This window comes from Haliotis asinina, chromosome 16 (genome assembly GCF_037392515.1).
Source record: "Haliotis asinina isolate JCU_RB_2024 chromosome 16, JCU_Hal_asi_v2, whole genome shotgun sequence".
Taxonomy (NCBI): Eukaryota; Metazoa; Mollusca; class Gastropoda; order Lepetellida; family Haliotidae; genus Haliotis; species Haliotis asinina.
The window spans coordinates 18,312,199-18,436,405 of NC_090295.1; the positions used below are offsets into that span (position 1 = coordinate 18,312,199).

Genomic DNA, 124,207 nt, shown 5'->3' on the forward strand with positions numbered 1-124,207 from the left:
GTGTGTTTGTTAAAATAGTGACCCTAACAAAGGAACGAAGTGACAATTATCTTTTTTTGTGTTATGATTCAACCTTTATATTAATGCATAATCAAGCATAGTGATTTTGTTGTGTTTCTGCTTTCAAAATTATGCACAAACTCCATTGTGCCACAATATATACTTTTGCCTTGCAATAAATTGCAATATGAAAATTCTCTGAAACACCCGAGTGCTTTATAATTTGATACATGGGTGACAAGGAACCAGCATAAGTTTTCAAGCCTGCTTTAAATTAATACTTCATAGGGGCCACATTAAATCCTCTGGCTGATTGGAGTTAAGATTTATGGCACTTTCTGCAGCATTCTAGCACTAACACAGCATAGGTCACAGACTTCAAAACTGTAACCATGTGGGGAATTGAACCTATCTCTTAGTCATTAAGATCAAATGGTTTAGCCTCTAGACTCACCTTTGCTGTCACTGCCATGGTGCTATCTCGAGGAAGTGCAGGTTTGTTTGAGCCAGAAGCAGTGTCGTCTTCTTTCAGTCCTTGAAGTTTTAGCAGTTTGTCGTGGCCAGCTGACTCCAGGTATTCAATACCTTCCTGAAATGTACATTTATCACCTACTGAAAACAAATGATAATTTTTTCCATTTTCTAAGATTTTGAAGCTAATGCGAGATAAAATTCCCTTATTGGAACCAAATATTTTTAAACTGCTGCTGTCTAGCTATTATTGCAGATGCAGCAGTGGTGACTCATAGTGGAGTATTCAAGAGTCTCGCAACGGCTCCATACTTATTAAGATCTCTTGTGCTCTCATGACTTTATTATTGCAAAGGCCACCATGATGGATTGAACTCTTTCTGAATTCTAAGTGAGATCACATCTCTGATATTTCTACATTAGTTCAAAATTTCAAAATCCTGTGCCTTGTATATAAATGTCTCCACAGTCAAGCTCCAGAGTACCTGTCTGAATTTCTCTCACTTTACACTACTCCAAGATGTCTAGAGTCCCTGAATCAGCACTACCTTACAGTCCCTAAACACAGACTATGGTCAGAGGACTTTTGCCATCAGTGCAGCATTGCTTTGAAATTATATGCTGAGGTGAAATGTGCCAAATCACTGAATTATTTCAAGTCCCTTTTAAAAACCCAATACTTCTCCACAGCTTTTTCTTAGATGTTTTGTTCCATTTTATCTCCAACTATTTTTTATCTCCTATAGACATAATAGTAAGATTTACCCTTTTTGTAACATTTTGAGCGAGTATTGATGACTGAATCAATTATAGTCATAAAACAGTTATAAATACCAAATATTATCATTATAAAATATACTTACTATCCAAAAAGAATTTTCCAAGATAAATCCCTGACATGCAAAATAAGTATACCCACTATGAGTTGGTGAATGAATAATTGTATGAACTGTATAAATTGACAACCCCCCCCCTTAATTCACAATACAATGTATGCTGATATTCAAATAGAAAAAAGGTTTTTTAAACACCCAGAGTCTAAGCACTAAAGTGCTGATTCAGCATACCTCAGTGAAAACAGGTGTCTGGTCATCATTTGAACACAACCGGTTTCACAACAAAACCAACACTCTCCCAAACCTACTTTAACAAAGAGTTATCCAAAAAACTTACTTCTCTGTGACAATCCCAACGACATGTATCAACTCATTCAAGTTCTGATGCTTCACCATGGGCAAAAACATTTCTCTTGAGTAAAAATAGCCCACAGTGCACCATGGTCTATTGTGAAAGCTGGCCACACCCCTAAGACAACAAACCAGGGGCCATTGGGGCTCTGCCCTTCCCCCATGCATCTGGTATAAAATTTGCTCTAATCTTAACGTACACAAAGCCTTTAAAAAAAGCCAATCGGACACCTGGTACAAACGTCACAAAATACACATCATAAGAGTGCTAATTGGATTTGGGTGAATAAATTACTGAGAAGAGGAATTGGGGTAATCCAGTATTTCACTCCATGTCCATATGTTTTCTGCTAAATCACTCTATGGAGTAAAGAATTGTTCAAACCATCACACCAAAAAATAATTTCGTGCCAGTATTTGGAGTTTAATGATTTGTTGATTACAGGCAAAACTTAAGAAGAAATATCAATGAAAATTCTCCTTCCAAATAGATCACTGAAAATTCTCTCATCCAGAAGACAACTTGTAAAATTCAGATGAAGACATCAGAAAATGCATAATCATGGGGTAATTAAAATAAAACTAGGATCAAGAATTTCAAATTTATGGACTGATTTGCAAAAAATGTTTTTAAAGCTTTAAAGATCCATAAAACTGTTGACACTGCAACACTGATTTACCAACCAGAAGTTGTCCATAGTCCCTTGCTTTTGACAGGCTTGTAATGCAGAAATCCAGAAAAGATGCAGAAAAGTATTACAGTTGCTTCATCCATACCAAATGATTGATGTGATTTAAGATAAAGGGAAATTAAAGTTGTACTTAACTTCACGTCCATGCCAAAAAAATATAGTAAAACTGTAAGACTGATAGTTTGACAGTGCATGTTTTCACTTGAAGCTGTTGTACTAATGTTTGTAATTTAGCTGCAGCAAAAGTGATTCCTTTGTGTACGTCCGTCTGATCATACATTTTCTGAAGCTTAAGTCACTACATTTTTTATATTTGAGTCAAAACTCCAAATTACAATCACATAAATAATAACACCCCGGATATGAAAAGCATCCTTAACATATCAGATATATACTTCACTGATACTCAAATGTATGCATCCAAAATTCATTTAATGGTAGCAAATGTTATTCAAAACAACCTTTAACATTTGACATGATACAATAATGTCGTCGTCAGTTATATCTAATTACTTTACAAAACTGTTCCCGAAATTACTGAAATGACGACCACTCTGGTATCCGATAGATTTATGTTGATATTGGAGTTGACAGTGGATACAATCGTGTCCATTTGTCTAAACAGTGATTGCACAGTGTTTTCATGCCACTTTTCGAAAACAGCGCTCTTCCTTTATAATACACAGCCGGGCAAGATAGTACATGACCAACAAACATGACCTTGCACATATAAGACGCCATATTGGAATTTTGACAAGTTGCGAATTCGTCCAAGCAAAATTACCCCTCGGAATGAAAACTAAGAAACAAAACTCTGCAGAAATAAAGGTTATTTATTCAAGAATCATAATATTGCAAATTGATTTCTTAATTTTCGGGATTTCACGCCCAAATGCGGGTATGTAGGTCACCACTGCATTTCTCAAACATGTCGAAATCTATGGCGTCTCAAGGAACAAAAGCACCTGATTTTGGACGCCGATTTTGGGGCAATCCCGGTCGAAATCTTTAACCCACCTTTGCAGTCACCTGCATTGTTCCATCACGAGCAAGCGAGGGCTTTGCGTCGGTCATTTTGAGATGTCTTTTTGCAAAAAACAGATGCCGAATACAGCACGAAATATGCTCGATTTCCACGAGGAGAGCCGCAACCAAGTCAGGAAGGCGTGGTCACGTGTCAGGCAACCAGCTTGTTGATTGGTTAGAAGGAGTGAGAGCAACCCGGAAGCGGGAATGTAAAAACACAAACCGACTATGATATTCGACATCACTCAGCGAATTGGAAAGTTTTAAATAAAATACAAATATCCGAGGCACACCATGTATGGGAATTTTTCAACTGATGATTTGTGAAGACGACTCGACAAAACTCTAGCTCCTTAAACGCGATTTTCACAGAAAACAGTCGCATCAAAGCCAATGTTTTGCTTTGTAAACCTGAACTGGATTTCACCATCTCATCTCAGCTCGTTATGATGATTGTAGTACCATGTTTGTTTGGAGCGAAAATGACGTTCTTACTGTTCCAGACTTACTTTTCCTTAAATATGCAATTCAAACTGTCATTGTTAATGCCGACTATCAATGATTTTCTTTGTATAATTTCCTTAAATATGTATTGTAGGGTGGACCCAGATGGGGATGCAGGGGTGCGCATCTTTTAACCAAACATATGTTGTTATTTGTGAATTTTGTTCATGGGATAACAAAACGAAGTGCTATTGCATACTGTTTGAAACACTCAAAAGATATGTCTTTGCGAGTTATAGGAATCAGATTACGTCATATTCATTGTTTAATTTTACACACACCGATAATTCTCAACATTTAGCTATTTTTTGTGTGTAAAATTCACTTTGTTGTTAAACCATTTGTTAAAAAATATCACCATGAAATTACAATTATCCGCCATCGTGGAATAAACTGTATTAAGATAACAATGAGCTGAAAACAAAGAAGAGGGTTGGGAGGGTAAAGGAGACGCGGGTCTTCTGTTTCCAACCTGGATACAATGTGGGCAGCTCATTTCTGTTGCCCTCTCTGAGATGTTGTTACAACGGGGGATATAGATACCAAGTTTGCGAATATAAGTTGTATTATTGGAGCTCATGAACAAATTTAATTTAAACATAGTGGGATATGAATAATAATATTGTGACAGATATTTTGTCCTTAAATCATTTTAACAAAACGTGGAATTTATCTTCAATTACATTTAATGAACGCGCTTTGCACAATCTGTTTTCTCTTGGAATATTATAATATCTGCTTTTCTCGATCATAAGATCATGTGAAGAGCATCTAAATGTGGATAATAATGAAACGAATTTTCCGAGATTAATATCGAGGAGGTATATTGCTCTGTATTTACAAAAAAATAGAAGCACTGTAAAAAGTGGATTTGGGAGACGTTTTAAAGATGAATCACAGGTCTGAATGTACATGTCCTTTAATCTTTGCGGGAAATCTTTTGTGACAGAAGTACATCACTAAAAACACAATGAATCAGAACATTTCTAACATTCGCCACCCAATCTGATTTACCGTTAGTGTCAAACAAACGCATCATATTATGCCATTTCTTGGGAAATCGTGATACAGGCATATTCAAGAGGTTTACCCAGTATTTGATAACTGGTATCTGTGCCTCTTGATCAATGGAAAGCGGCCGCATTTGCCACAGATATAGTTGAGTCGTGAACAAGATCCGTGATAAGTTGTATTCTGATATTTGTTGGCGTATCGCTTTACAATTTCCAGTTCTATACCTCTATTGTAGCAGCAAATTTCAGAGATTAATTGGTTTAACGGGTATATAGAGGCTTTTGTTTGTTTGTTTGTTGTTTAATATACTGATAGCCAGTAAATAATCGAATCTGGACCCGACAATCCAGTGATCAACAGCGATGATATGTGTCAATCAAATGATTCCATTAGTCACCTCTCAGGACAAACAAGGGTTGTTGAAGACCAGTTCTAACGGGTGCCTCTTTCTTACGGTTACATGGGAGTTAGACAACAACAAGCCAACCCCCCCCCAAAAAAACAAAACAAAACAAAACAAACAAAACAAAACAAAACAAAACAAAACAAAACAAAAAAAAACCAAAACAAAAACAAAAAAAACAACAACAAAAAAAACAACCCCCCCCAAACAAACAAACAAACAAAACCCCCACAAACAAACAAACAAGAACAACCACAAACAAACCAACCAACCCCCCCAACCCCCCCCCCCCCCCCCCCCCCCCCAATATTTGAGAGGAATTAATTTCATAGATCCCTTTGAGACAGCCCAGTCGTCCGACAAAACATTACCACTGAAACAAGTCCGACGAGTTTACTCCCAAATCAGCTTAAGGAAGATTAAATTAATTCACTCTGCACAGTTGGTGAATAATCATTTGATCATAGCAGGTGGTGTACTGAAGCTAACTCTCAGTGAAACAAGTGACGATTTAGGCTGGTGGTATAATATGGCATTGGATCTAGTATGTTTGTTATTTAACGCCACACTAAACAATATTACAGCAATATGGCAGCGTCTGTAAATAGCTGAGCGAGTATCCAAGTGCCTTTCTCTCATCCAGGGCCTTGTTCCTCAAAGCGATAGTAGCGCTAAGATAATGGTAAAGCAATATATCTTAACATAGACTTACGACTTCCGTAGCGCCACGATCACTTTGAGGAAAGGGGCCCTGGACATAGATTTTCGAAGCTTTCTTATGGCTTAGACAGTCGTAAGTGCCATACAGTAATTACCTTACGACTATCTCAATATTAGCGCTAAGAGAACTTCGAAAATCTAGGCCCTGGCTAGATATTTTCGAAACATTCGTAGCCTTACGAACTTCTTCAGCCCATTCTTAACACACTGGCTACGATCAAAGTTATGAATTCGTATGGCTACGAACGTTTCTAGAATAAGGGCCCTAGATCGCAACCTTGCTTCAGTAAATCTATCCTTTAAAGTTATAAGTCTAGATAAGCCGACAAAATACTCTCTAAGGACACGAGGAATCTAAAGGATATTTATATTTTGAGAAATTACCATTTGAACAATTAATTATTACCTCAGAGACTTGTGCAAGCCTGCTTGGGGGCGGTTTAATCAGTTTACCGTTATAACTAGGGTAGACTGTTCTGCCTGCAAACGACACCGTAAAACCACATGCAAAAGCAAGTCAATTCTTCGCCTGGAACAAACATATCAGGAACATATCGTACTATTCAAAATAGTGACTTGCATCCGTTACATTTGTGGCCAGAGCCTAGTTTCAAAAGGCATTAAGGTGACCGTAAGTCATTGAAGTAACCTTAGTGCAATGCTAAAGAATGAGAGTTAAGGTGAACCTTAGGAAAGGTTGCTTCTTGAAAGGAGGCCCAGATCGGGAATGCCCTCAATGTGTCTTCCACAAAACACTTGGAAAGCCCTGTTAAGGCTTTGGATATTGTAACTCTGAGACTTTTTGGACGAATTAGGCATTTGCAACTAGATGGAATTCCTTTTTTAAAAATCTAAATGGAACATTTCGATGTACGGTGGAAATGCTTTTTGGTATTGGTGTTTAGGCCATAAGGTGCAAAGAAGAAAACAACGAGTATTCCAAATATTCCGACCCATGAAGATCTGGGCCTTCAGTAACCCATGCATGCTTGCCGTAAAAGGCGACTAATGGGATCGGGTAGGCTCATTGACTTCCTTAAATCCTAAAACATGTTTTTTTAACATCATGGTTTGGGTATAACTGTTCCGATGATGTTTGAAGAAAGGACAGAGAAAATGCACTGGAATTCATCGCCAACACCATACGCGTCGTAGATATTACACATTCTTTCTTCGGGTGGAATTTTGTGCTACCTACTTGCTTCTATAGGTAAATATGGTAGGGAGTTCCAAATACGATACATTTACAAGCCAGGGAGAAACCGATATATGTGAGATACTTTTCAAGGACAAATTCATATTTGATCACACGATGCTTCTTACCCGAAGAAGACTTCAACAACACATTGCCAGGTAACCTAAGATACATTAACACAACCATGGTGTCATTTATACAACAGCAATAGGCGGTTGGGTTCAGCAATAGTGTTGTTGTTTTCTATTGACTGAAGATCTGGCGATCCCATCAGGAAGCAACCTTCACTTAGGTTAACCTTAACTCCCAAACTTTAACATTGAACTACTGTTACTTTCACTTATGTTTACCTTAGCTCCCAGTCTTTCACATTGCAGTAAGGTTACCTTAGCGACTAACGATCACCTTAGTAGTTTATGCAAGGAGGTCCTGGGCCTAGATTTTCGAAGCAGCCCTTGCGCTAAGTGAGGTGTAAGAGCCAGCACTGAGTTACTACTATCTTAGCGCTTAGAGAGCTTCGAAAATCAAGGCCCAGGGTTCCACGATAGTAACCTTTGTGAAGCCATATCTAGGTCTCTGGTGGCATAATATGACTGAAACATTCATCTCGAAGGTCAGTGACCAAAACTCCACCTTGTCCTGAGTGAATCGATAGCAGTGGGTGAAGCATTCGCTTGTTGCCCAGGATCTGGGTTCTAAAAGACCATTGTTATTACAACACCGAGGGCATGACATACACCGTACATTATTACAGTTCGCAGTGAATATATGTCACACGGGAACCGGTACGTACAACAAACCTCTCTAGCAAAAGTAACAGAAGTAAGTGATCCACTGAAGTGTTCATTTGGCAGTCTAATATTACAGGTTTCAAAAGGGATCCAAATCTTGAAGTCATGCGAAAGAGAAGCCAAATGCCTTTCAGATGCTAATCCATTTACACAAAGCTGTATTTGTTATGTCATTTGTGTCTATATGCGATTTTCAAAAGGAGTCAATAATATATAACGGAAATGACTCGTCTAGGATCGGAAAGGCAAACCAAGGGTGAAAACTGAAGCGAATAGTTCGTTAAAAACAAAGAAGCCAATGGCTAACGAAATGTATAAACATGCTCTGTCGATCAGAAGCACCCGTCACTCACGCCATCTGCAAAGAGAAGAGTTTTTGTGTTTATGCCCCCGCCAAACACGGCTGGGCGCATAAAGGGTTACCCTTCGTGTCCGTCCGTGCGAAACAGAGAATATACTAGATCCACAAAACTCTCTGTGGAATTCAATGAACTTACGAGTCTACATGGGCTTTCTAGGGACTCTAATGGTGTGCGTCTAATATTTTGTTTTGCATTTTATTGTTATTTTTTTGTAAGTTTAGAGACATTAGAACTTTGGTGCATGTTAGTGAATTTCTCTATGATGATAGTGTATAGGGGATAAAGAGGGGATGAAGATTGGATGTATGTTATCCACTTCTGAAAACATGCTGTGTGGAATTCATTTAGATTGCACGTGTGCTTTATCGGGACTCTAAAGGTGTGCAACTCATATTTTGATTTTGCATTTTATCAATTTCTTTTCAGTTTTAATGCCATTTGAACATTAATGTTGTTGAATTTCTTTCTGAATATAGTGTAATAGGGGATGAGCTCTATCAGCTTCTCCAGAAAAGCTGTTCAACAGAACTGATTGAGCTGCTACATGTGTTTCATTGTGATTCTCATACCTTGTTGACCCGAGAAGGTCCCGGGGTAGAATAGGCCTTCAGCAACCCATGCTTGCCATAAAAGGTGACTATGCTTGTCGTAAGAGGCGACTAACGGGATCGGGTGGTCAGACTAGCTGACTTGGTTGACACATGTCATCGGTTCCCCATTGCGCAGATCGATGCTCATGTTGTTGATGACTGGATTGTCTGGTCCAGACTCGATTATTTACAGACCGTCGCCATATAGCTGGAATATTGCTAAGTGCGACGTAAAACTAAACTCACTCACTCACTCACTCATACCTTGTTCATCTAATTTCTTAATTATGTCACTTCTACAGATGTTTGAAATTGGTTCTATTAAGCCTGTTCATCCCATTCAGCAAGGTGTGTACTTCATCCATTGCTCCTCAAAACCACTACACAAAAAGTCGTTTAGCTTACATATGTCTTTTGTAGACACTCTAAAGGTGTGCTTCTCACATTTTGTCTTGTATTTAATAGTTTTTTTTTGGTATGTTTAGAGACATTTGAACTTGACATATTTTGTGGAATTTATCTATGATGATAATGAAATAGGGGATTAAGTCTACCCACTTCTCTATCGTCTATCTTCCGCATAATTGATTAAGATTATACCTGTTTATCTTTGGGACTCGAAATGAGTACAGCTCGTACTTGCATAGCTGTATATTGAACTTGTTTAGTAGAAATTAATCACCAGAGCACACTCTGGGTAAGGAACGCTTCCTACAGAATCGGGGGCACCCGTCTCCCCAGACACAATTTTGTGTTGTATTTTATTGCGAGATAAAGATAGTGGGGAATTAAGCTAAATGTAAGGATTGTGTGGTTGGAGAGAGGTTGTTATTTCTCTCAACGTTGTTGTAAGCCTGAAGTTAAAGCGTTTGAATCCAGATTGTTAGAATTATTGTTCAGATTCTATTACAGTTCTATGTATAGTTGTTTAGACAGATTCGGAAGTTAGTTTGATTTCACAACTCAATAAATCTATTCAGTACATTTCCCTTCAATTTGACTTCACAACATAACTTGTGTACGTAAATATGTTTAGTGTCAAGTCGTTTTAAGCCATATTCCAGCAATATCAGGGTGGATGGCTCCAGAAATGGGATTCGCACATTGTATCCTGGTGGGGAATCGAATTCGGAGTGAGTGAGTGAGTTAAAATTTAATGTCACATCGGCAATATTTCAGCCATATCGTGACGGGAACGTAACATTAAAATGGAATATATGAGTATTATAAAAATCTGTCGACGAAGGACAGTAAAACAACTAGAACATCACAGAAATGAATGTAAAACTAGTAGCTATGCCTAAAACAATTTATCTATAGAGGATCTTCGGCGTGACGAGCGAACGCTATAACCACAGGGCTACCTCAGAGGTCAAAAGGTGTTCCGTATTCGAACGAATAACAGCGGTAAAAGGCACTCTGAAGATGAGAAACATCACAACAAATCAATGAAAACGCTTTTGTCATCGACTTGCATTAAGCTGTATATTACCTATACGACGAACAGGTTCACATCAGAATATGTTGGAATAATCTGGAGCTACCCCTATAATCTGGAGCTACCCCTATAATCTGGAGCTACCCCTTGTATGAGCAAGGCCTCATGCGAGGACATTGATGCCCAGGACATTTCGTGAGATCTTGGCGTCCAGACGTTAAATAGTTTGTTGGTGGTAATCGTGTCTGCTTTCTGTTCTCTTGGAAGAAGTTGCCTGACCTCTGCTGTAGCAGTTGGCAACGCAACGAAAAGAAGTGGCAAGCGACTTGGAGTTTAACTTTCAAAGCTTCACGTCTCTGTTGATTCCTCGCTTGACCTTGAAGCAGAGGCGGATCCAGAGAGTGGCGGAGCGAGTGTTGCCGGAGGTATGTATGAAAACTTATGTCCAGAAGCATCTCAAAGGGTAAAAGTAATAACGAACCTGATAGTACAAGGAAAATCTGTCTCTGTGTCTACGATTTTTGGACCCCCACAATCTACATAGTTACAGTAAAGTAAGCTGATCGATATGTAATGTGAAGACGTGGCAAAGAGTATTATTGTGTAGTGTAGTTCCTCTCTGGTGTTTAATACCACATGGAAATATGAATATCTTCTTCTTCAAAGGGAACTGATGCTAATGTTTCATCCTTCATATGAACGGAAAACGACAAGGCATATGACATAGGAAATGGTAGAAAACCGCTCTCCTATTAACGTAAGATTAAGGGTCATCATCTATACGGAGACGACACACAGGTCATGGACAGTTAACTTCCTGTTCAGAATCCTGCCTCACCATTGTCATCACTGGAAGCTTGTCTGAATGATATTGATTCCTGGGTGCTCGACAACAAATTAAAGCTGAACAACTTCAAAACATAAGCCATGCTTGTTGGAACCAACTCCATGCTGAAGAAGAACAAGAGGGACAATTAAGTTCTCTGTTGGTAAAAAAGAAATAAAGCTCTCCTCTTGTGTTAAAGAGTTTAGCTTAAATCAGAATTGGACTGTGAAAAGCATGTAACTGACTAATGTAGAAAGTGTCACTACCATTTACACAACATGGGGAACATCAATTCGTCACCTTCTAACCCAAGATGACACGGCAGCCCTCGTCAGGACGCTATTACTATCTAGGTTTGACTATGGCAACAGTCTATGGCAAACCAAGATCACATTCACACATTACAGACACTCACATCCAAGTACGATCATATCACGCCGAATACTAAGATTTTGCATTTGCTATCTGTACAGGCACGGGTCGAGTTCAAAGTTCTCCCTTTTACATATTACTGTGTAAATGGAACGGCACCTGAGTACTTGTATAAACTCATCCATGTGTACAAACCATCTCGTTCTCTTAGGTCATATACACAACATATCCTCCAGATACCAAGATGAGTGAGTGAGTGAGTTTAGTTTTACGCCGCAGTCAGCAATATTACAGCTATATGGCGGCGGTCTGTAAATAATCCAGTCTGGACCAGACAATCCAGTCATCAACAACATGAGCATCGATCTGCGCAATTGGGAACCGATGACATGCGTCAACCAAGTCAGCGAGCCTGACCACCCGATCCCGTTAGTCGCCTCTTACGACAAGCTGAGTCGCAGATACCAAGATGAAAGCTCAAAAGATTTAGACAGTGTTCATTCAAAAGCTCTGCTGCTACACTCTGGAATGGCTTGACAATAGACATTAGAACATGCCCATCACTGGAGTTTTAAAGCTTATTTGAAGACACGTATCGTAAAAAAATATTATCCTGACTAAACTTCAGTTCTGGCTGTTCAGAGTGTGTAGCATACAGCTACAACCGCAGTTTATATTCACTGTGAGCAGAGGAGGTTGTGTTCCGCAGTGTTGGTGATATTCATGTATTATGTAAGACAAAATAGACATGGTGTTTCGACAATACGTTTAGAAAGGTAGGACAAATAAGCGCTTAATATGGTGTCATTTGTACAGAGTGGATGAGGCAACCCAGTGATCAACATTATGAACATCAGTGTAAACAGTTGGAATACCATGACTTGTGTCAATCAAATCAGTGAGCTTGACCACTCTCTCAGCTCCAGCGACAGGCACTGAAGACGAATTATTCTCACCAAAACTTCGCGAGTTTCGGCTTTTTTTTTATGTATAAACTAATTTTAATGACATTTTTAACATTCTAATTTCAGTATGGTGTCTTTTGTTCCACGATAATATGTAAATCTAAAAACACCACAGTTACCTTTGAAGGTGATACGCCTTGACAAGTGATTTATATGTGACAGACGTTGTAAACTGCGTATGTTTGTAAATCATGTTAGAGGTACCCCACCAGTATTTGTCTTGTCACGTTGAGATTCCAGTAGATATTTGGTGTGAGTGAGTTTACGTTTAGCCGCTTTTAGCAATATTCCAGCAATACCACGGCGAGCGACTCCAAAAATGGGCTAGACACACGCATTGTACCCATGCAGGAATCGAACCAGGGTCGCTGTGAAGAACCAACGCTTTAACCACTTGGATATCCCACCGTCCCTTCATATTTGCTTCTTTGAAACACTGACAGTAAAGGCAGTATAGTTAAGAAACCTGTGTTTGTATCCGATATAAAGCTTAAAACCACCAGTATCTGTGGTCCATGTCAAATGGGTGCGTGAGTGAGTTTGGCTTTAGGCCGCTTTTAGCAATATTCCAGCAACATCACGGCGTGGAACACCAGAAATGGGGATCACTTCAAGAAGTTTGGGCTTCTTAGTTCGTTATATCGGTATTTCGCTTTTTCATATAATCTGTACTATCTCGCTCTATTTATGCTACCCATCAAACGCTTCGACTCACTTAAAGCACTCGGGGTTCATATTTTTCATAAGATACCCTAGGGCAAAGTATCTATTTGTCATGGTAACGTGACGTCATGAACAATGCCATAACGTCACGATTCTTCTGTTACGTTACGTTCTACATGCGGCGACGGTGACTAGCCAGTCCATGTTTTAGTAGATTTGGGCGTATTTTCCGGAAATACTTCGTAGTGTAAAATCGGATTTTTTTCTCTGTTTACATTTCAAACAAGCGCAGTCTTTCCGAGACAACGTTCGTTTTCACACCCAGTATCTTTCGTTTCGTTTTATCTAGACAGTTGGTATTGGTGACAAAGACCATACATAATCTGATTCTGAAATGTATGCGGAATTCAGTGATGCATTTGTGACAGCTGACTATGAAAATCACGTGATGTAATTGACGTCTCATTACCGGACTTTGCGAAACATAATTTTTTAAACACTATATCCTATATGGCGGAAAGCGCACTAAGTATGAGTGTATTTTCGGAAACATCATAAACTGATTCAGGGTTCATCGGCAACGTTTCAGAATTATCATGAGCGGAAAACTTGATATTATTGATCATTAATATGCTATTTTTTGAAATTCAATATTCCCAGTAATTATCAGATTTTCACTTTACAAAAAGATACTGCAAATAACACTGTGAATCGAGATTTCGTCTTATGTCCAAAATGGCGACATTTACGATGAAGCATATTTAGAAAGGTTATTATAAGAAGTTTAGCTTTGTCACAGATAATAGTGGATGGTATCACGAAACAGGAAGTTTGCCGTAGAATTCAGAACTATTAAGTATATTAGTGTGCGTGATATATTTGGATATTTATTGGATTTCAAGGTGAGGGTCGAAAAGGAAGGACATATATGTCCCTGTGGCATCCAGGGGTTTAAGGTGTTCGGTAAAATAAATACGTTGTTCATTGGCCCCTCGGGGGTCATGGGTTGATGCACCCTCGATGTATGTGTATGTTCCCCCTGGCCCACACTGACCCTAGTCAAAATGACCACACACAAAAATCAAAATGGCCTCAACCCCTAGTCAAAATGGCCACACGAAAAGGTCAAAATGGCCATGCATTATTTTGATATTTTCCAATACTCATGACATTTGTATTATTTGATATCAAAGAGTAAAAATGACACGAGAAGTTATATCACAAAAAAACTTGGTGTTCAATACAGAGGTACTTTCTTCGCTGATACTTTGGGACTTAGGTGGAAGTCAAGTGTAGCTTTCTCGAGACTGACTTACAGAAGGGGAAACCTCTACAGGTGGAGTCCAGTGGATAAACGTATGTCCAAAAGGTGTTTCCTTTGTTCTCAAATATATGAAATGATAATATACATCATTTAGTAACTAATGGTTATTCATTGTAGCCCTTTATTACAGTATACATACTTTGTAATGTAATGTAATGTTGTAAATATTACATTTATTTTCATTTTAGTCTTTAAGAGGCCAGAAGGTGTAATGTCCACTTATCCTCAAATTGGCTCGTTAAATACTTATCAACACATGATTACATACCTTGTGTAACCTTAATTAATATGTGAATCTAGAAGTGCCTCATTAACTAGGCACCATAGATCAATTAATTGTTAATCCTTGTGTCTATTGTCATTGTTCTTATACTTTTCAGGTAAAGGAAGCAGCCATGGTCAATGTTCAGGAGGACTGTTGGAACGATCAGGTGTCCTGGCTGGACCATCAGAAGATCAAGATTTTGACTAGAAGTAACTGATAAACAGTAAACAGCTGCTTGTACACGAATAAAGAACATACATATATATTTGTTATTTGAATAAAATGATTTGTTTATATGTAATGACCATCAAGTTCTGTCTGATATAACTTATTTTCTCAGTTTTACATCTTGATATCATATAATACAATTGTCATGAGTATTGAAAAATAATAAAATAATGTACGGCCGTTTTGACCTTTTTGTGGGGCCATTTTGACTTTTTGGTATGGCCATTTTGACTGGGGGTTTGTGGCCATTTTGACTTTTCTGTGGCCATTTTGACTTGGACGTTTTGTGGCCATTTTGACTAGGGGTTTGTGGCCATTTTGACTTTTCTGTGGCCATTTTGACTAGGGGTTTGTGGCCATTTTGACTTTTTCTGTGGCCATTTTGACTAGGGTCCCAGGGAACATAAAGAAACATCGAGGGTACATCAACCCACGCCCCTCGTGAAATATATATATGGCAGTAAAAGCTGTATAACGAAGAACACTGAGCCTTTCCTTACTTAGACTGATATCGCAGAGCTCCAGATAATTTTTCAAGCAATTGAGTATTTACTCCCATGTCTGTTTATGTATGAGTAGTTGCATTTTGTGAGGAGTAACTGGCATTTTGTATACTCCCACTTGTTAAAAGAATTGAGTACTTTTAGACACACCTTCTTATGCTTATTGAGTACTTAAATCTTCTAAATATATAGATTTAAATGTATCTCAACAGAATGAATGTTTTTAGCAATTGTCACAGTGCCAAACATTTAGTCATTTCTTAACACTCATCATGGAAGTATATGAGTAAAAGCACGACAGTGGCTACTGCAGTAATAGTATATGTATATAAATAGCCATCGCCTACCATTAGCTAATGCTGTTGTCGTATTTGGGGACCCGTGAAGGTCCCGGGGTAGAATAGACCTTCAGCAACCCATGCTTGGCATAAAAGGTGACTAACGGGATCGGGTGGTCAGACTAGCTGACTTGGTTGACACATGTCATCGGTTCCCTATTGCGCAGATCGATGCTCATGTTGTTGATGACTGGATTGTCTGGTCCAGACTCGATTATTTACAGACCACCGCCATACAGCTGGAATATTGCTGACTGCGGCGTAAAACTAAACTCACTCACACTGTAGTATTTGGGTGCCGAGACGAATCATACACAAATCAAATTAGTTAACTGAGTAAAGTACTCAAGGTATTTTAGACCTAATGGGTTTTAAGTGATTCTAAAGCGTTTTGTACTCCCAGATTTGTAATTAATTGAGTAAATGTGATTTTTTTATTAAGTAAAATAGGCAAATACGCGCCTTATCTGGAGCTGTCATATGATATATGTGGTTACACCGAAGATGAATTTCTCCATTAACTTGGGAGAGGCAACTACAAAACCTTATGCAGATGAATTACATGTGTATCGTGCATCAACTCGTTGAAAAGCATGTGCAAATATCATGCATGTGAACAGCTGCGCCTCCGGAAATACGGAATTTGAAAGGCTCTTACGGTTCAACTGTGCCTCAGCAAAATACAGAATTTACAAGGGTCTTGCATTCCCGTACACTCTTTCCAAACACTGTGTAACCAAAGGTCACTGAGTTCTGTAATCTGATCGGTTGAAAAACAACGATCAAATGGTATTTGATTCCCAGAAACTGTAAGACTATTCGATGAACATTCACACGTGGAAACAGCGCAAACATTTGTTTTGTTGCGTCATAACAGTGGTGACGTCATTCAAATCATATTGTGACCTAAAGTCAGAATAATGTCACAAATGAGCAGCTCATGATGTGCTACCATGGGAACCAGCTGAAAGGGCCAGCTGATGACACGTCACTGCTGTACCCGTATTTGAAGCACGGGTGTGGGTGTGGGTGTGGGTGTGGGTGTGGGTGTGGGTGTGGGTGTGGGTGTGGGTGTGGGTGTGGGTGTGGGTGTGGGTGTGGGTGTGGGTATATGTTTCATTATAACGCACTGTATCATGTACGGCCTATCATCCTATTTTCTTTTCCTCACGGGGCGGTAGGGTAGCGCTGGTGTTGAATCGTTCGCTCGTTACACCGATGACCCGGGTTCGATTCCCTGTATGCCAAGTCCATTTCTGGTGTCCCCCGCCGTACGTGATATTGCTGGAATATTGTTAAACAGGGGCGTATAAAACTCAAATATAACTCACTGCGTTCTTGGCATTATTACATTCAGTTCTCAGAAATCAGCATCTTTATTTTGTCGATGTTACATTTTGCCGTATAACTGATACACTTTCAACGAAGCTCCTTGCAAATTCTTCTCTGGTACAGCAGTAAGCTTGTTCGTGTCATATGCATGAACATACCTTTAAAATTGTCGTGCATTGAATAAAGACACGGGGAGAGGTAGGGGAGGAAGAGCTTAGTGGAGGGGTGGAATCTTACTTTGCATTAGCAATTCCAGGCTTATTGACAGTTTTGAATCGTCGCTTTTCTTTTATTTCATTATTGTAACAGCAACAGAATATTTACCACGCTCTTGGAGAATGATCTGAAGGAGAACACCCTTAAACTGGTTACCGACCACTCCGCTTTCTGTCGCACACCTGACTTTAGCTCATGTCGGAAACCAGTTTACAATGGACATTTGAGACAGTTGAACGTCCTCTTTAGAGACTGGGAACTGTTCGTTTTGATCTTCACTGCATTCCTTTAGAGGAGCACACGCATTAAAGATACAACTGCTAGTATAAGTATCATCCACGTGACTTGACATCGGGAACTGATTGGCTGGAGGAAAACCAGGCCGTGTGACATGTAAATAATTACACGGTACCGGTATTGTATGAGTGCAGGACTAAATATATGTCATTTGTCAGTGGTGATCGCCAAGGTCTGGATGCACACGGTGTTCACGGTGTTAAGGTAAGTATACAAACAATGTTTGAGAATGTTTTCCTCATTTATTGTAGATGCCAGTCACGACTTATTCCGTTTTGCTTGAAATCCACAAAGAACACAATAATCCTCATATCAGAATGTTGCCAATGCCTCAATACACTTCGGGGGGAGCATCAGAAATCTGATTTTTGTGTTGTTTATCTCATATGAAATACATGTATACAACAAATGAAATGTCATATTATTCTGACATGGTGTGTCATCATAAGTAAAGAAACTACACAACTTAAAATTTATGGATAACACTTTATTGTGGTTTACTGCATTGTGTATTTTTAAGTTGTTTGGAGTTAAAAATGTTTTGATAACAGAGGGATCGTCTTGTGAACAAACTTGATTTCTGTGTGACGATGAACTCTCATTTTGTAGGAAAGGTATTAACAGTGCCCAAGCACCGATTGACTGACACAACATTTTAGTATTATTGTACATAAACAATTAAGCCAATAATTCCTTTCCATTGTGTAGGCCCTGCACAATGCTGTCCTTTGGTTCCATTTCTGGGCTTTTTCTTTGATGCCAAATGAAATACTGTTGGCGCATGCACGTCGGGAAACAAACATGATATTCCTGTACATACACATATGTGCAATTACGATCAGTTACAATTCCAATCTTTTTCCTCCATGCTATTTGACAACAATAAAAAAGGACAGCTAAAGAAAATTCTGCATGATGTGTTTCATAAATTAAAGGTTATCAACCCTTATGAAAAAACAAGCAAAACTCGGGGTTAGGTTGGGGACGACAGTGTCAGAAGTCAGTGTTTCACTCCCTATCAATCTACTGTAAAAGAAAATTTCTAATAGTCCCACAATCTATTATTCGAGGTTACTGTATGATACAAATTTATATATTATTTCACGAATGGCATGAGAATGGTGATAACTATTACAGTTTGTTGTTAGAAAGCGCCTGTTTATACTGCCATCATTCCCTTCTACCGCGTTATAAACAATCGGCGACAGTGAACTGGCTGGACACATCAGTGAATAGCTACTTAAGTGTCATAATTAATCCTGTTTCGTTAATTTAATGAACGGTGGAGTAATTTAGTAAATACCTGTAAAATATGGTGATAACTGTTGGCTATCCAGCATACATAACTGTGTAACTATTGGCTGTCACTCCGCTGACAAAGGGAGAAGTATTATCCCCGCAATGCTGTGTCTAAATAATAAAGAAGTTGCACATCCATATCAAGTGTGTTGTATTAAACAGGACATTGTTCACAATTTGACTTCTTTAAATGTGCTTATTGTCAATTCTGAAAAGTTGGGAAATGCTTTGTTCAGTTTGGGAAATATTCCTGATATTTGTGGTGATTTGGTGCTGAATATCTGTAGGTGTTAATAAATCCCAGTGTCTGCTCCATCAACTGATTTTTCAAGGGTAACAAGACCAATAATGCACATGGATTACTTCATTGCCTGATAAACAGATGTTGTGGAGAGTGAGTGAGTTTAGTTTTACGACGCACTGTGCAGTATGCCAGCTATATGGCAGCAGTCTGTAAATAATCGCATCTGGATGATAATCCAGAGATCAACCTGAATGTGAACTTTTGAAATGGGATACGAAGAATGTGTAAATAATGACAAATAATATTTTCTGTAACCGATATGAAGAATAATATCATTAACCTGACAAATGTTAAAGCCGTTAAAACTGCAAGGTCAAGATTACGCAGATTACATGTGGGCCTGGAAGTTGAGAAATGTTAAGTGCAAGATACGAATTATGTAACCTATTTAAGCAAGATTTTTATCTGCCTTCACATATGTTCCAACTGCGCTTAATGTAATATTTCTTAAATGCTCCTAGTGTCACCCTATTGACCCCTGTTGAAAAAATGATGGAAACGGTTACCAGTTGTGTCCGAGAATCATTTTGTCCTCCTAGATTTTGTACCAAGGTGAATCAATGGTTTTTTGTTTGACACCTACCCTAGTTAAAAATTGGAACGAGGAATTTCTGATGTATGTGAGTGAGAATGGATTCCTACCACTTCATCAATTTTTCAGCAATATCACAGAAATGGGCTTCTCACAGTGTATCCATGTAGAGAAGTGGACCCAGGTTTTCAGCATGACAAGCAAATTGCTTTAGCACATTTGATCCCTTTTGATCTGATATGTTGTAACAATGACGGTTTGCCCAAAATTTGTTGTTATTTTTATTTGTTCAAAATGGTGTGAGACAGGCCTTATGAGACCTGTGACCATGCATGTGTCTGGCATGTAATGCTGGGGGAACACAGTCGATGCCTTGTCTGTCTGTCTGCATATCCATTATTATCTTGTTTCCGGAGCATAATTCAAGAACCATTGTATATTTTTCAGCAAGAGTGGGTAGATATATCAGACAGTACCTAAGGTGATGCCTTTTGCTAAGGTGATGCCTTTCTCACATTATTGACACTTATTTTTTCGGTGTCCGTGGAAACAGTTTGGACATTGTCTCAAAAGGGAGAGGTGGGTTTAGTTTCTCGAGAAAACTTCTCATATCTTTCACCCATACTTGGCATATATGTAAGGCAGATCCCAAAGTGGTGCCTTTTTACATTTACAGATTTTTGGCATTTATATTTTTGACAGTTTCTATGGAAATGATTTGGACTTAGTGTAAGAAAACATCAAGCTGGACTGCCTCATTTGTTCTTTCAAACATGTAGGGCCCAAGGGATGATCTTATGATTACACTCTTTTTGAGTGGGAAAATGATTTGAGTGAAACATATGTCATATTTGGGATTACACTTTCTTAAAAGTAAGGTGTCTCAGAGTCAGGCAGCTAATCGCAAGCACACAAAGTCAGCCATGACTCACAGTGGCTGACTGGGCTAGACAGCTGATTTTGTGTGCTGGTGATTAGGTGCCTGACTCTGAGGGTGTGGGTTCAAATCCCGGATGGGACTCAACCAAAAAAGTACCAGAATTTGTACTTTACTAAGAAAGTGTAATGTGTAACCCTGACTCATGTTACATTTTACCACTTTCTAAATGGCGTTGCATTATCATAATTTGAGTGACGGGTAAGTAAATATGGTTCTGCGACGAACCTTAACCATTAGGCTACCCCGCCTACCCTATGTCAATTTTCAACTTCTGTCCTTGCAGAAATGTCTAAAATCATCAACATGCTGAGGAAAAAGAACCCAGAGCAGCAGACTGGTGCAGTGACATGTATTGTGGTTGGAGCAGGTAGTCGAGGAAGCACATACGCAGCTTATGCACAGTACTACCCTGACAGAATGAAGGTGAGTTGACAGGGAGATAGGGGGTAGCTGACAGGTGGGCTGGCCTGGAGAGTCATTGTCTGAAGAAGGAGAGTCTGTCTACTGTACACCTGGGGCCATGTTGTAGCCCAATGGTTAAAGCGTCTGCTCGACACGGTGACGACCCAGGTTTGATTCCCCACATTGGTATGATTTGTGAAGCTCACTGAAACCTAAAATGTCATGTGTTTTGCATATGAGGCAGAGCTATGACTTAATCAGACAGACCTTAAGACAAGTACATTCAATACAGCACATGCAAATCTGGAATATGTGATACTGAAGAAAGTTTTTTATGGCAACACATCCAAAACATTTCCACTTGAACAGACAAAGCCATTTAGAAAGTCTTATCGCAAATGTATAGAGGATATTATATGAAAGCACATAGTATAATGTACAAATATAATATTCTATTTATTACCGAAGCCGTCAATGAGGAAAATACACCCAAAGCTACTTTTAAACATAGTTTGGCTACCTGCAGTTGCCGCATGTAGAACACAACGTCATAGAAGCACTGTGATGTCATAGCATTGTCCATGTCACAACACCATGATAAGGTGATATCTTGCCCTACAGGATTGTATGAAAAATGAATCCGGACATTTTCGCCCTTGTTGGTAATAGAACATATTTTTCTATGGAGATTGATTGAAGGTGTTTTTGGTCAGGTGGTTGGGTTGGCTGAACCCAGAGAGTATCAGAGAAATGAAATGAAAGAAAAGAACGAAGTCCCAGCATGCAATGTCTTCACAGGTAAGAGAACAAATACAATTGTGGAGCACAGATTATACTGCATCTGAAGGCATTTTCAGTTACAAGTATTGCCTTTATCAGTTACTTAGTGTAGCCTTCTTGGTTTCCTGGACAAAGTGTGCGAGTAGAAACTAGGTGGTTCAAGCCCCGATTTTGTTGTTTTACAGTACCCCAGTCTGATACCACAGAATAAGATCAGAGACTTTTGAACTTCCAAGTTAGAACTGTCTTGTCCAGACTAGGGTACAAAAGTGTGAAGCCCTTTTCTGGTGTTCACTGTCGTGATATTGCTAGAATATTGCTGAAAGTGGAGTAAAACCATACTCACTTACAAGAACGTCCACATGTGTTAAAATATTGGGATAACGTTGCTGTATTTTCATATTACTTTGTCCTGACAGACTGGCGTGAAGCAGTCAAGAGAGACAAGTTCGCCGACTTTGTCATCATCACAACAGTGGACCGAGACCATAAGGTTTGTTACTCTCAAGTCAGCAATTTTGACTTTTCCAATGGCTTGTTCCAAAGTTGGCAAATTCAGCTTGGGCATGTGTTCTCCAGTCCATTGTGCAAACAGTACATGCTTGCGAACAGAGTTGAGAACAATCATAACAATATTGGACCAATCTTACAATTAGCAGCCCATGCTAGTCATGAAAGACAAATATAGGGATCGGGTGGTCAAACTCACCGACTTGTTTGACACGTCATCATATCCCAGTTACGAAGATCAATGCTCATATTGTTGATCACTGGATTGTCTGCTACATACTCAATAATTTACAGACCACTGTAGCTGGAATATTGATGAGAGCGGTTAAACAAGCACACCAAACTAAACCATCCTTCATGTGTGTTACCATGGTTATTGCTGCTCATACCATCAACCACTAGTTTTCCAACAAATGTACCAGGACAGTGGGGTAGCCTTGTGGTTAAATTGTCTGCTTGTCACGCTGAAAACTTGGGTTCGATTCCTCAAATGCGTACAGTGTGTCAGGCCAGTCCATGTCAGTCTCCTGTCATGATATTGCTTGAATATTGCTAAAAGCGGCAAAAAACTAGACTCACTCACTTAATGAGCGAAATGCTCCTCAACTTTTTTCCACCTTCAGGATCCTGCTATAGCCTTTGCGAAGAAGGGCTATCACATTCTGCTGGAGAAACCAATGGCTGTAAGTATGTTCTACTCAAAGCATTGCTCAGATAGTTTAGCCAAAAATACCAACATGGCAAGTGCAGTCTATGACGATGATATTGATTCTACATGTAGTTGCTGAGACAGTCCATCACATTACAGTTTATCGCGGATAACCTGGGGCCCCTGCGTTCACAATGGCAAACGCCTGTGGGTGTCAGGTCGGTTTTCAACTTATCCTTGTCTGGCAGTACAAAAAAGAAAACATGAAATATGAAAATTATTTCATTCATTCTTCATTTTCTGAAAATTTATGTCCAATCTTTCATATTTCATCAGTACAGATATTCAGTTCAGATTCCCCGATTTTTCAAGCTCGTTATTGGTAATATTGCTGGAATATTTGCTGAAACCAATATGAAAACATTCTCCTAACTTCTTGTAAATTCTTTTAGAGGCCTTGAGAAGTTGGATCAGTAAAGAAGGATCACACTAAGTCACTTGGTTGATAATGATTTTACAACCTACACCGAAAAACTGTTCTCACTGTAACAAAGAATTTGGTCGTCGATATATTTCCATCCTTCTCACTAATTTGCTGTAGATCAAGAAAAAGATGGGAATTATGATAAAATCGTTTCTCTCAGATCAGAGAAGATGGACCTTTGGATTAGATTTTGAAGGCAAATATTCAAGATGAATGGACAGGGTGTAAGATTGTTAGCAGTTAGTTGTTTAAAAGTTAAATTATTGTTTCAAATATGTGAAGAATATGGGGGCATGTTGATAGTTGGGTGTTGGAAAGAATTGGAACCGTATTACGAACAGGCAGCATATTGTCACACACATTTGGGTAGAGGCAACTGAATGCTATTCTTGTTTAAGGAATATGAATTAATTTTTCAGAAATAAATATTCACAAAAATGTTGTTTGTACCAAGTGTATATGTTTGTTGTGGTCAATATTAGGTTACAGAGGCTGACTGTCGTGAGATTGTGAGCACATGCAAGCAGTACAATGTCACCTTGACTGTGTGTCATGTACTACGGTATGTCCCGTGGGCCAAGAAGATTAAGGAGGTCATCACTAGCGGCAGGATAGGGGACGTGGTCAATATACAGCACACAGAGCCGGTAGGTAGTTATTTTATATTATTAATTTAATGATTATTATCTATATTATTTTGTATTAGTTTAGACCACTTCCTAATTTGTGCCCCATTTCCTTTCATATCATTTTAAGCACTCCTTTTGAATTTTTATCAGCTTAAGGTGAGGTGCTAAAAATGTTGAATACTATGTGTATTTATGAATTGATGGGAGTCTTTGTTTCAGTTCTGTATTTGCTTTATTGTATGGATAGATACCAATAGATTATTTGGTATGTATTTCTGTATCTAAAAACATCAAGGGATATAATGTAAATGTGACACTTTTCCCAAAGATGCTTTTGGTTGTTGAACATGAACAAGATGGAACAAGAACTGCTCTAAAACAAAATGAATTTTTTTCCCGTATTTGTGAAATATTTGTTTGGCTGATCTGAAAAAAAGAAAGAAAACAAGAACAGAACATGTGTTACTTTTTCTTTGAGCTGTGAACAAAGGGAGATAACTCTTGTAATCATGTCGACAACTTGTTCCTGTGTTTGAAAGGTTAGTCAAATACAGTTCGATTCATTTTGTGATAACGTCTACAGAAATTTATGCCGTATGCTATTTTACGCCTTCGTGTTTGTCATGTTTACAAGTAATAGCTGTGCTTGCAGTTTCCTTTTTGCAAAATAGAATTTTTGTCATATTTTCATCTATTTTTTGTGAAATGTGATAAATAGTGTTTAGTTGCCATGCAAAAACATCATGGTTTCTGTACATATTACTGCTTTCCCATATTTAATGAATGTATATGTTTGTTTTTAACCAGGTTGGTTTCTGGCATTTTGCTCATTCGTATGTTCGCGGAAACTGGTGCAATGCGAGTGAGAGTTCAAACTCTCTGCTTGCCAAGTGTTGCCATGACGTCGACCTAATCAGTTACTGGTTTGGGGAGACTAGATGTCTCAAGGTGTCATCGTTTGGGAATCTAACACACTTTACAAAGGCTCATAAGGTATTGCAAACAACTTATTGTCTTTGTTTGCAGACTTTCTCATGCCAACAATTTCAGTGTTGGATGTTTGCTTTGATTGCAATTTTTCTTTTCATTGCAGTGCTTGATTCCTTTGCGTGTGTTAAAAACTTTGCACATATTTATTCAAGACTGATCTTGTGCTTTTTTGCACCCTTTTGTGTGTGCTAGCTGTAGAAGAGGTAGTCTGCAATGTTTGTTGTGATGTAACTCACATACTAAACATGCTTACAATAGCTGATTGGAAGGTTGGGTTGACAGATGGCAAAAGCATTTGATTCTGCACATGGATACAATATGTGAGGCCCATTTCCGGTAAAATCACACTCACTCACTCACTCACTCAGCAGAGGACTGACGTTTTTTGTAAAATTTATTTTTGAAATAATAATAGAGATAATTTAGACAGCAGCAAATGAAATACTTTGAGGGAACCTAGCAGGACAAGCATTCATCAGAGAGACATAATTGTCAACCAGCTACCTGGGGTGGAAATAACCCCTTGCCCAGCAAACCAGTCCAGTCATACAAACATTGTACCGGTGTCCAGTAAACTTTTCAATCTTAATTATGTTGCTACACCAAGAAAACCAGCTGGTATAGTTGAAGAATGATCAGGATAGGCGATTTTACACGGGTCACTGTTATAGAGTGCACTCTAGGATAAAGCTATTCATAAAGTTATTTCGACCCCTGCATTAGATGTTCAGCTTGAGTGGGCATTAATTTGGTTGAGCATTGTTTATGTCCATTTTTTTTAACACAAACTTATATTTTGCACCCATTTTCATGTGTTTGTTGTAAACGTCGGTAGCAAGCCTGGTTATCTCTTTCCAATGATCATGACAATTAGGACAGACAACATCTGAAATAGCTTTGGAGAGCCAGGATAGTTTTTGATGGCATCTAAACACAAGGTAGTGAAATATTAATATTTATAAAAAAAATTGCTAGAGAGAAATTTCAATTCAGGTTGGTTTCTGGCATTTTCCACATTCCTTCGTCAGAGGGAACTGGCGAAATGAGGAGGAGAGTTCTAATTGTCTGTTGGCAAAGTGTTGTCACGATGTGGACCTGATCAAGTGTTGGATGGGGGAGAAGAAATGTCAGCGTATCTCATCATTTGGAAACCTCAGCCATTTCCGGAAAGAGGATAAGGTGGATACTTTGTTATACATCAGGGATGCAGGTTATGGTACATTGTTATACATCAGGGATGCAGGTTATGGTACATTGTCATACATCAGGGATGCAGGTTATGGTACATTGTTATACATCAGGGATGCAGGTCATGGTACATTGTTATACATCAGGGATGCAGGTTATGGTGCATTGTTATACATCAGGGATGCAGCTTGTGATACATTGTTATACATCAGGGATGCAGGCTATGGTACATTGTTATACATCAGGGATGCAGGTTATGGTACATTGTTATACATCAGGGATGCAGGTTATGATACATTGTTATACATCAGGGATGCAGGTCATGGTACATTGTTATACATCAGGGATGCAGGTCATGGTACATTGTTATACATCAGGGATGCAGGTTATGGTACATTGTTATACATCAGGGATGCAGGTTATGGTACATTGTTATACATCAGGGATGCAGGTTATGGTACATTGTTATACATCAGGGATGCAGGTTATGGTACATTGTTATACATCAGGGATGCAGGTCATGGTACATTGTTATACACCAGGGATGCAGGTTATGGTGCATTGTTATACATCAGGGATGCAGGTTATGGTGCATTGTTATACATCAGGGATGCAGGTTATGGTACATTGTTATACATCAGGGATGCAGGTTATGATACATTGTTATAGATCAGGGATGCAGGTTATGGTACATTGTTATACATCAGGGATGCAGGTTATGGTACATTGTTATACATCAGGGACGCAGCTTGTGATACATTGTTATACATCAGGGATGCAGGTTATGGTACATTGTTATACATCAGGGATGCAGGTTATGATACATTGTTATACATCAGGGATGCAGGTCATGGTACATTGTTATACATCAGGGATGCAGGTTATGGTACATTGTTATACATCAGGGATGCAGGTTATGGTACATTGTTATACATCAGGGATGCAGGTTATGGTACATTGTTATACATCAGGGATGCAGGTTATGGTGCATTGTTATACATCAGGGATGCAGGTTATGATACATTGTTATACATCAGGGATGCAGGTTATGGTACATTGTTATACATCAGGGATGCAGGTTATGATACATTGTTATACATCAGGGATGCAGGTTGTGGTACATTGTTATACATCAGGAATGCAGGTTATGGTACATTGTTATACATCAGGGATGCAGGTTGTGGTACATTGTTATACATCAGGGATGCAGGTTATGGTACATTATTATACATCAGGGATGCAGGCTATGGTACATTGTTATACATCAGGGATGCAGGTTATGGTACATTGTTATACATCAGGGATGCAGGTTATGGTACATTGTTATACATCAGGGATGCAGGTTATGGTACATTGTTATACATCAGGGATGCAGGTTATGGTACATTGTTATACATCAGGGATGCAGGTTATGGTACATTATTATACATCAGGGATGCAGGCTATGGTACATTGTTATACATCAGGGATGCAGGTTATGGTACATTGTTATATATCAAGGATGCAGGTTATGATACATTGTTATACATCAGGGATGCAGCTTGTGATACATCGTTATACATCAGGGATGCAGCTTGTGATCCATGTCTGTTAAACAGGGACTGGTTGGTTGTTTAATGCTGTGCTGAGCAATATTCCAGCGAAATGGCGTCTGTCTGCAAATAACTGAGTCAAGGCCAGACAACCCAGTGATCAACAACATAAACATCAATCTACACAATTGGATACAATAACACATGTTAACCAAGTCAGCGAGCCTGACTACCACCTCTTATGATAAACATGGGTGACTGAAGACCAGTTCTAGTCCGGATCTTCACAGGTCCTTATTGTACGACTCTTATCTGCGCCCTGACTGTCATCAGTCTGTCTCACAGTCCCTGCACTGCATTATTAATTTTCTTTACAACCAGCCCTTTCTGCTCTAAATGATGCTCAGTATGCTAGCAGGGCCTAGATTTTCGAAGCTCTCTTAGCACTAAGATAGTCCAGGGGTGGCAATAACCCATTGCCTGACATCCCTGTCCAGTGTTTTTTTCTGTCGGGCAAGCTAATTTGTATATCATCCAGTGGACTCTCCATTGTTAATTATGTTGTTTATTTACATAAAGAAGAAAATCGGCTAGCACAGCTAAAAAATTATCAGGGCAAGTGATTTTACAAGTGCCACTACTGGGGTACATAAGCAATTCAAGAATTATTTCCACACCTGTAGTCATGCATTAATGTTACTGTATGGCACATATGACTATCTTAGCGCTAAGAGACCTTTGATAATTCAGGGCCAGAGTTTGCTCATCATTAAATGAATATCAATTCAGGGCCAGAGGTAGCTCATCATTAAATGAATATCAGTTCAGGGCCAGAGTTAGCTCATTATTAAATGAATATCAATTCAGGGCCAGAGTTAGCTCATCATTAAATGAATATCAATTCAGGGCCAGAGTTAGCTCATCATTAAATGAATATCAATTCAGGGCCAGAGGTAGCTCATCGTTAAATGAATATCAATTTTTGTTTTTTTCACTTTGCTGAAGACCCCACTATTTCCGGTGTCCCCTGCTGTGATATTGCTGGAATGTTGCTAAAAACGGCATGAAACTGAACTCACTCTCTCATTAACCAGTGAAGTAACATGTAAGTTCTAACGAGCAACTAACTGTATACATGGCAAATATGACAGCATTGTTTTGTCAGTGATAAAGGTAAATTCACTGCACTGCTATACACTATGCATGGGCATTTCATGGCATTCTAGCATGAAACAGAGCAGTCAAATCACAGTAACCACATCCTTGTAAAGCAAGGGAAATCAAACAATATCACATAATGAAATCAACATCTAGTTAAATTTTAATTGACAGGAGGATTTACCAAGCATTCTAATTGTCGACAGGGTGTAGGTTGATATTTTTTGAATGTTTTCATGATTTTTATGTTGCAAGAAAGTTGAAGCACTTTGTTTGGCGAGACAAGTTTTATTGCAATATAGATCTTGATTTTCAGTCCGATCATTTTGTCCATTTTGTCAGAAACAAATCCATAATAACTTGATAGGTTGACTTAGGTCAGTAGAAGGGAAGACTCCTATCATTTATAAATCCTGTGATTGGATGTTTAAGATCCAGTATAGCTCAGCAAGGGTGGAAACTAGATTTTTGTGGCCAGTCAACTACTTAGCTTGTGGATGATGAATATGGTAACCACTATTCATTTAAACAGGTCATTTGATGTCCACAGAACTCCAGAAGATTATAAGCTAAGTCAATGCATTTAAAAAAATGTACTTCTTTCTCAAAATAAAGAGGGGGTTTGGCACCAATTTTGTACACATGAACTAAAACGCCAGCAGTTTTGTACATAGTAATGTTACAATATTCAGTTTTAAATGATTGGGAAGGGGATAGGTGGGGCATTCATGTCGTATGTGACAGGAGGGGTGTGGTGTGGGGTGAATGGGGAGGGGGCAGTGGTGTCACTTTGTGTATATTAGTTTGGGGAGATCATTCACGTTGTTCATGCTTTGCCTTATAAATCATCATCATCCCCTTGGCACAAATCATGAATGGTTACTCAATGCCTGTTATATGTACAGTATATCAGTGTGAAAAGCCGTCTTTGAACATACACAACTCCATGGTCAGTTAAATCAGTTGTGTCCGTTTTCAGATATTCAATCTTTTCAGTCATCGGTCTTCACTGATACTGTTATGAAATTATAGACTTTTAGGATTTAGGTAACTGCTTCAATTCCAAAGCCAGAATGTATACTTGTGCATGCATGTTTGATGTAGTTAGGATGAACATGTGCCGGATCTCCTTCCTGTCATACCACATTTTATCATTCAGTCTTTTAATAGATGTCATATGTTTGTTTTCAGCCGGAAGGGGCTGCATCTCGTTGCATGGACTGTCCACAGAAGATTGAGACGTCCTGTCCATACTCAGCCAAAAGACTTTACCTTGATGAAGTCAAATCTGTGAGTTCTTGTCAATGGGGGTTACTCTATGGAGCAAGGTTTTTTGTGTGGACATTTTGATAATGGTCAGTGACATACAGTAGAATTACAATTGTTGTTGGTTGTTTAATGCCGATCAGCAATGTTCCAGCTATATGGCACAGTCTGTGAATAACTACTCTGGACTAGACATTCCAGTGATCAACATCATGAGCATGTCAACCATGTCGGCAAGCCTGACCATCTGATCCCATTAGTCACCTCCTATGAAAAGCATGTGTTAGTGACTTTCAGTGCTAATGTGGATCTTCACAGGAATACACTGGCATTAGGGATTATCCCATAAGTCAATATCTTGTACCAGTCATTGCAGACATTGCATTGGGTGCTTGATGTTCTTGATGGACAGCCATGTATAAAACACAGTGCAGAGTTATGTCCCTTAGATTGAATCCCAAATTTGTCTCTATTGAGTTTTTCAGTGTGGCAGTGTTCCTGTGCTCATGGGTTTCTGGACCAAAGCAAATGTATAAGACATGCCCCACTTAACTGACACATCAAGACATAACAGAACTACTTGTTCTCTTTATCGAAGTCAAAGATTAACTGATATTATAAACAGTTTAGACTTTATAGTGCAAAACCTGTAATTAAAATTACAAAATGCTAGAATAGCATGGTAAAATAATAGTGTCAGATATTACATTTTACCGATCACTGTGATCATTACAGAATTCATCCTATTGTAATATTGTAGATCGCTTGGAAGGGATTGCACAGCTGACTCTTATTTCCTTTCCTGTCTTAATCCAATGTGTAGCAAAATCAAATTAGAACAGAAAAAGGAAATAATATAGTCTAGTGATGTTTAATTGCAAGTTTGACATCTCCACTGATAAAGTCAATACAATCTGATGCCATTTGCTTATTGGTCATGAGAAAAAAGTGTTTGACGGAAGTGTTACCCATACATAAGCTAACCCACTTCTGCAGGCTGCTTTTTTGTCTTAAGAATTCAGGTCACACATGGTAATATACCTACTTTTTCATCTTAATCAAAGATTACTGATGTAACAGTGTTTGCCATAGGCATGAAAAGTTCATCATCATGACTTCCTGGTGTCATAAGAGGGAGTTATGGGCAGTTTTGGGGGAGTCAGGTTCAGTATGGAACTTTCATCAAGACATCAAATGTGATTGTGTGATTATGATGAAAAACAAGGTAAATTATGTTCACTATTGAATCAGCACTGCGCAGTTAACTGGCCAACAAAAAACTAAGTAGGTTTAAAAAAGAGCCAATTACAAGATTAGATTATCTGGAAGTCAGGGCTCAGTACCATTCCGTCAACAGTGATGCAGGCTTTTGAATTCACTGCGCATTTGAGATAATTTCTGCGTCAGTGTTTTCTGTGTCAGGGCAAATACTGTGTAATGTGTGATTTAGCATATGTTTCTTGTCACATGCATAGATAAGGATATGACACCATTATTCACCATTGTTGTAGCTTGGCGGATATTTTTTGTTGTTGCCAGGGTAACCAAGGCTGGCCAGTGTCTATCATCGCAGATGTCCCTGACATTGAAAGTGTTACAGAGGCACTCAAGACTGGACCATATGGACGATGTGTGTATGAGTGTGATAATGACGTAATGTCACACCAGGTAGGTCAAGGTCAAATTAAAGTGAATTCAAGGAGTGCATATATGTGAAAGTGTCATGTTAATCTCTATGGGACTGATAGCATATTGTAACAGTTGCCGTTTTATGTTGATAGTATCAGTTCACAGCCATCTGGGCCCTTGGAATACAGGAAATGTAAAATATTAGAATTTAAAAAATATATGAAATATGTTTCTGATTGTTACTAGCATGTTTGTTTTATCCTTGCAGTTTTCACAAAACTTTTCAATTTTGCTACAGTTTGGTCATTTTCACTGTGATCCAGAAAAGGTACACAAGTATTACTTAAATGAGTTACTGAACTGGTTTATATTTCAAGAATATTTGATTATGCCTGGATGTGAAATGAAATATTTTCATGATGTTTTTTGCAATAGACTTTTTTTAATATTCACGGAAATACTCAAAATACTACAAGTGTTGTAAAGAACAAAATGTCAATATTTACTCCTCTGAATGCATCTGATAAGTCATAAAATCTAATTATTGCATGATTGTTCAAATTTCTTACAATAAACAGAAGTAACCATGGTAACCTACAAGGAAGGGCAAGTCATCAGTGAACACAGGATTTAATGCTTTGTTAATATTTGTGCTACCCAATAAAGTGAAGTGCAGCCTAGTTATGAATTAATCTTGCACCTTGTGCAAGTCAATTTTTGTGAAATACAGCAACTATATAAATCTATAGAAATTTATAAGCATAAATATGTCAGCTCACTTTTCTTCCAAATTTTGAATAGGTATGGTACTGAAACACTGTTATTTGTAAACAAATGTCGGCTATGACAGCTCTTGTAAACAGAGATCAGCTCTGTCTCTGCGTTCCTATGGTTTCATGGGTACAACATCACAGAAATATGTTTATATGCACCAAAACCTCGTTGCAGCTCGAACTTGATCAGTGCAGTGCTTAGATTTTCAAAACTCTCTTAGTGCTGAGATAGTCGTAAGTTAATGTTAATGCAAGGCACTTAGGTCTTTATCTTACATGCAAGTAGCTTAATGTCTCTTATATAGAACCCTGGAATATCTTTGTAGGTAGTAAATTTCCAGTTTGAAGGCGGTGCCACAGCGAGTCTGACAATGGTGGCCTTCACAAAGAAAGTGTGCCAACGTGAGGTGAAGGTCTATGGGACCAGGGTGAGTTCATATCTCATCACTAATGACATTCTGTTCCTACAGATTTCATCCCTGTTCTAATACGACCTGTTTATGGTGTGTGTTCAGAATTCGTGATTGGTTGCAATCAGATTTAGTTGTGCAATCACCGACATTGTGTCACATGTGCAAGACCTCTATAATTCCTGTATGTTTCAGGGAAACTATAACCTTGTCTAGGTTTAATGCACAAACAATGGTATCTCCATTGTCCTCGTTGACAACGGGCAAGCTAGGTATTAAATGTCTTGTGTTTCAGATCAGTACAAGTTCTCAACAGAGGACGGATATTTGTGGCATCACATCTGTTTGCATGTCAAGTTTGATCTAAGTTGATGTAACGCATGATCTGATTGAACAGAAAGATGGGAGATAATTTGTGTTGTGATTATTTGCCATTACAAGATTTTACGAGAACCGGGAAATATGGCCGTATCAAAACAGGAAGATATGACAAGTAACGTCTGTGGGAAGAGAATGCGCTGTTTAGAGAAACATGGAATCTGCAATTATCAGATCATATTATTGGTGTTTGCAGATTTTTTTATCTGTCAAGGATAAATGCTCTTTTCGACCCTCTGGAATTAAAATATCAATTTGCCAACAAACATTGGTTGCCATAGTTGCTGACATGTCCAGACTAACCATTTTTCATTCCTACTCCTGGAACCTGTGTTCCCCCAGCAGAAAATGGGTACCTGCTGGGATAAATTATGTGACTGTAAACCTTCTAGTGCCTCACAGCCAACTTGGGGTATCTGAGGTAATAATGATAGTGTTTTGATCAGATATTCATCTTGGAATGGCGATATGAAAGTGGACTGTTATAATTATTAGTATTGGAAATTGTGAACTTGTGGAAATATGGCAAAAAATAGTGACAGATGGAAAACTTTCAAGACATCTGGTCAAAATCTTAACTATGAGAAAATCCTTATCCCACAATGATTGTTTTCCATACGATCATGCTCTTGCTATCATTACCTCCTGTGAAAATATATTTTCGCCAAACAGAGATGCTAACTTAAACGATTTTTTTGTCGTCACAACAAATTTTAGCTTCAGACTACGCCAATATGACTGTAGTAGACATTCTATGAAATTCTATGAAATTTGTTACAATTTAGATCTATAGACAAAAGAGTATATTTTTGTCGATTAAATACATTTTCACCAAAGAGAAATGACAGTAAGAAACGTAATGCTGAAAATTTGGAAATCTGCTGTAGGAGGTACGTGAAATTATTGCTTCACTCTTTATTAGTGTCATTATCTTTCTCAGAATCCATCACGGTTTTGAGTGTTTAGCTGACTGATTTTTTGGTCAATCTACTAATTTTGATCCTTGGAACTACTATTTGCAATATTTTAGGATTGGCATCCCTGATCAGAAAATATCAGTTCAAATATCAGAGAAATACTCAATGAAAACCTCAGATAATGTCATATTGTCTTTTAGTGTAGTCATAAATCCTAAACAGACCACTGTTGAAATAAACAAAGTCTAGAGTGTGAATGTTAACAGCATATGAGCACTATGTCTGACTGTTCTTGATGCATGAATGTCCAAGAAAGTGTTTAGTTTTGAAGAGAAAATAAATGAGCATATATTTTAATCAGTAAAAACAAAAGTAAATGTTTATTTTCTTGACAGATATAAACCTGACATGTGCTTGTAACTATATATTAGGTCATCTTTTGTTTTCCTAGAGTAACCGCATTTGAGGTTTTTGTTTTTGAGGGACAGGTTTTACTTTTCCTAACTTTATATGAATATCAACATTCGGATGATAGAGTGTTTGAAATCAACTGAAAAATAATAACTGTAAATTTTAATCAGTGTCTCAGGATTTCCCTCCCCATCTGGTTCTACCAAAACCTCGGAGGCGTGTTTTCTCATGTACATGTTGCGATTTGGCAACATCCAAAATTTAACATTGATATATCAAGGCCTACTTGAAGTATTGAATTGGGATATACGACATTGTTAAACTTTGTATCAGTTGATTGTATCTCTGGCCCATGCATTGATGGGTATCGATGAATTGTCACACCACTATTTCACATTGATGGATAGACGTTTAGTCCAGACAAAAATTAGCATATTAAGCTCGCTTATGGTCAAGCAATCTCCAAAGTATAATGACTAACATCTGTTTCTGTTTATGAAACCACGTTATTGTAAAATGATCTGTCTTTGTTTGACAGGGAGAAATCTCAATGGTTGATGATGGCATCAAAGTGTTTGACTTCCTAACAGGACAGACAAGTAAGACTTGTACATTTATTGTCAGATTAGTTCCTTTGTTCACGTACAGATGCATCCGTTGTTGCTGAGATCAGCTGGAAACAAATTAGAGACTGATTTGGAAGTGGACAATAAATCTGCTTGCCATGAGAATTTGTTTTGTAGATCTGGAACTGTTTTAATGAGGCAGACTCTACTGAGGTCCACCCTAACTCCCTTTCTACAACATTGCACTATGGTTACGTTAGTGACTTATGATCACCTGAATGATTTGTGAAAGGAGGCCCTGGTAGTTAAGGTGACTTGGTTCATTGGTTTGTAATGTATGGCTTTGGAGTGAATTTCTGCTCTAAGTACAATTTGGTTTTTATTCTGAATCAGACACAGACTAATCAGTGTGACTAATTAAAACAATGTCAGTTGATCCAGCTTCATTATATACATGTTTGCTCTTTAGTCACATGTTGAACTGCCCCCTCCCAGAAGCTATTCCCATGTACAACTGCCCCCATCCCTGATGCTATGTCCAGCTGTCCCCTCCCCATTTGAACAGCCGCCTCCACGATACTATTTGCATATTGAACTTCCTCCCACCCCTGATATTTCCATACTGAACTGCCCCCTCCTCGATGCTATTCCTGTTTGAATTATCCCCCTCCCAGATGCTCCTCCTATGTAATTGATTTACATCTTACAATATTTAAAGTTCACCAATCAGCAATTGCCAGGGTTCAGTCAGGGGAGATTTCTGTAAATGACTAATACTTGTGTTCATCCTTTTAGCTACAGAGCATCTAGAGGAGGAGTTTGCACAGCGGTGGGGCCATGGAGGTGCAGACTATCACCTCATTCACACCTTCGTCACAGCCATGAGGGTAACTTTCAATTGATTCTCATGAGTAGGCAGTAGACATGCACCCAGCAGGCATGCAAAGTCACATGGTCCTAGGTGGAGTGGGTTGTACCTGGTTCACAATTGGCCTGCGATGGGTCTATAGCATCCATAAACTGCCCATAGCTCCTTTTCCGTGCATTTGCTGTGCGTGGCAGCTGTTTAATTAATTAAGATGTGCAGCTTATTCAGACTTACTTTGAAAGTTTCAGATTGTAGACCTAGTTAACCTTTTTACTTCTAATTCTCTCCTCCATTGAGATGACAAGCCTTGACATAACTGATCACGCTTCAATATGGAAAAAACAACAAACTTGTTTCCTGTAATGCCCCGAGATAGTCTTGTATATTTCATAGTAAGATGTTTCCATTTATGTGCTTCACAAATGTGAAAAATCTGGAGTCATCTGACACAACAGGAGTGTTTTGTATCATCTATGATCCAGTTGTAAATGTAACGGGGATGGCTTGACAACAGAAAACTACTGTTGAGGCTGTAGTTCAGATTTTATTTCAGTAGCTGACTAATAACGCATGTCTGAAACAATATATATGGATATATAAATCTCTGTCAAAATAACCTTTTTATGACACTCAAGTTATTGCACATTGTTCAGATTACAATGGTTCCACTACCACTGAACATATAAAAAGAACTCAAATTAATGGACATCACAAAATTAAAAGTTCAGTTACACAAGATTCTTAGAAGTGCAATTATGGAACACTTTTGGTATCTTCCAAACACAGCATCAGCAGGTCTTATCTATGGGACAACTTGCATCAACTGACCACATGCTGAGGCACCAAAATTATACACCATCCAAGGACCTATAATATATATGCCTTAATTAGCATGGAAATGTTAGTTCTCACCAGAAAAGTAAACGTACAATCTGTTTGGACTCAAATATTAATCTGAATCAATTGTAAGTGAAATTGACAACTTTAACCCTGAGTCTAAATATACCTCCACCAAATACATAAATTCAGCTGCAATAAATACTAAATGAACCTTTCAAGAATTAAACATATTTTTGTAGTTTATTCCTTTTCTGTAAAATCAAATATAACTAACTTGAATTCCACCAAAGTCAATATCCTCTTCCCATGACTACCAAACCACCTTGACCAGTTGAGAGAAAGACAGCAAGTGAACAAACTTCACACTTTCCAAATGCAACTAAATTCAACATCCAATCAAGATGCTGCACATCTTCAGCCAATGAAAACCAAGGACAAAACAGCTGGCTGACCTCATTAAAACTTGGCTAATTTGCATAGGAACTACTTTCAACCCATGACCCAGTGACTTTGAATACATCATGGTCTTGTGACAATGTAAACCTTTTGAGTGACAACTGTATTATTGTTTAAGGTTTCTAAATTGATTCCAAACAGATAAATAAGACAAGACATGTTAAAATAGTTTATTTTTCCAGAACACTTTCACCATTTGTGTATTTTGTACTTGTTATGCATTTTAACCTTCTTATATATTTTGTACTTGTTATGCATTTTAACCTTGTTATATATTTTGTACTTGTTATGTATTTTAACCTTGTTATATATTTTGTACTTGTTACATAAATATCTGATCTGTCCATCCATTTATCAATAGTACGTCAATCAGTTATCACTCCTTCCTTCCTTCTATTATTTTCCATTCATCATTTTAACAAGCTTTGACCTGAAGACTTGAGCAGGAGTCAAATTAGGCAGCCATCTTATATTGAATGGCAATTTTGTTCCAGGAGAATAACCCGGAACTGATAGAGACAGGAGCAGACGACACCCTCAACAGCCATCTTCTTGTCTTCGCTGCTGAGAAAGCTCGTAAAGAAAACTGTGTCGTGACGATAAATCCAGATGGAACATTTTAAGGAAAATCCTGCAAGAACATATCATGGAACATTTTTTGTTCCTAGGGATGAAGGTCTATTTTTGTATTTATCAAAGGATTATAATTATACTTGTACTCGCAAGAGGGTGGAACCATGCAATCAAAATGTAAATGATCACAATATTCAATGTAAGTGGGCAGCTATTGAGCTATCTTCAGTCAATAGTGATTTGTACATTCTGAACCAACTAGGGGGACCAACTATTTTATGTCCTTCATGGGACTGCCGATGTCTGGGATTCAGTCCTTAAAAACTAGACGATCTCACTGAAATTGGATAAGATAAGAGCTCTACTACATGAGGTCTGAGGACATCCTCTTTAGTGAGTGAGTTTAATATTACACTCAGTAGCATTAATCTATGCAAGTTGAATGACATGTGTCGACAAAGTGAGCAGGCCTAGTCACCGAGTTCCCTCTTACAACAAGCATGGATTACTGAAAGCCAATATTCTAACCGCCCTTCACGGGTACTTGCTGTTTCAAGTTCAAACGATAGATTGAAGGTGTAGCTAGTATGTGTATCATTTATACGAAGTTGATCTGTGATAAATTGTGATCTGTGATTTGTTGGCCCTCCTTTTGAAATCTCCAGTTTTGCAGCCGGATACTGCGAAACTTTCATGTTGAATGGATACACACACAGCAGTATTCCCACTTTATGGCAGCGTTCTGTAAATAATAAAGTCTGGTTCGGACAGTGGGTTTAGTCGTCTTGGTCCAATTGATCCTGTTTGATGCCTTTTTCAAGACGCCTGGGTTGCTGTAAACCAGTTCTAACCCTGATCTTTATGGGTACTAATATTCTACAATTCTCACAGTCCCTGCACTACATTATATTCCTTTACGGCCAGCCCTTTCTGCCCTGAAAAATCCTCAGTATGCTTGCTATCAATACAGATTGAAGAGATTGATTGTCGATAGATATTAGAGAGGTAACTTTATCAAAAAGGAACCAGTATCTTTATGGGTTACAAGGGGTTAGTAAGTACTATAAGTAGTTAGCAAGTTGTTAGCAAGTGTCACAAGTTGTTAGCAAGTATTATGTATTTCTGGACTTGAAAGGGAAAAAACTGTTTGTTTGATTGTGAAATATTCCATATGATGGCTTAGTCATTTGGACCTGATCATGTTTAATGATTTCAATGTACGGAATACTTGTGCCTTCAGTACTGACATTGAATCGTTTCATGATGATCATATGTACTTTTATTTTGTGAAACACCACTGTGCCACTGAAAGATAACCGATATCATTGGTATGTATACTACCCATCAAAATTTAGACTCACTGCATAAATGCAGCTGCTTACTTCAGTCAAATGTCCTAAACTGGATATTGGAAAATATTCCATACTATTTAAAGGTACTGTTTACATGAACTGTTATATTGTGAAATGAATTCATAATAGTGAAGAGATTACTGTGATGAGTATAATAAATGATGAAAATTGGGGAATTCCTGACAAAACTTCACATGCACGATATTTGCACATGCATTTCAGTACTTTGATGCATGAACCTTGTGCAGTTGGTTCCCCCAAATAATTGAAGGAATTCATCTTTGATGTAACCATATAATATGCATAACATTTAGTTGGTGCTTCACGTGAGTCTAAACGTTTGAGGGGAAGTATATGAGATTGATCTGAATATGCTGAAGATGACCTAAAGTCAGTTTTTTACTCTGCGATGGTGATGACCACAGAATTATTTTCTTTGCTGTGGTAATGACCTGAGGTCAAATAGTGGACTACATTCCTGATTTGCCTTCACCTACATATGTGGAAACTTGGATGAAAATTTTTTCTCAGGTCATTGCTACATTATCATCATCACTTGGCAAACACCCTTAGCATAGGATTCTGGCATGCCAAAGGGACGCAACTCTGCACTTGTGCCCTTTCAGTTAAATTTAAAGAAGTGAAATTGGATTTGTAATTTCCAGTTGATGGCCTCAGTAATTCCTAAATTGTCATACTTAACCTGGTCATCTAATGAATATGTTGTTTTGTGCTCAATGATTGAAAATATTAAATGATAAACTGAATCTTGGAGATACCGGATATGGCATTCATTAAAGTGGAAATTGTTGTCTGCGCACATCAAAAGTTTTGCTATTAAATCAACTTGTTTTGGTTTGAGGAATTGGTTTTGGTCACATGGGGATGTGGTGTCTGTCCTGTATCCTATATATGTGGGAATAAGTTTGGATGATGATGATGATGATGATGATGATGATGATGATTATTATTATGATTTATATGATATTTTGTCATAGAGGTAATAAATATGAAAAAATGTGTTTATTGGTGATTTATGTTTTAGTGGTAAAATATATGAGTAAATCTCTAACAGTATTTCACTTTATTACCATGTCTATGCTAAATTTTGGAGGACAGAAATGATGAAGAAATAAGACTTTTACACTTTGATGAAACCAAGAACATGTATGGTGTAATCAAACTCAGAAATTTGACTTGGCCAAGTAAGATTCAGACACACAGGCTTCTGGCATGTCAAGGGAGACAACTGTAAACAATATACTGCAAGGGCAACTGTTTCCATTCTTTGTCTGATTTGTTGTCATTTCCCTTTCTGTATCGTTGTGGTGAATTGAACCCAGACTTTGATGTGACAGAGGGTTTTTCAACCATATTTTACGCAAGTGGTGACTGGAACCCTATCTTTGAGGTGACCAGAAGAGTCTTCAACCATATTGTACACACGTTGGGAACTGAACCTGGTCTTCTGAGCGAACATAACTACAACACTACCCAACCGATCCCAGTGCATGTAAATACCAACATCAAAATAATCAGACTCGATTTTCGGCCAAGGAACATGCCACTGGCGTAAACTGCATGAAAAAACATCCCCCAAAACAAACCTGTAAGTCACTTTAAATCGGTGTAAACAAGGTGTACATGTCTAGGTTTACTGACATCTCAAACAACCACATATATATTTAGGGAAAGAGCGTGTTATGTTATGCGCCGCTTTTATCAATATTCCAACGATGTAACCATTCAGGGAATCGAACCCTGGTTTACGGCGTGACGAGCGAACGCTTTAACCACGGGGCTACCCCACAGCCCCTGAAGCAGGAAGTGTTTTGTCAGACGCGCAGGATATGGTACAAGTCGAAAGGGCAGTGCAGACTTCAAAACAAAAAGCGAGACCATTGTAACGGTGCTTTACTCTCTTTTTCGCTCTGGTCTTCCGTTTCCCCGGATACTGATACATGTACGTAGACATTGCTCATCTCTGAGTCATCTGAGTGCCCCATTAATCAACGAACACTGGTAAGATTGCCTCGCTGTCTATATAAAGGCAGAAAAAGTAACACAACTACAGTCAATGAAATGCAATCATGTCTCGTCATGTGGCTTTAAAAATGGAGGAACGACTCACCGAAAGAAAACCATGCGTGTATACCACAGGAGTGATCTTTTTGATGCAAAGACATTGATACATATGAACGCCAGGAAACAACATACAGTGATGTCTTCTAATTTAGCACGAAGCAACGTGAGTTCAGTGTATTTTCACGCTGATTCCAGCAACATCACCGCATCGGACACATCAAATGGGTTTCACACATTGTACCCATGTGGAAATTGAACCCGGGTCTTCTGCGTGTTGAGCGAACAGTTTAACCACAAGGCTACCCCAACGCCCTCCGCAGCAACACGTGTATGATCTCCGAATCTGCCCTTTACTGCAAAATCCATTTTCGTCATGAACTTGAAATTGCTTGCACTCAAGTTGGGATATATTTACCATTATATTTAAAATTGACATTTTGAGTGATATGAACACTCAGAATCATAAACTCATAAAAAGTGTCAAAGGTGTTTTTTTCTAAGCTAGAAGGTTACATTGAACGTTCTGGACCTTGACTTTCGAGGCTGTCTTAGCGTTAAGAAAGTGCCATACAGTAAAATTAATTTATGACTATCTTAACGCTCCTTGCAGTTGTGCAATATTATACATGACATGAAGGCTTTCTAAATGTCAATAAACACAGAGGAAAGCATAGTACTTAACATTATCGGTAAGTTGATAGTTGTGTTGGAAAAACATTACGTGTAATGTTAAGGGCACAATGTCAGACACTGACAATACACTGGTCTATGATACATATATGGGAGCATGTGCTATCACTTTACCTTCATGTTGATACATTATAAAACTTATTATGAACTACGACTTGCCTGAAGTCGATAGTTGAAACTTCGACTCGAACAGTTTCCAAACAGATAAGATTACGGCTGCGACTCAACCAAAAAGTACTAGAATTTGTTCTTTATTAAGAAAGTCCTATCCCAAATATGACATATGTTAACAACAGATAACACTTGGCGCATATGGAATGTAAACGATCGATCTGTACGTCTGCCGGTGTTTGCCGAACTGGTCTCAGTGACATGTTGCGTTACAGAATTTGCGTGTTCCAAGAGCACATCTCTATGGGTTTCGGTCCGGTTGTTAGAGTGAGTGAGTTAATATTTAACGTCGCATCGGCAATGTCTCAGCCATATCGTGACGAGTCGGTCGTTAGAGGGCTTCTAAGACTATTTATTGCAACGTTGCATTAACTCATTCAAACTTTTTTTTATTTCATATTAATTCATCTTAATTCTTTGTTATTTTCGGAATGAATTACATAATAGCTTGGCATGGGGCTGATAGTAAGTGAAATGCAATATTGATATTTAGAGAACTGTGGCGTGATAGTGTGCTTTTAAGCTTGGCTGTTTTGCAGTTGTAAATCTCCAAAACTGTAGAGCTGAATGCGGGATCGGAAGACGCTCTTTCCAGATCTGTGAATGTTGAAACATACCCCGTCATCCTATAATTCCACTGTCAGAGTATCTGCAGTTGTGATAAAGTCGTTGATGTAGTAGGACGCATGTTTCAGAAAGAATGCCTACGTGTCTCCTTCAAAAGGTATTTGATTCCTGTAGAATCTGATCCCCCCCAGAGCGTCCAGACAGTACCGCAATAAGCGTTGCAATATATCCGCACGTGCCTTCATCTCTCCTTGGCACCAATGGTTCAACTTGTGCAACTCTACAACTCATTTGAGAAGGCGTTGACAATGGTTCCAACCAAATGTCGGCTTTCTTGTAAATTGACCCAAATCTTTCCTTCCAAATTTCAGGAAAGGGGAGTACCTCTGCTGAGGATTCCGAAACAAGTACAGACTTGTGTTTGACAACAGCTATTGGATGGGAAACACCAGGCGTCCCCATTAGGAGACCAAAGACGGATGACGACTTACCGCATAGTGCCAACGAGTATTCGATCTCGGCAGAGAACTTGGCACCTGGGTTATACATTTCTTTCGCGATACTGAATTCCCCTGTTAAGAGACGCAAATAGTTGTCTCTCCCAAGTTCCTCGTGGTTAACAAACATTACTTTGCCTGGTTCGTGCAACAGATATTTACTGCCTTGATACATGGTCTCTTTCACTGCAACAGGGTTGTCCAAATCTAGAAAATGAAAGAGCAAATAATTTCACATCATATTTTCTGGGCCAAAGTTGGGGTTCTGACTGGAAGCATTACATCCTTCAGTGATTCAAAATATACAGTTTCGGGACGGAAAATGCCGATGTTTTCGAATGGAATTCGGTGGTGTGGAGATAACTATAAATCTGTTTTGCATGTGTTGTCCGCAAAATCTGGCGATGGCTACGAAAACATTTGACTCTCTTTCCAATAAATAAATTTCGACAAAACGTTCAAATGTAGTCCCTGTTAAGCTTACGAAGGGGGATTACATCGCGGCGACTTTACTAAGACAATACCTACGGGAAAAAACAGCAAGATGCAAGATTCGAATCGGTTGATTCATATAGGTTCGCTGAAGTGTACTATCAGACGCCCATGCTTCAAACAGTTCAAAATTAACATTGAGGTGTTCGGTAAGATAAATACGCTGTTCACTGGTCCTTCGCGGAGCATGTGTTGAGGTACCCTTGATGTTTGTTTATGTCTTTTTCGCCCTTCAGACTCAGTGATATATATATCCTGAAGTTCCAGAACTCCTTCATAGCACTTCTTCCCAAAGTGAAACAAACACTTATAAACCTTCAGTGACATGACTCTATTGTCTCATCAGGTTCTCCTACCACCGAGTAAACATCTACATGCAGTTTTGTGGGCATTCTCCATGAAATCCCGTGGAGTTTCTACAGAATTGCTCGCATCCCAAGGATTTTCTTAGGAATAGTCCTTGACTTGAATTATTACTTGTTTTCTACCCTGACAGATGGTCTCCAGTACTGCAAAAGGGTTGACCAAATCTATAAGACGAAATATTGAATCTTTATAAAATCTAACTGTATTGGGGACAAATACATTTAAGTCACTTCAAGTATTTATCACCTGATTACTGAGGTGTATGATGTTCTTTAGCGTGACAACTCTCCAAAGAATTCATGTCTTTGCTTTTTGGCGTTTTTTAATCCATGAAGATATAAACCTGGGTACACACTCTGTATATGAACGTGAGTATCCTGCAGAGGATGTACACAGCACGTGCATTTCATGGTTATACCATTGGTCATCAATATTGATGCCTGATGTCCTGGAAAGAGTTGAGTCACAATGTGCTTTCCGTAAACACTCCCATATTCCTTTCAAATACGTACGTATATATTGCAGATAATGCAACAAGACGTACACACAGGCTTTCGACGATCGAAGCCTGGAAGCAATTTCAATCCACCAAAATGATATTACACTGGGTATTAGAGAGCTTGCTTACAGCTTCGAGAGAATTTCTATGGTGTACTCACTTTAGCACAGCTTCTACACAACATTACCCGAGAAGATCCGGGTTAGCACTGATCTTCAGAGAGCCGTGCTTGTCATACGACGCACTAACGGCATCGGGTGGTCAGACTCGTTGACTCGATTGACACATGTCAACGGTTGTCAACTACGCAGATTAATGTTCATGCTGTTGATCATTGGGTTGTCTGGTTCAGACACGATTATTTACAAACCGTCGCGATATGGAAGAAATATTGGCGGATGAGGCGTAAAACCTAACTCACCTATTCTATAGAACATAAACTAGAAACTGCATTGGAACTTGGGACACATATATTTGGTTTCCCCCAAACTGAAATCGATTAGATCAGATGCATTTGTAAAATTGGCGTAATATCTACCTCTTGCACTGGGACGATACTGTTGCCCATGATCGATATTATAAATATGATCAATATTATTCACTCATAAAAAATCATCAGGTAGAGGGAATAAAGAGCATGAATAGGACAACATATGTAACGGATCTTCACTGGTGACATATTAAAACCACAGTGACAGATGTTCTCAACTGGCTTTGGGCGTGATCATGTCATGTACCATCCGGTGAGTACACAGACAGACCATAAGTTGTGTCCTTGAACACATGGATGGAAAAACTGGCAACAGCTGGTCAGTGTATTTTGTTCTACAAGATCCGGGTTAGAACTGGTCTTCAGCAACCTGTGCTTGTCGGGACTGGGGGGTGAGTATCACAGTTGCGTAGATTGATGCTGGTGATTACAAGAGTCAAGACCACAGTAAGCTATTAGAATTCGTCAGAGACGACTAACGGGATCGGATGGTCAGGCTCTCTGATTTGGTTGACACATGTCATTGTATCCCCATTGCGTATTGTCTGATTCTGGGTAAAGAAATCAACTTACCGTAACGGTAAGGACATGGAACAATTCATCATGCCTGACAATCCGCTCCAAAGTCATTCCCTTTACTGGTATATTCAGATATTAGTCTCATTTGCTTGAGCAAAAATCTAGAAACCTAACACAAAAACACCACAGTCCACAATTGTGGATATAGTTAGGTATTGTCTCTAAGTGTGGTTTCTCTCCAATGTAATTGAAAGCATTTGCTATGAAAAGGAAGTTGAAATGTTTTAACAAATTTTGTGAATTTTTTGAAACGAAAACCCAATTAGCGTTCGCAGGTCTGATGGTATCTAGTTTAATATTTTTCTTATCAAATTTCAAAATGACGCATTGTATGTCGTGTTTTACTGTCATTTCTAAACGACCCGTTTTTCAACCGACATTCAACGTCCAGCTAACAATGTCCTGGTGTGTTAGAAAACTAATAGTTTTGTAGATTATAAATACAAACTCGTGAACTGATCACACGGGACATAGACAACTGCTGATGATGCCAACAGTTTTCCAGAAATGCCTATGCACAGTCCACCGTTATGGAGCTAGAATTGTGCTGACTTTTGAGTTATAGAACAGAGAGAGACAGAGAGACAGGCAGACAAACAATATGAAAATCAGCATATTATTATATTGGGAAGACTTTATAATATTCTAAAACACAAAGTATTGTATTTTGACATAGAGATCTTCATAATCTATGGAAAATAAATACAAATAAAATCTGATGAACTACAGGAACGAGAAAGTGAGTGAGTGAGTTTAGTTTTTACGCGGCTTTTAGCAATATTCCAGCAATATCACAGCGGGGGACACCAGAAAATGGGCTTCACACAGTGTATCCATATGGGGAATCGAACCCGGGTCTTCGTCGTGACGAGCGAACGCTTTCACCACTAGGGTGTCCCACCGCCCCAGGAACGAGAAAGAATCATTGGTTTTAAAACAATAAATACTGAACATATACAGTCGGTCTTGAAGTGAATGCAATGGCCACAACACTGTGTTAGTCATACAACGGTACACGAGTTCAGTTTCTTCTTCTAATCCCATCTACGCAAAAATGCCTCACTGTCCAACGTCTTGTAGGTTCCATAAAAAAGAGAACGCTACAAGAATGTATCATAAATTGTGTGTTTCTATGTTGCAAAGGGGTGTGGTGATGGTATCATGCCATCCCAGACAATGTTTAGAAGCGTTCAGCGTTATTACAATTTTGAAAGCATGACTCCTTGTTACTATATCAAAGTACAAACACGCTTTTGGGAGTAGAGGCGGTGCGGTGTAGCCTCGTTGTTGAAACGTTCGCTCGTCGCGCCGGAGAGACGAGTTTGTTTTCACAAATGGGTACAATGAATGAAGATTCCTGGTCTCCCCATAGTCAGTGATGGGACATTGTTAAACGCGGCGTAAATACCTCACTCATGCCTTCTCATTTTAGTGAGTAAAGACTACTAGAACAACAAACAACCGCAGAGTGTACATAGAGGTGTTTCATAAAAATATTCTAATATAATAGTTGTCAAAACAATACATTATCAGTACTATGACAGTTACTTGTCCCTAGGTAGGATATACTCCTACATATTGCCCCTTTCCATGAAACACTACCACTACTGGGTTGCCGTGACCCAGTGCAAGGAATGTCATGCTGACCTCGTTTGAAACCTGGGTCACATACTGGGTTGGACAGTTGTGTAACAGAACAGACTGAAGCATTTTTAACAATCCTTAACGTATATTACTCGCAGATTCTTTCATAAAACTAAATAATAATTAAGTAAGTGTAGCATCACAAAGGAATCCTCGAATCAATGAAGACAGGGTGCGAATTACCCGATTCATGGTTCAACAACATTTTTATTACCTCCATTTAAATGATATTTAATTAGTTGCTTAATTTTTGACTGAATCACAGTGCTTGATAACACTTCACATTGCCATTTCGGTTTGTAAATTCTTGAGTTAATTTTACAGTTTGGGATGGTATGCGTGAGTGAGTTTAGTTTTACGCCACACTCAGCACTATTCCAGTACGGCGGCGGTCTGTAAATAATCATCGAGTCTGGACCAGATAATCCAGTGATCAACAACATGAGCATCGATCTGCGCAATTGGGAACCGATGACATGCATCGATCAAGTCAGCGAGCCTGACCACCCGATCCCGTTAGTCGCCTCTTACGACAAGCATAGTCGCCTTTTGTGGCAAGCATGGCTTGCTGAAGGCCTGTTCTACCCCGGGGCCTTCACGGGTCTGGGGTGGTATGCGACAAATCATAACTTTACGAAAGAATCTAATGGATCGCTTCAGCATTTCTTTGCAAGGTTTTATTATCAGTGTGTTGTTGTCTCGTGTTACAATTGAATAACAACATTAAGACAATTTAGTGAAATACGGAAGGTCTCGCAAAGTAACAGGATAGTCGATCCATTTCCCTCCATCTTGTGTTTGTCCTTTCAGTTCATCGCGCCATCTACCGGCTGGAAGGTATATTCGTCTCATTGTCGCCCCTTGCTCAACAACAGGTGCCACCAATACATCGTCACCGAGCAGAAACTGATCATCCACGGTCAGGGCTGCTTCATCTGTGGGTGCTATCCACCATACGGGCCTCATAATGGGATACCCAGTGATGACGGAGTCGTTTGCAAGACCTATGATCTTATCAGCGTACTTGCCATGCAGCTTTACCATGTCCTGAGCTACTTCTAGTACAGTGATGTTGCTGTATGCCCAAGGTTCCAGAGAGAACTGCATGAGGGGCATGAGGGCATTGGCTTGCACCCATCTAATAAACAGCTCTGGGTCTGGGTAGGCGTTGTAGCTATTGCCTCCAATGTAATCAGCAAGAACAAATGGATACCCAAGTAAACCAAACACTAAGCCTGACGTAATGGTGGATCTAAATCCTTGTGTGAACGTCCATGTTGAGTACTTATCCAGCATTCTCACCATAACGGGGAGGTGTTGAGTTCTAATACCTGTTCGAACTTCTTGCCTTTTCTCTGTCGTGTCACTCTGATGGGCAGCTGTTGCGTACAGTCGCGTTAGGTGATTACGATTCACAAAATCCATCTTGGCTTTGAAGATTGGAGGCAAGTAATTTACATCTCCAGCGTCAAATTTGAATGAATCAATACCGTAGGATGTCTTCAGATGAGAAACTTCTTTCAGAAACCACTGTGTAGCATCTGAGTTGCTGAAGTCAATATGTCCTGCATTTTGTCCATTCCACCAAGATGTAAGAGCAGGGGTCTCTTCTAGCAGATCCTGGATCATCCAACCCCTGCTAGCCAGATAGGGGAATGCATTTGCGTTGATGTTGATGAAAGGATGGACCCACAAAGTGACGGAAATGTTCTCACTGTGCATTGCATTCACAAGACTCTGTGGATCTGGGAACGTAACTGGGTCGAAATCCATGTCACCGTATTTTGGTGTCCAAACGTCATCAATTTCGATTTGAGATACAGGAAAGTTATGCTTCTTGATATCATCGACAAATTCCGCCACTAATGACTGGTTGATTTTTGTTTTATACTTTGCCCACGTTGACCAAATCGGTGCACGAAATAACAGGGGGTTTGGAGTCCCTTCCGGCTTCTTTATATATCTGTCTGACAGAAGTTTGTGAATACTCCTCACATCCGGAGCAGTACACACTGTGTAGTTTAGCTCTGGTAGATTAACGCCACCACTTGAATACCAATATTCATCATACTTAGCCTGAAGACAAAGCCTATTGTCCCCAGTTGCGTTGATGCTAACAAACAAGGGAATGTCTTCTTCAACATAAACTCCATGTCCATCTGAGTTAAAGAACATCCGTTCCTGAACAGGACCGTATTTGTCTTCGTTGATGTGATCCATCGCCAGGTAGGGTTTCATGTCCATGTCAACCTTTTCCAGAGGCCAGAGTTGTTCTCTGAGCTCCGAACCGCCATACCAGTGACTTTGTCCCAGCTGAAAGCAATCATTGAGGACCTCTGTGATGCAGCTAGTGGCTGACCAGGTCACATCCACACAGTCAGAGTTTTGGTACTGGTATTGTCGTATTCTCAGATCTGCAGACTTTGGGACCTCAATGCTGAAAGTATTTCCACGACGTTGTATTGTAGGTGATACTGATAGAAAATGCGTTCCAAGTTGTGTGACAAGGGCACTGCGGCCATGAGCGTTTTCCAACGTCAGTTCCATGGGTTGAGCGGCAACGTCAACAGCAATATGTCCAAATTTGTACGCTGGTTGGACAGAGACATCCAGATTCACGGAACCACTTGACTCCACGGTTCGATGAATGATGGCCGCCGCTAGAAGAAGTATGCATGCTAGACCAGGTCTCCTGGGAAACATTATATGCTTCATGTCACGGCAATCGTGCCCTGAAATCAAATAAACCAACCAGCATTTAATGATAAAACAGAGTTACATTAGAAATGAACTACATCCTAATCGGGAGTGGCAGGGTAGCATATTGAGTGTAGTAACGGTTCCAATTGGCAACAGGTCCCATGCATGAAAATTATCTTGTCCATTAGCATTCTGTATTGTAGCTACGACACGTCCGACAAAATTGCTGTGAGAGTGTGAAGAGGGTACTAGCAGCATTATTTTCTGAAAGCAAAGGTGAACATGGAAGTGTATGAACTGCCAAGACAAGGCATCACCTCCGATATCATTTTGACCCGAAAATAGTTTTATGGTTTATCACCAAGCTGAACGCCGCGGTTTCAAAGTACAAAGTGTGACAAGGAAGTCTTGTGTCTTTGAGACGTATGTGAAAGATTCGTAAATGCTGCGTATAAAGCATACCCTATCGCTGTTACTTAAGTCTAAAACAAAAATAACACACACAAAATGACAGCGTTAAATCTATGCTCACGTCTCTGTGTCTGATGGACGTCTATTGGAGATAAGAAAAAAACGGATTAAGCTTTAACACCTGTCTTTGATAAATGTTTGCACAAATATATGTCACAGATAATATAGATCATAGATATGTCATGCTAATTTTCAAGATATATATATATACTACAAATACTTTTACTCCTTCGTTGTGAAGTGTGACAGCTGTTGATGCCTTGTAAAAAAAGAAATCTCACTTAAACATTTCAAATTTTACGCCATAAAACTCCCTTAACCTTAATACATTTCCTTATAAAACGCCTGTCTGTTATCGTACATGATGATCCAAACTTCTCTTTCCAGAACTGCATCCCAAAGAGAAGTCTATTCCAAAACCAAAATCCTTGATAATTCTATTGTAATCATTCGTTCCAGAAACAGAATAGGAAATTGCTGAACTGTTTATAAGCTGCTGTGAGTAAAACACAATTTTCCTGATTCTGGAAGAATCTAGTTTTGCATTGTGAGAGGTACTGGATACCACTATTGAACTGGCAAGATCAATATCTGTATTCATCAAATTGTGAGATTTGCGTGGAAAATTAACATTATTTTTTGCATCAATTTCTTACCTGAGATTAATGATTTTTCTATTATTCCCTTATCCAGTTTGTGTCGCAAATAACATGAACAGGGTTTAACAAGTGCTTTTTCTGATAGCTCCGCTTTGTGGGCAACCCGACAGGTGCTCCAACGTTATCTTTGTCAGTCAAGTAAATTGTGGGTGAATACTGTCAGCCTGGTCAGTACACGTTTTTAAAGATTACAGGTGGTTGGAAGTGAAGGGTAAAATCTCATCCAAAGGTCAGTTTATTTGTAAACCCATAAGACATACAGATGCTGCAGTTCAAGCAATCTATTACGTTTTGATGAATGAGAATCTTTGGAACCTTCTTTCCAACAACCACCTTGAGATTCACTTCGGATTATACGTGTACTAAACTGCCTAAAGGTATGACAGTTACATTTGAAATTGTCAAAATGTCAGACATGTTCGGTACACACGATTTACTATTCTTTGAGGTGTTTTTTGAAAATCCAGGGACAAACTGTTTCCTCAGTTTAACTGTACCAAGGTAATGTATACACATTCACATGCATCATACAACTGAAAACAAATCAAATGCCCTCGATGGTCATTTCAATTTATTTTGTTTGTCCAGGTGATGTTGGTAGCTATGATGGTCATCACTGAATATCCCAGCATTCTCATTGTTCTTGTGTCCTCGTTAGCAGCAGGTGCTTTGGGAACCAGCCACGACAGCGCACTTGCAACCAAGGCACGTATACGCATGTAGTGAAACACAACAGGACACTGCGCGGTCTGGTAAAACAGATCCACTTGCATTGGAAATCAGGGTAAAAAGTGGAAATCGGAGTAAAAATTGGAAAGGATTATGAATAAAGAAACAGGTAGTAGAATGAATATGTGGAGGCATGATGTCATGTGCATTAAGGATGTAAAAAATCCTGGAGTGTACCAAGTAAAAAGCAGTTTCCAAATATGACTTTCTGCGGATTCTGATTTGCCAAGGGAAAAGGGGTCCCTTTGGACGAAAAGGTAATGCTGCTTCAAGGCAGTCCACTGTCGTTCTGCTCTCTCCAGATTAAGGAATACGATGTGTAGACAATGTTACAAAGATTACAAATTACTCATTATGAGAGTGGAGTTGGTTTAGAGTCACTGTTTCGACACAATACTGACATATACTGACAGAATGTGTAAAAAATATTACGTACCATTCAGTTGTAATGCGGTTTTTTTTCAGGGCGAGAGATTTCAATCAACTTGGACTGACGTTCACGATCGCCAGTTTCATATTGGAGACATTACTGTTGACCTCGGAAAAGATTCTACTATACTGAAGATTAAGGACAAAGACGGACACCATTTACTGAAAGGAAATCTCGGGATGTATTCTACAAACTCAGTCAGCAAGCAAGTCCATCACAGCAATGACAACACATATTTGCTTTTGCAAGAACCCGGGTTGTCTGATGTGAAGATTAAACATTACCAGTATCATGACAGCGACTGCATTGACGTATCATGGCGAGCCCTGTCCTGTGTCACTGAGACTTTAACCGACTGTTACCCGTTTGGTGATGCGCATTGGTATGGCGGACCTGAACTCCTGGTCCAGTCATGGCCACTGGAGAAAGTCCAACATGACATGGCTCCCTATGTCGGTCAGGACACCCTCGCCACTGGTGACTATGGACCTGTCCAAGAGAGAATCTTCTTCTCGTCAAAAGGAATAGGAATCCATATTGACGAAGATGTGCCTTTGTTTGTCAGTATTAATGCATCGGGCGATGACATGTTCTGCTTTCAGTCAAAGCTGGATAACAACTTCTATTTAAACAGAAACAATTCCTTGCCGTGGCTTAATTATACGATATGCAGAGCATCTGATGTGAAGAGTATATATCAGCTGATGGCGGACAGATACATTCAGAAACCCTCTGCGATGGTTAATGCTGATTTGATCAGAAAGCCTATTTGGTCCACATGGGCCGAGTATAAAAGTCGGATCAACCAATCAGAGGTTGTAGCGTTTGTAAGCAGCATCAAGAAAAACAACCTGTCAATATCTCAGGTTGAAATTGATGACGACTGGACGGTGAGATATGGTGATTTAGATTTTAATAACACATCGTTCCCTGATCCCAAGAATCTTGTGGACACTATGCACAGTCAAAACATCTCTGTTACTCTCTGGGTCCATCCTTTCATTAATATCGACGCTGAGGCATTTCCTTATCTGGCAAGCAAAGGATTGTTGATTCAGGATGTGTCTGGCGCACGACCTGCACTGACGTCTTGGTGGAATGGACAGATGGCGGGACACATTGACTTCAGCAACCCTGATGCAGCACAATGGTTTCTGGGCGAACTTAACAAACTCAAGACAACATATGGGATTGACTCTTTCAAATTTGATGCAGGCGATGTGAACTACTTGCCACCAGTATTCAAATCTCATCAGGACTTTGTCAATCGTAACCACCTGACACGCTTGTACGCTAATGTTGCCCAGCAGAGTGACAAAAGTAACAGAATAGAGATTCGAACAGGTGCAAGAACTCAAAACCTTCCTGTCATGGTAAGAATGTTGGACAAACTTTCAACGTGGACTCTAGATGATGGATTGAGGTCAATAATCACGACAGGTTTGGTGTTTGGTGTAACAGGTTATCCATTCGTGCTACCTGATTTAATTGGTGGAAATACCTACAACAATCCTCTGGACCCGGAATTGTTTATTCGCTGGATTCAAGCAAATGCACTCATGCCCCTGATGCAGTTCTCACTCGCGCCATGGAAGACCAATAATGCAACTGTTTTGAAAGTAGCTCAAGATATGGTTCAGCTCCATGAGAGGTACGCCGACAAATTCGTAGGTCTGGCAAACGACTCGATTATCACGGGATACCCCATCATGAGGTCCCTGTGGTGGATAGCGCCGGCGGATGAGGCAGCCCTGACCGTGGATGATCAATTTCTCATTGGGGACGATCTCCTTGTTGCACCCGTCGTGGAACAAGGGGCCAAAACCAGAAGAATTTATTTACCAGCCGGTAGATGGCGTGACGAACTCAAAGGAAACACAGTGGATGGTGGTACATGGATCGATTATCCTGTACATCTGGAGGACCTACCTTTCTTCACAAAGTTGGCGTAGAATCGTTTAATGACATTTCTGTCTGGCTTGTAATGAACACGAAGGAATTAAAGTCTCTTTGATAATTAGTCATGTTTTTTAAAAAAATATTTTTTTTTGAAAAACACGAGATTCCAGATGCTGGAATCCGTACCCAGCTTTTACCTCAGCTTTGAGGTTGCTTCATTGGAAAGTCTCCATGAAGTGTCTGGTTGTTTGAATCAGAGACCATATAATAGAGTATTATGGTCCCTGTTTGAATCAATAATCATGCTTGGATTATCGGTGAAACTGGAATGTATTCTAAACAAACAAACAAACAAAAATATACAAGCGGCAATAAATGTGACATTCACACGCTTCATATTTAGGAAATACACACGCGTCCTCGTGCTTTAACTATAATAGTTCAGGGCGAAAGTGTGCCTTATTACACTAAACATGGTGGTAGAACGAACTGTATTTCTTTTCTCAGATGCCATATTTAATAATTTCTAAGCCTAATTTCGATTAATCTATGGCAGAAAACAAACGACGATGTCTGTGACCTAAGTTAAGAATCCTCGTACAGGGCTAACTGACGCGCTGTTCTTTTGACGTGTCAGCCCCCTACGTTAAGACAAACGTTACTAGAAAAACAAATGATGAACAGTTTGGTGACGGTTTATGTTCGGGTTAAATATCTTCTTTAGATCATTTTAATTACATCTGTGATTCTCATAAACCATACAAGGAAATGTGACCGTCTCATTTCTACTACCAACGAAAAGCTTGTGACAAACCAAAATTATTTCACTATTGTCGCTAAAGCTCGTGACAAACCAAACTTATTTCACTATTGTCGCTAAAGCTCGTGACAAACCAAACTTATTTCACTATTGTCGCTAAAGTTCGTGACACACCAAAATTATTTCACTCAGGACATAAACGTGATATGAAAGGGGAACGAGTTTTGTATCCTATTTATTATCCACGTTCTAAAAAATAAAAATATCTTTAAAATAAAGCAATATTTTGCTTTCCTATATAGAGCCATGTAACGCGGATTAGTACATTTGTTTTCAAAAGAAATAATGTAATTCATCAAAACTCTTGTGAAGTGTAAATATTTTGAACTTGACTACGTGACCTAAATCTTGCCTGCACGTGCGTCGGCCATCACTGTCGGGCATGTTGAGAAGTGTTCACAAAGAAGAGGATTATAGGGAGCATTTAATTAGGATCGGCAAACTCAACAGCAAAGATGAATGTGAATGACAGGGAACTGTATGTCTCAAATAGTTGAGCTTAATGTTCTTCATCGGAGGACGAGTTACTGTAAATAATTCGGCGACGCTTTGCGCAGGATGCCAGTGACGCCTTCTCGGCTTGGAATTCCCACTTGTCAAGATTCGATGTTTAAGTTGAAGATTCCACCGAAAATTGGGTCTGAAAACACATCCTACAACCTCGAACGAAGACGATTTCAAGTCTATTGTGTTCAGATGCTGGGAAGTGTTTTTGACCCCTACATAAGAAACCACGAAGGTGTGGCAGTGACAATATGTTTGTGGGGGAGGACGCTAATGGATGCGGTTGACAGTGGCAGTGATAGAGATACAAGAGCGCCGCTCGTCTTGTGATGTTGTGTGTGACTGTGCTGTCCTGACAACTACACGCAGAAGGTATTCAATCTTTTGATTATATTCACAACTCTTCGAACCAATTGTCCGTCAATTTTGACGAAATCAATAATTTTTACGGGCGACGCGGTATTTGTTTACACTCATGAGAGACCTACTAGACGCAATTGTTTACTTATTTTTATAGATTGTTTTATTTTCGTTTTTATACAGAAACTTGAGTTATCATAGAATTGAAAATAATACTAGTAACCACACTAAATGAAATAAATTTTATCTATTTCCATAGAAGTGTTTTCGTTTTACATGCTCTCGGGTGATGAAAGTACATGTAGTACCAGTAATGTCAAAGTTCACGTATTAGCCAATCAAATCACTCCAAGTTGTTATGACACATATGTGTCATAACACTTTGTTATGAAACACCTTTACGAAGTACCACGTGGGTAATAGTAATAGTTACGGCTTTTTACGGCTCGGTTGACTCCGTATTCCTAAAGCCGTAGGTGCTTTTTGTGTGGTTTCCAGACAGTTTCGCTTCTATTTCTGTTAAACGCATACAATCTCTCCATGATTGTCGCACACGAGCAATGTCGAACGATATTTAAGGGATATACAATGTAATCCTTGTGGGTATAAAAACGTTTCACGGCATTTGTTATTATATGTAATAACCCCGTTTAGGATCTTTCTTCAGGTCCAGCCTCCTTCAGGACATAGAAAATATATTCTCGAAACAGGGTTGAGAAAAAGAAATTCTCGTGATACCAATAGTTGAAATCTTGACTCGAGCTGGATTTCAATATCAAGGTCGCACACTGACATGGTCATCCAGTTTCGATGGCACCAATAAAAAATCTTTTAAATTATTCAAAGAGGAATAAATGCGTCCACCAACATGTAAGAATCTGATTAACAGAACAGTTTTACTTTACTTATGAATTATATCACTGTCACTGTGGTCAGTGAGTGAGTGAGTACGGTTTTACGCCGCTTTTAGCAATATTCCAGTAACATCACGGCCGGGGACTAGTCTGGTGAAAATGTTGCCTATCATATCAGACCACCTATATTCGTATATTATATGCGAAATATGAACCTCCAAAATAATCAGCTTTGAAGACAGCCACTGTATGTTCTGCTTGTTGTTTAAACGAAACCAGCCAGTATATAAACGTGCATGGGCCGGATTATAAATTGTCGATATGTCGAAATACACAGTCCAACCGACATATTTATTTACAGACCGCTACCATTCAGCTGGAATATTGAGTACTCCGTTAAACATCTAAACATTAACGATCATTAAACCAACACGGGATAACCCTGGTCCCAGAACACTACCGTTCTTTGTATAAGGAAAGCCGACATGATATTGTTCATACTTAACTAGATATCTGTAATAATTTACGTCGATACGGCGAAAATAATTTCCCAGTCACTGAAGTCTTGCCGTGTCAGAACAAATACAGACACCACTTGCATGTTCATTTCCTGCAAAATATACATTACAACAGCTGCTTGAATAAAGTGGCTATATTTACTTTTGTGACTCTAAATCTTTAATGGGACGTACCTATGATTTATGCCGATGTGTAGTGGAGCCACTTCTCTTGGGAAAGTCAAGGTGAGCGACCTACCCACAACATACATCAAGAGAGAACATACATCTCCCGAATCCCGAATGCTGTTCTATTGTTCGTATTACAGATATGTATTTTAAGTAAGAATTAACACTGAAACTAAGCGCGTGTTTTCGTCAGTTTTCATGGCTGCTGAACATAAGCAGTATCACGGTTGTCTTCAGACACTGCGCAGTCCTCTCACCCAATTTCATCTATACTGTATGATAATGATAAATGAAACAGTTTTCTTGAGACAACATGTCTGAGTCCACCATAACGAGCCTTCATTTGCAAGGAAAGATATGTACAGACTCGTTACAGAAGTATTATTTATTGAATGGCAACAATTTAATGAACATATGTACAGTGCCATGAACCCCTTTAGCATGGCGGCCTGTGGGATTGTGCATCGTGAAACCGTATATAAGTTGATAAATATGATGTCATTAGTTAAATAGTGGTCGGAGAATTGAACTGAAATGGTGTGCATACAGTAGAGATGACTTCAAGTTTGTCTGTCAGTTTTCACAAAGATTCACTCACTTTATGAATGTTATTTATGCTACACTGAAGCAATATGTAAGTCTGTGGAAAGTATGTACCTCTTTTTTATATTTGAACTACAATCATTATCGGGTGTTGAACTAATAACGTCATGTTTCCTTCAGATTTTACGGCCGTTTTGTGCCATCGTATTTTATTCCGCACTGTGAAAACTAGGGTTTGAAAATCTAAGATTTCACACACATTACCGTATTTCAAACGTCTGTACATTCTCTTTCCACAGAGGCTACTCTGGAAGATATGACAGGAGTAACCTCTGTGGGAAGAGAATGACGTCAGTAATCACATAATAATATTAAGTACAGTTTTTCGCCACCTTTAGCAATATTCCAGCAATATCACGGCCGGGGACACCAAAAACGGGCTTCACACATAGTACTGACGCGGGGAATCGAGCAAGCGAAGGCTTTAACCCCCTGGCTACCCCCACTGAACTGACATCACTTTGATTTATAATGAGTAATTATCATTCTTTTTATTCATGGTGTTTTTCTTGTTTCATTCCTTTCAGTGGTCAATGTTCATATTCAGCAATAAAGCTAATGCGTCTTGCATTTCTGTTTTTACAAAAGTGTTACTGCATCAAGCAAGCTTAGCGAAGTGAGGAAGATCCTCCAGTCTGACGTGGTAGTCGATCCATCTGCCACCGACCAGTGTCCCTCCCGTGATCTCATCCCTCCACGTCCCTCCTGGCAGGTAGATCCTCCTCTGGCTGACACCAGGATCCATGACGGGAGCCACCAACAGGTCGTCACCGACGAGGAACTCGTCATCGACGGTCAGGGCTGACTCGTCCGTCGGGGCAATCCACCAGAGGGGCCGCACGATCGGGAAACCTGAAGTCACGGATTGCTTTGCAAGGTGCACGATCTTGTCAGCGTAACGAGTTCTTAGATTCAGCATGTTTTGTGTTATTTGGACAACTGTGGAATTGTATCTCCAAGGCTTAAGTCCAAACTGCATGGAAGGCAAGAGAGTTGTTGCTTGGACCCAGCGAACGAAGAGTTCAGCATCAGGGATGTCGTCCTGAAGATTACCACCAACCACACCAGGGAGAACAAAGGGATATCCTAGAATCCCAAACACGAGGGATGCGGTTAGGATGCTCTTGAAACCTTGGTCAGACCAGTTAGAATACCTGTCTACCATTCGAACAAACCCTGGGACATGTTGAGTCCTACTTCCAGATCGTACCTCATGACGCCTACTAATGTCATCAAATGATGCGGCACCTTCCACATATGCTCTGGAAAACACACTCGGGTTTCTGAACTCGACGTACGGCTTGTACACTGCTGGCACATAGTTTGCATCGCCTCCATCAAATTTAAACGAATCCACGCCATATTTAGTTCTGAGGACAGCAAGGCTGTCAAAGTACCATTTTGAAGCATTGGTATTGGTAAAGTCAATAACTCCTGTGTAGTTTGCCTCCCACCACTTTGCCAGGGCTGGTCTCTCTCCCGACATGTCCTTCAGAAGATGTCCCTTTGCTGCCAATAACTCAAAGTTAGCAGAGTCTGTATTTACAAATGGAGGAATCCAGCAAGTAGCAAACCAACCCTTTCTGTGTAATTCTGATATCATGTCCTTCGGATCTGGAAACCTTTCTAAATCAAACTCAATATCACCAACGTTTGGCATCCATTGCTGATCAATTTCAAAATTCGAGACATCCATGTTATATTTCTGAAGTTCTGAAGCAAACTGAAGCACTAAGGTCTGGTTGATGCTTTTCATATACTCTGGCCATGTTGACCAAATTGGCTTTCTCAACATATTTTCATTAGGAATTCCGTTTGGCTTTTTGAAGTACCAGCCGGACATAGCTTGATGAATGGACAGGGCATTTTGGGCCTGGCACACCGTGTAGCTGAGCAAAGGAAGAGACATGTCGTAGTTCCTGTACGTCACACCAAAATATTTAGCCTGGAAACAAAGCTGATGGTTTCCTGACGAGTTGATGGCAACAAACAAAGGAACATCCTCGTCAATGTAATATGCCATTCCAGATGACGAGAAGAAATAGCGCTCCTGCACGCTACCATACGGAAACATATGGTTGCCATTGATAACGTAGGGTCCAAAGCCTGTGCTGACCTTCTCAAGTGGCCAAAGCTGATGCCTCATCTCAGCGCCACCGTACCAGTGGGATCCCTCCATGTTGTAACAGTCTTGCAGTATCTGACTCACACACGACCTCGCTTCCATCGTGATTTGGGTACACTCTGTCCCATTTCGTGTAAAGCTTTTGGCATTGAGATCAGCAACACCAGGCCAGGTAACGTGGAGGTTGGTATTCCCTTCTAATGTTACAACAGACGCGGGAGTGTCTGAAGGAAATGTCATGCCCAAGTTTCCGTGTATTTTGGTCTGACCATTGTCGTCCACAAAGGCGATCCGTCTGTGTTGGACATTAATGACTGCATGACCCAGGGTAACATTTCCGTGGTTTTGGGTGATGTATTGTGGGGACAGAGGATCTAACAGGAAGCCACTAATACGGCACAGGCACACAACCAACAGAATTAAGGGATGTAATATGATGCGCATCTTCGGTGGGTTGACGGCGGGTACCTTCAAACAGAAAATGCCGGTCAATATTATTGATATTGGTGAAAGTATTTAAGGATTTCTGAAGCATTAGGGAATAGTCCACAGTATCCATGATGGGAACACAACCAGGACTTCTTCAGCGTGGACAAAAGCTTTAACAACGTTGCTATCCTGCTCTCTCCGGGATCAGGACAGGAAGGGAAGGAAAACCAGGGCCATATTGGTATTGCTTCAGAATGCAACACCATAAAACTTCCAACAGACAAGGACGACAATAATGCAGTATAACTCGATTATGGTACGTTGTGATATGTATTGCATTGACCTCGTTACTGTTAAACGGTGTTTATTTCAACCCCATTTGATAAAGCTAGTATATTTTTTGCATGAGCTTCAATGACTGCCTAACTTACAAATACTTATCGCGAAGCCACACATAATTGCAGAAACACTTACCGCTACTCTGGAATAACGAGTGGCCGTAGACACGATCTCGGAAACACACTAATGTCACATGGAAACGCGATAACGATAAGGGTGACGGTCAGTATGTCTTATGTTGATAATGAGGTAGGTCACAGGCATATGCCATCATTTTCAGAACCACTGTTCACTTACAATTTGTGACGAAAAAGAAAAAAATCAAAAAGTGCCCATACCATGTACTGAAAATATGTGGACATCAAACGGGCAGTATCATTTTAACTGATGTTTACAATTTTCCAGTTTTAAATCATATATAGGTTCAAATCAACTTATCTATGAAGTTACGCATTTTTCTTCAAATTTAACCCTGACAAGCACACACCTATAAGCGTTGTAAAAAGTGCAATTATGGCATCGCAAACACGTTGTATGTTACGTAACACTTGCTCACACCATCTATGTCAATCTTTTCTGTTCTAAATCGAATTGTCATGTGTTTGGAGAAATCCCAATCCCTGCATTCAGTGGATCTTCCAGACTGAATTCGGTGAGCAATGAATATACTTACAAAGGTAAAAAAGACTCTACAATCCTCTTTATTTGTGTCCTCCAATTCGGGTCAAGGCAATGATTTTGCTATCTCGGACTGGGCATTGCAAAACAGTCTCACAACTGCTACTGAAGGTATTAAACACGTAGACCCGAAAGCTGTAAGTAAATTTTGTTTATTGAAATGCAAATGTTTTTTTGTTCTTTCTGGGGTAATTTGATATTCAACCAGCAGCGTTGAAAGTCACACTGACGTGAGTAAGGTTGATTTCGTACAACTGAAAAACAGACAGGTCTAGCACCATATGGGTTCATTTCCCAGTGATTCAATATCCTACTTTAGAACAAGATGAAAATAGTTATGATTTGGACATAAGGCACACCGCTCATATGCATAGCGTTGTAAAGACAGGACAGAGCAATTAGTTGAAAACATCATAACATTGTGGAATTAGTTGTCAGAAGAAGTCAGACTTTTACTAAATGACAAAGAATGCGTTAAAACAGGGACAGTTTTATATGAACAAATTTGTCTTCTGGTGATAAAAATCTGCTACGGGCTTCCCTGGTAGGCGACACAAATATTTCTGTGGAATATACTGCTTTCTGAACTCGACATATTTGGCTAGTGGCTATTTAAGAATGATATTAAACATATCGGCGAAACCAAGAATTATATTTGTAAGTTTCTTGCTAATAATTGTTGCTAACTATCTTTCAGGTTGTTTTAAAGGATCTATATACTACATAGACTTGCTTTATTCAAGAAGAGATGACACAACAGTTGCAAAACAGCCACAATACACACTGTCCTCATTAACCGATTTGTCCGATTTGCATCGGCTTCTCAAACCAAAAACTGAAAAGGGTCAAACCACTTGCCAAGACTCAAGAGCGGTTTTATTACAGTAATTTGAAGCAGTTGATGTCCATTCGCATCTGCAACGAGTGCAATCTAGAACTAGAATGATATGCTTGCAAAAGTAACCGTTATTTCGTCAGATATATTCGTCTGTAATATTGAAACAGCCACATGTGCTGGAAGTTCCAGAGGGTCAGTGGTCTGGACCATCAATGATACGATCACTGGAGCCTGTGGTAGCTGATTTAACCCTAACTATGATCCTTAACTTGCCAGAATCTTATCCGTCCATAGACCCGTGAAGGTCCCGGGGTAGAATAGGCCTTCAGCAAGCCATGCTTGCCATAAAAGGCGACTCAGCTTGTCGTAAGAGGCGACTAACGGGATCGGGTGGTCAGGCTCGCTGACTTGGTTGACACATGTCATCGGTTCCCAATTGCGCAGATCGATGCTCATGTTGTTGATCACTGGATTGTCTGGTCCAGACTCGATTATTTACAGACCGCCGCCATATAGCTGTAATATTGCTGAGTGCGGCGTAAAACTAAACTCACTCACTCACTTTTCCGTCCACACTATGTTGACATCATACCTTGGTACATCCCAGACACAGGTTATTCACAGGTATTATCTCTAATTGTTCATCCTCTGTGACCTGCTAGTTGTGCTTGTTGAAGCTATTTCGGATTCAGGTTTTGCAACTCCCAAACAAATCATGGAATGTTATAAGGTCGGTTTCCGTAATGACAGACTTGAAGTAACTAAGTGACAGTAGTCAAGATATCGGTTTAAAGCTGTTGATCAGCTTGTATCCATTGTGATATTTCAGCCAAGATATTCTGTAATTGTTTCAGAAAACATGACACGTCTGCTCCTACTTGCTTGTGTCCTGAGCTTGAGTCAAGCCCAGCATAAGAATGAGCAGGGTGTCCAGATCGGCTCTCATGTCCTCCAGCTTGGCTCACCAACCACTCTTCGACTTAACGCTGGACGTGGATCAACTGTGACCCTTCTTGACAGATCAACTGATGTTCCTGTCGGCAAGCTCACTCACAGAACAAACTTTGACCCAAAGGGAAGACAGGAGACCGAGGTGGAAATAACTAACCCAAACGTTTCCAGACGCTATTTCAGGAGCTACCATTTTAATGATGTCGAATGTTTAGGTATCTCCATCGAAGCATTAGCGTGCGTGAGCCAGGTAATCACCGACTGTATGTTCATGAATGGTACACACTGGTACGGTGGAGCGGAGATGCATCAGCAGCTTTGGCCTTTGGAGAAGCTCAGCATGGCCATGGGCCCTTATGTTGCAAATGATAATTCAGGCTATCCTTACGGAGCTGTTCAGGAAAGATACTTCTACACATCTTCAGGTATGGGTATCTGGATTGAAGAGGACATCCCTTTGTATGTCAGTATAAATGCAACTGGAGACAAAATGCTCTGTCTGCAGTCTAAGTATGATAACAGCGTTTACAGGAACTTTGACAACTCTTTGCCAGTTCTGAACTACACCATGTGTGTGGGGAAGGATGTCATGGACATCCACACCTTCATGTCAGAGAGGTACATCAGTAAACCGACTGGGACTCCGAACGAGGACGTCCTGAGAAAGCCGATATGGTCAACGTGGGCACAATATAAGAAGAACATCAACCAATCGTTAGTCCTGGAATTTGCTGAAAATATCGAAAAGAATAATCTCACAGTATCTAATCTGGAAATTGATGAAAAGTGGATGCCCAATTTTGGAGATCTTGTGTTTGATGCCACAAAATTTCCTGACGCCAAAGGAATGATTAGTGAAATTCACAAGAAGGGTATGGCAGTCACCACTTGGGTGCCTCCTTTTGTAAATCTCGAATCAAGCAGCTTCGACTATGCTGCCTCTAAGGGTTATCTGATGAAAGACATGTCAGGTCGACGTCCTGCTTTAGTATCCTGGTGGGAGGCCAAATGGGCGGGGATTATCGACTTCACAAACACTGAAGCCACGGAATGGTTTCTAGGCAACTTAGCGAACCTGAGGACAACGTATGGTGTTGATTCGTACAAGTTTGATGCTGGAGATGCAAATTATCTTCCTTCTGATTACAAACCTGCTAAAGAGTTCCGCAACCCTGACGTATTCGCTCGATCCTATGCCGAAGCTGTTGCACGGGTAGATAACTCCAGCCGACGTCATGAAGTTCGAACGGGAAGAAAGACACAGTCGTTACCTGCGATGACAAGAATGATTGATAAAAATTCTGACTGGACCTACGAGCAGGGTTTGAAGACAATTGTTACGTCGGGCCTCGTTTTCAGTTCCATTGGTTATTCCTTTATCCTTCCTGATATGGTTGGCGGAAACGGTTACGGTGGTGTTTGGCCTGATGAAGAACTCTTTATCAGGTGGACACAGGCCAACGCACTGATGCCGACTATCCAATTTGCCATCACTCCATGGACGTACAAGAACGCAACGTTAATGTCCATCGTTCAGCAAATGCTTGCTTTGAGGGAAAAGTATGCCGACACTATAGTCACTCTTGCCAGAGAATCCGTCACAACTGGTGCTCCGATCATGCGGCCGGTTTGGTGGATTGCGCCAACAGACGAGTCAGCTTTGACACTGGACGATGAGTTCTTGGTGGGTAATGACCTCTTGGTGGCCCCCGTACTGAATCCAGGGGTCCAGGCTAGGAATATCTATTTGCCTGCAGGGCAGTGGAGAGATGAGATCCACGGCACAACTGTCTCAGGCGGACAATGGATAAACTATCCTGTGCGGCTTGAAGACCTGCCCCATTTCTCGAAGCTCATATAATGTGGAGATCGTCATATTTCACCCTCGATTCGATTAAAATAAAAAGCGTGCAACTTGTAGTTGTGTGTGTAGACCGATTTGGTCTATAATTAATTTCTAACCAGAAATCCTACTAGTACTGTGTTAGTGAATATGTACTTTTCAAAACAAGAAACTATACATGCTGTTTTGGAGTTTACTTACTTAAAGTGCAATTATCACTTCACAAATTTCCAAAACATGACTATCCAGAAAGTGTTTGGTAAAACCACAGAGGGCTATTAGGACAGAGTGAAATGTCAGTATCTGGTGTGACCAGCGTGAGCATTTGTAATAGCTTGGCAGCAGTGACTCAGGACCATTCTTGTTCATTCTCCAACTCTTCAGATGCATAAATATGTGTAGACTAGACGCCGCCTGGACTATCCAAACTTCGTGGATTGAAGAAAATAAGTGAGTGTGAATGAGTTTAGTTTTACGAAGCACTCAGCAATATTCCAGCTATATGGCGGCGGTCTGTAAATAATCGAGTCTGGACCAGACAATCCAGTGATCAACAACATGAGCATCGATCTGCGCAATTGGGAACCGATGACGTGTCAACCGACTCAGTGAACCTGACCACCCGATCTCGTTAGTCGCATCTTACGACAAACATAGTCGCCTTTTATGGCAAGCATGGCTTGCTGAAGGCCTATTCTACCCCGGGACCTTCACGGGGCTTGAAGTAAATAAGAAATATTCCATCAGTATCAAGGTGGGGTCAAAATGGAGTGGGGTCAATATCAAATGTGGGTTTCTTCGCACATTGAACCACTGTTGGTAACTGAAACTGGAACAAGCACGTGTCGATTGAACACTTTAACTGTGAAGTTGCAAGGCATTATACAATATAACGCATCGTACATGGGACATAATCCCAATATTGGCGTTGTCGTGAATTATCCGCGTCACATATCAAGGTCAGCGTCACTGAAATTGATGCATGTATATGTATTGAGGAAACACCGGTTCCAAACATTCTCCAGGGCGTTTGTTGTGACAAGAGATACAACATCAGGTGATGTGCGCAGGGTAATATTACGGGGAATAAGTCATTAAAACTATATTGCAGATGAAGATTTCCTTTGAGAGATGGTAACTCCTCGTCGTAGATTTGCGCGTCGTAAATGTTAAACCAGCCCTGTGGCTGTCTTAATACGAAATCCCCGTCAGCACTCTGCTTTTACGTACGCTCCCAAGGTATCAATACACCGGTGTTGCAGTTAAAAATGGTTTTAATATAGAAATTAGTATTGATATCTTTGACAGGGACTCCAGGTACATTTCTCACTTAACTTTCGCCAATTATTTCATTTCAAGGGTAGTGTGAGAAGACAGTAATCTATAACGTTGCTGTGTGCATTGCGGTCAACATTTCACTTGCCACCAACTATTTTAAGCGTTTGACTTTGAGTTTACACCGAATCGTTTACAAATATATTGTATAGTTTGGTTTGTTCATGGCTTGCTCGTCACGCCGAAGGCCAGTGTTCAAGTCAAAGGATGGGTGCAACGGGTGGAGCCCATTTCTGGTATTACCCGTCGTGATATTGCTTTTATATTGCTTTCAGCGGTGTTAAGCCTGTAACAGAAACTAAGCCATCTAACCCACTCAGCCACCACGGCTTCTGTATATTGGTTCACTTACTTTATGTGCTGGGGACTAGGTGCCTTACAGAAAGTGTGGGTTCGAATCGCTGATAGGACTCAATCTAACAAATGTACCAGAATCTGTACTTTGCTGAGAAAATGTCATCTCAAATTATGTGATAAGAAACTTGATGAGATTAAGGATCGCCGTCATCCTCAGAACATAAAGCCAGTCTTCGGGGAATTTCTCGTGCACCTGTTTTTGCTGATGTCGTCCATCAAGAGGCAGCCCACCACGAATTCAAATCTCAGTCTCACAGACAATGTGGATCGCAGAATACACCAAAGAGGTCCTGCAAATCGTTGGGCACGGGAACAAGGCCTTCATCAGTAATGGAAAACAATACCTGATCGTCAAATTCAACGCTCGACCCAGTGCACAAGGAGAAAGGGATATTATTACTGTTGGCGGAGGTTTGACCAGATATTGGCTTGATGCTCTGTTATTCATGTCTTGATGATTGTATGACACATTTATTAAATGTAATTACATAGGTAGTGATAGCATACTCATTGCTGATCCAATCTTCTGCTTCCCTCTATCACAGGAACGCATCTCTTTCTGTTTGAAGTTCAGTGGCTGTTCAGTTCAGTTCAGTTTGCACTCAGGGCGATTTGGAGAGCCAGGTAGAATTGAATGATCGACTGAATCACGCAACTGGGTGCAGAATAAAGGATTCTACCCATGCACCTGACAAGAGTGTGTTAACTTCTCTTTGCCACTGATCATGAAAAGCATCCACCCAAACTTGTCGTCTAACATCCTTATTGACATCCGCAATGGCTGATGAGGAAGGAACTCGACAAGGGAAGATGTAGAGAATTCATTACGACTATTTCTTAGTGCCTCAGATAATCCGCATTTCGTAAAATTTGGTCTAATTTCGCAAACATTTTGCTTTCGAATGAGACCAGGTGCACCAGCGAAATATGTCCCACTTCCGGTTACATATTTTGCACATCACAGAGAATAATTGAACTGCTTGGATAAGGGAACCTCATTCCAAATGACATTAAATGACATGGCACCACGTTTATAACGTACACATTCCTTTCAATCAAAATGTGAAAACATGAATATGTGTACATTAATATCGAATCAGATCAGATTAATATTAGACACTGATTTAGAACTTGACCAAAGCTAACTCTGCTTGTCTTGAGGATTGGTTTTGTAGATCTGGAACTGCCGTCATGAAGCAAACCTTACTGGGGGTCACCCTAACTCCCATTCTACAACATTGCACTAAGGTTACCTGAGTGACTTATGATCACCTGTGTGATTTGTGAAAGGAGGCCCTGATAGTTAAGATGAGGTGACTTGGTTCATGGGTTTATAATGTATGGCTTGGAGTGAATTCTTGCTCTAATTAAAATTTTGGGGATGTCTAAATCAAACACACATTAATCAGCGTGACAGTAAATTTCTTAGATGACACAGTGAGCGAGTATGGTTTTATACCAAATATCCTAGCAATATCATGGCAGGAACACCAGAAATGGCTTTCACACATTGTAATCATATGGGGAATCGAACCTGGGTCTTTGGCGTATGAAGCACACGCTTTAACCACTAGGCTACCCCTTCAGCATTCTGTTCCCAAGTTGAGCTGCCTCTCTCCCCAGTGCTATTCCTATGTAATTGATTTTCATTTTATAATATTTAAAGTCCGCCCAGCGAAGAGACTATCACCTCATTCAAACCTTCATCACGACCATCAAGGTAACTTTCAATAAATTCTCAAGAGTAGGCAGTAGACATACACCCATCAGGCATGCAAAGTCATATGGTCTGAGGTGCCAAACGTTGTGCCTTTCACATTTGGCCTGCGATTGGGTTAATGGCATCCATAAACTGCCCATAGTTCCATTTCCATGTATTTGCTGTGCGTAGCAGGTGGCGGCTGTGCAATGAGTGGGCGCCGCAGCCTCTAAGATTCAACAGCAAAGTTTGACCAATTTGAAAAAACAAACAAACTCGTGAGCCCATAGCCTTTATTAGGCATTGCACAGGCACTGCACGGAGGCCTCAAAACGATCAAGGGATATCTGAACGGCCATCGCACGGCTACAGAACAATCACAGCGCAGCCTTGATAAGATATCCATATGGTGTCTGCGCAGACTCCACGAAGGTTTGCCTTGGTCTGACACCAGGGCAATCACACGATGCCCGTAGGCGGATACTGTAACCTGCAGTGATCCACGATGCCTAAAATCGCATGGAACATCATAGACTACTTTATCCTACGGCACCTGTGGGAACTGTGAAACAGCAGCTAGGGTCAGGGCTAGAGATACGTTTTTTTCTGGGTATTTTGCCCATTGCGTCCAGAACAGGATCTTAAGCAGGTACTAAAATTTTCAGATAACCATCTTTTCTTTATAATGTCTGTTTTGTATATGGCAGTAATTTTCAAAGACAATATCTAAAAAGATAAGTATAACCTATTTAAAAAAAAAAATAAACCCCAAAAATGTGAAGTCTTAAGACAAGCGATTTCATTAGATGATATTTTCAGAACTAATCAAAATGATTGCTACAAACATAACTAGCTGCGTTTGTGTGAATGTTTCTTTCTGAAGTTCATAAAATGTACTGTTACGTAGTGAAATTCGTTCGATAATCTCCTGACGTACTCGTAGCATTTGTCAGGTAGGTACTTTCTGTGACGCATTTGTGTTTCACTGGTAAACCAGGGTACACAAGTCAGAAACTAACCAAAGCTTTTCTGTAATATCATTTGCTTATTTGGGATGCTTCCAGAATATTTTAGTGACCATTTTGCTTTAACTTTCCTCCTCCGCTGAGATGACAACGGCGTTGATATAACGGATTACTCGTCAATGTGGAAAAAACAAACTTGATTGCTTTAAAGTACTCGTATATTCTCGTATATTTCGTAGCAAGACTTTTCCATTTATATGTTTCATAAATGTGAATAATCTGGAGTCATCTGAGTCACCAGGAGTGTTTGTATCATACATAATCCAGTTGTCAATATCTGATCTGTCCATCCATTTATCAATCGTCCATCAATCATTTGTCACTCCTTCCTTCTTGCTATCTATTTCCATTCATCATTTTAACAGGCTTTGACCTGAAGACGTGAGCAGGAGTCAAATTAGGCAGCCATCTTGTATCGAATGGCAATTTTGTTCCAGGAGAATAAACCGGAACTGATAGAGACAGGAGCAGACGAGAACCCCAACAGCCATCTTCTTGTCTTTGCTGCTGAGAAAGCACGTAAAGAAAATTGTGTTGTGACGATAAATCCAAATGGAACATTTTAAGGAAAATCCTGCAAGAACATTTCATGGAACATTTTTTGTTGCTAGGGGTGAAGGTCTATTTTTGTATTTATCAAGGGATTATACGTATACATGGACTCACGAGAGGGTAGAATCATGGAATCAACTAAAGGGATGAACTATTTCATGTCCTTCGTGGGACTGCCGATGATTGGGATTCTGTCCTTAAGAAACTAAACGATCTCATTGAAATTGGATAAGATTTGAGCTCCACTGCATGAGGTCTGAGGACATTCTAAAACGGGTCACATCAGACTGACGTTTCATCCTCTTTAGTGAGTGAGTTTACTGTTACACCCAGTATCATGAGCATCAATCTGTGCAAGTGGGGTGACACATGTCGACCAAGTCAGCAGGCCTGGTCATCTATCCTCCCATCTAATCCTGCATGGATTACTGAAGGCCAATATTCTAACCACCCTTTACGGGTACTTGCTGTTTTAAGTTCAAACTATAGATGGTAGGTGTAGCTAGTATTTGTATCATATATATGAAGCTGATCCATAATAAATTGTGATCTGTGATTTGTTGGCCCTCCTTTTGAACTCTCCAGTATTATATCCCCTTAGTAACAGCATACCTCAGAGCTTTCATGTTGAATGGGTACACACAGAGGATTTTGTTTTTGCTCTGTGCCACACGCAGCAGCATTCCAGCTTTATGGAAGCGTTCTGAAAGTAATAAAGTCTGGGGCGGACAGTGAGTTTAAGATGACCTGTCAACGAAGTCTGACCACCCGATCCTTTTAGATACCTACTGCAACAAGCATGGGTTGATTGATTATCGATAAATTTAAATTATCGGAGAAGTAACGTTCGGCAAAAATGAATGAGTATCTTTACAGTTAACAAGTTGTAGCAAGTACTAAAAGTAGAGTGAGTGAGTTAACATTTAACGTCACATCGGCAATATTTGAACCATTAATATTATACATAATAGTAAATGGTAAAAAATGTCAACGAAGGACAGTAAAACAACTAGAATATCACAGATAGATATATAAAACTAGTAATTAATTCTAAAACAGTTTCACTATAGAGGACGCTACAGCAAAAAACACGGGCTATAGATCGCCAAAGACTGGAAGGTAGATCACCATACTAAGGACAATTGGGACTTACAGTACCTTTGCTACCTGCATGCTCACTAGTTGAATTTACACCATCCCCTCAGCCGCTGGCGGTTGTAGGAATGTTTAGCCAAATTTTAAAAGAACAAATATGCTACGTTTAAAAGCGAGTACGCAAAACTGTGAAAGTTTTGGGACTTACGTATCCTCCCAGGAGGACAATAATTTTACGATACTTCAGCCCCCTTTGAGGATACAGCAATTAACAATACCAGTTGCTAATTTACACTACCGATCATTAAAATACATCTATCTAAGTTCACTAAGTTCAGAAATGATATACTGACTACCTGTATACACTTTATTAACAAAAAGATAACCAACACTAAACAGTTGTCTAAGCAATGTAAATTACAGTACGCAATTACTTTTCAACTAGACAAAAACTCAATTGAAATAATAACTTATTAACAACCAGTTGTAAACAAAGCCTAATATGGACGACCAAAACAAATATCACCGTACACAAACAAGTCAAAATTTCACATATGTAAGGAAACAGAAGATACACTATCTTTGAGCTCAAAACAGAATACTACATGGCGTCAATAAAGTCAATATACTAGCTAGCAACAATAAAGTCACTCTACCGCTGTATTATAGGAGTCTCCAACAGCATAAACACAACTGATGAATCTTGGGGGGGTGAGGTGTGTGTGTGTGTGTGTGAAGACATCACGCGACGATAGAAGGCCCGGGGCGTTATATCTCACTAAGTAGACGCAATGTCCATCGTTGAAACCTTTTCAAGTCCACAAATCACTGGGGGCTCCACTTTGTAGCAGGGTCACAATGACAACAGCAAAGTGAATGCAGGGTGTAAGTTCATGTATTCCCAAGTGGATGGAAGTGGCTAGGAATACACACTAAACCCTGAAAAAATTATAGCAACACTATAACAAGAATGTTAACTTGGACATGTGTGGAGAACATACATTTTACATCTATGTATACATAGTCAGTACATTACATGAATGTTAATACAGCTTAGAAGTACGAGCGCCCACAACAATATGTGTGCATTAAAACACTTCCTAAACATAATGATAACAAAGATTTAACTTTATCAGCATCAGGGGCGATAACTCGTGACATGGCTTAGACAATGTCATAAATAATAACAGCGGCAATAGCCGCATAGCATACAATATTTACCATAGAGCGTTAACATCATCAGAAGATAATTCTGTTACACACACACACACACACACACACACACACACACACACACAAATTATTATATATATACACACATGATGTAAACAGTACAGTAGGGCACATTACATACCCTGTGTGTGGCACAGAGGCCCGTGTTCATGCCTGGCTGTCGTAGCAGACGATGGATTTATGTACGGTGTATACTGGAAATTAGGTAGCTTGTAAAAAGAAACAAACCGATTGGGTGTAAGCTATCCATACAGATATAATGATAAGCCTGGAAAGATATTTCATACACAATAAAAGCTTGAGATACTTTGCCATTACTTGTTAATAAGGCAATAATGCTTGGACAATATTCATATTCAGGGCATACTGACAATCCAGTGATCAACAACATGAGCATCGATCTGCGCAATTGGGAACTGATGACATGTGTCAACCAAGTCAGCGAGCCTGACCACCCGATCCCGTTAGTCGCCTCTTACGACAAGCTGAGTCGCCTTTTATGGCAAGCATGGGTTGCTGAAGGCCTATTCTACCCCGGGACCTTCACGGGTCTATTCATATTCAGGGCATACTGAGAACATACTCACAATACCTCGTTTTGTTGTCATTTAATGTCATATATGTTTCACAGGGAACCTAGGAAACACATTAAAATAGGAACTTTGCGCTTACCAGCGTGACGCTTGCTCTACACGCCTGCTACCCTGACGGCATTAAATACTAGTGATGTATTTAAAATACGTTATGTGTTTAAGATTACTTATAATGTTATGGTTAGATATGATTAGAGATTGTTTAAGATAGTTTGTTTACTAACCTGATGACGATTTAGTAGATGTCTAGGCTTTGCCTGTCACACAAGGTTTGTCAATCCTGTCGGGTGACTATGTGACGTGTCGGGGTGCGAGATGTTCGTGCATAGAAAGAAGCATGCAGGTTTGAATGGACCAATCGTATTGTGTTGTCATGTTTGAGTAAACACTATTGATTTTATTATTTAAACTAAGCGATTAGACTCTATGAACTATTCCGGCGATGATATGATCTGAAATCAAGAACTTGTTTAAAGTACATTAATTATTATCTATTTTAGTTCAGCCATTGTAGTAATCTGAAACAAATGTAATATGTTAAGACTTATATTTGCATTGCATGTTTCAGCGTCTTTTGGATAATGGAATAAATATAGAGAATTAATGGTTAATTACCGTACTTAAAACTAACTAAAACCCCTAATTATATGTACACACATACAAATGCACAGGCATACAAAGTATGTCCCGGTCACATATCTACAGCATATTTTAATCAAAATTCAATTATGAAATCAATTCCTTTGAAAAAATACAATAATTAAATGATAACTGACAGTCGTATTTATTGATAACAACTTGGTTGTCCCACTTCTTTTGCATAAGTTCACGGATATAATATCTAATACTAGCTTTGTATTTGAGTATGGAATAAGAAGTGGTGTCACAGATTTGTTGAGTGTTACTTTGGCAGCAAGATCGGCCAGTGTGTTACCTGAAATGCCTACGTGGCTGGGTAACCAACAAAAGACGATGTCGTATTGGCCAGAAGCATGATCATTTTGTAATTCAATAATTTCCATTAAAAGTGAATGTTTACACGATAGGTTTTTAATAGCCTGACGGCTGAATAAAGTATATATTGTTTATGTTTTGTGTGTCGTTGAATATATTTGAGAGCCGTTAATATGGCGTTAGCTTCTGCAGTAAAAATAGAGCTGTTATTTGGTATTCTAGATGCCATTGTCCTGAATCCAGTGACAGTGGCACAAGCCATAGCGCCAGCGTCCTTGGGCCCATCTGTAAATAAGACTTGGTAAGTATTATATTTACTTTTTAATTGATTATATTCCTGTTTATATTGTAATTCATTCGTTTCTGAGTTCTTAAAAGTAGTTAATGTTAGGTCAATTTGTGGCCTGACCAGTTGCTAAGGAGGAGAAGAAAGAGGTCGGGAAGGAGCTATATTTTCCAGCTCAATGCCAACAGCAGTAATAAATGGCTTTATTCGGAACCCAAGAGGCGGAACAAGAGAAAACGTTTTGCTATGCAAATCTTCAGAGAGGATTGAAGACACAGTTATATGCAAGGTTAGATTCGTTCGAGTATAGTTTTGTGATATATTGTAAAGATAATTTTATACGGCGTTGTGCAAGAGATGGTTCATCTGCCTCAACGAAGAGATTGTCAACACTAGAAGTTTTAAAAGACCCAAGACAAAGTCTCAGACCTTGGTAATGGACAGAATCTGATACTTTTGCTTTTACAAAGTCCACCACATACGATGGAGCCATAATCAAGCTTTGAGCGGACATCTGTATAGGTGTAGGAGAGTAGCTTGATCTTCTCCCCAACCTTGAATTAGACACGACCTTTTATGAAAGGCTGGTAAATAACTAGACGAAGAGGAATGTTTAACAAACGTTTCACCAATTTTATTTGCAATATCAGATGTTTCAGTGAGAAACGTGTTACCCTCCTTGAGATGGTGAACACTACACTTTGATCCTTTACTTTTGATTTTCTGCACCATATGGCATTCATGAGTTGATTTTAGAAACGTAGTTTTGGCATGACTGTCGTTTATTTTGCTTAAATGTGCGACAAGCCTTGGCATTAGAAATTTCAAATTGGTTCAAATTACGTATCGTTGGATGCCGACGGAAATATTTTCTTGCCTTTTTTCTCCCTTCTAGCTTGTTTGAAATCAGTGTTAAACCATGGTTTACGAATGTGTGGAACTGTAGATGATTTTGGAATGCATTGATCAGCTATGATATTTCATTCCTCAGAAAAGGTTTGAAATGGATCAGGAACATTTAGGAATAAGTTAGATTGCAACTTTTCAGTGCATAATCTTCGAAACAAAGACCAGTGGACTTGTGTTCCACCTTGATGATGGTGGAGTGTCACTTGGATGAACAGTTAATAGAACAGTGGGAAAATGGTCGCTTCCGGAGAGGGTTAGCAAGTATAAGCATCTCTGAACTTGAAAGGGGGAAACTTGTTAGATAATGAAACATGCGATATGGTGGCATTTCATACCCCTGGCATGTAATGCGGGGGCGTATAGTCGACGTGTCGTGTGTCCGTCCGTCCGTAATCATTTTGTTTCCGGAGCATAACTAAAAAACCGTTCAATATTTTTTAAACCAAAATTGATAGATCATCTGAACCTATGATTGTGCCTTTCGCTATTCACCGAGTTTTGGCATTTTAGTTCTTTTTTACTGGTCTTAGTTTAATGGTGAGTGGGCTTCGTTTTCGGAGCATAATTGAAAAACAGTTCAATATATTTCTGCAAAACTTGGTAGATACATCAGTCAGTACCTAAAGTGGTGCCTTTTGCTATTTACAGGTTTTTGTGATTTATTATTTCCTCGGTTTCCATGGAAACGTTTCGGACTTCTTAAAGTCTGTTAGCAAAACGTGCCAGATATGTGAGGCAGATCTTAGAGTGGTGCCTTTTGCTATTTTTAGCTTTTTGTGATTTATCATTTTCCCAGTTTCCATGGAAACGATTCTGACCTAGTCTCAAAATGGAGGGATGGGCTTCATTTCCGGAGCACAACTCGAAAAATCCACTTGTCTTGGTCATATGGGGGATGTGGTGTCTGTCCTGTAACCTATATATGTTTGAATAAGGTTGAATGATGATGATGATGACGATGATGATATTTTGTCATAGGGGTAATAAATATGACAAATTTATGTTTGCTGGTGATTCGTGTATTAGTGGTGAAATATATAAGTGAATCTTAAACAGTATTTTCACTATATTACCATGTCAAGCTAAATCTGGGAGGACAGAAATGTTGAAGAAGTCAGACTTTTACGCTTGGTGAAAACAAGAATGTGTATGGTGTAATCAATCCCATACATTTGACTTGGCCAAGTAAGAATCAGACACACAGGCTTCTGGCCTTCATGTAGACAGCGAGGCCGTCTCACCAGTGTTTGTTGATTAAAGCGGCACTCAGATGACTCCGAGAGAGACTTCATTCAAGTTTCCAGATATGTAGGTGAATGCAAATCTGGAATGTAGTCCACAATTTGACCTCAGGTCATCACCACAGCAAAGCCAATAATTCTGTGGCCATCACCATCGCAGAGTAAAAAACTGACTTTAGGTCATCTTCAGCATATTCAGATTAATCTCATATACTTCCCCTCAAACGTTTAGACTCACGTGAAGCACTCACTAAATGTTATGCATATTATATGGTTACGTCAAAGAATTTCAATTATTTGGGGGAACCAACTGCAAACCTGCACAAGGATCATGCATCAAATTGCTGCAATGCATGTGCAAATATCGTGCATGTGAGGTTTTGTCAGGGATTCCCCAATTTTCATCATTTATTACACAATTATTAACAATAATCTTTTCAACATTATGAATTCTTTTTACAATAGATCAGTTCATGTGTAAGCAGTACCTTTAAATAGTATGGAATATTTTGCAATATCTAGTTTAGAACAGTTGACTGAAGTAAGCGGCTATATACATACCAATGATACCGGTTATCATTCAGTGGCAAAGTACACATAATCATCATGATATTAAATGTCAGTATTGAAGGCACAAGTATTCTGTACATTGAAATCATTAAAGATGATCAGGCCCAAAGAAAAAGCCATGGAATATTGCATTATCAAACAAACAATTGTTTCCATTCAAGTTCAGAGATGCTTAATACTTGCTAACAATTTGAAAACAACTACTTGTAGTGCTTGCTAAGGACTTGGTACTCGTAAAGATACTCATTCATTTTTTGCCGAAAGTTACTTCTCCGATATTTATCGATAATCAATCAATGTTATCAATGACCTATCTCTCCGATTTGTATTGACAGCCTTCATACTGACATTACTGAGAGCAGGAAGGTTTGGTCATAAAAGCAAATAATGCAGTGCAGGGACTGTGTGAAAGATACTGACCGTCAGGATCCTGCTAAGAATTCAATTTTTTCTTATATGTGATGATCCGGGTTAGAACTGGTCTTCATGATTCCACAATTTTACTCTCTTGTGAGTCTAAGTATACGTACAATCCCTTGATAAATACAAAATTAGACCTTCACTCCTAGGAACAAAAACGTTCCATGAAATGTTCTTGCAGGATTTTCCTTAAAATGTTCCATCTGGATTTATCGTCACAACACAATTTTCTTTACGAGCTTTCTCAGCAGCGAAGACAAGAAGATGGCTGTTGAGGGTCTCGTCTGCTCCTGTTTCTATAAGTTCCGGGTTATTCTCCTGGAACCAAAACAAAATTGCCATTCAATATAAGATGGCTGCCTATTTTGACTCCTGCTCACGCCTTCAGGTCAAAGCTTGTTAAAATGATGATTGGAAAATGATAGGGAGAAGCAAGGATTGACAAATGATTGATGGACGATTGATAAATGGATGGACAGATCTTATATTGACAACTGGATGGTGAATGATACAAAACACTCCCGATGACTCATGATGGCTCCAGATTATTCACATTTATGAAACAGATAAATCGTCTTGCTACGAAATATACAAGTCAATATTGGGACATTAGAGCAATGAAGTTTGTTGTTTTGTTTCCACACAGAAGAGTGATCAGTTGTACCAAGGCTCTTGTCATCTCAGTGGAGGAGGAAAGTTAAAGCAAAATGGTCAACTTGGTCTACAATCTGATGCAACTCTTCCAAAGTAAGTCTAAATAAGCTGCATATCTGAACAAAATACGCATTGAAATTTCCAAAATACTCACTAAAATATAGTGGCAGCATCCCAAATATGCAAATGAAATTACAGAAAAACTTTGGTTAGTTGTTGACTTGTATATCCTGGTTTACCAGTGAAAACCAAATACGTAACAGAAAAAACCTATGTGTCAAATGCTACGAGTAGGCCAGAAGATTATCGAAGGAATTTCACTTCGTAACTGTACACTTTATGAACTGCAGAAAGAAACATTCACACAAACGCAGCTAGTTATGTTTGTAACAATCATTTTGATTAGTCCTTCTGAAAATATCATCCAATGAAATCGCTAGTCTTAAGACTTCACATTTTTTGGGGTTTCTTTCTTAAAACAATATGTTATACTTATCTTTTTAAATACTGTCTTTTAAAATTACTGGCATATAAAACACCCCAGACATTATAAAGAAAAGGTGGTTATCGGAAAATGTTAATACCAGCTGAAGATCCTATTCTGGACAAAATTAGCAAAATACCCAGAAAAAAGCTTATCTCCATCTCTAATCTCTTATCTTTTTAAACATTGTTACTGACAAATGAGGGAAATCCTTGTATTCAAACCAGTGATCTGAGGTACTTGCATGCCTGGAATAGTAATACTTGGATCACATTTGCCACGGGTGCTGTACGCTAAAGTAGTCTGTGATTTTCCATGCGATTTAAAACATCGTGGATCACTGCAGGTTACAACATTTGTCTAGGGGCATCGCGTGATTTCCTTGGAGTCAGACCAAGGCAAACCTTCGTGGAGGCTACACAGACATCGTATGGATATCTTACCAAGGCTGCGCTGTGACTCGGCAGTAGCCGAGCGATGACCGTTCAGATATCCCTTGATCATTTTGGTTAAACGATTGTGACGACTCCGTGGTGTGCAATGCCTCCTACACACTACGGCTTATGAGTTTTTATCAAATTTGATAAACTTTGCTGTTTGACAGAATCGTAGAGGCTACGGCGCCCACTAATTGGACAGTCGCCACCTGCTACGCACAGCGAATACCTGGAAATGGAACTATGGGCAGTTTATGGATGTCATTAACCCAATCGCAGGCCAAATGTGAAAGGCACAACGTTTGGCACCTCAGACCATATGACTTTGCATGCCTTATGGGTGTATGTCTACTGCCTACTAATGAGAATTTATTGAAAGTTACCTTGATGGCCGTGACAAAGGTTTGAATGAGGTGATAGCCTCTTCGCTGGGCGAACTCATCCACCTCTAGACGCTCTGTGGCTGAAGGATGAACAGTTAGTCATTAACAGTTATCTTCCCTGATTGAACTCAGGCAACTTTAAATATTATAAAATGAAAATCAATTACATAGGAATAGTATTGGGCAGAGAGGCAGCTCAACCAGGGAATAGCATTGGGGAGGGATGCAGTTCCACATAGAAATAGTATTGGGTGGGAGGCAATTCAGCATAGGAATAACATTGGAGAGGGGGCAATTCAACATGTAAATAGCATTGGGGAGGGATGCAGTTCAGCGTGATACGCTGACAAGTGTTAATAGAAGACTTTTGGATTATAGATCTTATATAAGAGGCAAGGCAAACATGATCGAGTGTTTAATCAAGTACTTCGAAAATAATGAAATACTTAACTTGGGGGATGGACCGACCACAGTGCTGAATGCACTCAGTCATTTCCATGGCTAGTGGGGTAGCCTAAAGCGGTGGTTAAAGCGTCTGCCTGTTACGCCAAAGACCAATGTTCGATTCCCCATATGATTACAATGTGTGAAGGCCATTTCTGGTGTCCCTGCCATGATATTGCTAGAATATTTGGCTAACTCACTCACTGTTTCATGTCAGAAAGCAGATGCCTGATCATCTGACATTGTCTATTTATTGTCACGATGATTAATTTGTGTCCCCAAAATTATACTAAGAGCAAGAATTCACTCCAAAGCCATACATTATAAACCCATGAACCAAGTCACCTTAACTACCAGGGCCTCCTTTCACAAGTCATACAGGTGATCACAAGCCACTCGGGCAACCTTAGTGCAATGTTGTAGAATGGGAGGGACCCTCAGTAAAGTTTGCTTCATGACAGCAGTTCCAGATCTACAAAACTGATCCTCAAGACATGCAGAGTTAGCTAAGGTCCAGTTCCAAATCAGTCACTAATTTGTTTCCAGCTGATCTCAGCAACAACGGATGCATCTGTACGTGAATAAAGGAACTAATCTGACGATAAATGTACAAGTCTTACTTGTCTGTCCTGTTAGGAAGTCAAACACTTTGACGACACCATCAACCATTGAGATTTCTCCCTGTAAAACAGAAAGACAGACCATTCTGCAATATACTACAAATGTTGGTCATTATACTTTGGAGATTGCTTGACCATAAGCGAGCTTAATATGCTAATTTTTGTATGTACTAAATGTCTATCCATCAATGTGTAATAACACCCATCGATGCATCACATTCATGAATGATACACATTTTTTTCATTTAAGGATTGACTGTGTGTTTCGTTCGTTGCATTGAGGTATGAAACTAAAAACCAATGTGGAAACAATGTGCGCTACTACGCGGATTCTTACAAAAGTTTGCACATTGGTTTTTAGTTTCATACCTCGGTGCAACGAAAGAAATACACAGTCAATTCTTATAATTAAATTCAACAACAAATACTATAGGCTTTCAACAATATTTCTTTAAACATAATCAAATTCATCGAAACAGCTATCTTTTTTACCTGCGATTAACAATTTCGGTGTAAGAATTGGGTAATGGCGTGACATGACTCAGGTGACATGACATAAAATGACACGCATACCAAACCATTAGCCAATCAGCATAGGGCACCCCCATACAGCTGTCAATCAACCAAACGAACATCGGGTGGCGAATCAGAGCGGAACTACACATGAGCCGTCCCGTTAACAGCAAAGTTTCAAGTTCAAACATTTGAATTATTACCAGCGAAGTGAAAGACACAGTTTGGAAAGTGAGAATTGGAAATGAAGCCCGATGACATGAAGTTAGTGGCACTGAGATTGTTAGTGGAGGCAGTATTTGCGCAAGTGGAAAGAGGCTGTGATGTGACTGGGATTGCGATGCCATGAACTGACGTTCCATCGTGCGCATGCGCTTGTCGAGGCGTTACAACGTTATTAACGTTCACGGATAATTTTGAGTTGTTTGTTTATGTTAACCACAAAGTATCACTTCAATGTTTATCCAAAGTTCATTAGGGTACCTGAGTGCAAGGGAATTCCCTCACTGTGTGACGGTATTCCCCGACATTCCTCAGGTCCGAAAGTAGTCCGGTTCGGTGGGAGTGGCTTAGCTTTTTAGATTCATTGGGAAATGAAATCAAAAGAAATGTTCCCAGCTAACCAATCAGATTGCCAGCATTTTAATGAACACACTGAAAATTTAATTATTGTCGTATATCCCAATTCGATACTTCAAACAGGCAAAGATGCAATGCCTGTCAAGAAAAGGACTTACTTTTGTTTTTACTGATAAAATATGTGCTGATTTATTTTCTCTTCAAAAATAAACACTTTCTTGGGAATTCATGCGTCAAGAACAATCAGACATAGCGCTCACATGCTATTTACATTCACACTCTAGACTTTGTTCATTTCAACAGTGGTGTGTTTAGGATTTAAGACAACACGAAAAGACAATATGACATTATCTGAGGTTTTCATTGAGCATTTCTCTGATATTTGAACTAATATTTTTCTAATCTTTCACCAGGGCTGCCAAAATATTGCAAAAGGTAGTTTCAAGGATCAAAATTAGTAGATTGACCCAAAAATCAGTAGTTTTCTAAACACACAAAATCATGATGGATTCTGAGAAAGATAATATGACACTAATTAAGAGTGAAGCAATAATTTCACGTACCTCCCACAGCAGATTTCCAAAGTATATTTCTTACTGTCATTCCCTTTTGGCGAAAATATATTTAATCGACAGAAACATGTTTTTTGTCCATAGATCCGAATTGTAATGAATTTTCTTCAAATTTCGTAGAATGTCTAGTGCAATCATATTGGCGTTGTCTGAGGCTAAAATTTGTTGCGACTACGAATCGTAGAAGTTAGCGTCTCTGTTTGGCCCAAATATATTTTAACAGGAGGTAAGTATAGCAAGAGCATGCTCGGATGGAAAACAATTCATTGTGGGTTAAGGATTTTCTCACAGTTAAGATTTTGACCAGATGTCCTGAATGTTTGCCGCCTGTCACTGTTTTTGTCATATTTCCACAAGTTCACAATTTCGAATATTAATAATTATAACAGTCCACTTTCATATCGCCATTCCAAGATGAATATCTTGATCAAAACACTATCATTATTACCTCAGATACCCCCAGCTGGCTGTGAGGCACTAGAAGGTTTACAGTCACATAATTTATCCCAGCAGGTACCCATTTTCTGCTGGGGGAACACAGGTTCCAGGTGTAGGAATGGAAAATGGTTAGTCTGGACATGTCAGCAACTATGGCAACTTGTTGGCAAATTGGCATTTTAACAATTCCAGAGGGCCGAAAAGAGCATTTATCTTTGACCTTTCTAAAAAAAATCTGCAAACACCAAAAGTATCGTCTGATAATTGCAGATACCATGTTTCTCTTAACAGCGCATTCTCTTCCCACAGACGTTACATGTCATATCTTCCTACAAACCTCTGTTTTAAGTCGGCCATATTTCCCTGTTCTCGTAAAATAACTTAACAGCACAAAGTCACAACACAAATTATCTCCAATCTTTCTATCCAATAAGAACATGTGTTACATCAACTTAGATCAAACTTGACATGCGAACAGATGTGATGCCGCAAATATTCCTTCTCTGCCGGGATCAGACACACAAGACATTTAATACCTAGCTTGTCCGTTGCCAATGGGGGCGATAGAGATGCCATTGGACCGCCATGACATGACTCAGTTCTGTCTAGAAGAAAGATTTGTGCATTGCAACAAAGAAGAGGTTCTAGTTTTCCTGAAGCATAGAGAAATTACCAAGGTCTTGCAAATGATCACATGGGAAAGAATGTAGCTGATTGCACAACTAAATCTGATTGCAACCAATCGCGAATCCTGAACACTCGCACCATAAACGGATCCTTTAGAACAGGATTTACGACGGAAGATATGACAAAAGAAATCTGTCGGAAGAGACTGTCAACAGTCATGAGAAATGAACTCACCCTGGTCCCATAGATCTTCACCTCACGTTCGCCCACCTTCTTTGTGAAGGCCACCATTGTCAGACTCGCTGTGGCACCGCCTTCAAACTGGAAATTTACTACCTACAAAGATATTCCAGGGTTCTATTTAAGAGACATTAAGCTACTTGCATGTAAGATAAAGACCTAAGTGCCATACATTAATATTAACTTATGACTATCTTTGTGCTAAGATAGTCAAAAGTGCCATACATTAACATTACGTTACGACAATCTTAGCAGTAAGAGAGTTTCGAAAATCTAAGCCCTGGTTGCACCGATCAAGTTCGAACTGCAATGTAGTGTATGAAAACATAAGAGGTTCTAATGCACATAAACACATTTCTGTGATGTTGTACCCATGAAAGCATACCAACGCAGGGACAGAGCTGATCCCTGTTTACAAGAGCTGTCATAGCCGACATGTGTTTATGGATAGCAGTGTTTTGGTACCACAGCTGTTCAGAGTTTAGAAGGAAAGGGAGCTGACATAAGTATTATGGGTGGGAGCAGAAGGTAGTTTTGGCTGATCCGGTTGATCCAGGCAGATTTGATGTTGATTGGTGATCCAAGTCTCGTGATCATCGTCAGGTGCGCCATAAATACTCCGTTAAAGGCGAGGAGGGGATGAAAGGTGTGTGTGTTTATAAATGCAAGAAACCTTTTCATCAGAAAACAAAAAGTGAAGGGTGGTGAATTCATGAATGTATTGTGTGCTACCCTGAACAGACAAGCAGACGTGTTTTCCCGTCCTTTCAAATCTCCCGCGAACGTCTTTTGTTAACCCTATGTAAAGAAAGGGCTTCTGAAGAAAATACGGTAAATAGTTTTAAGACCTGTTTCGACTTGGAAAGTTGATGTTGAAATGCTCTGTCTGTGGCAGCGTTTCCGTTTACGTGTAACGTGATGAAACATTTTGACTTTAAGCGAAAACAGCATGATGTATCCAATTTTACTTCAGAGCGTGCTAATTTGAAAATATTTCGAAATACACATGGATGGAGCCATTTCTGTGTTCAATAGACAACTGATAAACACACGTAGCAAAGTGAGAGCATACCACTTGGTGTGTCGGGAAAGTGATGGAAGCAATCTCTAAGACATGTTAGAGTGTCATCCTTAATTCGAAGAGGTAACAGAGCTTATGATGGAAAATGTTTCACAAGCTAAATGTTTCATTGGAAATGTGTGTTGAAGCAGGTTCATTTATTCATCGCTATGATGACACTGTAGTATGTGTTGGGACATGTTTGAACGTGTGCATCACGTGACTACACCCGCAGTATATGAAACAGATTTAGTCAAATAGTGATTATACGTCAGTCCACAAGTGTTGTCGAAAAATATCAGTGTACATTTGGAAAATAATTAAATCCAGCTTCACAGCTGTAGATAGCATCACATTCTATATGATTTATATGATATTCCACGCTACCGTTTCCTCATACGTGTAACGTTATCACAAATAGACCGCACGGTTTGACTTGAACCGTGTCAACTAATATATGTATACAGTTTTACTTCAGGGCATGGTATTTAAAAAATATATGGTTTGAAATATAACTGTATCATTTAGATTAGTGGAACACCGTGAAGGTAGGATGTTAGGAAAGAGTTGGATGCAACCTATAAGACATCTTAGTGGGAAGCAACGTGTTTCATGTCTACAATTGTCTACTCTTCCTCTCAAACCAACCGGCCACCCCAAAGTCTCCTTGGAAATGAGCAAGTCAGTATGAGCTTGTGAATAAACCTCTTAAGGCTCCTTTTCAAGTATCCGCGGTTATACATGAATGTCATCCTACCGCCAATCCCCTCAAAGCCCCTCTCCTTAGGCTTTTGTGATCTGGTGCGCATGCGCCAATGCCCTTTGAGACTGCTTATAGTTCAGTTTAAGATGTCCTACCTGTGTGACGCATGTTCTGGCCTCCTGCCCGTAGAAGCCCGTAGATGGTGAAGACCATCAAAGATTATTTACCTGTGTGTATTGTTAGACGAAATTAAAATACACATACCATCTCTTTTTAATGCATTGCCACAAGAGCACTGTGAAGAAAAGAGTGTCTTCCAAGATTCCCTCCCGCACCTGCAAGACAGTATAAACTCTACCATAGTGTAGCCTGACAAACAGTTTAACTCTCACGAGCAAACCGATTGGACGTGAACAGCATGATGAAAGCTCGACACTAGAGATTTATTCAGGAAGAGAACGTTAAGAAAATCACAACAGATAAAGAAACCAAAAGCACCCAAGACGTCGATGCTGAAGACAAAGAAGAGACATGTAACATCTAAAATGAAAACAGTGGCAACCCAGAAGGGGCAGAAGACAACACCCCAATCCATGAAAATACGATATATGTCAGAGATGCCAGCTTTACTGAATCGGGCAAAAGCTGCTTTGAAACGAGCGGAAGCTGACTTGAAACGTCAACAGCGTAATCTGAACACTTGTATAGGATCATTATGGTATTGATTACCTGTCTGGACTGTGGGAGGAGGTTCACACGAAACGATAATCTTCAGAGACATTGGAGCCAGATGCACGCTCCATACGTACCTCTCCTCTAGATACCGACATTCCGTCTGTAGGAAGTGATCCTCCTCAAGAGAGACACCTACCTCCTCCTCCTCCTTCTCAAGAGAGACACCCTCCTCCTCCTCCTCGCGGACAAGCAGCAAGAACAGTTCAGGTTCCTGATTCCCTCCAATGGTCTGGTGGTTGGACCCAGTGGCTGTGGAAAGTCCGTGTTTACCTCTCACTTGCTCCAACATGGCCTGGTCCAACCCCAACCTACCCGCATTGTTTGGTGCTATACTCATTGGCAGCCCTTGTATTAGGATATCAGAAAGCAATTGCCTCAGGTAACCTTTGTAGATGGAATTCCTTACGTTATCTTAGACGAGGACTACTTTGATGCTGGCCAGTGGAACGTATTAGTGTTGGATGATTTCCTGGCCGAAGAAAAGCACGACAAACGTATTTCAAACCTCCCATCACAAGAATGTATTGATCTTTCTCTTTGTACAAAATCTGTGCCCGAGAGGTAAGGAATCCAGAAACATTGCTTTGAAAGCACATTATGTCAGCCTGTTTCATTCGCCCATAAATAAACAGCAAATCAAACTCTTTTCCCGAACATATGGACCAATTTACGGCCATGTATAAGAAAGGTTGCTGAAACACCCTATCAACTCATCATTGATATAAACAAAGGAATTCCTTACAACATCTTGGACGAGGACTACTTTGATGCTGACCAGCGGAAAGTATTAGTGTTGGATGATTTCCTGGCCGAAGCAATGCACGATAAGCGTATATCGCGGCTGTTTACTCAAACCTCCCATCATAAGAATATAGTGATCTTTCTCTTTGTGCAAAATCTGTTTCTGAGAGATAAAGAATCGAGAGACTGCTTTCAACGCACATTATGTCAGCCTGTTTCATTCCCCTATAGATAAACAGCAAATCAAACTCTTTGGACATAGAATTTTGCCCGAACAAATGAACCTCTTTAGGGGAATGTATGAAAAAGTTGCTGAAAAGGGCTTTTCACAGTGTGTTCATGTATGAAAAGGTTGCTGAAACACCCTTTGGACAACTCGTCATTGATATAAACACCTACCACCAAGGATTAGGATCGACTGCAGGTCAATCTCATGAACGAGGAAAACGGACGGTTCAAAGTTCAGTCTGAACCTGATCGGCCTAGGGAGAAATTGACTACAACAGAATCTCTAGATAGTCCTCTGACTGAAGTAGAGAGACTGCACCAACATCAGCTCACTCAAATTGAAACCGATTCGGACACGTGTAGTGAGTCATCATTGACTATGGGGTGCTGATAGATAACATACACGATCTACATCCTGCCAAGAGAGAGCGCGTCCAACTCGAGAGTGATGACAATGACAGTGACTATGATGACCTACCTGCGTCCCAGAAAGGCAGTGGTCTGTCTGTCAACCCTCCTCATGGGAAGCCAACATTCACTGATATGGAAGCCGAGGAGTGGCAAAATGTAGGCTTACAGCGCATCTGGAAGCATGTGTGCGACATGTTTCAGCACAAGATGAAACTGCAGAGGAAACAGTACAAGGGACAGGGACGAACGCAAGAATGGGTTGAGAGAAAACTGAAACTGAGGTGGGATGGTCTACTGCGTAATACTCTCGTCTTTCTGGTGGAATATACCAAGTGCTTTAAAGAGGCATTTCTGTTTCAAAACATGCTATACAGCCTAGGACATATGAAACCTTCCACGGAGCAATCCATTCACAAAAATAAAATCAAACTCCTCCTGAAACCCAAGATGAAAGCGATCTTGTCTTTGATTTATATCCCGGAAATAGAAAGGGACATTGAATCTGATATCGATATCATACGACGGTGATAAGGAGGAGGGTGACGTGGAGGAGACAGTTTGAGGACATAAATACTGATCATTAGTATGTCAGTCTAACAGTAAGACGAGAATGCCGAGACAACATCGCACGTCTAGTTTGATTCATATTTTGAAAACACCTCATAAACTGAGGCGTTTGAACGATGAAAAACGCCGAATTTCCCTCTACGTTAGAGGAGTTGTGAAACTGGGACCACCTGGACGGAGATCGTTCAAGACAATGGATAAAGCATAGACTACAGATAACCATTCAACCTTATATCAGCGTAGGGATGGTCAACTGAATATTCACATGTGTGAAATGTGTTACAAAAAGTTGACTTTCTGTTTAAACAGTCAAGCCTTGAAGTAGCATCCTGTGTATATAAAGTGACTGTTCTGTTGACTTTGATGTTCCAGAGTGAACCCTACTGTCCATTCGTATATCACAGCTTTGCATTGAACCGATTGGCTTGAATTAATAAATGATGTGAATTAACTGCTTGTTTTGTCAATTTTTTTGTATAGTATGTAACCTTCATGTACCTCGATGACAATATATGCATGTACCTCGATGACAATATGTGTTGTCTCAAGACAGTCATCGACACACACCTCACAGATGTACGAACCTCCCGTTCATACCAATACATCTAAAAACTAATGTCATCATATAAATTGTGAGTTCATTTTACATGGATTAACCATTACAAGGATTAGTGCATTCCGTACAGACGCCACAGGCTCCAATTATCCCTGTGCAACTGTTTACAAGCTGAAAATATGTTAACCCTAGACATGCACGCGGGCGACTTTTATTCATCAGAAATCAGTTATTTACGATGTGTTTATAAACTGCTTACCACACTCACAGCAATGTTTTACAGGTTAAACCTGTAATTGATCTATTCAAAGGTGCCATACATTCATCTTCAGATATAGGTGTAAAAATAACACACACACAGACATTCCTATATCATTTAAAATGAAGAAAATACCGGTTACAGTAACTACAAACACACACACACATGCACACACACACACAGACAGACACACATACACACACACACACAACAGCAAAACAAAGGTTGAGAGGACATATATATCATATAACTCAAATAAGTCCTTTTCCAAATAATAAATCTTCCCTAAGCTATCGTAAATACGATAGTACACTGGTCACAAAAAATGTGAATGGGAAGCTTCACAGAAAGGCGCGAGGCCTGTATGTTGACACTGCTATGGGCGGTCAGTCGCTTATATCTGCTTCCTAATAGGATGATACCCATGTATATCCGTCGATCATTCACAAGCTGACTTGTTTATTGCTAAGGAGACTGTTTTGGTTTCCTGGGGACAAAAAACCTCAAAAATGGCTGTGAGGAAGTCTACTATACAACACTGGGTTGTCCATCAGTGTGACAGGCTAGATTGTAAACAGTCTGTAGCGAACTAGTTTTAAAATGCATCTAAGGATGTCAAACGAACGTTTATAGCGTAGTGATACTGACAAGGACGCCACTACATAAACTGTAGTATCATTCTATACAAGTCAGTGTATCATTCAGACATTGAACATTTTCCCCACATCCTTCCATTCAGATATTATGCACGCACCTGCGGTTTGCATTGACAACCGCGCTCAGTCATGCGTGTCTTCATAGAGTACACGTTGTGAAGCTATGGTTTTCACCTCTCTGTGACTTCATGTTATGTACAAGAGTATGCTTGATTGGTTATTTTGAAATCTTCACTGATTTCGGACTATAATCTTGAATTAAAACGTTTCAATCATTATCTTGTATGAGTTGACTACATTATGAATTTATGAGTTGGAAGGGTATCTTCCCAAAGTGGAAATTTCTAAACTATGTGCACTCTGCGACTAAGGGGGACTATTGTAAACATGAAACACGTTGCGTGCCACTAAGATGTCTTATAGATTGAATCCAACTCTTTCCTAACAAACCTACCTTCGTGGTGTTGCCCTGATCAGTTTTGTAAATGATACAGTTATGTTTCAAACAATCTATTTTTGAAATACCATGCCCTGAAGTAAAACTGTATACATATTTTAGTTGACACGGTTCAAGTCTAACCGTGTGGTCTATTTGTGATAACGTTACATGTGTGAGGAAACGGTACAGTGAAATATCATTTAAACATCAACTTTCCTATTCGGCACATACCTGAATAATTCTTTACAAATGGTTAACAGTAGGTTCAAGACGGGCGATTTGAAAGGACGAGAACACGCGAGTTGTCAAGCGCGCTCAATTCAAATTGGGCTGACGGGTACTGTCTGTCTATTCAGGGCAGCACACAGTACACACAATGACACCTTAGGTTTGCATAGAGCACTAAGTGTTCTTTATGAGCTCTGGTATACAGCCTGTTTCTGTTGCCTAGAATGTGATGCTATCTACAACTGTAAAGCTGGATTTAATTATTTTCCAAATGTACACTGATATTTTTCGAGTACACCTGTGGACTGAGGCATAATCACTATTCCACTAAATCTGTTTCATATACTGCGGGTGTAGTCACGTAACGCACACGTGGCGTGATGGACGTTCAAACATGTCCCAATACACACTACAGTGTCATCATAGCGATGAATAAATAAACCTGCTTCAACACACATTTCCAATGAAACATTTAGCTCGTGAAACATTTTCCATGTTAAACTCTGTTCCCTCTTCGAATTAAGGGTGACTCCTCTAGCATGTCTTAGAGATTGCTTCCATCTCTTTCCCGACAAACCAAGCGGTATGCTCTCACTTTGCTACGTGTGTTTATCAGTTGTCTATTGTTGTTCAGGGTAGCACACAATACATTCATGAATTCACCACCCTTCGCTTTTTGTTTTCTGATGAAAAGGTTTCGTGCATATATAAACACACATACCTTTCATTCCCTCCTCGCCTTTAACGGGCTATTTATGGTGCACCTGACGATGATCACGAGACTTGGATCACCAGTCACCTTCGAATCTGCCCAGATCAACCTCATCAACCAAAACTACCTTCTGCTCCCACCCATAATACTAAGGACATATTTATGCTTATAAATTTCTATAGATTTATAGTTGCTGTATTTCACAAAAATTGACTTGCACAAGGTGCAAGATTAATTCATAACTAGGCTGCACTTCGCTATATTGGGTTGCACAAATATTAACAAAGCATTAAATCTTGTGTTAACTGATGACTTGCCCTTCCTTGTCAGCTACCATGGTTACTTCTCTTTAATGTAAGAAATTTGAACAATCATGCAATAATTAGATTTTATGACTTATCAGATGCATTCAGAGGAGTAAATTTTGACATTTTGTTCTTTTCAACACAGGCTGTATTTTGAGTATTTCTGTTAATAATAAAAACCCCTATTGCTAAAAACATCCTGAAAATATTTCATTTCACATCAGGACATCATCAAATATTCTCGAAATATAAATCATCTCACCAACTCATTTAAGTCAAACCTGTGTACCTTTTCTAGATCACATTGAAAATGACAAAACTGCACCAAAATTGACAAGTGTTTTTGAAAATGTCAATAAGAAAACAAATATGTTAGTAACATTCAGAAACATATTTCATTTACTTTGGAAATTTTAATATTTTACATTTACTGCATTCCAGAGGCCCAAATGACTAAAATGATACTGTCAACATTACGCCACAAAAGGCAACTATTACAATCTGCAATCGGTCCCACACAGACTATCATGACTATAACATGTACACTGTCCTTGACCTCATTTTAACTTAACCTTGACCCACCTGGTGTGACATTACGTCATTATCACACTCATACACACATCGCCCATATGGTCCAGTCTTGAGTGCCTCTGTAACACTTTCAATGTCAGGGACATCCGTGATGATAGACACTGGCCAGCCTTGGTTACCCTGGCAACAAAAAAAAATATCAGCCAAGCTACAACAATGGTGAATAATGGTGCCATATCCTTATCTATGCATGTGACAAATCACATATGTTAAATCACACATTACACAGTATTTGGCCTGACACAGAAATTACCTCAAATCCGCAGTGAATTTAAAAGCCTGCATCACTGTCGACACATGCTACTGGGCCCTAAGTTCAGATAATCTAAGCTTGTAATTCGCTCTTGTTTAAACCTACTTAGTTTATTGTTTGCCACTTAACTGCTCAGTGCTGTGGACATAATTTTCCATACTGGTTGCTAACTCATGAAAACTGCCCATGACTCCCTCTTATGACATCATGAAGTCATGATGACGAAAGTTTCATGTCCAGAGCATACACTATTACATCAGTAATCTTTGATTTAGATGAAAAAGTAGGTATGTGACCTGAATTCTTAAGACATAATAACAGACTGTAGAAGGGGTTTGGCCTATCTATGGGGTGAGTGAGTTTATTTTTACGCCGCACTCAGCAATATTCCAGCTATAATGTATTTTATCAGTGGAGACGTCAAATTTGCAAATAAACATCGCAAGACAAGATGATTGAACTTTTCTGTTCTAATTTGTTTCTGCTAGACACTGGATTAAGATCAGCGTGCCTACTTGTCTCGCATGCAGAGCCGAAAATAGCTACCAGCTTTGCACACACTTCCCAGCGATCAACCAGTGATAGTAAAACCCAATATTCTGTAATAATCGCTGTGATCGGTAAGATATAACACTAATATTTTACCAAAGGAAATATATTCTAGCACTTTGTAATTTTAATTACAGGTTTTGCTTCTTATATTGTAAACTGTATACAGTATTAGTTAATCTTTGGTTTTGATAAAGAGAACAAGTAGTTCTGTTATGTCTTGATGTGTAGGTTAAGTGGGGCATGTCTTAACATTTATTTTGGTATAGAAACCCATGAGCACAGGAACACTGCCACACTGAAAAACTCAGCTGAAACAAATCGGGGATTCAATCTAAGGGACATAACTCTGCATAATGACTGCTACATGTCTGCCCATCAAGAACATCCACTAAGCAATGTTTGTTTCTACTTATATGAAAGATTAAGCAATGTATCCCTTGATAGTTGACAACAATATGATACCATCCATATCATCAATAATGTGATAGGATCTAACGTTCTTGTCACACAAAGAACAAAATGCTGATATCTGTAGATCTGACATTTCATATGATATCGCAACTGATGAACAACTTACAATCTGCAAATTATGGAACAACTCTATATACAAATTATTGCGATGTTTTGAGAACCATTTTCTGGCACACTATATTAACTGGGACAAAGAATTAATTTTCTCTGTATAAAATTACAATCAAGTAGCTGTTGAAAACTTAGCTGCGTCAAAATAAAAAAGTTGATCTCAAACCACATTTCCCTCTGAAGAAACCTGAAAGTTAGTTGATAGCTCCAAAAGGGTTATGGTTATTTACTTCAAGACCCATGAAGGTCCCGGGGTAGAATAGGCCTTCAGCAAGCCATGCTTGCCATAAAAGGCGACTATGCTTGTCGTAAGAGGCGACTAACGGGATCGGGTGGTCAGGCTTGCTGACATGGTTGACACATATTGTCGTATCCCAATTTCTTAGATCAATGCTCATGATGTTGATCACTGGATTGTCTGGTCCAGACTGTTTATTTACAGACAACGCCATTTAGCTGGAACATTACTGATTGCGGCGTTGAAAAAACAAGCAACAACATATATAATTCCACTGTATCTCACTGGCCATTAGTCGAAATGTCCACACAAAATACGTTGCTCCATAGAGCAGCCGCTGTTGACAAAAACTCACAGATTTGACTTCATCAAGGTAAAGTCTTTTCACTGAGTATGGACAGGACGTCTCAATCGTCTGTGGACAGTCCATGCAACGAGATGCTGCCCCTACCGGCTGAAAACAATATTTTTTAAAAGACTGAATGATAAAATATGGTATGACAGGAAGGATATACGACACATGTTCATCCTAAATACACGTAAATACATCAAACATGCATGCACAAGTATACAATCCGGCTTTGGAATTGAAGCAGTTATCCAAATCTGAGAAGTCTTAAATTTCACAACAGTATCAGTGAAGACCGATGAAAGAAAAGATTGAATATCTGAAAACGGACACAACTGATGTAAACTGACCATGGAGTTGTGTATGTTCAAAGACGGCTTTTCACACTGATGTACTTTGCACATATAACAGGCATTGAGTAACCATTCATGATTTGTGCCTAGTGGATGATGATGATTTATAAGGCAAAGCATGAACAACATGAATGATCTCCCCAAACTAATATACACAAAGTGACACCACCGCCCCCTCCCCATTCACCCCAAACCACACCCCTCCTGTCACATACGACATGAATGCCCCACCTACCCCCTTCCCAATCATTTAAAACTGAATATTGTACCATTACTATGTACAAAACTGCTGGCGTTTTAGTTCATGGGTACAAAATTGGTGCCCAACCCCCACCTTTTTTGAGAAAGTACATTTTTAAAGTACATTGAATTAGCTTATAATCCTCTGGAGTTCTGTAGACATCAAATGACCTATTTAAATGAATAGTGGCTACCACATTCATCTCCCACAAGCAAAGTAGCTGACTGCCACAAAAATCTAGTTTCTACCCTTGCTGAGCTATGCTGGATTTTATGTGCTCAACTGCAGGATTTTTAGATGCCAGCAGGAGTTTTGTCTCTTCTACTGACCAAAATCCACCTTTCATGTTACTGGCAATATGAACATGCTCAGTCAAGATGATCTGACTGAAAATCAAGATCTATTTTGCGATTAAAACTTGTCTCAACAAACAAAGAGCATCAACTCACTTGAAACAAAAAAATCATAAAAAACATTAAGAAAATATCAGTCTACGCCCTGTTGACAATTAGAATGCTTGGCAAATCCTGCAGTCAACTGAAATTTAACTAGATGTTGATGTCATTACATGATTTTGTTTGTACAGACTCATAAGTCCAACCAAAGATAACTCTAAAATTCCAGCCGCAATGGACCAGTGGAAAAGAGGACTTTCATAGAAAGTTATCTCCCTTGCTTCAAGAGGATGTGGTTATTGTCATTTGACTCCTCTGTTTGACCAATCAGAAGCACATAATGACCGAATAATATGAATAATGCAGTGCAGGGACTGTGAAACAGACTAATGACAGTCAGAGCGGTGATAAGAGTTGTACAATAAGGACCTGTGAAGATCCGGACTGGAACTGGTCTTCAGTCACCCATGTTTGTTATAAGAGGTGGTAGTCAGGGTCGCTGACTTGGTTAACATGTGTTATTGCATCCAGCTGGGTAGATTAGTGTTCATGTTGTTGATCACTGGGTCGTCTGTTCTAGACTCAGTTATTTACCGACCGATGCCATATTGATGGCACATTGCTGATTGCAGCCTTAAACAACAAACCACCCATTGTATGGCAAGCGCGGGTTGCTGAAGGCCTGTTCTATCCCGGGGATCTTCACGGGTCTTAACAGACATGGTTTATAACCTGCATCCCTGATGTATAACAATGTACCATAACCTACATCCCTGATGTATAACAATGTACCATAACCTGCATCCCTGATGTATAACAATGTACCATAACCTGCATCCCTGATGTATAACAATGTACCATAACCTGCATCCCTGATGTATAACAATGTACCATAACCTGCATCCCTGATCTATAACAATGTACCATGACCTGCATCCCTGATGTATAACAATGTACCATAACCTGCATCCCTGATGTATAACAATGTACCATAACCTGCATCCCTGATCTATAACAATGTACCATGACCTGCATCCCTGATGTATAACAATGTACCATAACCTGCATCCCTGATGTATAACAATGTACCATAACCTGCATCCCTGATGTATAACAATGTACCATGAACTGCATCCCTGATGTATAACAATGTACCATAACCTGCATCCCTGATGTATAACAATGTATCATAACCTGCATCCCTGATGTATAACAATGTATCATAACCTGCATCCCTGATGTATAACAATGTACCATAACCTGCATCCCTGATCTATAACAATGTACCACGTCCTGCATCCCTGATGCCTGATGTATAACAATGTACCATAACCTGCATCCCTGATGTATAACAATGTGCCATAACCTGCATCCCTGATGTATAACAATGTATCATAACCTGCATCCCTGATGTACAACAATGTACCATAACCTGCATCCCTGATGTATAACAATGTACCATAACCTGCATCCCTGATGTATAACAATGTACCATATCCTGCATCCCTAATGTATAACAATGTATCGTAACCTGCATCCCTGATGTATAACAATGTATCCACCTTATCCTCTTTCCGGAAATGGCTGAGGTTTCCAAATGATGAGATACGCTGACATTTCTTCTCCCCCATCCAACACTTGATCAGGTCCACATCGTGACAACACTTTGCCAACAGACAATTAGAACTCTCCTCCTCATTTCGCCAGTTCCCTCTGACGTAGGAATGTTGAAAACGCCAGAAACCAACCTGAATTGGAATTTCTGTCAAGCTATGTTTTTTTAAACATCAATATTTCACTACCTTGTGTTTAGATGCCATCAAAAACTATCCTGGCTCTCCAAAGGTAATTTAGATGTTGTCTGTCCTAATTGTCATGATCATTTGCTACCGACAACATTTACAACAAACACATGCAGATGGGTGACCCCGCCCCAAAGACAAAAAAAAAAAAAAACAACAATAAAAAAAAGGAAAAAAAAGAACACACACACAAAACAACAACAAACAAACAAAAAAAAAAAAAAAAAGAAAATAAAGAAAAAAAGGAACAACCCCCCAAAAATAACACAAACAAAACAAAAAACAAAACAAAACAAAAACAAAACCCAAAAACCAAAAAACCAAACCAAATCAAATAAAACAAAAAAACAACAAAAAACAAACAAACAAGACCCCCCCAAAAAACAAACAAACAAACAAAAAAAACAAAACAAAACAAAACAACAACAACAAAAAACAAAACAAACAAACAAACAAAAAACAATATAAAAAACAACATAAAAAACAACATAAACAAAACAAAAACAAAAAACATTGCACATAAAATGTGCTCTACATAATTAATGCTCATTCAATGCAGAGGTTGAAATACCTTTACGACTGGGAGTGCACTCAGAAGAGTGGCCCATGTCATATCACCTACCCTGATCAATTTTCTACAATACCATTCATAAGATTAGAAAGTTTACTGGACACCGGTACAGCGCCATATGCATATCTGCTTGCCTGACAGAAAAAACACACTGGACTATGGTGTCGTGCAGTGGGTTTTTTCCACCCCAAGCAATGGTAGCTGCTTGAGAGCTATGTCTCTCTCATGAATGCTTATCCTTCTGCTAGGGTCACTCAAAGCATTTACCTGGCAGATGATCCTCATTTTCACTTAATTTCATTGGATGTTGTCTGTTGTTTCATCGATTGTACAAAAGAACGTCAGTCCTCAGCTGTTGAGTGAGTGAGTGAGTGAGTGGGTGGGTGAGTGCTTGAGTGAGGATGTTTTTTCCCTGCTTGTGGGCTTCACATATTGTATCCATGTGCTGAATCAAATGCTTTTACTATTTGGCAAAACATCCTCCCAAACATCTATTGTAAGCATGTTTAGTATGTGGGTTACAATCACCACGAACCTTGCAGATTGCCATTTCTACAATTAGCAAACACAAAAGGGTGCGGAAAAGCATAAGATAAGTTTAGAACAAATATGTGCAAAGATTTCAACACATGCAAATGAAACAAGCACTGTAATGAAAAAGAAATGCAAACAAAGCAAATATCCAACTTTCAGATTGTTGGCTTGATAAAGTCTGCAAAGAAAGACAGTAACGTTTTTTGCAATACCTTATCCGCCTTTGTAAAGTGTAGGATTCCCAAACTTGAGAAATTTAGCCTCCCCAAACCAGTAACTGATTAGGTTGACATCAGGGCAACACTTGGCAAGCAGAGAGTTTGAACTCTTATTCGCATTGCGCCAGTTCCCGCGAACATACGAATGTGCAAAATGCCAGAAACCAACCTGGTTAAAAACAAACACATACATTCATTAAATATGGGAAAGCAGTAATATGTACAGAAACCATGATGTTTTTGCGTGGCAACTAAACACAATCACACTTCACAACACATAGATGAAAATATAACAAAAATTCTATTTTGCATAAAGAAAACTGCAAACACAGCTATTACTTTTAAGCATGGCGAACATGAAAGTGCAAAACCGCATGCGGCATAAATTTCTGTAGACGTTATCACAAAATGAATCGAACTGTATTTGACTAACCTTTCAAACACAGGAACAAGTTGTCAACATGATTACAAGAGTTATCTCCCTTTGTTCACAGACCTCAGTTCAGCCAAACAAATATTTCACCCACAGGGAACGAAATTCAATTTTGCTTTAAATCAGTTTTTTTGGCAAATGACTGCAGGGAGAGTAAATTCAAAGTTAAAAAAGGTAACTTAGTGACTTCTTAATTAAATGAAAACAAACAAAAAGAGCTTTGGGAAAAGTGTCACATTTACATTATAAAGCTTGATGTCTTTAGAAACAGAAATACAAGACAAATAATCTAGCAACTGGTATCAATAAAGCAAATACAGAATTGAAACAAAGACTTCCATCAATTCATAGATACATACCGTATTCAACATATTTAGCACCTCACCCTAAGCTGATAAAAATTCAAAAGGAGTGATTAATAGGATATGAAAAGAAACAGGGGCACAAATTAGGATTAGGCCTAAACTAATATAAAACATCAATCAACATATATCAACATAAGCAATCAACAGAGATTGCCTCACATCGCGAACACATCCTTTCTTCTAAATTCCCACTCACCCCAGTAATCTATATTACGTCTTTCAGTTGTTGATCAGTAAAAAAATTGAATGTCAAAATTTGTACAGAGGCATGGGTAGGGAACACTCTACATTTATAAGAGGAAGTGCTTATTAAGGAGGTGACACTAAATACGTCAAATATCGTACACGTTCTAAATACATACAAGAGCATAGATTGTAAACTACCTACCGGGTCTGTGTGCTGTATATTGACCACGTCCCCTATCCTGCCGCTAGTGATGACCTCCTTAATCTTCTTGGCCCACGGAACATACCGTAGTACATGACACACAGCCAACCATACATTGTACGGCTTGCATGTGCTCACAATCTCACGGCAGTCAGCCTCTGTAGCCTAACATTGACCAAAACAAACATATAGACTTCGTACAAACAACATTTGTGTGAATATTTATTTCTAAAAAACATCCAAACTAATTCAAATTCCTTAAACAGAAATAATATTCATGTGTCTCTACCAAAATGTGTGTGAAAAATATAATGGGAATACATTTTCGTTTAGTATTTAAAGTAACAGTAAGCTGATTTCGAACTGCCTGTTTGTAATACGGTTCCAATTCTTTCCAACACCCAACTATCAACATGCCCCCATATTCTTCACATATTTGAACCAATGATCTAACTTTTAAACAAATTAAAGTCACTAACTGCTAACAATCTTCCACCCGGTCCATTCATCTTGAATATTTGCCTTCAAAATCTATTCCAAAAGTCCATCTTGTCTGATCTGAGAGAGAGGATTTTATCATAATTCCTGTCTTTTTCTTGTGTACAGCAAATTAGTGAGAAGGATGGCAATATATGGACGAGCAAATTCTTTGTTACAGTGAGAACACTTTTTGTATGTTGTAAAACCATTATCAAGCAAGTGACTTATTGTGATCCTTCTTTATTGATCCAACTTCTAAAGGTGTCCCAAAGAAGTTAGAAGTCTGTGGAACTTACGAGAAGCTAGGAGGATGTTTTCATATTGGTTTCAACAAAGATTTGCCATTGCCATTGTGAATGTAGGGCCCCAGGTTATGTAGAATCAATATCATCGTCACAGACAGCACATGCACTAGCCATGCACGAGTGTAATGTTGGCACTTGTGACTACACTCTCTGAGCAATGCTTTGAGTAGAACATACTTACAGCTATTGGTTTCTCCAGCAGAATGTGATAGCCCTTCTTGGCAAAGGCTATAGCAGGATCCTGAAGGGGCAAGATATTTGATGAGTATTTTGCTCATCATGTGAGTGAGTTTAGTATGCGAGCAATATCACGGCAGGGGACACCAGACATGGGCTTTACGCACTCTACCCATTTCAGCGTGACAAGCGGATGCTTCAACCACTAGGCTACCCCAATGTCCCGATACCTTTGTAGGAAAACTAGTGGTTGGTGGTATGGGCAGCAATAACCATGGTAACACACATGTAGGATAGTTTAGTTTTGGTTTGGTATCGCTCTCAGCAATATTCCAGCTACAGTGGTCTGTAAATTATTGAGTAATTAAATCCAGTGATCAACAATATGAGCATTGATCTTCGTAACTGGGATATGGTGACATGTGACCACCCGACCCTGAGGGTCTTAAGTAAGATGGTTCAACGTTGGTATGATTGTTCTCGGCTCTGTTCACAAGCATGTACTGTTTGCACAATGGTCTAGAGAACACATGCTCTAGTTGAATTTGCCAACTTTGGAACAAGCCATTGGAAAACTCAAATTTGCCGACTTGAGAGTAACAAACCTTATGGTCTCGGTCCACTGTTGTGATGATGACAAAGTCAGCAAACTTGTCTCTCTTGACTGCTTCACGCCAGTCTGTCAGTACAAAGTAATATGAAAATACAGCAACATTATCCCGATATTTTAACATGTGTGGACGCTCTTGTAAGTGAGTATGGTTTTACTCCACTTTTAGCAATATTCTAGCAATATCACGACAGTGAACACCAGAAATGGGCTTCACACATTGTACCCAAGTCTGGACAAGACAGTTCTAACCTGGATGTTCAAAAGTCTCTTATCTTATTTAGGGGATATCAGACTGGGGTACTGTAAAACAACAAAATCTGGGCTTGAACCACCTACTTTCTACTCGCACACTTTGTCCAGGAAACCAAGAAGGCTACGCTAAGTAACTGATAAAGGTAATACTTGACAGAAAATGCCTTCAGAGGCTGTATAATCTGTGTTCCACAATTGCATTTGTTCTCTTACCTGTGAAGACATTGCTTGCTGGGACATTGTTCCTTTCTTTGATTTGATTTCTCTGATACTCTCTGGGTTCAGCCAACCCAACCACCTGACCAAAAACACCTTCAATCAATCTCCATAGAGAAATATGTTCTATTACCAACGAGGGCGAAAATGTCTGGGTTCATATTTTTCATACGTTGTGTTCTACATGCGGCGAAGACAGGTAGCCATCCTATGCTTGAAAAAGGTCTGGGTTTATTTTCCTTTATTTGACGACTTCGGTAATAAACAGAATATCATGTTTGTACAACATACTATGTGCTTTCATATGATATCCATAAATATGGGATAACACTTTCTAAATGGCTTTGTGTGTTCAAGTGGAAATGTTTTGGATATGTTGCCTTAAAACAACATCTAACCCTTTCATCTGAATCACATATTCAAGATTTGCATGTGCTGTATTAGGTTTACGTCTTTGATTAAGTCATAGCTCTGCCTCATATGCAAAACACATGACATTTTAGGTTTGAGTGAGCTTCACAAATTATACCAATATGGTGAATTAAACCTGGGTCGTCACCGTGTCGAGCAGACGCTTTAACCGTTGGGCTACAACATGGCCCCAGATGTACAGGAACAGACTCTCCTACTTCACACAATGACTGTCCAGGCCAGACCCCCTGTCAACTACCCCCTACCCCACTGTCAACTCACCTTCATTCTGTCAGGGTACTGTTGTGCATAAGCTGCATATGTGCTTCCTCGACTACCTGCTCCAACAACAATACATGTCACCGCACCAGTGTGCTGTTCTGGGTTCTCTCTCCTCAGCATGTTGATGAGTTTAGACATTTCTGCAAGGATAGAAGCTGAAAATTAACATGGGGTAGGCAGGGTAGCCTAGTGGTTAAGGTTCATCGCAAAACCATAGTTACTCACCCCTCACGCAAATTATGATTATGCAATACCATTTAGAAAGTGATCAAATGTACAGTAGGACATATTTGGGATTACACTTTCTTAGTAAAGTACAAATTCTATAACCCGCACCCTCACAGACAGGCACCAAATCGCCAGCACACAAAGTCCGTTGTGACTCGCAGTGGCTGAGAGGGCTAGATGACTGACTTTGTGTGCAGGCGATTAGATGCCTGACTCTGAGGGTGCGGGTTTCGAATCCCGGATGGGACTCAACCCCCAAAATACCAGAATTGTACTTTATTACGATAGTGTAATCCTACATAGGACATGTTTCACTCAAATTATTTTCCACACTAGAAAACAAGAGTCATAAGAAGATCATCCACCCTGCCCCACATATCTTAAAGAACAAATCATCGGGCAGTCCAGCTTGGTGCTTGAAGTCTAAATAATTTCCATAGAAACCATGAAAAATATAAATCCCAAAAACCGTATGTCTACCAAGTTGTACTGAAAAATGTTAGGAAGTTTTCATGTTGTGTTCCGGAAACTGAACCCACCCCTCACTTTTGAGACAACGTTTAATTTTTTACCATGGAAACAGAAAAATGTAAAAATGACAAAAATCTGAGAATAGCAAAAGGCACCATCACCTTAGGTTCTGTCTGATATATCTACCAACAAATATAGAATAGTTCTTGAGTTGTGCTCCGGAAACAAAATGATTATGGACAAGCGGACAGATGGATGGACAAGGTGTCGACTTCATTCCCCCTGCATTACATGCAAGACATGGGTCCCATATGACTCTTCAACAAACCTCATGAGCAAGAGGCCCGTGACACAACATGGTGAATAAATGAAAACAAGATTCCTCAGAAGATGTTATATCCTAATGCCCCTACAAATCATCTGACAGTTACTTCATCTTTACTCAGTCTAAGTTCAAATCGTCGAAAGGACAAATCATCTGACAGTTACTTGATGTTTTCTTCAGACTAAGTTCAAATCGTTTCCAAGAAAATCAGGAAAATATAAGTGCCATATATATGTAAACAGCAAAAGTCACCACTTCAAAAACTCTCTAAAATATCTGCCAAGACCTGTTAAAAGTTTAAATGAATTTAAACAAAACCCATCCCTCCCTTTTGAGACTAAGTTCGAACCATTTCCATGGAAACCGGGAAAAATAAAAGTGACAAGTGTCTGTAAATTCCAAGAGGCACCACTTTAGGGTCTACCTCACATATGTGCCAAGTTTTGCAGTAGATATTAAGAAAATTTCAAGCTGTGCTGCAGAAACGGAGCCCATCCCTCCGTTTTGAGACTAAGAACAATTTTTTTCCATGGACACCATTACAAAATGACAAAAATCTGGAAATAGCAAAAGGCACCATAATAGCTTATGTCTGATATATCCTCCAAGTTTCGTTGAAAGCTATTAAAACGTTTTTCAGCGGTGCTCCGGAAACGAAGGTCACCCCTCCCTTTGAGCCTAAGTTCAAATCATTTCCATTGGCGGATAAAAACAAGAATTTTTAAAGACCTTTGGTCTGTTGTTACAATGTATCAGATCAAAAGAGATCAAATGTGTTATACATCTTGTCTATCAATACAGATCTAAGCGACCAATAGTCTTTTTCCAATTTGTATTCCATCAGTTTTTTATTCCTTTTTTCATTGTGCATCTTTCATGAAAACCTGCGTACTATTATTCTTACTGAACATCTGAATTCGGCATACTGCACAGTACGACGTAAAACTAAAATCACTCACTCACCACAACATCTGTTTATCGGGCAATGAAGAAATATATGTGCATTATTGAAGAAAACATTTCCCAGAAACATTTTTCAGAATTGATAATAACCACATTCAATGAAGTCAAATTTTGAACAATGTCCTTTTTAAAACAACACACTTGCTATGGATGTGCAACTTCTTTATTATTTAGACACAGCATTTCGGGGATAATACTTGCCCCTTTGTCAGGTGAATGACAGTCAAAAGTTACAGAGGTATGTATGCTGGATAGCGAACTGTTATCACCATATTTTAGAGGTATTTGCTAAATTACTCCACCGTTCATTAAATTAACGAAACAGAATTAATTTTGATACTTAAATAGCTATTCACTGATGTGTCCAGCCTGTTCACTGTCGCCGATTGTTTATAACGCGGTAGAAGGGAATCATGGCAGTATAAACAGATGTTGTCTAACATCAAACTGTAAAAGTTATCACCATTCTCATGCAATTGAAATAATATACATATTTGTATCATACACTAACCTCGAATAATAGATTGTGTGACTATTTGAGTGTTTCTTTTACAGTAGATGGATAGGGAGTGAAACACTGACTTCTGACATCTCTACCCCAACCTAACCCCGAGTTTATTGCATTTGGCATCGAAGAAAAAGCCCTGAAACCAACGCATAATAATGTGCCTATACACGATGGAAAGGAATTATACTTACGAATGCCTTGTTTAGGTACAATGATACTAAAATGTTGTGTCCGACAATCGTTGCTACTAAAGGAGAGTCCATCATCACTCACTAATGAATTTTGTTCACGAGACGATCCCTCTGTTATCAAAACATTTTTAAACTCCAAAGCAATGAAGGGAAAAACACTTGTCAGAGGTGAAACTAGTGTTCTCCTAAATATGAACTGTTGCTCTTGCGGCGTTCCGTTTTCTTTCAGCTGTTGTTTGTCTTATACTTAAAAATACACAATGCAGTAAACCACAATTCGAAGTGTTATCCATAAATTGTAAGTTGCATTTGTTATCTACATGTATTTCACATGACATAAACAACACACAGAAATCAGATTTCTGATGCTCCTCCGAAGCGAATTGGGGCATTGGGAACATTCTGATATGAGGATTATTACATTCTTTGTGGATTTCACACAAAACGGAATAAATCGTGACTGGCATCTACACCAAGTGAGGAAAACATTCTCAAACAATGTTTGTGTACTTACCTTTACACCGCGAACACCGTGTGCATCCAGACCTTGACGATCACGAATGACAAATGACATATATTCAGTGCTGCACTCTTATAATACCGGTCTTTGTAAACTGGTTTCTGAGATGAGCTAAAGTCAGGTGTGCGACAGAAAGCGGAGTGGTCGGTAACCAGTTTAAGGGTGTCCTCCTTCAGATCATTCTCGAAGAGCGTAGTAAATATTCTGTTGCTGTTACAATGATGAAATAAAAGAAACGCGATGATTCAAAACTGCCAATAAGCCTGGAATTGCTAATGCAAAATATGATTCCACCCCTCCCCCAAGCTCTTCCTCCCCAACCTCTCCCCGTCTCCTTTTTTAATGCACGGCAATTTTAAAGGTATGTTCATGCATATGACACGAACAGGCTTACTGCTGTACCAGAGAAGAATTTGAGTTTCGTTGAAAGTGTATCAGTTATCCAGCAAAATTTAACATCGACAAATAAAGATGTTGATTTCTATCTGGAACCAAACCGGCCACTACCACATAAGCACACAACTCTAAAATGTTTTTAAATCTAAGTATGATCTGGAAGCCTGTGGGTGCTCGGAGGCTGATGTCCCACAACTGAATGTAATAATGCAAAGAAAGTAGTAAGTTATTGTTTATATTTGTAGTTTAATTTTGTAACAATATTCCAGCAATATCACGTACGGCGGGGGACACCAGAAATGGATTTCACACATAACACACATATGAGGATTGACAAGTTGACAAATGAGTATTAGAAATGCTGACAAAGAAGTGACTTATTGTGATCCTTCTTTATTGATCCAACTTCTCAAGGCCTCTCAAAGAAGTTAGAAGTCTATGGAACTTACAAGAAGTTAGGAGAATGTTTTCATACTGGTTTCAGAAAATATTCCAGCAATGTCACCAGCAACGAGCTTGAAACATTGGGGAATCTGAACTGAATATCTGTACTGAAGAAATATGACAGATTGGACAGAGTTTTCTGAAAATGAAGAATTATTAATTTTCATATTTCATACTTTTTTTACTGGCAAACAAGTTGAAGACACCCACTGGCGTTTGCCATTGTGAGCGAAGGGGCCCCAGGTTATCCGCGATAAAGTGTAATGCGATGGCCTGTCTCAGCAACTACATGTGGAAATAATATCCACGTACATGCACTAGCCATGCACTAGTGTGATGTTGGCACTTGTGACTACACTATCTGAGCAATGCTTTGAGTAGAACATACTTACAGCCATTGGTTTCTCCAGCAGAATGTGATAGCAGTTCTTGGCAAAGGCTATAGCAGGATCCTGAAGGTGCAAGAAATTTTACGAGTGTTTTGCTGATCATGTGAGTAAGTTTAGCATGCGAGCAATATCACGACCAGAGATGGGCTTCACACACTCCACCCTATCCCGTTATTTGCCCTTTATCACTAGCATGGGTTGCCAATTCTAACCCAGACAGCCACAAGTAAGATGGTTATGATTGTTCTAAGCTCTGTTCACAAGCATATTCTGTATGGACAATGTTCTGGAAAAGTCAAAGTTGCTGACTTACATTTGTACATCATACTATGTGCTTTCATATGATATCCATAAATATGGGATAACACTTTCTAAATGGCTTTGTGTCTTCAAGTGGAAATGTTTTTGATATGTTGCCTTAAAACAACATCTAACCCTTTCATCTGAATCACATATTCAAGATTTGCATGTGCTGTACTGGGTATACGTCTTTGATAAAGTCATAGCTCTGCCTCATATGCAAAACACATGACATTTTAGGTTTGAGTGAGCTTCACAAATTATACCAATATGGTGAATTAAACCTGGGTCGTCAGCATGTCGAGCAGACGCTTTAACCGTTGGGCTACAACATGGCCCCAGATGTACAGGAACAGACTCTCCTACTTCACACAATGACTGTCCAGGCCAGACCCCCTGTCAACTACCCCCTACCCCACTGTCAACTCACCTTCATTCTGTCAGGGTACTGTTGTGCATAAGCTGCATATGTGCTTCCTCGACTACCTGCTCCAACAACAATACATGTCACCGCACCAGTGTGCTGTTCTGGGTTCTCTCTCCTCAGCATGTTGATGAGGTTAGACATTTCTGCAAGGATAGAAGCTGAAAATTAACATGGGGTAGGCAGGGTAGCCTAGTGGTTAAGGTTCATCGCAAAACCATAGTTACTCACCCCTCACGCAAATTATGATTATGCAATACCATTTAGAAAGTGATCAAATGTACCATAGGACATATGTGAGATTACACTTTCTTGATAAAGTACAAATTCTATAACCCGCACCCTCACAGGCACCAAATCGCCAGCACACAAAGTCCGTTGTGACTCGCAGTGGCTGAGAGGGCTAGATGGCTGACTTTGTGTGCAGGCGATTAGATGCCTGACTCTGAGGGTGCGGGTTTCGAATCCCGTATGGGACTTAATCCCAGAAATTGCACTTTTTTAATTTGGTGTAATCCCCAATAGGACATGTTTTACTGAAATTATTTTTCACACTCAAAAACAAGAGTCATCAGAAGATCATTCGCCCCTGCCCCACACGTTTGAGAGAACAAATCATCTGACAGTCCAGTCCAGTCCAGCTTGATGCTTTCTTAAACCAAGTCCAAATCATTTCCATAGAAACCATGAAATAAATATGCTCCGGAAACAAAATGATTATGGACATGCGGACAGATGGACGGCCAAAGAGTTGACTATAATCCCCCTGCATTACATGCCAGACATGGGTCCCATATGACTTCACAAAAACCTCATGAGCAAGAGGCCCGTGACACACCATGGTGAATAAATGAAAACAAGATTCATCAGAAGATTGCATATCCCAACCAAAGACCCCGAGAAATCATCTGACATTTACTAGATGTCATCAGAAGATCACCCCCAAGAAACCAAGAAAAATGAAAATGTCAAAATCTGGAAATAGCAAAAGGCACCACGTTAGGTGTTGTTTGATATATACGCTATTTTTTGTTGAATAATATTGAATGGTTTTGGAGTTATGCGCTGGAAACAAAATGATTACGAACGGATGGGCGGACAGACAGGCGAGACGTCAACTACATCAGCTCTCATTACATGCCGGGGGATATAAAAAGTCATCATTTGGGATATTTCATTATATCAAACAAACGGATTTCCCGTCTCAAGTTCAGAGATGCTTAATACTTGCTAACAATTTGATAAAAACAACAATGTTTGTTAAAACCTTTGGTTTATTGCTACAAAATATTAGACCAAAACACATCAAATTTATTGCACATCTCTCTTACCTGTACAGATCTAAGCTCTTTCTAATTTGTATTCCATCAGCTTTTTTATTCCTTTCCTTCATTGTGCATCTTTCATTATAACCCGCGTACTATTATTCTCACTGAACATGTGAATTCGGGGCAAATGGGTAACTTGGTGGTTAAAGGTCACACATGCTCCAGGGGGTGCAAATGCATAAATCACTAATTGGCATCGTTATGAATGAAGCGCCGTCATTAAGACTGTTCAATTCGATCTTAATTACCTTAAATCGACCGTTTTGACAACAGTGCACAATTCTGAACCGCAAACGAAATTTCAACTAATCAGACCGGCGCGTCTCCTTGACGTAATAGTAGGTATAGATATGAGGGTCATCTACATTCATCGCTTCTTTTTGTTAAGTTTCAAAATGTATACAAGTATGATTATAAAGTAATTAGGATTATGGGACCAAATATATTGACAAGTGTCTACATACTGGTGAGTGAACGTTTACAAACCAAGTAAATTTAGCAAGTGTAGAAATTTATCGCGCAGTATTGTCACTTCGACCCCGACCTCGCTTATGTTACGTTACAAGTTGTGTCATGCAAACTCCTTTTGGTCATGATTCAAATACATATTTAACTACTTGTAGAAAGTAGTTTTGATTTTCTAACTTAATGAAAACAAACCATAATCTCATTAATTCAAATGGACTTTAGTCCGTGACTTCACGATTTTAAAAAATGGCGGCGCCCCGTCTGAGAATGAATGCTATTTAAGTTCTTTTTCATCGACTTACAGAGTCAAAATTACTTTCTACTGGTAGTAAAATATGTATTTTATTGATGGACAATATTATTTTGCATGACATTGCTTATAACATAACTATTTCACTCTTGGAAGCGAGGCGGGGGTCGATATCATATTACTTACGATTATATTGGCACTTCGACCACAACCTCGCGTCCGAGGAAGAAAACGTTATATTCAAACAAAATCCTTTTGGTCAGCAGTGTGTTGTAAGCAGTCTTTATTTTATGAACTCGATGAAACTTGAACTCCATTTTCTATCTTGGAAGAGTGGTAGGGGGCAAACCATCCGATTTAGTATATACCACAGGCTTCCACAACACTCACTTCGCACATACTAACAACCAATTTAAGCACAAACTACGGGGCCCGGTGGAATTCTGTGCATAGTGACACCATCACCCGACCCCAAGGAACAATTGAGGGCAACACAACAATTTGGCATGTCTTTAGTGACGTCGAGAAATCAGCAAAATGACGAGCTTCCTACACATTTTCTATACAACTATCTGAAAATCGTTCCTTCTATGACGTCACTGCAGGGCTTCTGGCGACAAGGTTACGTAACCTGTCTGTGGTTACGTTTGCGGGCGAGAGAGAAGCAGACGGCTTTTACCAACTTTTAAAGGGGCACTGATGCGGAGCAATTTCCGTGGACTGGTTGAAACTTTTGTTATTGTTTTTTCTCCCTTTAGTACCCGGATGATATCCCAGAATTCGTGACCTCTGCCGGCAGCTCGTATGCGCAATTGAGAGTTTTAATTATAGACAGACCAACTACGGTGATGTCATTTTCACTTCATTACAAATGTATTATGAAAACAAATGAAACACTTTGAAAGTTAGTCATCTGCCAGTGGTAGAAATGGTAAAAAACTATTACAACGGAGAAATAGCGAAGCCAATGTACGTCTTTATATTTTGTCTCATAACCCTAATTAGTTTATTGTCATATTTGTATGATCTTGAAATTAAAAAAAACCACACGGTCTGCTTATACTGATGGTAAACATGACTTGACTGTAACATTCAAACATTGTGTAGACTGTCAACGTGGATCGTATTTCACACACTCACTATGCGCGATCTAGTGTGTCTTTTCTGTCATATAGATTCTGCAGAATGCTAAAATAAATGAATTAAAACAAAATGCATATAATGAATTTAAAACAGACTAATTTTATAGCAACAATGTCAGGCTACTAACTTGTTCAAGAATGTATCCATCAATAACCACGTAAAAGGACGATATTCCATACATCTGCAGCTGGTAAATAATCCTGCTCTATGTCGTGTGTCATACAACAGTCTAATTTGCGCAAAAGTGACACATCGTTTCACGTCTTTCACATTGGTGTAAACCTGATAAACCTCTCATTGGTCACTCACGATAGCACACCTGGAAACTAATTGTATGATGTCCGCCATTCTAAGTAATTTAGTTAACCAATAATGAGCAATCAATCAATGAACGCAATGGTGGTTAATTCTTTGAAGGGAGGATGTTGTTTTTACGTTCGCACTTTATGACAGGGTGTAGTCAGTATAGATTAGTAGATGTACACGCACTGCCTTTTGACAAATCCACTGTAGAAGATAAAAGTAATTAATCAATCAGTGTGTTATCGGTTAATCCTTTGACCGATGTTTGTTTTTTTAACTCACCTGATAAACCCTTACATGCACGTATTACATAATTAATTAATGTTGTTGAGTATTTACTCCTTTGTCGAAGCTTTATCGAGTTATGTGAGTAGTGTCGCCACAAATTAAAGAAATTACATATTCACTAACTGACCATCAAGTGAATGATGACAAATAACACGTGTAGGTGTATACCATCAAACGCGAGTTACAGCAAGGAAGATGTCATCTCTTTGTCGCATGCAGCCTGAAGACACCTTTGGGCCGAAACTGTTTTGAGGATACATAAGAAATACATACTGGCATTTGCTGTGTTTTTGGGTAAATAGGTGTAATCAGTTTTTTACGTACTAAAATTTTCAGATTTCTCTACCAATGGCAACGTCGTTGTTTTTAGTTTACGAATTCAGTTAAATCAACCGTATGTTTTTATTATCACAGATAATAAACCAGGGTAGCTACCATAGCTACCAAAATTTACCTGTGATTTTTGCTATGACAGCTGGGCCAACCCTCAAAACTATCTCAATATAAAACTTCGCAGTCTTTCGGACTTATATGAAACAAATGGCTTGCTACGCGCCTGTAGACATCATATTTTTACATGACATGGTTAAATCCCGAGGTAAAAACACACAGAAATAGGATCAAATTGGATCAGTCACCATACCGTCCAGGCAGCAGGGAAAAATACTAAACTGCTGGGATATTTTGTTACAGTCAGACAAGGAATACCATGGATATTTTTAAATAATGGCATATGATGGGCATCCAGCCTCCTGACTGCTTAGGGTGAAGAAATTCTTAATGTGGTCAGGAGCCCAGTCCCCGTGTCCGTCACGGTCGAGAGAGCGGGTGCTGACCAATTTGCAGCTTGGTTTCGTAATTAGGCTGTTGGCAAGAAACATTATTCGCCCCGCATCAGTGCCCCTTTAAGCGCTTGGTATTAATTAACCACAAGTTTATTTTAAAAGAAAACCAATGGTATTCCGTTTATGACTAGCCAGAAATATTTCATGTGCAGTGGTAAAAAGAGTACCAAAAAATTGAGTTTAGTTGTTCTTTAATGCGTTTGCTTGTCATGCTGAAAACCTGAATTCAGTTCTGGCCCATTCCTGTGATATTGCAATCTAGGGTAGGTGTCAAATAAATGACCATTGGTTCACCCTGGTCCAAACTCTAGGAGGAAAAAATGGTGCTCGGACGTGATTGGTAATTCTTTCCATCATTTTGTCCTCAGCAGGGGTTAATAGGGAGACACAGGGAATGTTTATGAATAAAGACAGAGGCATGCTAAACGCAGTTGGCACATATGTGAAGGCAGATAAAAATCTTGCATAAATAGATGACATAATTCTTATCTTGCACTTAACATTTCTCGACTTCCAGGCCCACTTGTAATCTGCGTAATCCACACCTTGCAGTTTCAACGGCTTTAACATTTCTGTCAGGTTTTTGTAGTTATTGATATTGTTCTTCATATTGGTTCCAGAAAATATTATTTGTCATAATGAACACATTCTTCTTATGCCATTTCAAAAGTTCACATTCACATTGATCTCTGGATTATCGTCCAGGCACGATTATTTACAGACTGCTGCCATATAGCTGGCATACTGCATAGTACGGCATAAAACTAAACTCACTCACTCTGCACAACATCTGTTTATCAGGCAATGAAGTAATATATGTGCATTATTGGTCTTGTTACCCTAGAAAGATCAGTTGATGGAGCAGACACTGAGGTTTATCAACACCTACAGACATTCAGTACCAAATCACCACAAATATCAGGAATATTTCCCAAACTGAACAAAACATTTCCTAATACAACACACTTGATATGGATGTGCAACTTCTTTATTATTTAGACACAACATTTCGGGGTTAATACTTCTCCCTTTGTCAGGTGAATGAGCGAATGAGTGTTTCTTTTACAGTAGATTGATAGGGAGTGAAACACTCACTTCTGACACCCTCACCCCAACTTAACCCCGATTTTATTTTTTTTCATAAGGGTTCATAACCTTTAATATTTCTCTTCTGAAACATATCATCCAGAATTTTCTTTGGTTGTCTTTTTTTATTGTTGTCACACAACGTGGAGACAAAAGACTGGAATTGTAATTAACCGTAACTGCACACGTGTGATACTGATGTATTGGCATAACTGATAGGCGGCAACAACTGTTTACTAGACAGTAGTATGTACAGGAATATCATGTTTGTTTCCCAACGTGCATGCCAAAGGTATTTCATTTGGCATCAAAGAAAAAGCCCAAAAATGGACCAAAAGCACAATATTGTGCCTACACGAACTGATTGTGGCACTGTCAGTGTATGGAGTACATCACACAGATCTCGGCAATGAAACAATAACTATGTAACCATCTTACTATCTCTTGTTCTTTTATAGTGTCCTGAGGATAGAATGTGAAGTTTCTTTTTGACTCAGTATATATTTAGTTCTGCACTCATATAATACCTGTCTCGTGTGATTATTACCAGTGTCGCACGTCCTGGTTCTCCTCCAGCCAATCAGTTCCCAACGTCAAGTCACGTGGGTGATACTTATACTAGCAGTTGTATCTTTTATGCGTGTGCACCTCTAAAGGAATGCAATGATGATCAAAACGAACAGTTCCCAGTCTCTAAGGAGGATGTTAAACTGTCTCAAATACTACTGTAAACTGGTTTCCGACATGTGGCAAAATCAGCTGTGCGACAGAAAACCGAGTTTCGGTTTTACTTCAGGACTGCAATCAGAGCATGATGTTTTAAAAACAAATGGTTCGCCATACACGTGGATAGAAGCATATTTGGAAAACTGATGAAACAACACCATGAAAAGTCACATCATTTGAGAATAGACAGCACCGAGAGTAATGCGGAGGCCAGGAATCTGCTTTTTGAAACAGTTCTGTCGTGCCTTGTTCCGACAGAGAACCGATTTAAGAAATTTAGGACTTCCACCTCTTCATTTCAAAATGCATAACCTGTGTTAGGTCATGTAACATAAAGAGAGAGTTGCACCTCAGTCCAAACGTGTACTCGAAAAATATCAGTGTACATTTGGAAAATAATTAAATCCAGCTTTACAGTTGTAGACAGCACCATATTTTAGAGAGCGTGATGACACTGAAATCCATAGTTCACAAAGTACTTTCAGTGCTCTATGCAAACCACAGGTGTCTTTGTGTATAGTGTGCTGCCCTAAATAGTCAGACAGTACCCGTCAGCCCAATTTGAATTGAGCGCGCTTGACAACTCGCGTGTTCCCGTCCTTTCAAATCGCTCGCGCCCGGCGAATTGAACCTAATGTTAACCATTTGTAAAGAATTATTAAGCCCTGTGCCAACTTGCATAGCTGAACCCGATGTTTACCTGATATGTCATGCTAACCTTTCCTTTTACATGTAACGTTATCACAAATAGACCGCACGGTTTGACTTTAACCGTGTCAACTAAAATATGTACATTTGTATACAGTTTTACTTCAGGGTGTGATATTTTTAAAATAGATGGTTTGAAACATAACTGTATCATTTACAAAACTGATTAGGGCAACACCACGAAGGTAGGTTTGTTAGGAAAGAGTTGGATTCAATCTATAAGACATCTTAGTGGCAAGCAACGTGTTTCATGTTTACAATAGTCCCCCTTAGTCGCAGAGTGCACATAGTTTAGAAATTTCCACATTGGGAAGATACCCTTCCAACTCATCAATTCACAATGTGGTCAACTCATACAAGATAATGATAGGAACGTTTTAATTCAAGATTACAATCCGAAATCAGTGAAGATTTCAAAATAACCAATCAAGCATACACTTGTACATAACATGAAGTTACAGAGAGGTGAAAACCATAGCTTCACAACGTGTACTCTATGAAGACACGCATGACTGAGTGCGGTTGTCAATGCAAACCGTAGGTGCGTGCATAATATCTGAATGGAAGGATGTGGGGAAAATGTTCAATGTCTGAATGATACACTGACTTGTATAGATACAACAGTTTAAGCAGTGGCGTCCGTGTCAGTATCGCTATAATACAAACACGAGTCGCTCGTTTGACATCCTTAGATGTATTTTATCTATAACTTGTTCACTACAGACTGTTTATAATCTAGCCTGTCGCACAGTCGTTTGCTAATACATATATTTAAACGTGCACAACCAGCACTGAGGGTCAACTCAGTGTTGTATAGTAGCCTTCCTCACTGTCGTTTATGAGTTTTTTGGTTCCCAGGACACCAGAAAAGTCCCCTTAGCAATAAACAAGTCAGTTTGTGAATGATCCACGGTTATACATGGGTATCATCCTATTAGGAAGCAGATATAAGCGACTGACCGCCCATAACAGTGCCAACATACAGGCCTCGCGCCTTCCTGTGAAGCTTCCCATTCACAAATTGTGTGACCAGTGTACTACCGTATTTACGATAGGTTAGGCAAGATTTGTTATTTGAAATAGGGCGTATTCACATTGTATATCCTCTCACTCAGCCTTTGTTTCTCAACATGAATGCATGGCACCTTTAAATAGACCAATTTCGGCTCTAACCACTTTATGAATCATTGCTATGAGAGTGGTTAGCACTTTATATTTATAAACACATCGTAAATAACAGATTTCTGACTACAAAACTCGCCCGCGCACATGTCTAGGGTTAACATAACATTTTCAGCTTGTAAATAGTTGCACATGGATAATAGGAGAGTGTGGCCTTTGTACGGAATGCACTAATCCTTGTAAAGGTAAATCCATGTAAAATAAACTCACAATTTACATGATGACATTACTTTTTAGATGTATTGGTATGAACGGGAGATTTATAGATCTGTGAGGTGCCTGTCGATGTCTGTCCAGGGAGAACACATATTATCACCGAGGTACATGAAGGTTATATGCCATGCCAAGAAACTGCCAAAACAAGCAGTTCATTCACATCATTCATTAATTCAAGTCAATCGGTTCAAAGCAAAGATGTGACATACGAATGGACAGTACAGTTCACTCTGGAACATCAACGTCAACAGAAAAGTCACTTTATATACACAGGATGCTACTTCAAGGCTTGACTGTCAACTTTTTGTAACACATTTCACACAGGTGAATATTCAGTTCACCGTCCCTATGCTGATATAAGGTTGAACGGTTATCTGTAGTCTACACTTTATCCATTGTCTTGAACGATCTCCGTCCAGGGGTCCCAGTTTCACAACTCCTCTAACGTAGAGGGAAATTCGGCCTTTCTCATCGTTCAGACGCCTCAGTTTATGAGGTGTGTTTAACATATGAATCAAACTGAAAGCGTGGTGTTGTCTCCGCATCCTCTTCTGACTATCAGACACTTTCTACTTCCGGCACATCTATCAAAGGCATGATCGCTTTCATCTTGGGTTTCAGGAGGAGTTTGATTTTATTTTTGAGAACGGATTGCTCCGTGGAAGGTTTCATATGTCCTAGGCTGTATAGTATGTTTTGAAACAGTGGTGCCTGTTCTTGGTATATTCCACCGCCAAGATGAGGGTATTGGCAGGACACCAATGTTTGATATGGCGCTGTAGATCGGGCGTGATATCTATCAGCACCCCGCAATCCGAGCAAGCCATGGCCATAGTCCGAATCGGTTTCAGTTTGAGTGAGTGAATCCAGAGATTCTGTTGTAGTCAACTTCTCCCTAGGCAGATCAGGTTCAGACTGAACTTTGACTCGGTCGTTTTCCTCGTTCATGAGATTGACTTGCAGTCGATCCTAATCCTTGGTGGTAGGTTTTAGATCAATGACGAGTTGTCCAAAGGGTGTTTCAGCAACCTTTTCATACATGGATACACTGTGAAAAGCCCTTTTCAGCAACCTTTTCATACATTCCCCTAAAGAGGTTCATTTGTTCGGGCAAAATTCTATGTCCAAAGAGTTTGATTTGCTGTTTATCTATGGGGGAATGAAACAGGCTGACATAATGTGCGTTGAAAGTAGTCTCTCGATTCTTTATCTCTCAGAAACAGATTTTGCACAAAGAGAAAGATCACTATATTCTTATGATGGGAGGTTTGAGTAAACAGCCGCGATATACGCTTATCGTGCATTGCTTCGGTCAGGAAATCATCCAACACTAATACTTTCCGCTGGTCAGCATCAAAGTAGTCCTCGTCCTTTTACAAAGGTAACATGAGGCAGATGGTCGCTGGTGTCCTGATACAAGGGTTGCCATTGAGTATAACATGAGATATAAAACACACAGAAATCAGATTTCTGATGCTCCTCGAACGTTTCTTGGGGCATTGGGAACATTCTGATGTAAGGATTTTCACATTCTTCGTGGATTTCACGGAAAACAGAATACATCGTGACGCGCATCTACAATAGGTGAGGAAAACATTCTAAAGAAATACTTACCTTTACACCGCGAACACCGTGTGCATCCAGATCTTGGCTATCACCACTGACAAATGACATATATTTATGCATTCATGTACACGTAATACCGTGTAATTATTTACATGTCCCACATCCTGGTTCTCCTCCAGCCAATCAGTTCCCAACGTCAAGTTACGTGGATCATACTTATACTAGCAGTTGTATCTTTTATGCGTGTGCACCTCTAAAGGAATGCAATGACGATCAAAACGAACAGTTCCCAGTCTCTAAGGAGGACGTTCAACTGTCTCAAATGTCCATTGTAAACTGGTTTCCGACATGGACTAAAGTCAGGTGTGCGACAGAAAGCGGAGTGATCGGTAACCAGTTTAAGGGTGTCCTCCTTCAGATCATTCTCCAAGAGCGTAGCAAATATTCTGTTGCTGTTACAATGATGAAATAAAATAAACTCGATGATTCCATACTGTCAAAAAGCCTGGAATTGCTAAAGCAAAGTACGATTCCACCCCTCCCCCAAGCTCTTCCTCCCCAACCTCTCCCCGTCTCCTCTTTAATGCACGACAATTTTAAAGGCATGTTCATTGATATGACACGAACAAACTTACTACTATCCTAGAGAAGAATTTGAGTTTCGTTGAAAGTGTATCAGTTATCCAGCAAAATGTAAACAACAACAAAACAAAGACAAAATAAAGATGTTGATTTCTGTCGGGAACCAAACCGGCCACTACCACATAAGCACACAACTCTAAAATGTTTATAGATCTAAGTATGATCTGGAAGCCTGTGGGTGCTCGGAGGCTGATGTCCCACAACTGAATGTAATAATGCAAAGAAAGTAGTAAGTTATAGTTCATATTTGTAGTTTAATTTTGTAACAATACTCCAGCAATATCACGTACGGCGGGGACACCAGAAATGGATTTCACACGTAATACCCATATGGGGATTTGACAGTTTGACAAATGAATGTTAGAAATGCTGACAAAGAATGACTTCATTTCCCTTTACATAGATTCTGAAGCCAAAACAAGCACCGTACCTGATTAGGAAATGGATTATATACTCGACAAAAAAAGTTAGAGATATATGTAAATTTTGAAATTATAAATAATGACACACTGATAAAATATCAATCGTTAAAATACCAATATCCATAACTTATTTTGCCCAGTATAATTACATCATGTATTTGAACAGAACGATGAAAAAATAAGTTTTAGAGACTACACTGTTTGAAAAGAGAAATGATCTCAATTAAAGTATCACAAATGTTGCTGTAAAAATTGAAAATACACGTAAAGAGGAAGGTCCTCTTGATACTGTTTCTTGTTCACCTGTTATGTATTGAATTTAAAACGTAAGCTTCAGATTACCTCTGACCTCAACCAAATGACCTTCACCTTTAATACCCATGATATACCACCATGAGCCTCAAATACCTTAGAAAAAGTATTGTCATCAAATCATTACAATATTGCAAATATACTGATATATACAACTGATACTGATATAAAGAAACTTTGTCAACTCACAAATGCCTGTCACAGGGAACCGAATCAGTCAGTGTCTGATGAAATCCACAAGCCTACAAACAGCGCACGTGAAGTCTGTGACGCATGATCATATCACTTTCAACAATGTTCCCGTTTTAAGAACAAATCTTGGCATGGTCCCCGATATAAAAAGATACAAAAACATTTCATGAGCGGCTGAGAGTATTAAAAGGTTCAATACTACATCCAATGTATATTTATTCTGGGAAGTATCAAAAGCCTATGAAATACAAGGATGATCATGGTATTGCACTTTTGAATCGCGATTGTTCTCTTCTAATTTTGTTTGTTTGGGTTTTTATTACAATCAGCAATGCACATTGGCATGGTATGAGTGACAGTCTCAGGAAGCCCTTGGTCATACCTTGTCCACTAGAAATACAAAGTTATGTCCCTTGCCTGTTCAAATTTGTTGGGTCAAACCGTTGATTCGTTTAACCTCTGTCAAGACAGTGAAAAACATTGAGTGAGTGAGTGAGTGAGTGATTAACCGGGTTTAATGCCGCTTTGAGCGTGTCAGTTTGACAGGAAGGCATAATGTGCATTGTAGACAACGTCACTTTGGTAAAACTCATGAATGTGAGCGTTTTACTGAGGAAACTAGACACACAAACGGGATGACTATGATGTTCCAATCAAAGACGATCGAAGTCATGTAGAGCATACTGTGATCGTGCATTGTTAACCGTGCATGTTGAAATTGAAGGACGTTGCTGAACATCAGATTATTTCACATATCCAGTCATTCTGCCATGCCTGGCATGGGAGACCAAGTCGTTTCAGATATCTTTAACACATTCAGAGATATCACGAAATATGTTATCGATATGTATATAACATTTTGAGATATATGTAATTATATTTTGGAATTGTGAAATGAACTTTATGATATCTTCCATTATTTAGCGATATCTTTAAAGCATTATTGATACCTTTAAATATTATAACAGATATCTTTAAAACATGTTTGAGTGGCATATTTTAGAAGCTGAACGTCAAATAGAATAAGTGTATGTGGATCACAACTTCTATGATACAAGAACACGACTTTTCAATACAGGTTCTTGTATCGTTTTCAAGTGTAAATGTTGTATATTATATGTCCTGAATAAGCGATAATTGTTTTTAATTATGTTTGATTTTTTGGTTGTATGTGACCTTAAAGTTTCTTCAAGAAATCGTGACTGGATTGGCGAGCATAAACATGCATATCAATGCCGCCCCAACCAATAACATAATTACATAACATACATGATAACCGCACTTCATGTCCACTCGTCAGACGTCAGAATAAATTTACAGTTATCAAAACAAACTCGCTGGCCCCTAGCAGTAAAAAAACCACCAAAAATAAATCAACAAAATCAATAAATGAATAAATCTAAATAAACAGATGAAATGCTAAAAACCACCAAAATATGTACGCCCCAGGTAAAAAAAGTAGAGTCCAAAAGTTGCAAAACCAGCAAAATAGCAAAGATTCAAACTCTAAACTATACAATCTACTTAATCTTATTTTACTCTATAAATCAGAATGGTTTCAATATTAGCATTGTCATAATGTGAGTAGTTATACAATCAAAGCAAAATATTTTACATGTTAACGTACGATTTATTTAACAAAGTCAGAAGAATCCCCGACAAACATGACAGCTTCTTCTTAATCTGTAGGTTTGTGAGTGTGAGGGGTATTCCGTACACGGCCCACTCCTATTGGTTAACACGATGTCGTCCCATTTCATGCGACTCGGTTCTGTTTTGGTACGGACAATTAATTAGGTGATGTTTGTATGTTATGCCTGGTTGATTTCTCAGCATTAGATGAATTGGGTATGGAAGAGTCCATATGCTATGATCAGAGGGGATTTAGCAACCATGGTGGAGTGAAAGAATGACGAAATTCGGTGATAGATTTAAGTGTGTATTTTATGCATTATGACAACTATAATGGTAAATTAACACAGAATGCCTTATACATGTCCAACATGTCATACACATATGTATTATAAAATGAAAATCTATCAGCTGAGTACCAGTATGTATATATAATGCATAAAAAATACTTTTACGTATAACATCACATTTTAGATAAAACTTGCATGCGTTGAGCTTGTTAGATGTTGTAATAAAGATTAATGAAAAACGTAGAGAAGGACACCTCCACTTGTGACTTAGCCTGGTTCAGTGGTTGCTGATATACAGCGTTCTTTGATCTCTGCTTATTAGATGAAGGATGGATATACTACGCGTGGGTATACTGCGTCAACAGGCAGCTATGCAGTCGACCAGATAGTATGTTGTTTTAACCTGATAATTGGTATGTCTGACCAGAGAGACTCTAACAAGCTGATGTTAACATATGTGATCAAGCGGTAGTTTTGCTTCTTTAACACGTTTTGGAACTGATGGCCGTGGTGTATCATTTATTCTATATTCATTCACATATGCATTTCTGTCTTTTATTTTTTCTTTCTTTCTTTTTTCATTCATTCACATATAATTCTTGTTCTAAATTCTTACTATAATTTATTCATTCACTGTAAATTCCGACTGATACAGTACACTAGCTGAGGTACTGTTAAACGCAGCCGAAGTTGCGTTGGAAACGAACCAAGTCACGAGGCACTCGTTAATTAGTACAATTCGTAATGAAAGCAAGCGAGGGACTTATCCCTGTTGCAGGTTATTCCTTGTCTGACAAATAGGAGAATACCCCATATAAAATCAATCGAAGAAAAGCCGGAACGAGCGAACGAGAAGTACTAGATCACTGGATGTCAATTTCAACAGCACATCGTATTTCAATCTCAACTCCATGGGAAGTATACAACTCTTGCTGCCACTAGGCGTACCGAGTTTATTGTGGCTCTCTCATCCCAAGAAGGTGACAACAATGGGACACATAGTCACAACACTTTGTCTAAGTTTACTGCACGTTGCTGTACCCGCAAATGGGTGTGCACGTGTTCATGTGGCCACCATCTGGCACCGTTTTCTCGAAACAAACAGAAGCCTATGTTCTGACTTAAGTCTGAGTTTTTACTCAAATTTGAGAAAACCCATTTCACAGAATGAACTGAAATGGGCATAAATCATGCTGGAACTGTAGACCTGGGCCATGACCCGCCATGAAAGGAACGAGTTCAGGGGCGAGCACCTGGTCGCGGAAAGCAGCAGCTGTGAGGTTTCCACGGATGACCAGAAGTCGGGAACGGTTGTTCCCACAGAAAGCACCCCACACCATGCAACTTCCGCCCTTGAATCTGTCGACTTCCTGTGCACAACATTGGGCATACCGTTCACGATTCCGTCTCCAGACTCTATGCCTGCCGTCAGCGAATCTGAGGGTAAAGTTGGATTCATCGCTAAAGACGACTCGATTCCAGTCTCTCTGGGTCCATCGGAGGTGACGTTGGGCCCACAGCAGACGTTAACGTTGATGAAACGGTCTAAATATTGGCCCACAATATGGACGTCGAGAATGGAGATTGGCAGCCCGAACCGATTTGGAATGGTCTGTGAGGACAGCCGACCTCTAAACATCTCAGCCCTTGTTCATTTAGCCGGCAGAAATCTGTCACGTAGGTGACGTAGGACGATTTGACGTTCGTCTGCTCGTGATATCACACGTGGACGACCCGATCTTGGGCGATCAGAAGTGTTGCCAGTTTGTTGTAGACGACCTCGCAAGTCACACATAGTACGACGGCTGCATCTCACTGCCCTTGCGACGTCAATAACTGATGCTCGCACTTGCAACATGCCAGCGGTACGTTGCACATTTGACAATCTTGGCATTTAAAGTACCGTTAGAACTGTGTTTTAAAAGTGTATTTACAATTCTTGAGGCCAATGCAAACACGTGCAAACTTCGATGCGAAGATCACGTGATCGATTGTACGTGCAAAACCTGATTTGACACTAACGTCATTTGCTTGACGAAAGGATGAGTTTGAGTGGGTTTTGCTAAAGTCGAAAGATAGAGATCCCATTTCAGTTACATAGATGTATCATCAGAGAAAAAAAATATTCATTATTTTCAAAAAATAGATTTTGTGAGGTTTCTTTTTCAACTCAGTATATTGTATATTTAAGTGGTTATGGGCAAATGTCAGTGAGATTGACAAGACATATATCATAACAGTTCAAAGCTCTCACGACTGTCCCTATTAATGTGTCCCAGCATAGTCTTTATGTTACTGGTGTTCGGCCAGGGCTTTCACAAATAACTTCATAGATATATCTTGAATTTTGTTGGCATTTATAAAATACCTAAATTTAGAGTCCCAAGGCGTAGTATTCTAAGTGTATATGTTGCTGGAAGTAAAGCTCTGCATTCTGGACCTGTTAAGATCTGGAGTAGAAAAGGCCTTCAGCTAAACATGCTTGCCATAAAAGACGACACTCTTGTCGTAAGAGGCGACTAACGGGGTGGGGTGGCCAGGCTCGCTGACTTGGTTGACACGTCATGGGTTCCCAATTGCGTATATCGATGTTCATGCTGTTGACCGCTCGCTGTTGCATTTGTCTCAGTGTTGAGATTCGAGCCCCTAGCAGCTGTCTCTGGCATGTGAACTACGTAGCGAACTCGTACGAGTGAAGAAAGGGAAATATTTCACGTTAGTTGTGTTTTCATTCACACAATCCAAAACGTATTCATGTAATCCTTATTTACTTTTAATCTGGGGTTTGAAGCAGTGACACCACTTCTCATCCTGTCCAGTGATTTTACACGCCTCATTAGAAGCTACATCACAGATCCAATACGCAAGTGGGGCACTCAAGTAGGTATCAATATAGTACACCAAATAAAATCAACTATTAGGTACACCTGCTTGGGCTGTCAGGCAAGATTTGAAGAGGCCATTTTACGACGATGGTGTATTGGTCATTCAAGATATACTCACGGGTAAGTGTTGAAAGATCAGGATCCTCCGTTGTGTATGCCTTTTGATGGGAGACACACCGTCAGACATGTTCTCTTTGATTGTGTTGATTTTTCCATCACAAGCGATGAATATTTCAAAACATAAAAGTGCCTTTTTAGTAAGGTTATTTTCTGATGATATATCTAAAAGAAACAGATCTAATTTCATATGTACAATATTTTAAAAAAAATTCTTTTGTTAGTCTGTGAACATTAACCCTGATTGCTTTTGAGACAGTTCCATTGATTTAAGTATCGTAAAATTATTGTTCCCCTAAAAGACCACCTCATTCAAAGTATATATCTACCTGTATTTTACCTGCAGAATATTTCTTTTATCTTAATCTCTGTCTAAGCCTACAACAATCATCAGTAAATAAAGGAAACGTATAACTCCAAGTAGGAAGCC

General features: G+C 39.4%; 7 protein-coding genes and 1 pseudogene across 8 annotated transcripts in view; 3 read left to right on the forward strand and 5 right to left on the reverse strand.

Annotated features, from left to right (window-relative positions):
* The window catches only part of LOC137267532 (transcription initiation factor TFIID subunit 11-like), a 10,674-nt gene extending 7,145 nt beyond the window's left edge, over positions 1-3,529 (reverse strand). Inside the window, exons 1-2 of the mRNA XM_067802011.1 lie at positions 3,368-3,529; positions 455-589 (exon numbers count right to left, since the gene is read on the reverse strand). Of these exons, the coding sequence (XP_067658112.1) occupies positions 455-589; positions 3,368-3,424 (192 nt within the window). The 5' untranslated portion in view covers positions 3,425-3,529. The remainder of the gene's footprint in view (positions 1-454; positions 590-3,367) is intronic.
* A 14,256-nt stretch (positions 3,530-17,785) lies between these two features.
* LOC137268502 (putative oxidoreductase YteT) lies at positions 17,786-40,582 on the forward strand. Of its 2 annotated transcripts, none has more exons than XM_067803064.1 (13): positions 17,786-17,926; positions 21,081-21,220; positions 21,913-21,997; positions 22,399-22,472; positions 23,113-23,172; positions 24,105-24,269; positions 25,059-25,244; positions 30,311-30,409; positions 31,925-32,053; positions 33,114-33,215; positions 35,442-35,502; positions 36,265-36,356; positions 38,128-40,582. In XM_067803064.1, exons 2-13 carry the CDS (start codon positions 21,083-21,085, stop codon positions 38,254-38,256), a joined length of 1,320 nt encoding a protein of 439 aa, XP_067659165.1. In that variant the 5' UTR covers positions 17,786-17,926; positions 21,081-21,082; the 3' UTR covers positions 38,257-40,582. The 2 variants fall into 2 exon arrangements, with proteins under 2 accessions (XP_067659165.1, XP_067659164.1); XM_067803063.1 differs by lacking the exon at positions 25,059-25,244 and adding an exon at positions 26,235-26,420.
* Positions 40,583-43,022: 2,440 nt separating this feature from the next.
* On the reverse strand, positions 43,023-47,038 carry LOC137267651 (uncharacterized; annotated as a pseudogene).
* A 1,244-nt stretch (positions 47,039-48,282) lies between these two features.
* On the reverse strand, positions 48,283-50,912 carry LOC137267948 (myogenesis-regulating glycosidase-like). Its single transcript, XM_067802404.1, has 2 exons — positions 50,871-50,912; positions 48,283-50,370 (listed from the first exon to the last, which is right to left on the reverse strand). Exon 2 carries the CDS (start codon positions 50,351-50,353, stop codon positions 48,362-48,364), a length of 1,992 nt encoding a protein of 663 aa, XP_067658505.1. The 5' UTR covers positions 50,354-50,370; positions 50,871-50,912; the 3' UTR covers positions 48,283-48,361.
* Positions 50,913-51,557: 645 nt separating this feature from the next.
* Positions 51,558-54,647, forward strand: LOC137267947 (myogenesis-regulating glycosidase-like). The gene is made up of 3 exons (XM_067802403.1): positions 51,558-51,635; positions 52,057-52,173; positions 52,663-54,647. Exons 2-3 carry the CDS (start codon positions 52,060-52,062, stop codon positions 54,577-54,579), a joined length of 2,031 nt encoding a protein of 676 aa, XP_067658504.1. The 5' UTR covers positions 51,558-51,635; positions 52,057-52,059; the 3' UTR covers positions 54,580-54,647.
* A 3,473-nt stretch (positions 54,648-58,120) lies between these two features.
* On the reverse strand, positions 58,121-61,458 carry LOC137267950 (myogenesis-regulating glycosidase-like). Its single transcript, XM_067802405.1, has 2 exons — positions 61,382-61,458; positions 58,121-60,946 (listed from the first exon to the last, which is right to left on the reverse strand). Exon 2 carries the CDS (start codon positions 60,920-60,922, stop codon positions 58,952-58,954), a length of 1,971 nt encoding a protein of 656 aa, XP_067658506.1. The 5' UTR covers positions 60,923-60,946; positions 61,382-61,458; the 3' UTR covers positions 58,121-58,951.
* A 555-nt stretch (positions 61,459-62,013) lies between these two features.
* Positions 62,014-65,633, forward strand: LOC137267951 (myogenesis-regulating glycosidase-like). The gene is made up of 2 exons (XM_067802406.1): positions 62,014-62,061; positions 63,617-65,633. Exon 2 carries the CDS (start codon positions 63,622-63,624, stop codon positions 65,572-65,574), a length of 1,953 nt encoding a protein of 650 aa, XP_067658507.1. The 5' UTR covers positions 62,014-62,061; positions 63,617-63,621; the 3' UTR covers positions 65,575-65,633.
* A 12,381-nt stretch (positions 65,634-78,014) lies between these two features.
* LOC137268480 (putative oxidoreductase YteT) lies at positions 78,015-102,155 on the reverse strand. The gene is made up of 12 exons (XM_067803046.1): positions 102,018-102,155; positions 101,322-101,406; positions 100,849-100,922; positions 100,248-100,307; positions 99,282-99,446; positions 96,533-96,718; positions 93,988-94,086; positions 91,999-92,127; positions 83,811-83,912; positions 80,848-80,908; positions 79,784-79,863; positions 78,015-78,143 (listed from the first exon to the last, which is right to left on the reverse strand). Exons 1-12 carry the CDS (start codon positions 102,153-102,155, stop codon positions 78,015-78,017), a joined length of 1,308 nt encoding a protein of 435 aa, XP_067659147.1.
* Between the last annotated feature and the right edge of the window lie 22,052 nt (positions 102,156-124,207).

Bases quoted from the DNA above. Each gene is read 5' to 3' on its own strand.
- LOC137267950 (XM_067802405.1), bottom strand. From the start codon at position 60,922: ATGCGCATCATATTACATCCCTTAATTCTGTTGGTTGTGTGCCTGTGC.
- LOC137268480 (XM_067803046.1), bottom strand. From the start codon at position 102,155: ATGTCTAAACTCATCAACATGCTGAGGAGAGAGAACCCAGAACAGCAC. The intron at 100,308-100,848 runs GTTTGTTACTCT...TTGCCCCTTCAG, and splicing joins CAGTGGACCGAGACCATAAG to GATCCTGCTATAGCCTTTGC. The intron at 78,144-79,783 runs GTAACTTTCAAT...TTTTGGTTCCAG, and splicing joins CCTTTGTCACGGCCATCAAG to GAGAATAACCCGGAACTTAT.
- LOC137267948 (XM_067802404.1), bottom strand. From the start codon at position 50,353: ATGAAGCATATAATGTTTCCCAGGAGACCTGGTCTAGCATGCATACTT.
- LOC137267951 (XM_067802406.1), top strand. From the start codon at position 63,622: ATGACACGTCTGCTCCTACTTGCTTGTGTCCTGAGCTTGAGTCAAGCC.
- LOC137268502 (XM_067803064.1), top strand. From the start codon at position 21,083: ATGTCTAAAATCATCAACATGCTGAGGAAAAAGAACCCAGAGCAGCAG. The intron at 21,221-21,912 runs GTGAGTTGACAG...GTTTTTGGTCAG, and splicing joins ACTACCCTGACAGAATGAAG to GTGGTTGGGTTGGCTGAACC. The intron at 30,410-31,924 runs GTGAGTTCTTGT...TGTTGTTGCCAG, and splicing joins ACCTTGATGAAGTCAAATCT to GGTAACCAAGGCTGGCCAGT.
- LOC137267947 (XM_067802403.1), top strand. From the start codon at position 52,060: ATGTTGGTAGCTATGATGGTCATCACTGAATATCCCAGCATTCTCATT. The intron at 52,174-52,662 runs GCACGTATACGC...GTTTTTTTTCAG, and splicing joins ACAGCGCACTTGCAACCAAG to GGCGAGAGATTTCAATCAAC.